At 36.7% G+C, this 144179-nt stretch overlaps 1 protein-coding gene and 1 pseudogene across 2 annotated transcripts; both read right to left on the bottom strand.

Annotated features, from left to right (window-relative positions):
- Window positions 1–38927: 38927 nt before the first annotated feature.
- Window positions 38928–142515, bottom strand: CUL3 (cullin 3). 2 transcript variants are annotated; one of them, XM_069466775.1, is made up of 16 exons: window positions 142278–142515; window positions 117585–117782; window positions 97092–97205; window positions 78864–79024; window positions 77313–77427; window positions 74413–74641; window positions 69350–69495; window positions 68432–68608; window positions 66601–66771; window positions 65908–66015; window positions 63353–63477; window positions 60760–60856; window positions 59162–59296; window positions 46898–47084; window positions 43254–43399; window positions 38928–39665 (listed from the first exon to the last, which is right to left on the bottom strand). In XM_069466775.1, the coding sequence occupies exons 1-16, from the start codon at window positions 142341–142343 to the stop codon at window positions 39534–39536; spliced, it is 2307 nt and encodes a 768-aa protein (XP_069322876.1). In that variant the 5' UTR covers window positions 142344–142515; the 3' UTR covers window positions 38928–39533. The 2 variants fall into 2 exon arrangements, with proteins under 2 accessions (XP_069322876.1, XP_069322885.1); XM_069466784.1 differs by lacking the exon at window positions 117585–117782.
- Window positions 62381–63091, bottom strand: LOC138381983 (ankyrin repeat domain-containing protein 49 pseudogene; annotated as a pseudogene).
- Window positions 142516–144179: the final 1664 nt, after the last annotated feature.

Raw genomic sequence — 144179 nt, 5'->3', positions numbered from 1 at the left:
CCCCCAGCAGGAAAGTCAAATATTATTATCCAAGGAAAGGAATTATTTGTGTTCAGATTTACTTCCTAAATCTAACCTACATTTCTAATCATTTGAGTTTCATAATTCCTAAACTTTCTGTATGGGAAAAACATATAAATACAATTTATAACAGATGAATTATTTTTTAATTACCATGAGCAGCTCAGCAATTAAATTCGTTTTGCTTTAACTTTCCAAAAAATCATTAGCTTTTTTTTAAAGGCATCATAGCTCTCAAACTTTTTTTTTTTTAAAGTTTACCTTAATTCATGTCACGCATTGGCATTGGAAGGCAATAACCTTCCCATCCCTCCGGACGAGCACACACTCCTTTCCCATCCTTCCCCGTACAGCTGGCTATACCTTTGCTCTGGGCAAAACTCTGCTTTTTGAAACAGACTGTGAAATTCTGGAAATAGCTGTAAAGATTCAAGGAGAAAAATTATACCCCTGAGACAAAGGTATTAACTCGGAACGTTTTATACAAGGGAAATGTTTAAGCTCTTTTATAGGAAAAGGTTTTGCTTCTTGATGTTGTTTTAATCTTCCATCTAATGCTGGAAACATATTCTTTTCTTCTCCAGGTTGTCATTTCTGACAGGATTGAAAAGATTTCTTTAATCCGTTGGCAGCCAAAGTGCCAAGAAATCGGGGCAGAGGCCAAGAGGCGGGGAACCCCCATCTCCTTTCTGACTGACGCCTCACAATGACTTCCCCAGGCACAGCGTGAGATACCCACACTCCAGAAAACTGCCTGCACTCCGTCCCTCCTTCCACCCACCACAAATGCCAGAGTCTCAGCGGTGCTCCATGACACTCTGTTTTTGCATGATGTGTCTGTTGAAGGCACAGACAAAAATACTAAGGGAAATCATTAGCTTTGACTCTCAGTACCTAGACAGCTGATGCTCCATCCTCTACCTTATTTTTCTTAAACTTGGCAACGATGCCCAGGTTTCTGACAACCACCAGCTCCTGGGGGCAGCCAGGTGGTCCATGCCTCACGGCAAAGTGGGGTACTGGTGACAGGTAGTGCAAGGAAACCCAGGAAATCAGCTAGTAATGAGGATTTGTTGGAACCTGTGGGAGTCCTCAGGGATTTGTCCCTTCTGCTAGTCTCATAAACCCTATGGGATACATTAAAACCCTGAGATTCCCACCACTGCCCCAGGAAAGCTTTGAGAAAGTTTCTTTCCATCTTTAATTTATACAGTATGTTTATTTATCTCACACAGTGAGAGCCAGGCACTGTGCCAGGAACTGAGGGTAGATAATCACCACGTCCCCACCTTAAATGACGTAGTCAGGGCCGTGAGGATGTGCACTGTCGGATGCCATGGGGACCCCCAGGAGGAGCCACTGACCTGGTGGAGAGGGGCCCGGAAGCCTGGAAGAAGAGATGGTACTAGAAGTCCTGAAAAGTCAGGGGGAATGAGCCAGGCAGGTGAGGAGATGGGGTGGGGACTCCAGGGACAGGGGAGAGGCTGCACCCGGAGAAGAGCCTCAGGACTGTGTCCCCCTGGTCATCTGCAGCAGTTCAGGATGGCTGGAGGGTGGGGACGACAAAGGGGAGGCTGGAAGACAGCCAGGGGCCTGACCAGGAAGGGCCTTGCACCAGGAAAGGTTTGGGTTCCATTCTAATGGAAGAGAGACTGGCACATAGAAGGAAAAACTGCTTCGAGGAAACCGTGGGCCCGCACGGCACATGCAAAGTCCACGGACAGTCTTGTTAGCTGGTTGGAAGTGGGCAGAAAGCTGCAGTGGCCGGTTCAGGAAGGCCTCCCAGGGTGGCACGTACAGGTGTTTGGGTGAGGCCGTCAGTCACCAAATAGGGAATCCTGGAGAGGGGGCGTCTGGAGTGAAGAGGAGGCACGCAGGGTGGCCGCGTGCATGCAGATGCCCGTGGGACGCTGGGTGGATGTGACCATTTCACTGCAGCTTCAAGGGAGCAGCAGACCAAAGGACATGGAGTCGGGAGCCACAGCGGGGGATGGGTGTGATGGCCCAGAAAGGGAACACAGGACAAGGAGAGGAGAGGGAAGGGGACATGGCACTGTCTGGATAGATGTGGTCATTTACTGTTTCAGGATAACATCTGTGACACTCCAACTTAGTCAAGCAAACTCAAAAGAAGCAGCTGTCACTAAGCAGACAAGACCTCAGGAACCTCCAGGCCTCTGTTTTCCTTGTTCCCAAAGCAACCTTATTTGCTTATTTTTTGTCTGAGACTCAGTAGCTAACCAGGCGCAAGGCACGATGAAACTTGGGGCACCAACTGGAGAAAAGGTGCGAGAGGGGACCACAATAAGCCTGTCTGTTAACCCCTGACAGCAACCCATAGCCCTGTCCCCGCAGAGCGGGCACCAACTGGACCTGTGGTGGATGAAGGAATCCCGGCATCTCCTAAGGGAGAAGCCCAGAGAGGTCAAAGACTTTCCCTGCACCACACAGCTGATCACAGGCAGAGCCTGGGTTCTGGGTTTAGACCATGCTTCCCCTCCAGTCCTAGGGGAACAATACACAGCAGCTGTGGCTCTTAGATAAGAGTAATTGAAGTTCAGGACACTTAAAAAGGAAAAAGAAAGAGCCAAGGAGGGGGATTATTTGTTCCTGTAGCCTCTGGTTAACTAACGTGTGCTTCCCATCGGAGGCGTTCCTGAGCCAGCGCCCTGCCCTGCCTCCTCCTGCACACACCCCAAAGGCCCTGGGGTCACACTCCTGGCTCCTCAGGGGAGTTTTGGCAGGAACAGCAGCAGGCAAGCAACGGGGCCTGTGCACTGCCGCCACTCTGGGCTCCTCCTACGCAGAGGTGGGGAGGGAGGAAGTAGCCACAGCAAGTGCCTTCTCCAAGCCGTCTGGTTCTTCACTGAAAGCTTCTTTCCTAGTTCCCCAGAGGACACCACCTCCTGCCCAAACCAAAACAATGCTATCAGGTTCCTATTAAACTGCCATCTGTTTCCCCCTTTCCCAGGACAATGCAGCCCAGGAGCAGCCTGTGAGTTAATGCCCTGCCTGCTCACAGGTGCGGACAAAGAAGGCATGTTTCCTCCCGGCTCTCTGAGGTGGTCTTCTGCTGTGACTTCGTTTCCCCTGCTCCAACCAGTAGTCACAGTTCTCAACTAAGGCAGAGAAGTCAAGTGGAACAAGCTGTGAGCCGGAGGCCGGGCCCTTCCACCTGGCTCTGCTGCTCACCCAGCGAGCACCTGAGATTCCTAATCCTTCAGGTTTGCTTCCATCATCCACTGAAGAGACAAAGTAGCAATGGTGATAATTAACCTGACTTTCTCAACAGAGAGGACCAAATGGGTTAAAATACTCCAGAGGGCCTTCCAAGTGCTCAAGTGCTCTACTAATGGAGCTATCTCAATATGAAAGATTTATATTTCATATTGTTTTAACCCCCCAGATAAAATCCAGCAAGTGCAATAGGGAAGAGATGAATAAATTAATGTACATTATTTTGACGGAACACTATGCAGTTGTGAAAAAAACAAAAGAACTTTGGAGATGCAGAGGAATGACAAATGGCTTCCCTTCACCCTTCTAGGTTTGGCTGGGCTACAAATTCAATTGACATAAGACAGATAATTAGGAGAAAAACCATATTTAATTACGTGCACACACACAGGAGTCCCACAGAATATGAGACTGGAAGAAGGGACAGACGACTGAAGCTTATACAGTATCCTGAGCTTCGGGAGCTGGAGGCATCTGGGGGGTGGTGGAGACACAAGTTATGGAAGGGTGAGGGAAAATGCACCGTGAATAAGGTTGTCATGTTATGCACTACAGTTATCAATCATTTATTGTCTATTTCAAAATAGCTAGAAGATTTGGAATGTTCTCAACACAAAAAAATGATCAATGTTTCAAGTGATGGATGTCCCAATTCTTGCTTTGATCATCATACATTGTGTGCATGTATCAAAATAGCACATGCACCCCATACACGTGTAATTATTATGTATCAATTTAAAGATATATAAATAAATTAAAAGTCTCTCAAGTAAATAAAAGTTGTCTTGGAGCAACCTTCTTCCTGACAAGATAATTTTACCTTGATAGATTTCCTTTATAGATGTAAATTTTCATTTACAGAAGGACAGCTTTTCAGAGCTACTCCTGTGTCTGCAGTTTCTCAGAATAACCAGCTCAAAATATACCGAAGAAGTATATTTTGGGGTGGCATATTCTGGTCTCCTATCATTAGATTTTGGAGTGATGTGCTCTGGGCCCCAACAGAACTAGATTTGGCAATATCTAATGAGGTTGAAGATATACATATCCTACACCTCAGCACTTGCCCTCCCCAATAGGATCTCTCAAGAAATTCTCTCTCATATGCACAAAAGAAGGCAGATTCAAGACTGTTTGTAGCTGCATTGATTGAAATAGCAAGAAGGCGGTGGGGGGTGGGGGAGACAACTATCTAAATGCACACCAGTAGAAGAAAGGATAATTAATTATATCATATTCTTGCAGCAGAATATTTTTTGTTAAGGGAACTGAATGAACCTGTGATATCCATTTCATTTTGAATGAATCTCACAAATATAATGTTGAGTGAAAAAAGCAAGTGGCAGAAAACACATACAGGATTATACCATTTATATAAAATTTGGAAATATGCAAAGACTCTCCAATGGTTATAGATATACACCTCAATAGTCAAAGAATAAATAAATGCAGGGGAATGAGAAACACCAAATTCAAGGTGACAATTGCCTCAGGTGTTGGGGGAATGTGTTCAGTGTACTGATATTTCATTGTTAAGCTGGGTGATAAGTACCTGAGTATTCATTGTATGGTCTTTTACACCTCTCTGAAGTATTTCACAATCATTTTAATGAGGGAGAACTACTATGTACAGACCTAGAAAGATGGCTGCACTATAGTGTTAAATAAAACAAAAGCATATGTAGCATATGATTCTATTTTCATTGAAGAACTATATATGTGCTTATGTGTATGATTGGTAAACACAGGAAAAAAGCCTGAAGAATATAAGCCAAGCTTGTATTAATAGTGTATCCATAATGAATACCTCTGGGAGATGACATTATAGGGAACAGTTTCATTTCTTACTTCATATATTCCTGCATGATTAGTATTTATTATAAACACCATGTATTAGTTTTGTAAATAAATAATAATGACACATGAATCAATTCAAAGAATACATGAACTATAGCCTTCTAATCCATTCTTTCAACAAATGTTTATTAAGCACCTACTATGTAATTGAGGGGCTGGGCTGGATGCTGGGGATACCATGATTAACAAAAATTCATACTTCCCTGGTTCTCATGGAGCTTATATTCTGGTGGGAGAGTCAGACATTAATCAAATAATTACACAATTAAATGCAACATGGCACTTGTGCTAAACACTAGACAAGTGATGCATAGGATTGGATGTGTTCATGGAGATCAGACAGGCCATCTCATCAGAAAGAGCTTGAGCTATGATCTTTCAAGAGAAGCAGGAGTTAACTGGGAGAAGTCATCCTTCCAAACATTCTAGGACAAAGAACAGCACGTGCAAAGGCCCTGCGGCAGGTGGGAGCACAGTGGAATGAAGAACTGGAGCACTGGTGGCACCATGTGCTAAGATAGGAAATTCTGTAAGAAGGGCAAGTTTGGCTAGGGCATAGCAGGAAGGTTTTTGACGGATGACCTTCTGGAAAAATGTCATATGATTCAGAATGCTCCTAGCAACCCAGAGAAGCAGCAAAGCCAGACAATTACTGGACAGACGATTAGAACATTTATTAAAACTTATTGAACACTTACTTTGTGCCAGGCACTGTTTGAAATGCTGACATACAGTAATTAATTAAATCCTTACAACCACCTTATGAAGTAGGTACTATCATTATGCCCATTTTACAGATAAGAAAGCTGAGGAACAAGTGGAAAAAATGAGAACATGGAAGTTTTAGCATATGGCATCTAGATATGTAAAGCCAAAATAACCTTTGATTATTAAATAGAAAAAAAGAATATGTATGTGTATATTTTATTTTACAAAAATTTTTAAATACAATGGATTAGAGAAAACATCTGTGCTCCTGGAGGGCTGAGACCACGGCTGTTCAGCCAACCACTGGCCAATGCCTGGCACCTGGTGAGACCTTCATAAGTATTTGCCACATTAAGCTGTTAGCTGAATATATATGAAGAATTTTCTACTTGATACATGTACATGACTTCCAGTTCCCTGATAGAAAAATGTTAGCTATTTATCAACAATTTGAGTTGTAAGTCAACTATCATTAAGCAATAGCAATCTTCCTTCATGAGAAGTTTAAGAAATGATCCCAAACAAACAAAACCAAACAACAAAAACAAAAATTCCGCCAGGGTTTGCAGAAGGAGTCATACATGAATGCTCACCCTGCTTTCAGACAACAGCCTCTGCAATGTAAGAACTCACATTTATGAAGTGACACATCCATAAATTGGTAAGGATGATGCCAACTGACTTTGAACTCTGAACAGGTTTTAAACATTTTACTCACATGTAATGTGCACTTTTAAAAATCAGCTAGAAATGGGCATATAATACCACACCTCGAATTTTGCCAAAGATGATGGCCCATCAAAAAGCCTGACTTTAATTACCATGTAGATTACAAATGGAGATGGATAGTCTCATGGCAAGAAACACGGCTTCCTATGCCAACCCTTAAATCATTAAACCTGCTCAGCATAAAGCCAGAGAGTCAATCCCACCGAAACCAACGTGCCCGGACGGGTCTGTCGCCGGCGCTGCGGAGCCTGGGGCTTTGCTGTGCTCCGTCAGCTGTTCCACTCCTAAAGGGCCGCAACTCCCACTTTGTATTTCTGTCCCAGCTGCTTCAAAAGGCCACGGCTGTGCCAATCAGACGGCAAAAATAGAAGAGAGAGAGAAATAACCATACACATTAACAACCGATCCATTTTTAAAACACAAAGCAGGAATTTTGGTCTATTCAGCTTCATAAAAGGACTTTCATAAGACACAAATTGAGGCTGTGGTTTCTATGGCTCCCTGGTACAAATATCTTGTGGCTGAGTTTTTCTCCAAATATGCATCATTCTGAAAAGTTTTCTAAATTTGTCTATGTGGTATCTGTTCTGTAGGGTACCACATGAGAAAAATGGGGACAGATCTTGAATTACACACAGTCTAAATATAAACAATAATATTGCTCAAATATACAACTTAAAAAGTTGAGTTTGAACACTGGGAAGAAAACTGGTGTGAGCGAGAAGACCTGAGCTGGAATCCTCACTGTATTACATGCAAGGTCAAGTTGCTTTGTTCATTCCAAAACGGGCTGGCCAGCTCGTGGTGATCAGTGAGATAATGAGCCTACATGTGCCCAGCACAGGGTCTGTGCCCACTCGTGCAATGCACGTACTAAATTTCAGCTATTCCATTCAGTACTACCAATCAGTTCTAAGCAACCCTACGGTAACACACATTTTAACATAAATGCATTTGGATTCACTGGTCTGAAGCAGAAAGCCAAGTAGTTTCTATATGTGGGAAACCAAAAGCCTATAGACCTAGACATGAACCTACCTGTTCAGCAAAGTCATACTTGAAGATTAAGAATAGGGACCTCTTGACTCATGGCTCCCTAACCATTACAGAAGCTTTCAACACACACAAAGGCAAGAGCCCGTCAGAAAAGGTTACTTACGGGAGGAGGGGAGAGACAAAATGGGAATATTGGAATTACTATTAATATGATTAATTCATCGAACTCAACAGCTGGATGGGATCTTGGAAGTCTAGTCCAATCTCCTGACTTTTTAGATTGAGAGTGTAAGTCTAAGGAAGATGGGTTGGCTGCCTCAGATCACCCAAGTTTAACATGGCTTAACTAGAACTAGAATACAGTCTAATGGAAGCACTTCAGTCCACAAGTGTAAGAAAGTGTAACACTCTCCCATACTAGTTAATGAGTGGGTACCATTTTCTAAATATTTCATGCAGGAGTCATATTTTTAAATGGTAATTTTCTTTCCCTGTGAACAAAGAACCCTTTCCCCCATCCCCAAGGCACATGCACTGTAAAATTCAAGGTTACTGGAGGAAATACTGGTACTAATTACCATTCTGTCACGGAGGCTTTCTTTTCCGTATGGGAAAGGATTGAGAAGCAGATCAGATATAACCGACTGCAAGGGAAATTCAGTACACCTCATTTCGCTCAATCTAGTCTCCTTAGCAGGGAGATACTTTACAGAGCTGGTGGGGGATGGCATACCTTCCCAAGGCAGCCCACGTGTACAGATTGTTGGCTCTCTGAAAAGCGAGCTGAGAATCAAGAAGATGGGGAAGGAAATCACAGTGAGTATTCCAAGAAACTGGGCACCAAATCAGTGAGATGCAGCCATTGACGCAGAGATTCATGGAACTAAATCACAGGGACTCTGTTATATTCAAGTCAAGGTCAGACTTTTATTCTGTGTTTTGTTTCCTTTGCTCTTGGGGTTGGGTTTCAGTAAACCCCAGATCAAAATTATCAATTATAGAATACATACACTAAGTTTTATTAAGATGGCAAGACTATTTTGCCCATCCTTGTTGCCTTCTTGTTTAACTAGTAGTAAAATAAAGCTGATTATTATAGAATAGCTGGCTATATTTCTTTATTAAGTCAATGAGATAGAAAGAGAGAGAAGGGACTTTTCCAGGTTAGAAGAGACATAACAACCTAATGCAATGTGGGGACCTTGATTGGATCCTGGTTCAAATAAGCCAAATGTAAATGACACTTAGGGACAATTGGGTAAATTTGAAAAAAAAAAAAGATGACTGTTAAATACTACTAAGAAATTGCTATTGGTTTTGTTAGATGTGATAATGGGCAATGTAGTTGGGTAGGAAAATGTCCTTACTCTTCAGTGATGAACTTAAGAGAGAAATACGATATCAACGATAACTTTAAGAAGAACAGCAGCTTAAGTAAGTTAGCTAATTAGTTGCTCTTCTGCTCTTTGGCCACCCAAAGCAAACAGACCTTGAGATTTCTTCTGGGGAAAGAATGGCCACTCTTTGATATCCCTTGAATAGGCTCATAACGTCCATTTACTATCACACTAGTACCATGGAAGCTGTGTTTCTTAAAAGAAATGGAACACTTGGCCAGGCGCGGTGGCTCACGCCTGTAATCCTAGCACTCTGGGAGGCCGAGGCGGGTGGATCGCTCAAGGTCAGGAGTTCGAGACCAGCCTGAGCGAGACCCTGTCTCTACTAAAAATAGAAAGACATTATATGGACAACTAAAAATCTATATAGAAAAAATTAGCCGGGCATGGTGGCACATGCCTGTAGTCCCAGCTACTCGGGAGGCTGAGGCAGTTGGATCGCTTAAGCCGAGGAGTCTGAGGTTGCTGTGAGCTAAGCTGACGCCACGGCACTCACTCTAGCCTGGGCAACAAAGTGAGACTCTGTCTCAAAAAAAAAAAAAGAAATGGAACACTTCACTTTTGTGTTTTCGTTAGGACCTTTTGAAATTGAAGCTTACTAATTTATAAAGATATGATTTTATAATATTGTATTTATTTATTTTTTTGATGTTCTTAACAGCACTTGATTTTGGAGGTTTCCTAACCATGTGATGGTTTCAGGCAATAGAAAACGGTAAAAATGAACAGGATGAGTAAAAAGGGTGGAGGAAAAAAAGCTGCAGTCAAGTTCTCCCAATAAATTAGAAAATATATTTCTCAAGGCGTGAAAGACACGATCAGAAGATCCTTTGTTAGCCTCCTGTGCTCCACACACAGGTTAGGCCAGCCACGGGCTCTACTCGAGGTGGGCGGGATGGTCAGATGTGGTTTTGAAAGGGCAGGTGTGGTTGATCTGACCTCATTGATGAATCGCCATGGAGATCTTGTGATGTGGTGCGAGCCAAGCCCAGAGCACGCCGCTGACTCCTGGACTACTGGACAGGAGGCGTGTTTGCAACCGGCACGGCCAGGGCTTCCTGCAGGTGCTCAGAACACCTTGCACTTCCTCCCTCCTGTGAGCACAGACGGTGCCCTCCTCGTGCTCACCTGAACGATCAGCTTTGACAGTGGACACTTGGCGCTGGCAAGGTAAAGCCAGGGCTAATTCATGAGGCATATTTTCAATTCTCTGTTAACTAAGAAGAAAGTCATCACGTTCAAGGATGGTAATGGTAGCGACCCTTCTCCAGGAGGGGAGCCACAGGTGAAGGGACGTTTGGGCTGAACCATTTTCTCCCCTTGACCCAGCTCCTTTCACGACAAATAGCTTTAAGTTTTGAGGCAGCTGGCAGAGATGGGAGAATTATCTATTTGGCATCAGTGGAATTGTTTTTCTGGTCTTGGGGGATCACGGTCCCCATTAGCACCACATTCTTATCAAAAGAGCTAACATCACTCTCTCCACTCTACCATCCGTATTAATTTTGTCTCTGTTTGCTTTTCGTACTTAGAAAACTGCTTTAAAAGATTTCTATAAATAGCCTAATCATAGTATCAACAAACATGCTTTTAAAAAAAAAATCTTGGAAATAATAGTCCATTTGCCTAGTAATTAGTTAACACCCAAACATGGCTTCAAAGGAAAGCATGACACAGGCACAGCGATTTCTATCTCTGTGAGTCATGCAGGCTCCTGAAAAACAGGAAATACAGTGGTAAAGTAATTTAACTCTACTGGAACTGTGGCTTTGAAGATAGGAATACTCGTGCCAAGCTCTGTTGTTCTGAAGTTACTAGGACTTGCTACCAGTCACCACATGGGCTCCTAAGAAGTCTAAGAAGAAATTTCCAAGCTACGTGGATATATTGGATTCCACGGTCTGCAGAAGATATAATTCTCCATTAGTGCCTTCTGTCTGTGTACACACCACACCACACACACACACACAGACATTGTTTACTTGCTATTAATGTGCTGTATTTCACCACAGTCAAATCTGTGAAAAATTCCTGTGTTCGGTCAACACACTTTTGAAATTCAATACTGTAAGGCACAGATGGAAGAGTCGACCATATTCATTTGACGCGAGCAGTCACCTCCTACCTCATGGAGAATAAAAATGACTACTTCCGGCCGGGCGCGGTGGCTCACGCCTGTAATCCTAGCACTCTGGGAGGCCGAGGCGGGTGGATTGCTCAAGGTCAGGAGTTCGAGACCAGCCTGAGCGAGACCCCGTCTCTACTAAAAAAATAGAAAGACATTATATGGACACCTAAAAATCTATATAGAAAAAATTAGCCGGGCATAGTGGCGCATGCCTGTAGTCCCAGCTACTCGGGAGGCTGAGGCAGTAGGATCGCTTAAGCCCAGGAGTTTGAGGTTGCTGTGAGCTAAGCTGACGCCACGGCACTCACTCTAGCCTGGGCAACAAAGTGAGACTCTGTCTCAACAAAAAAAAAAAAAAAAAAAATGACTACTTCCCAGAAAACTTGTCAGCCTGTTATAATTTCAATTGTTCACTTGTTCTCAGGTTAAAAATATATATACATTTTAAATGTCAATGATATCTTCCAAAGATGCTTACCCAGCGGCCTAAATCCGACAGGATGTGCAGTTGGGAATATGCGATTCACAAAGCTTGAAATCCTGTTTTCAGGCTCAGCACACTGGATTTTCTGGGTCTTTTGATACTGTTTCCTTTCATCTCTCTTAATCATGCCCTAAATTTCTCAGACACCATGGGACCAGCTGAAATACAGGTATCTATTCAAAAATTGTAGCTTTTCACTGATGCAAAGCAATGCTCTGGGAATTTAAACTAACCCTCCTTCTCCACGCTTCTCTCCAACTTAAAGCTCAGGAAGCCAGATACTGACATTTCAAATACTAACATTTCTCTCTAGAAAAATGAGGAAATAAATATGCAGAAGACTTGGGGTAATAGTGTCTTTGCGTGTGTGCGCTTTGAGGTCATTTTTTGGGCAAGACTACCCCATAGTGAGGCCACTCTTGTACCTTAGAAACACATCTCTTGGAAGGAATCTGACTCATATTAACTTCAGTCTAGAGTGAAGTGGAATGTCTACAACTTTGGACTCACTGTAACATCATTGTCACCCCAGAAAGGAAAGATGCAGAGTCCTCGAGACCCAGATATCCCTGGGATCCTGCTCAGGCCTCTGTTCTTCATCCTCCTCCTCCTGAACATGTGGTCCACACCGGCCCATCCCTGCCCTGGCTTCCCTGCTACCCGTGTGACAGTGAGTCCCAAGTCCAACTTCCTCCTCCTGACCCACAGACCCAGCCAAGCATCCTCACGTGGGGGTCCCACAGACCCCTCAAACACAACAGGTCAAAACTGAGCTCATTCCTCCCCACCAGTCCCAAACCCTCTTTCCTCTTTTCCTTTCCTTGTCTCTAACACCTCACTCCCCCAGACCAAGCCAGCACCCTGGGGCTCACCCACAAGCCACTCACTCTCACTTCCTATTAGCTGCCAAGCCCTAAAGAATTTATCTTTTAAATATCTCTTGAATCAACTCTCTGGCCCCATGGCCTCTCATCTGCTGAACTCCAGACAGCTTCTCGTTGGCCCCTCTCTCCTCGACCTTTCTCTGCTGGACGGCAGAGCAAACTTGCTGAGTCCCTATTTCATCACATGGTTCACTTCCATCAACAGCAGCCACCGTTTACTGTGGGGGACTGGACACTGTGCTACATGCCGTACGTATTGGAAATCGTTGACCCATCCCAATGATTTTATGAGATAGGCCATATTATTAGCCCTATTTTAAGCAGAGGAAATAGAAGCACAGAGAAGTTAAGTGACTGGTTTCATGTACACATACCTAGTAAGGAAGACAGTTGGGACCTAGAGAGCCCCATCTGGCCTCCAGCACCGGCCTCTGCCCCGGGCAGTATTTGCCTCTGGGCATCTTCTTCAACCCTCCCCCACCTTCTCCCACCCATCACAACATCCCCACTTTTACTTACAGAGACTGAAAACTTATCAGGGTTCCCACTGTCTACCCTGCAGAACAGAGTCTCAGCTCCAGGGCTTGACACTGAGGGGTTCTGTAACCCCAGACAGCCTTTCCGTGGCTGGCTCTCACACTTCCCATGAGAAGGGTTTCCAGCTGTGCCCACCCACATGCCACTGTCCCACAAGCTGCATTTTCTGTGCCTTTACACAGGTATTATAATTCCCTCTTAAACGTCTTGGCCTAAACCGCATCCCCACCTTGCACCTGGTGAACTGCTGCTTTCTTAGGGATTCAGTATAAGCATTTCTTCCTCCAAAAGCCTTGCCCAAGCCCTGAGGGCCATGTTCACACCCATGTTACAGCACTTAGCACAGTGCAGGGACTACCGTCACACGTCTTTCTCCGGAGGGAAGAGCTGCAGCTCTGCTCACCTGCAGATCCGCAGCGCCTGACACATAGCAGGCTTTTCAAAGCTTGGCGAATAAATAATTGAATAACAGATAAAGGAACTTGTGAAGGGCAACACGGGGTATAGCTGAGACAGCTGGGGACACTGATTTGATGTAATATCCATAATATTAGTTGTGGGTTTTTTTGTTTTTTTGTTTTTTTGTTTTTAGCTACAGGAAGGATGCTAACTTTTATAACCGCAGGACATCTTTAGTTCTCACGCTTCCTGATTATACATGTAAGTTGGAACATGCGCGTGGAAGTTTTCTTCTGTAAACCATACTTGATCAGACACATAATATCACTATATTGGGAGGGTTTTCTTTTTAAAATAAAAATTATCAAATAACACTTCTTCAAAGTTAAACTTTATCCAATCAAATTCAAATATCACCCAGCCCTAGAACGACTTTTATAATTATGTATGCAAATCTTATCTTTCAGAGAGTATCAAAAGTCTAATGGGGAAATGTGTGAGCAATAAAAGTTGTGAATAATATGGAAGTCCAAAAAAGAATGTGTCTGGACAGACATGTCCATTTACTGTAATAATAGCCCAATAAAAGTCCACATCCCCTATTGTTCAAGGATTTCCTTTTAGGAAGAACTGGATTCCGTGCTGATATAGACCCATTCCACATTAATCACTTATTTCCGGTTGAAGAGTCAAATGAAACAAGAGTAAAATTCTCCATGATTATAATGACAAAGTAGTTTCCCTTCATTTGGTTGAAAGAATTTGTTCTTCTGCCAGAACCAGCATGAGCAAATCCTTGAAAATGAAAACAGTGCATTTCATAACTGCAGGAAGATTTAAAGAGACTAAATTCAGATCAGTACCCTGGAACAGAAAGCAGATTTCAGCTAAGCAGAAAAAAATTTCTAACAAATACAAATGCCCAATACTGACTGGGCTGTTACTGAAAACTTGAGGCAGTTTTAAGCAAGGACTTTTGGGTCAGGCTCGGTTAAAGAGGTGGGCCTGCCCTTGCCCATGCGGTCACATCCTCCTGGTAAACGGTCTGCAGAGATGGCCACCAGCACTTCCTCCCATGCATAGGTGTCGTTTGCTTTCCCTCCCTTTGGATCCAGGCTGCCCCTGCAACTTGCTTTGCCCAAGAGAATGCTGCAGAGTGGCACTATGGGACATGCAGCCTCTCCCTTAAGAGACATTGCAGCTCCCATATTTCCCCTCTTAGAAGATTGGGCTAAACTACTGAAGGATGAGAGACCACGGAGAGAGACAGAGAGACAGACACACCTCCCGGAGGGAACCCCAAGGTCCAAGCCAACAGCCAGCACCAAGGCCCCAGACCTGTGAGGGAGACCATCTTGGCTCCTCCAGCACCAAGGGAACCACTCCAGCCAACACTGTAAGGGAGAGACACAGCCAGCCCAGCTGAGGTCTCCACCATCACTGATGACCTGCTGCAAACTACCTCAATCCCCAACCCACAGGATCTGAACAAATAAAATGGTGGTTGCTTTAAGTCCACAAAGTCTGGGGGCAGTCAGTTATACAGGAACAGATGATTCATTCACAAGATGCGGCTCATTCATAGCTGCCCATTCCTTTTCCCTCCTGCCCTCTTCAGCATGGCTAAGCTCTCTGGCCTCTTTGGATTTACGAGCTAATTCCTAATCCCAGTGCAAATTCTTCCCTCTCCCAACTCTACACCATCACTAGGATGGGCACAGTGACATATAAATCACTATACTCTTGACCACAGCACACTTCTCTCCTCTGCCAGAACCCCTATGTCAAGCTTTTGTCCATACATCCCACCCAGCTGTGCCCCCCCAGCACACCCTCCCCCTACCCAATCCTTTGCTAGGATCCACACAGCATTCATCATAGCACTCTTCACTCAGTTTTCTGTAGAATTGGGATCTTTCATAAATATTAATAACATTCAGTGAGTCAAGGCAAGTCTTTGCAGCAGGGTTTTGCCTAAGAGAATTCAGTTACAAAATGCCTAAAGACTTCTTTATAATATAAACTCATCCTTTGTCATGTAAATCCCATTGTATGGCCCCGAGAGCAGAATGAGAGCAAAATTAATTTACTTATTATTTAATTATTCTTCCTCTTCCCTATCACACCTGAGATGTGAAAATTCCAGAAGCAGGAAGAACAGCTTCCACTTTTTTTCTGACATTCCAAAGCAACTTTGTACCCTGGAAAGGCTAGATGTTGGCCTTGAGAATGACGAGAAAAATTGTGAGACACCCGAAATCAACATGGATTTTGAAGGACACAGTGTTTCCCTGCGCAGTCCTGAGTATGTTCCCATTTCTCATTCTTTCACTTTAATAGATCATAAGTTTGATACAAATTTGTTACAGCAGTATGTAAACTTTTCTATTATTCTTAAGTAAAACCAACCATAACTAAGAAAGTGCTAATATTTCAGTTGTGTAACACAGTCAGCCCTTCAGCCCTTTGTATCCGTGGGTTACATATCCACAGATTCAACCAACTGTGGACTTAAAATATTTGGGGGAAAAATGGATAGTTGCATCTGTACTGAACATATACAGGCTTTTTTCCTTATTATTGGTCTCTAAACAATACAACTATTTACATAGCATTTACATTGTATTAGGTATTATAAGTAATCTACTGATGATTACAATTATGTGGGAGGATGTGTGTAGGTTATATACAAATACTACACTATTTTATATCAGAGACTCGAACATCCTTGGATTTTTATATCCAAGGGTTGTCCTGGAACTACCCCAAACCTACCCAGAGATAATTGCACTGTCTTTTGGATAAAACAGGAAGTATGTGACTATATGTAAGATATAGATAGTGTTACTGATGAATTAGGGTCCTTTGTTTATTTACAAAAAAAAATTTTTTAAGAGACAAGGTCTTGCTCTGTCACCCAGGCTGGAGTATAGTGTCTTGACCATAGCTTACTGAAACCTCAAACTCCTAGGCTCAAGAGATCCTCCTGCCTCAGCCTCTCAAGTAGCTAGGACTACAGGTGCCTGCCACCATGCCCAGCTAATTTTTTAAAAAAATTTTCATAGAGATGGGGTCTCACCATGTTGCTCAGGCTGGTCAAAAACTTCTGGCTTCAAGCGATTCTCCTGCCTTGGCCTTTCAAAGAGCTAGAATAATAGGTGTGACCCACTGTGCCCAGCCTAAAAACATTTATTGAGTGCTTATTAAAGCTGTGGCATAATTTCTGCAAAAATAGTTTCTTGCTATACATACTGATTTTAATAATGACAATTATATTTGTTAGTAGCAGCTACCAGGTGTACATAGGCACTTTATGTCATTTCATCCTCACAGCAATCCTATTTAGCAGACGAAGAAGCAGAGGCTCTGAGAAGTCATTACTTCTGCCGCTCCCACAACCCTCAGCTTCGAAAGGCCTGAGGCAGGATTGAATTGATTTCTTTGGACCCCAACTTCCGTGTTCTCCTACAAAGTCATATTCCAAAGCAGAGAGAGATGGGAAGAAATATCCTCAGTCTACAAAATACTTTGTATGGCTCATCATTAAAGCCACATACATTTCCTGTCTGTGGCTTGCACACAACAATCCATGAAAATGTTACTTCTTGAATTGGGTTTACTCATAATTGCCTTCCTTCACTCAGTTCAACTTGATGCTTTAAAGTCCCCTCCCCCCATTTTTCTTTTTCTTTTGCCTAATCCCCTCCAGCTTAAAGCTGTGCAGTAATGACTCTTCTGCACTGTGTTTACCTGTTGGGGACCTGCTCTATGTGACATTGCCGAGCTACTTAACCCACTCACTTGAACTCAATCCCTGTTCATCAGTGTCATCAGTGTCAAGATTCAAAGGGGTGAGCTCCTTCTCACTCCTACAGTTTACCTCCCACTCCCCAGGTGTTGAGGTTATTGGGGGCAGGTCCCCCTGCTAACCTGAACCATTTTCTCCAAGGTATTAATTTGGCAAGCAAATGGCAAAGTCACCATTTGGATTTTTCTTTTCATTGGGTCAGTATTACATAGGTAACCTGTGAGGCCTTTATAAAACAAAACCTGATCGACCCAAATTAGAAAGGGGAAGGGAGAATCACCAGGTTGGGTTCTGCAGTTAAGTTCCAGGTTCTCTTCTGGCTCAGGCATTCAGTCCTCTCTGCCGCTGCCGGCTTGTCATTCAATAGACGTGGCTTCGCCCCAGCTATCCACCCTCCCTTCCTTCCTAACTTTTCCTCCAACAATAACGCTGGCACCTTTTAGTATAAAGAGGAAAGAAGGAAAAAGCCTTTCAGTACCCAGAGGAAGACAGAGTCATCACCAACAGGGGAAAAATCGAGAGGGAGCGAGCGGATTTCCACAAACATGCGTCCAAAGCGGATGGGTGGGGCTCAGGGCGCCCTGGAGCCGGCTGTTCCAGTGTGAGAGCCCATCAGAGAACCGAGTTCTAACCTTGCTACTGGATCTTTCATGACGGCCATGGGGGCGGGGTAGGACCTGCGGGTGGTGGGGAGCGACCGGGTAGCGTTTCCACGGCCTTGTGCGCGTTGCAAAGTGACCCTGTGTGCTGCGAAAGATGGGAAGAAGGGGCTTTGAGCTCAGGAGAGATGGACTGGGGGGGATTCCAAATGGGAGGCGTAACTCAGGATTCAGGAACCAGACTAACACAGGCAATGATACAAAACCGGAGACCCCAGATCCAGAGCCAGCGAGGAAGAGGAAGGACGCAGCAGCGGAGCGCCCCAGGCCCACCTCCAGCCCTGCGGGGACCGGCGGGTCTGGCGCCCTGGCGGAGTCTCGCTGCATCCCACGGGGACGCCGCCTTGCCCTGCCCCGCCCTGCCCCGCCGGTGTCCGGGTGACCCGCGGGCGGCGAGTGCCACTTGGAACACGACCAGTGAATCCCCGGGGACACGGGGACACGGGGTTGGCTGGATGCGCCTCTCGGCCGCGTTCGCTCTGCGCTCTCCTCGGTCTCCCTCGAGGCCGCGAGCTGTTCCCACCCGGTCCCCTCAGGACTCAAAACCCGGCCACCTCCGCCGCGGCCCCGTCCGGGGTCAATCCTGAGACTGCAGGACCCCCGAGAACCAAGAGCCAAAGAAACGACGAGCCGAGGCCGCCTGGGAACCTGGTCCGTCCAGGCCCGCAGGGGGGCCGCGGGGACGGGGCGCTGTCCCAGCAAGCTCTCTGGAACAGAGGGCGCGCAGGATGCAATTAGGACTCTGGGCCGAGCTTGGTATTTAATGGTGGCCCGCCTTTCTCCTTTATCATGATCATTTTCTCAGGATCGCAGGTAGCGCCCCCTCCACCAGCTCATTAAGCAACACCGCTTTGGCCGGGACCCTCCTGTAGAACAGCTTGTGGCTCCTCATACCCGGCACAATCAACGTCAAAGCTGGTCTCACCCGGAGGCCGGAGGCCGGCTTTTCAGGCCAGTCTTCCTCAGCCCTCCACCTGCTCGGGGAACTGCGCACGGCTGGGTTGCATCACCACCCCCTGGACCCAGCAAGCAGCGCACGGAGAGCTCAGAGAAGCAGTGGCCTATGTGGCCCCCACTCCCCCTCTGGCTGCAACCCCCCCCCCCCCAACCGTTCTGCAGTTCACAGCATCTCTCTCCTCTCTAAAAACCAAAAGCAAATTAACATTCAAGAGCTCCAGTTTCAGTTTTATAACTTTTTCATTCTTCCCTTCCTCGGGAAGCATCTGCTCTTCTGCGGGTTTGATCCAGAGATAACCTCTAGTCCTTAGGGGGTTCTCTTCCTCAACCCCAAAGTCCTCACCCGGGAGGGGTGGGGTCTCCGCCAGACCCTGGTAGCTGTTATTCCTATGAGATGATCTCAAGTCAACTAAACACCAGATTGGAGGCAGCTAACTTCTTGAGTTACTTGTTTTATAATGCTAAGTCTTAGATAGCTTCAACATGAAAAACCACAGCCAGGCTCTGCGGGAGTTATTAATTTTCTTAGAGTGACATCATGTGGTGGAGGAAAGACCACCCAGCTTGTGTTTTAAGTGCTGAGACATTTTGAAGAGATGCAAGAGGTGGGAAGTAGGAAGAAAGAACCCAAAGACATGAACGGTAGTCAGAAGCACGGACTCTTAAGAACTGAAATGGGACTTAGGAATTTGAGTCTCCCTCCCACCCAGTTCCAAACCTGTGCCTAGACCTGGAGGCTCAAGGATATTATCCAACCTTGCCTGCAAAAGCCATGAGCCACCCATGCCCCACTAGAAAGGGAAGCCAGACCTCTTGTGACAGGGCTGTCACTACTGGGTTTCAGACAAATCAGAGTTCCGTCACAGATTGAACGCTTGAAAAGTTCAAAAAGAAGATGTTTTTACAAAGGGTTGTCTGATCTCTAAGGCGCCATGAGCAGTATGTTTCTTAACACTGTCTTCTACCAAAGACTGAAAATAGCATTTCCCAGAGTGCAGTCTGTAGGAGTCAGTAGGTGTTAGGTGAATAAAAGGATTCCGTAGTCAAACAGATTTAAACAAATACTGGAATTTTAAAAAACTTAAATAACAGGGCAACATGAGGTTTCCTTGCAAGGTAAGAACTGTTCTACATCGTGGCTCTATCGATGTTAATATCCTGGTTGGGATAGTGTACTATAGTTTTGCAAGATGTTACTATTAGAGGGATTGGATGAAAGGTAAATAGGATATCTTTGATTATTTCTTATTTATTTTATTATATATACTAGATTAATATATACTATGTAAGTGAATCTATAATTATCTCAAAATAAAAAGTTTTAAAACATTAAACAATTTACAGTAGCGCTTCTTAGAGAAGCTAATAAGCTATGTAGAGTTTTAATTTGTAAAACCGCACTGAATCAGGGCTAGCATGCATGACCAAGAGAGGACATCAGGGTGTGACTTCCAGAGCCAGGTCAAATATGCATTAAAGCTTCCACTTTGATGGGGGTGGAGAAAAGGGAAGAACATTAAAAAAAGCTTCTACTTTGACCTCTTGGATACATATAAAACTGAATTCAATTCGTTAGGATTTTTTGCATTTATATCAAACGTGTAATTTGCCTGTGACTTTCTCTTTTTGTACTGTCCTTGTCCTGTCTTGGTACCAAGGTTATACAAGCCTCATAAAATTAGCTGGGTAACTTACTCTCCTTTTTTTTTTTTTTTTTCCTCTCTGTCTGAAATGGTTTACGATATGTCAACAGAAAAAAACCCAAACTCTGTAAAATAATTTCAAGAGGTTTATTCTGAGCTGAATATGTGCGACCATGGCCCGGTCTGCAGAGCCACACCCAAGAAGCCTTGAGCAAGAGGTCTCGCCATGGTTGGGTTACAGTTTGGTTTTATATATTTAGGGGAGACAGGAATTACACGTAAGTCATAAATCAATACATGGAAGGTTTACATTGGTTTGGCCCCAAAAGGCAGAACATATCAAAATGGGGTATTATAGGTTATAGGTGAGTTTAAAGATTCTTTGATTTGTAATTGGTTAAAGAAATGAAGCTTTGTCTAGAGGCTTGGAATGTTCTAAGTGAAGATAAGGAAGTCTGTTAATCAGAAACAAGCCACAGGGCTATACCAAGACCCAAGTGATCTGTTAAGTAAATTGATGACCTGTAGGTGTGGCTTAACCTTTGTTTTACACAGTCTTAGGCTTGTTAATAATTTTGTATCTCATTGTTATGACAAATGACTTCAAAAGGGACAGGGTATAACTAGACTTGTCTGACCTCCCTTCTTCTCATGGCCGGCAACTCAGATTTAAGTGGTTTTTTTGGGGGGGGGAATCCCCTTGGTCAAGAGGGAGATCCATTCAGTCGGCTGGAGGGCTTAAGATGTTATTTTAGTTCACAGATAGGACAAATGTTCCTAGAAGGTTTGGTAAGACCCTCCCTATAAAATCATCTGGCCTGGTGTCTTTTTGGAAGGGATGAGGGAGAATGCTGGGAGACCCTTTTGATTACTAATTTAATTTCTGTCATGGCTATTGGTTTATTCAGAATTTCTTTGGAACAGTTTCTGGAGTTCTAATTTTTTTTTTAAGAAAAGTAAATATTTTATTAAAGTTTTTAATGTTAATGTGTAGTTTTTTAAATCCCCACTAAATCTATAGATGTAGCCTCTTTTTTTATTCCTAAAATTGTTTGTGTGTGCCATATGCCTTTACTCTCTTATATTGTTTCCTATTTTCTTATTTTAGCCAAAAAATGAGTTTTTGATTATGTTGATCTCCAATTTCTTTCGTACTTCTTTACTTTCTGCTCCTATTCTTTTAAATTCCTTTCTTCATATTTATTCTTTGCTAACTTCTTGAGTTGAGTGCCTTTCTCATTTGTTTTCAGTTTCTTCTTCAAAACTTACATTTAAGCCTACAAAATGTAATTCTAATAACTGTTTTTGCTGCATTCTACAAATTTTGATATGTAACAAATTTATTATCATTCTGGTCTTAAATATGCTTTAATGTCCTTGGTGATCTCCTTTTTAATCCACAAGTTATTTAGGAGTACATTTAAGAGTTTCCTAATGCATGTATGTTACTTATTTTATTAGTACTTATGTTTATTTATTTGTTTTGCTATTTTTATTGTTGAGTTCTCACTTCATTTTGGTGTGGCCAGAGAATGAATGTGGTCTGTGTTATATTTTGTTTTTTGGGTGTTTTAGATTTTCTTTATTATCTATTGTGTGGTGATTTTTGAAAGTGCTTTTGAAAATAATCCATTACATCAAGCTTGTTAATTTTATCTTATCCTTACACTTTTTTAAATTAAATAACCAGTCAGTATCTTATAGAAGTGTGTTATAATCTTCCAATTTACTATAGGTTTGTCTATTTCCCTTATGTAATTTAATTTTTGCCTTCTAGATTTCCCAGCTAATTTTTAGGTGCATATAAGTTCATGAGTACTCTGTTCCTTTTACTATTCTTTCCTTCTTCATTCATATAATGTTTTTTCCATAAATTATATTTTGTCTGAAATTGAGATTGCTATTCTAGCTTTTTAGGTTTATTATTTGATGATTATTTGCATGGGACAAGTTTTTCCATCTTTTCACTTTCAATTTATCAATTTCAGTTTCAATTTCCATCTTTCAGTTTCAAATTATCTTTTCAAGATAATAAGATTTTATTTTATTTGTATGTTCTAGGAGAAGACTTTATGCTATGGTCTGACTGTTGTCTCCCCAAATGTTATATGTTGAAACCTAATCACCACTGTGACGGTATTAGGAGGTGGGCCCTCTGAGAGGGGATTAAGTTATAAGAGTGGAATCAGTAAAAGAAGCTCCAGAGAGCGGCCTTGCCTTCCTACCAAGTGAGAACACAGCCGGAAGGCACCATCTCTGAACCGTAAAGTGAGCTCCACCAGAAAGCGAATCTGCTGGTGCCTTGGTCTCAGACTTCCTGGCCTCCAGAACTGTGAGAAATAAATTTCTGTTGTTGATACCTGGTTTACGGTTTTATTATAGTAGCCTGAATGGACTGAGACAGTATGCCTAGAATTTTTTAAAATTTTAATTATATAGTCTCTTACTTTTTTTGTAATGAGTTTATTCTATTTTCAAGTTTTATAGTATTGATGGATTTGAAATTATTTCTACCTTCTTAGTTTTAATTTTCTGTTCACCTTCACTTGTCTTTGTCTTTTCTTCACCCTTTTCTACAGTCTATTAAATTAGTGAAGCTTTCTACATTGCCCCCCTTTTTGGTTTGGAAGCTATTGATTTTGTTTTCATTTTTTGAGTGTTTTTGTTTAATTATTTAACATACACATTATACTATATATTTTTCTAAATAATTCATAATGCTCAGTAATTTTACTTTCATTCTGAGCAACAGCAAAAAAGCCCTTTGCACACTTTAACTATCCACTCACATTTCGTCTTTAATTTATTGGTATCTAGAGTTTCAGTTTTGTACTTCTTGAAACAAAACAAAAATTGAGAATTTTTTATAGTCAATAGTTAATAAACATTTGTTTTCACTTCATCAATTTTCATGCTTCCCCCCATTTTTTGTATTCCATATCTTTCGTCTAGGTTCCTTTTTCTTCTTACTGAGATATAGTCTTTAATAATTATTTTAGTGAGGGTTGTAGTGTGGCTTTGGCTCTGTGGATAGCATTGCATTTCTGATCAATTTGTGGTCCTTGAAATAATTTATTTTGTTTTTAATCCAAACTCTATTTTAACAGTTTTCTTTCTTTCTTTTTTTTTTTTTTAATAGGCTATCTGTCTTTGCTATGGGTTTTGTGCAAGGGAGATTGGTCAAAATGTTAACTTACGGAGTTGTCTTGAATAGAAATTAGAATTAATGACTGCTGAGTTTCCGGTCCTCAGAGGGAAGGACCAAAGCAGTGCAAAGTAAACAAGAAGAGCAACTTGCCTGATAGGAAAAAAAAAATTTTTAATTATGGGCATATGTAATTTGGCTTTCTAAGCTTTCTAAATTTTTTCTTGGTTCAATTCACATTGATGATGGGGTGATAATGCTTGGTATGCTGACCCCTGGTGGATTCAGCAAGCACGTATTTATGACAACTTTTAGAATTGGAACAGATCTTAGTCCAGGAGTCACAGACTCAAATGCCTTCAGAGGCCAGGCAGGTTATGTAAACGTGTCAGGGAACCCCGTATATGACAAAAGATCATGGTGCCAAGTGTGGTAAAATTGGCAGACTCGGGCCAGGCCTGGTGGCTCACGCCTATAATCCTAGCTTCCTGGGAGGCCGAGGCGGGAGGATAGCTGCAGCTCAGGGGTTCGACACCAGCCTGAGCACAGTGAGACCCCGTCTCTATCCCTAGAAACAAGAAACAAAAAAAGACAAAAAAAAAAAAAAAAAACAACAACACATAAAAACCACAAAACCCAGCCCGGTACTCTGGCAAGTGCCTATAGTCCCAGCTACCCGGGAGGCTGAGGCAGGAGGATCACTCAAAGCCCAGGGCCTGGAGCTTGTGTGACCCACCATTACTGCACTCCACCCAGGACACCGTGTGACACTCTGTCTCCACAAAAACAAACAGAGTAAAAAAAAAAAAAAAAAAAAAAAAATTGGCAGACTCCACCAGAGGCACATAAGACCAAGGTTAAAAAAAATGTTGGCAAAACACATACCACAGGTGAAACTCAGAGTGACAGTATGATTGGGTCAATCAGTTTGGCCCAAAGTACCATATTTAAATTACACACAGAAAGGTTATACTTCTGGCCTGAGTGAGGCCACACTCAAAGCTTGGTTTGTGTTAAATTAATAGCTAATGCTCTTTCCATGACCCACTCTTACTTTTCAAAAGTGTAGCAAAAACTCATCAGTAATATAGTGAGTTATTTTTTATAAAGTAAAGGTAGACATTTGCTGACAAGACCCAGTGGGGGAAAATATCATTGTTCAAGTGAATTCATGTATTATTTCTCTGTTCTTAGTAAAAAACTTTTGTGCTATAAAAATTATTTGAGATGCTGTACAACAAAATTCTCTACTATAAAACATCAAATGTTATACTAATTAAATTTTTTTCTCTACTTTTTTATGTAGTCAACTTAAAGTTTAAGAACTTAAAATTGGAAATGAATCCTAATATACTACATTTTTAGCTGGAGCACATAATTAGAGAGAATAAGAGTGGATTGTGTAAAAGTGGCAAGAGCAGTGGTTTTCTTGAGTCAAATATTTTATTTTGTTGAGGTTTGGAAAAATCTAAATTACATTTCTACTAAGGATATTTTAATTAGTTTTAATTGTAATTGTTAAAGGGCCTTTAATCTTTCTTTTTTTTTTTCTGGTTGATTTAAACTTACTTATCTAATTCTTTTCCAGGATGTGTCAGATGTCTCACTTTGAAACTTCAGTGGCTTCTTATTATTTACCATGTTTAATGGCAAATTTTCAGGCCACCAGTCCCCACTATCATTCCCTTTCTTTTAACCACTGTATTTATTTATTTATTTATTTATTTTTGAGACAAGGTCTTGCTCTGTTGCCTGGGCTAGAGTGCCGTGGCATCATCATAGCTCCCTGTAACCTCAAACTCCTGAGCTCAAGCAATCCTCCTGCCTCAGCCTCCTGAGTAGCTGGGACTACAGGTACATGACCACAGGGCTAGTTTTTCTATTTTTTTTTTTTTTTATAGAGACAGGGTCTTGCTGTGTTGCCCAGGTTGGTCTTGAATGCCTGGCCTCAAGCAGTCCTCCCACCTTGGCCTTCCAAAGTGCTGGGATTACAAGCGTGAGCCATCGTGCCCAGCCTTAACCACTGTATTTCTGGTCTTCACTGTGCCATCAAGGAAAACCCACGGGCTTCTCTCATGTGAAGGGTGTCCTATTCTCAACGCTTGGCCTTCCACATGTTTCACACAAACGTGAAGTGGGGTGTGTCATCCCCAAAGCAAGTGTCCAATTCAGTTTTCAATCCCAGTGAAGGAAGACAGGGTTCTTGGTTTTGTTCCTTCCCTCACACTCTCTTACCTTGATGTGCCACTGTTCTCTAGTATATGGTTCAAGTTCCTGACAAAACTTTATGGTAGCATAAGAAACCTGGGAAACCTTAGCTTCTTTGCGTGTGTGTGTGTGTGTGTGTGTGTACCTGTATACCTATATATACACACATATACACACAAATATACACACATGCACACAAAGATATATGCACATACTTTGGTGACTTGAAATAATTAAGAGAAATTACAAAATTTAAAATAAAATATATAACTTCTTATACAAGACAATAACTTAAAAGTATCTCCAATTAACAATGACATGTAGATACAAACTCTAATATGTACACATGCCAGCTGCCCATAATATTCACATACAAACTTGAAGAGCTGTCTAAGACAGTGTTTCCAATTTTAGTGTGCAATAGAAAACTTTGCAGATGATGTTAAATTTGAATATTCCTAGATCCACCCTTCAGAGAGTCTGATTCAGTGATATGGGGAAAAGTCCAGACATCAGGATGTTTTTGCAAGGATTACAGATAAATCTGAGAAAAGTAGCTCATGGATGACACTGAGAGACAATACCATTAGAAATAATTTTTCTCCAAATAAAATAGCTCTTTTCTGCTGAAATAAGAATAACAAAAAAAGTAAAAAAAGAAAAGAAAAGAAAAGAAAAAGAAAAAGAATACCTAACATTAATAGTTACCTAAGTAGTAGTATTCTTGGAACAGGCATTGAAATAGATGAAAATGGAGGAAAAAAAAAAGAGCTCTTTTCCTGTTTCTATATTTATGAATGATGTGCTTATTCTGTAACTAAAATTATGGAAGTACAAAATATAAATTTCAAAATTTTCATTCTTACCAATTTTGGGATTTTTTAATAGGTTTTCATTTACAGTACAGTCTTGTCATTTATTAAAATACCTAGGACTTTTTTCCTCCATTAAACACATTTACTTAATTCTCAGAAATATTTTAGTCTGCATATTAGAATCCCTTTTAAAAATATGCCAATAAGGAGCACTTCTAAATTTATAGAAAAAAGGTTTACTACAGTATTTATTTTCCTTGGTATATTTCCACGAGATTTAGAACAGATAATCAAACACAGTAATTGACCTGATTCTGGAGTTTTAATTGGCTATGCCTCATTATTTTGAGGAGATTAATATCATGGGAACTTTAGGGGATTCCTAGGAAAAACTACATCTTTTCCTTAAACAGCTGATGTCAGAATTTTGATACAAACTTTCCTTTTCTTAGAACATCTCGGAATCACAGGAGACTGAGCAAGGCTGACCTTCTACTGGCAAAGGAGAGAGAGGTAGGATATGAAGAATCACTTGGCCACTACTGTACCACTCAGGGCCCAACTGCCTGTGACAACTATAATGTACTTTCTGCTACAGGAACGCAAAAATCCTTTGCTTGGTTTCAGAGTTTGCAGCACACACTTCAGCTACTGGAAAATATAACATGTAGGGCTATTAAGACACTGTAGAGACCACCTGAGTCATCTAAGCCCAATGGCTGCATTTTACAGATTGGGTAAGTAAACCCCAAACTTGCAGGAACCCCAAGATCTCATTGAGGGCAGGATGAGTCTTACTTATCATGACAAGCCTGTGTGTAATTTTTAGAACATTAAGTATTAAATAGATGAATCAGGTTCGTTGGATGAATAGCAAATCAATCAAGTAACTGCTGGATTTTCTAGTTCCCAAGTCCAGTATCAGACAATTTGACACCAGAAAGACCTTTGGTACTTCCTGCAGGTAGTGTGGACTCTGATATATTTTAGTCATTTCAAATTGAGCACTATGTCTGCTTTCCTGTATCTTTACCAGCACTGAGCGGTATCTTTTACTTTTTAAATTTTTATAGGCATTGCTGTTTTAATTTTTCTTTTTTTATTAATAATGTTGAGCAGCTTTTCTCACGTTTGTTGGGAAATTGTGCTTCTGTGAATTTGGAATGCATTTTATTATGTTCTAGTTTCCAATGTTGCTGTCAACAAAAACAATTCACTCTGATATTTGATCTTTCTATGAAACCATTCTCTTTGGAAACTTGTAGGCTCTTTTTTTTTCTGTTCCTAATATTCTAAAGTTTCATATCATGATGTTATACTTTGGATTGGATCTATTTTGAGCACTTGGTAGGTCCATTTCATCTGAAAACTCACATCACTTAGTTCTAGAAAGTTTTTTGAACTATTTCTTTGGTAATAGCCTTTCTTCCATCTTCTTCCCTACCTCCCCTCGCACCCCCTCCCCTTTTTCCCTTTCTAGAACTCCTTTTATTTAGATATCCAACCTCCTGGGCCGGTCCTCCGTCTTTTCTCTCCTGTTTTCTCCTTACTTTCCAGTAAATTTCCTCAACTTTATCCAATCCTTCTATTGAGTCTCTCACTTCTATGATGATATTTTTTTATTTCTAAGAGCTCTTCTCTAAATATCCTTTCTTTGGAGCATCCTGTTCTTGCTTCGTTTATACCCCGTCTTCTCTTAGCCCTCTGAAGATATTGATAGATCTTTTGAAATGTCCTTCTCCTTGTAGAGTGTGTCTGTGCCTTCTAAGTAGCTTTTCCCTGTTTGTCTTGGTCTCTCATATTTTACACTTTCATCTTTGGCTGTTAAAATAGGTAATCAAAAAGCAGATTGGAAGCGCTGAATGTGTGTGTAACGTTTGTCCACTGTGGTCTTTAATTTGCAATGCTCTGGCTGGGTCATTTGTTTTGGACACCGCTGATGTTAACATCTTTGTGTCCCTTGTCTTCGAGGAGCCCAGTCCATCTGCCTAGAGGACTCTGCCCAGCTGCCGGTGTTCTGAGCTCTGCTGGGAAGAGGGCTGCGGGTCTCAGCTTCAACGCATCAACTGTCATTTACTCCCCTACTCTCAGCAAAATATCCCCACTCTAACTTGTTCTGGTGCCCTGTCTTATTCTCTCCAGGGAAACCATAATTCCAATTTAACTGGGTGGGAGACAGTCAGTTAAAAAGCTCTGTGGGGACTGTGGAGGGAATATTGAAGTCCCAACTTCTGAAACAGACTAGCAACCAATCCTCTCTGGTTTTTAGCTTCATCTTTTCATCCACTTGCCTAAATTCTCTATATGCCCAATCCCTGACACTTTGAAAGGTTCTCTAGAGTAAATCAGATTGCTGCTTGGGTTTCTCCACTGCCAGTTGATGAGTCAGCTTTCTAGGAACTGCTGCCCATCCTAACTTTGGTTACTGCTTTCTCCTGCCCTCTTTGTCCTTGAGGATTATGCAAAAAAGAAACAAACAACTAAAAACTCCTTTACTCTCATTTTTGTAGGATTTCAGGGAGTGGAGGTTAAACGCCTGTATCCAATCAAACCTGTTTAACCGGCGGTCTCCATTTACTTTCAGATGAATTTGAGAACCAGTTTGTTTACCTCATTGACCTATTCACTCCCACCAAGGCCAAACTCTTAGTTTTATCCATCCCTTCTACCTTCACTTGCTTACCCATTAATTTTTTAGTTTTATGTTTATTATATCATTTTCTTTTCCTTTGACTTGTTTTGCGGTTGTTTCATTACATATTTCAATTGACTGCTTAGTCTCTTTCCTATTTAGTAATAAAAGCATTTAATCCTGAATTTTCTTCAGTGTATGGTTGTGGCCAAATTCTGTAGTTATTGATATCTAGTATTCTTATTGTTGTTCAATTCTAAGAGCTTGTAATTTCAATTTTGATTTTGCTACTGACAGGAGTGGTTTAGCAGAACAGTCTTAAGTTTCTTAATGGGATTAAGTGTGTCATCTTTTTATCTATTTATGTCTAACCTTGCTTTGCTGCCTATCGAGAGAAAGTAGGCCTGTAAAAATTTTCCTGAAATTTGTTTACTTTTTTATATTATGCCACTCCTATTTTAACAATTCTTTTTGTACCATCTTAAAAATTTCATAACTACCTTACGAAAATTAGACTTAACTATCAAGTTTAAGTCGCATAACACAGAGTATTTTTTAAAGCATTTATATGATTTTCTCTTCTGCTTTTCCACATATATGAGTCTAAGGTGTTCATTCACCATCAAGAGATGTTGGAAAATGAGAATTATTAAGATTCCTTTGTAGAAAAGAAATGTAATAATGAACAAAGAGTTTTCAGTTTCTGACATTTAAATGGCATTTTGCAGTAAGACAATAGGCAAATATGCTTGAAAGTCACTTGAAAACAAAGCAATGCCTAAATTCCTTTGCTTCCACTTAATATGTCAAATGTTAGTCCTGGGCCAGAAAGATGTAAAATTTCTCCCAGAATTCAGAGAAAATCATCTTGTCTGCCACTGGGGTTTAACCAGGAAGCTGGACTCAGGAAGGTGGAGGATGATAAACAGAGGAAGTAAAGGAGCTTGTCCCTTCTGGTCCTGGCTTTGGACTGTCTTCCTTCTCTGCCCCTTGACAGTACATGGCTGCTTGTTCCTCAAAGAAACCCTAGCTCAAAATGTCATCTTCTAAATAAGGCCTTCATTGATCATCCTATTTAAAATTAAAATTTAAAATTATGACTTACCCCCTTCCATCACACCACTCCTCATTCCCTTGTGCAGCTTTATTTTTCTTCGTAGTGTTAGCCAGGGGCCAAATCTGCAGGTGGCAGATACAGGCCAGGAGGGTCGTTCCTAGGGGCAGAGAAGACGGGACAGGGGAAGGAACTGCAGGAAAACGCAGCTAACAACCACAAAGAGCGGGAACTTGAGGTTTTGAGGAATACACACCTGTGGAGCTGCAAGTCTGTTATAAGAACACCTGTCAATCCTGCATATCAATCATCTGGTAACACCCCGCACCTCCCGTAAGCCCTCCCCCAGACCAGGCTAATAAAAGGAAACCACATGGGAGTCCTCAACATCTTTCTCCACTTGTGGAGACTGACCCGTTCCTCTCTGGAATGTACTCTCACTTTGTATAGCTCCCTTCTTTTCTGCAATAAAAGTTGTTCGTGTGAAATTGCTTCCTGTCTGTGATCACTCTGTCGCACCAGCCCTGCCTGTGAATTTTCCAAGCAAGGAGCCAAAGAACCAGGACAATAGTCCACCAAGAGGCTGGACCTAACAATAGCATTTAGTGCACATTATATAATTTATTATATTTGACGATTCTGATGTACTCTTCTTGTACAAGGCTGTCTATTGTGCTCATGGCTGAGGCTTCAGTGCCTAAAACTCTTATGTGGCACATAGAAGGTGCTCAACAGATATGGTAAAATGAATGAATTCTATGAAAAAAAGTTATTCAGTATATATTTCATTACATTTACATTCTTTAAAGTTAGTAGGTTATGATACATGGATTAAGTAACAGATTGGGAGTGTTCATTTAGCAACAACCACCCAATTCCACCTGTGGATGGATGGGAGTTCACACCACCAACATAGAACTTTTGCAAACACACGTCTTACAAGTTTGTTTGAACACATGCTGTCTCGGGGGATCAAGGAATGAACCAGTGCTTCTTGTGGGGTGTGGTGCCTGCCAAAGTCCCCTTTCCAATCTCCTCACTCATTTTCAAAGGCACTTTCCCTAGTAAAACTGGACTGAAACTTAGAGTTAGAATTAAATGTGAAGAGGCAATTTTAAATTATGTAATTACATATCATTAATGTGGAGATTAGATTCATCGTTACATTTCAGAATCCAAACCCAAACTGCCTTGCCACACCTAAACTTTAGACTCTCACCAAGACCCTCCTCCCTTCCTTTTGTTTCATTTTCATTTACTCCTGAGAAGCAAGATGACTGTGAGTCCAGCACAATGAAAAAGGGGGCACCTCACAGCCATATTCAAAGGGAGGAGATGGAAAATCTTAGATGCTACGTTGACGCCCACAGGCCCTGGTTGTCAGAGACAGGTCAGGTTATATGGGCATGCACCTTTTTTCAAAAAGGGATAGACATGTGTAACACAGTTACAGAAAACTGCCATCAGAAATCATGAAAAGAATATAAACCATGTAAATCTTTGGCTGCACTAGGTAAATGTAACATTTTTTGCATATATATAGACATCTTTATATGTTTATGCATTTCTATTATAATTTTTTTTTACCAAAAGGCAGGGAGGTATTCACAACATATCTGATAATGATGCATTTAGCACTGAAAAATTAACTTATAAACACTTTATTTCTTAGTAAACAAATTTCCTAAAAAGTTCCATCTATGTGGTCTTGTAGGTATATGTACATATTTTGCCTAATAGAATTTTATTGATATTTAATAATAGTTTCTTAGCAAAGGTGGTAATATAAAACTAGGGTTTAAACTCATTACTACGGGGCTTGCCATTTGAACTGTGTATCTAGTAATTCATAACAAATTACCAATCTACCCTTCAGCTATCTGCTTTCCAGATCTAATGTCACTCATGTATACACAAATGTGCACACTCGTGCACACCCATATTTTTGCATATGCATGTGCAAAAACATTTACACAAAACCGGGTTTTTAACAATGTAACTGTTTTAGTAAGTTCTTTTTGCCTACTAATTGCAAAAAATAAGTGGGGAAAATGGGATTCTTAAGGACTACAGGAAGTTCATAGTAGATAACTAGTGTATTTCAGGAAGTTTCACTAGCTCAAATGAGAGGGGAGAGTATTATGATCTGGTTTAGTTTATAAACCAAAGTTTCTAGGCAAAAAGCTCAGCTGATTACATCATGATGAAAGAAGGCTAATGGGACAGCTTGGGTTTCAATGCAGGGTATTAACTTTACAGTGGTACGGGGACCCTACCCATATTGTCCTTAATAGGTCAGAATGAAGTTAGCATTTATTGAGATACCCTGCTAAGAGATGTTACAATGAGAGCATGCCACAAGCTGCTCTTTTGGAAATTGAAGCTCTAGTCTTCTGAGAGAGGCTATAGAGGGAAAAATCTCCCACAGGAGTGGCAAAGCCATGTGTCATCCAGATCTGTCATTGGATTCATAGTTGAGTCCTATGGAGAAGAAAAGTTACATAGAGAAATAAACATTAACAGGCTGTGTGTCCACACTCGGGCCCAGGCAGCAATTGCTGTGCCAGGGTCACGAGGCCAGCAACAATTAGTGAGAAGTCTCCAAAAGGGAAGGCGGATCTTTAGGGGCCAAAGTACAGGCTGGAAGGGGGCCCTCCCTGCTTTACCAACCTTGAGAATTGGAGTTTGTTTTTTGCTAAACAGCATGAAGGTTTTCTTATACACTTAGTTAGACCTACTTACTTTATCTGTCTGACAGTTTTATAAATCGCATTTTTGTTTTCCAGAATGAGAAAAGTTTTAGAAACACTTATTTTGCTTAATTACTGGTTCAAGAGAATATAGATCATTCTATGAAAGTTCATTACTGTGTTAATGACCCAGAACTTACATTTGAGTAAGGAGTCAGGAGTGACATGTTCTTAAGGGAGTCCTCATGCCAGATTAAGTGGATGCCCATCAAACCAGAGTCGGACTCACTAGAAACACTGCACCATCTGGGTTACATTCATAATAGCAAAAAAAAAAAAAACCAACTATAGTTTTACACTTATGTTTACGATCTCACAAAGTTGGCAGCACAAACATCTCAATTATTGTCACCCAGACCTCACTAAATTGTTTCACAACTAATGGTTTATATAGGGGAAAAAAACCTCAAATTTGTTCAGTAGGCACTTGATTTTTTCTTAGAATCACTCTTTTAGTGTTGCTCTTTAAACTCCTACAAATGGGAGAGAGGCCACCAAGCTTTGAACACTTGGTTTCTAGATTCAGTTTCTCCCAGTGGAAAGGCCTCATGAAAACTGTAAGATCACAGCTTTCCCTTTGGCTATGAAGACACTATTACTGATATTCTCCCCTTTCCTCCCTTGCATTAGGACCCACTAATGACAATTGTTAGCTGTGATTAATACTGTGATCTTGTGGCCATGAGCTTGAAATTAACTGGCCAATTTTGTAATTAAACCTCTTGACTTCATCTACATGTTGCCTTTCACCAGCTGAGGCATAGTAAGTGCATGTAAGATATGTTAAAAGAAAATCTGAGAATTTGTATATCATATCAATGTTCCCATCTAATTAGTGAAATTGGGAGTTTATATGCTTTATTATAACACATATAATCTAAAGAAATGGTTCTCAAACTTAGCTGCCCAAACAAATCACCTCAAGCCCATTAAATCATAATCCCCGTAAGAGGCACTGGGGTTATTTTTTCCTTCTTTTTGCAGCTTCGCTAGGTAATTCTGGTGTGCAATTAGGTTGGAAAACACCAAAGCACTTGCCACTCCCCTTTTGGAATTGCTTTTTAAAGTCTGTAGCACTCTTGTATAACTTTAATGATTATAAACCTTCATTTCTTTGAGAGTGGCTTGCATTAATTTTTAATCAGCTCAAGTCTAGTCTGGTGAATATGGACAACACCTTATTACAAACTTGGATAATACTAATTTTGGTCAAAAATAGTAAGGATGCTTTTGTTAGGAGTATTGCATAAGGGATTTGTGGGGAAACTTAAAGAGGGGAATTATTAAAATGTGATAAACATAGTATGTATAGCCCTTCTTGCTATGAAGGGTACCCTCCTCAGCACCCTCCTCATTCAAATATACAAGTTGCAATAGGTTTGTGACACTCTCACTATTTTAGTCACACACACACTGGCTGCCTATTGCTAGAGTAGCACTGGAACAAACTTTTCCCCAACTTGATTTCATGGTCTTTAGCTAAGTTTCCTCGGTCTATTTCAGTCTACAATTCCATTTAATTAATCTAGTGGTTATTTTTTAAGTCCAGAGTATAGCATTACATAGAAAATAAAACAAGCTTAATTCTATAGGTATTTATATCTGACATCAATTCTATAAACTTATCATAAACAAAATAGTCCAACTATACCATATACACCAATATGCACAGCTAATATTCATGTACAGAATCTATAAAGGTTTCATGGTATCAAGTTCTCCAAAAACACTTTCTAATAAACCAACACAAACTTTCACCAAAATATTTGCCAAGAAAATCTACCTTCAGGTCCAAATTCAATTTGTAAAGCTCTGTTCAGTCTGATAAAACCACCTGTTATTGGGGCCACACATCAACAAACATTAAAAGCACAGGTTTTGGAATTAGAGACTTGGGCCCAATTCTCGTACCCCATTAACTATTAGTGGGATCTCACCAGAGTTTTTATGTAACTAAGCTTGAGGTTTTTCATAGTACCTTGCTAGAATCATATAATCTAATACTGGTAAAGTGTTTATCACAGTGATGGAACGTCAAGAGGGCTTTAAAAGCAGCACTTAATACTACCTGGAAGAACCTAGCAACTGTCTACAATTTCCACTTTTTACCTAGTTGAAATCAAAGATGAAATACTTTCCATTTATGTTAAAAGCCAAAATATAGTCCTACACCAAGATTGTCATATCCCCAATAATGCAGTGTACAATTTATCAAGTTCATTTAAGACTTTCTTTGAAGACAATTAAATGATCATGAAGCACATTCATCTGAGATTTACTGAGTGCCTACACCCACCACATACCAGACATTGTGCTGAGGAATTTATTCAAGAATCACAACTACAGAAAGAATCCTGACTTAGAATTTTAATTTTCCCACACTGCAAGAATTCTTATATGCGTATTATATATATATAGTTGAACTGTACTGTTATTAAAATACTGAAATTTGACAATTTCATTAACTTACTAAAAAATATACAAGTTTATTTTGAGCTCTTCAAGCATAATTTTAAAGCCATTTTTTGCATGGTTCAGTCAAGGTCAACTTAAATATTAATACTGAGGATCAAATTACTTAAGTGACACATTTACAGATTTGCCATTTCTAAAATTATTAAATGCATGGGGTTTCAAGACATTCATGGCCAATCCCTGTACCACCCTGTTAAATTCTGTCATGCTTTTGTCTTCTCTTCCTTCTCGCTAAATAATTGATTTGGTGTAGGAAAGGCAATGCAAAGGAAAACATTTTTTAAAATTGTAGATTTGAATTTAAATTACCTACGCATGTTACCCACTTATGTAAAACCCTCACTAAGATTGTGTGTGGGGAGGGGCATATTTTCTTTTACATGAACACATTCCAGAATAGCAGCCATCTCATCCCTGGTCCCCTTCCTACCAAAAGTTATCAGCAAATATAAAGCCAACAAAAATATGCAAAAGTCCATATTGTGATGCTTCATGTATTATCTTTACCTTTAGTTTTCCATATTATATAGTCTTTTACTTAAGTGAATGAGGTACAAAATAAATGATACATACTTTAAGTGGAAAATCACATCAATTTGCAACACAGAATATAAAAAGGCTTACGATCCAGAACCTAGGTTCAACCCCTGGCTCTGCCACTTCCTATCAGTAACCTCAGGCAACACTGGTATAATAATGGTTACCTCATAGAGCCAATGACAACTAAATACATATACATAAAGCACTCAGAATAGTTCCTAGTACATGGTAAACACTTAAATCTTATTAACATTTCACATTATTTCTGCTTTGGAGACTAGAAATAATTTACAATAACTTTGCTAACCTGAAATGTTTTAACATCTATACTAATAAAATGCAAAATACTTATTGACTATGCACCATATATATAGTAAAATACACGATTTACAATCCATGTGTAACAGCTTTCCTTCTAAGATTGAGCCAGTCTAATAGTGTACATCACATAATTTATGAAAAATCAGGCTATAAAATTTGCATCTTATAGTACACAGGCAAAAGAAAATCCTATATTAGTCAGTTATTAAAAGTATTTAAAACTGTAAACATTATTTTCCAAATCGAGGAACTAAATAATATTTGGAAACCTAAGATGATGCCAGTGTACTAGTCTCTCAAAGATACAGGCGTAATCTTAAGATCACTGGTTCTCACCTAAGTCATTCCTGTGAACCAACATACTGGGTGACCAGAACACCAACAGTGCTTCACTACGACAAGGACTCTTATTGAGAAGGCTTATCAGCAGCATCTTGGGGGTTTGGCAGTGGCATATGTCTGTGTTTACAATGCTACACAGGTGACTCTAGTATATCCTTTAGAAAGGAACATATCCCTTCCCCCGTTCCCTTTTTAATTCATTGACATAAAGAATCCTTGCAATCACAACCACTTTTTATTTTGTGAGGCTGTGTGTTCCCTAATTGCAATGGATTTTCAACCTTTAAATAGTATAACAATTCAAAAAAAACACTGTCCTGAATTTGAAAATGATAGATAATTACAATTTAACAATTACTGAACAGAGATTACATCATTTTTGCAGTTGGAAAACTACATATCCACCCTCCTTAAAATTCAAGTCTCCAAAATTTATTCACACCTACAGGATTGAATGGTTAGGATGCATTATTCTTTCAAATTAAAACATTAAAAACTGGGAAAAACACCATCAATGACCTCTCGCTGAAAAGACACCAATGTCAAATGTATACTGTTATGAGCTTTATGCTTTAATACTTACGGTGCTAAAACATATAAATGTTTTGGTGACCTGATTTTGCTCTTCAACGCAGCATCAGCAGCATTCCCCAACCACTCAACTCAAATGCAACTCAGAAATGTGTTCTAACATATTTATAAGCATCTAGAAGTATAAGTATCAAACCTGTCCTCCAAAACTAGTATGTCCCTAAAGTCTAGTTCTGCTTTGTACAGCCATACTTGAGATAATGACATAAATTAAACTTTAAGTTTAAATTGATTATTAAGGGTTTAAATTAGTACTTAAATTTTGTTTTAATGTCTCATTTAGGAGATTCCAAATAAAGTTTATTAACTTGACAATCTGAGCTGTCCTATTCCCCAAGGTGTTATATATCATTTAATTGGGAATTGAGAGCAAAAAAATTCTCAAACCTGAAATAACACTATCTTCCTGTAGATAAACAGCTTACCATTACAGAAAATTCCAATTATGTAAAAATCAAAAGTGAAACCCTTCAAGCTTTCCATGTTACGCCTGACTTACTACTGCTCAAGTATGGTAAAAGTCCTGAGAGTAATGTTCATGATATTTTTCATTGGCATCTTAACTGCATCATGTAAAAGTGAAAAATGTAGAGATTAAGAGCATAAGGCTTATAATTCTACAGTACAGATGGAGATAAAATTAAATGCAATAAAAGCACATTTGCAAGTCTAGAAGTAAAATTATAACCCAAGACGCATGGGGAAAAATATTTATGTGGAGTTTTTAATCCATATTAGAATTCAGTTGTTGTTAACTTGACCATAAACTTAAACAGAAACCATCTTCTGAGACATACATTCTAATAAATGTATCAACAGTACTGATAGTCAATGAAGGGTCAGTTATTTGAACTTAATGTTAACATTTCATTTTTCTATCCAACAGAAATCTATAGTGGTTTGCCCCAATTACATATCTGAAACATTGTCTTATGAAAACCAAATGAAACAAAATTAAATAAAATTGAAGATAAAAATATTCTGGAAGCACAGGATAACTGACAGGAATCTTCAGCACAAAGCACATCTTTGAAAATGTGAAATGATGACTCTTTGGAGGACAACAGCTGAATATCCAAGAATCATCAGGTTTGAAAAATATTGCTTAATCACTTTCCAAAACACAGTTAGCTGTAAGAACTGAAGATTTCGTTAAAACTATCAAGGTAATCATATTTATTGCATCTTTAGATTGCATTTTGAAACAGAAAATTAATAGTGCACCACAGCTTCACCAAAATATATATTTAATGAGGGGGACCCTAAGATATTTATAAACAAATTGTAGACTGTATGTGCTTTTCAAAGGGGCTGAATTAAATATAACCAGCTGCCAACTTTGTGCTCTGACATACTTGAATTAGTGGGTATGTGTATACTAAATTCATTTATTCTTGTCTACAATAAATGAAATAAAAACACCACCCTATACAATCCACTATTAGCAGTGAGTACAACAGCAAAAAATTATTATACAATTTATACATACTAAAATATTTTCTTTCTCTAGAAATAACTCAGAACAAAACCTAATCATTGTAAGACTTAATTTGGGAAATCTCAAATTACAATAGGGAAAAACCAAATCAGGGTATGTACTGAGCCCAAAACAAAGGTTCCTGGTCATAAGGCTGTAAGATTAGTAAGTGCAAGTGGTAGAATAAAGCATGCTCAAATTGTATGCTTGGGTCTTTGTATATTTACCAAACCTTTAAATTAAACAAGACTAGCTAAAGAAAATGCCTTTAAGCAGAGCAAGATAATTGGGAATTCTGCATTTCTTTTGCCATTTTTTTTTTACCCAACTTACACAATGCGCAAAGTGCTAAGCAACACTACAGAAACACATTTACATCAACACTGAAGACCTGGGGAAATGAAATCCAACAATTTTATTTTAATGAGCTGTATTTTCTAAATTTTTGTTTTATTTTTTTCCTGTTTTCATACAGTATTGAAAACAAAACGCAGCACATTCACATTTTCCCGAGGAACTGTAAAGATGATCTCTACAGGGATAAACGTTGTAAAGCCTGAAGCTCAATCAACTGATGTTGAAAACTCTCAAAGGGAGTAAAGGCTTGATCTGAATGGTCTAGAACATGTACTGTAATTTAATAGAAGAGATGGTCGTCTTAATATTTAATGATTTAAAAGAACTTCCCAGTCCATGCGAAGAGTACAGTCCAAGAATAAATCAAATTTCTGAACGCATTTTATGCTACATATGTGTATACTTTGCGATCCTCAGGTGTTCGTGCCAAATATTCTCTCTCAATAAGTCCTTCAATACGTTTCTTAATAACAACTGGACTTGGTAAGAATCGAGCCTTCAATTGCTGAGTTACCTAAAAAAGAAGGTAGAAAGACTAATTTCTAACATTTCCACATAAACACACTTAATTAAAATTCCTACCTTTGGATAGAACTGATGTGTCATTTTAAGACACAGAGATAAAACTTCAGTAACTAGATTATCAGTCATAGGTGCAGAAAGAAAATTTAATTTTTTATTTGAAAATGTATGGTCAGAACACAGTTTCTAACATCAGAATGCGAATGCTAAAGTAGATTAGTTGAACTAGCAGAATGTATGAGTATGAATATACACCACCTAATAATTTAACCATGTTGCTGCTATTATCTACTGACTTGTGGGTTACTCACCCAATTCACACAACTTGGGTAGCATATGTTTAAAGAGCACAAACTCTGGACCCAGATTGCCTGGATTCAAATCTAAGCTCTACCACTTACTAGCTCTGAGACCTTGGAAAGCTGGTGTGTACATCAAATGAGTTAATAGATGTAATGCTTTAGAACAATGCCCACCCATAGTAAGTGCTACTGTTGTCATTCTTTTCTCCAACTGCTGTCAGGATCCTCACTATTGTGGTATCAGTAATAATTAAACATAACAACAGCAGCAGCCACAGTATGACTGCACTATTTAACAATCATTTTGCATATATTAACTTATTTAATGCTCTTAATCTTGCAAAGTACATTGTCTCATTTTACAAATGAGGAAAATAAGCCAGAGAGGAAAAATCAGATGAACAAGTAGTAAAAAAATGAACCAGCAGAGATACATCTAAACCCTTTTAGTCTCAAAGTCCATGTTCTTTCCACTAATCCACCCTGCCACTCTTGCAGATGATCCACCCGTCCACGAGCCAGCTTTTCTTTTACTCTTGTTTATCAGTTCATTTCCCGAAGCCACAATGGATTAAGAACTCTTTGAAATCTGAAACTTCAGCACTTCACTCTGCAACTAAAATCTACCACGCTTCCAGGATTACCAGTCTAGTATCAGCAAAGTTGCTCTCCACCCACCACCTGCGATCTCTCATCCTTTGACCCTCTTTTCCCCAGGCTATTCACAGCTTCTTTTGACCTTACCTCCTTCCTCACAACACCTAGACTGCATTCAAGATCACTTCAGCTGCACTCTCAACAGTACCTCCAACATCCTGATTCCTTTGGTCCTATTCCACAAACACCCTTTGATCAAATCTACATTCTGTATCTACTACATCATTACAAATTTACTACAGAGTTCTCTGCTGAGTGAAGCTGTAGTTCTTACATTTGTGTAGACCAGGAGTCAGCAAACTGTAGTCACAGGCCAAATACAACCTGCTGCCTGGTTTTGTAAAATTTTCCTGAAACACAGCCACACCCTTTTGTTTATATATTGTCTATGGCTGCTTTCGTGATGTAACTGGACAATCACAAAAACGTTTGCTAACCTCTGCTATAGACTGATAATGCAAATTTCTAGTATTCAAGTTCAGCAAGTTCCTGAGCACCATTCTTTGACAGATACTATTTCAAATTTCTGATAAGCCCTTTAAACTTTTCAACCCAGTCTTCTCCTATAACCTCATATCCTGTTTTACACAGTTGGGAAAGAGGCCATTTCACTTTGAAATTCTTCAAATTCCCACCCCAGATATGTACATTTATCCATACTCATATCCATCCTTGTTTAGCACCCATCCCTGTACTAACCCTGCCCTGGGTTCTCAGGAAGCATATTCAGTAACACTCACATTAATATATCTACACACACCTATATTCTCTACACAACCCTTACCTTTCCTTTTCTAGACTTTGGTATATTATCCCTCTTATCCCATTTTTTCCTTTTGTTTTTAAACATCTCATCCTTATCCTAGGACATAAACATGCTCAATATCTTCCCATCTAGGAAAAAAAACCCCAGAACCCCTCAACCTAATACTTAATCCTCTAGTACTGCTCTCTCTGCCTTTTCCCATGACCAGTATCTCAAAGAACAAGCCACTCCTGGTGATTTCCACTCTACTTCTCAAGGCATTACCATCAGATATCCACTTTTCCCAGTCCAGTGAAAATGTATGAAAGTTAAACAGTCATCTAACAATATGTTTTGAGTGTTTTTCAACTTGGGCTTTTTGTGATTTTTAAAATTACTGACCACATGCTCCTTGTAATTCTCTTCCCTTGTCATTGGACACTGTCATTTTTTCTTTTCTTTTTCGTCTATAGCAGTGTTCTCAAATTTGTGCATCAAAATCACCCAGAGTGCTTCTTTTTTTTTTTTTGAGACAGAGTCTCACTCTGTTGCCCAGGCTAGAGTGAGTGCCGTGGCGTAAGCCTAGCTCACAGCAACCTCAAACTCCTGAGCTCAAGCGATCCTCCTGTCTCAGCCTCCCGAGTAGCTGGGACTACAGGCATGCGCCACTATGCCCGGCTAATTTTTTCTATATATATTTTTAGCTATCCATATAATTTCTTTCTATTTTTAGTAGAGATGGGGTCTCGCTCTTGCTCAGGCTGGTCTCGAACTCCTGAGCTCAAACGATCCGCCCACCTCGGCCTCCCAGAGTGCTAGGATTACAGGCGTGAGCCACCGCGTCCGGCCCAGAGTGCTTCTTAAAACCAGACTGTTCGGTGACTCCATAGTTTCTGGTCCAATAGGTCTAGTTGGAGCTTGAGAATCTTATTTCTGACAAGTTCCCAGGTGATGCTGATGCAGCTAGTCCAGGAATCACACTGTGAAAATCAGTGCTCTAAAGGCTTTCTTTAGTGGCTTTATACAACGATCTTTGTTCCTAAAATGGTTGAGAAGAGGGTCGATCCTACAGTTTTCTCTTCTTGCTCTCCATGATATCCCGAGCAATTTAATCCATGCCTGTGGTTTTAACCACATTCCCATGCACTGAATTCCCAAGTCAACTTCTAGCCCTCACTTTCCTCTTGACTTTTGGCTGGCAAAATGGATACGCCAAAATATACTAAAGTTAACTTGTACAAAACAATATTAACTGACATCTAGACCAAAGCAGCAAATTACTCTTCCTTTTTCGGTTAAAGAGACCAACCTCATCTAGTCACTCAAGCCAGAAATCTAAAGCATTCTCAATTCCTTTCTCTCATTTCCCACTATCAGTCAATAAATCCTGTCATTTCTATTTCTCAATTATTTTGATTCAGCTGTCTACCCTCTACCAATAGTCTACCCAGGCCCTAGTCATCTCCTACTTAACTATTTTAAGGGCCCCAATGGGTCTTCCCCTTCTTAGTTTCCTAATTTGTAAAATGGAAGCACTCAATAAATGGTAACAGCTATTAATTTTTAGAAATAAAAGTAGTTTGCTTACACAAAGGCATTAAAAAGCAATGAAAATTTTTTCTTTATTCTTCATATACAACATTCTATTATTTTCACTACAAATACCTTAGTTCTTAAAGTGTGCACATATTTCAATGTATCACTATGTTTAATTATCAACTGAGTGGTATGCTTTGAATGAGTGTTACATGACTAAGGTTTCCTAATTTTTAAATTGCTTTTAAATTTAGTGGAATATAGTAATTTCTTAAATGTAAATTGTTAGTAATATTATTCTGTTTTTTTCCATATTAATCCAGTCTTGAAGGGTCCTCACCTCTGCTACTAAAACATTGTGCTGCATCTTCTTTCTAGATTTCATTATCCGCACTATAGCAGCTTCTATCTCATGTTTTCTGTCGTCGTCTACTTTCTGCCTTGTTTCTTTCCTTTCTGGGTCTGATTCACCTTGTTTGGCAGCAACTAAAATAGAAATAAACGCATTTATCATAAATGTAATGAAAAAATTTGGCTTATAAACAAAACTAAAATATAACTTAGCATTATCCACAGAGAAAAACCAATTTCAACCTTAGTATATACACATACTTATTAATTCAAGTACACAGTCAAAAAGTGTCTTAGTCAATGTTACCTTCAATATTACAATTATTCTTTTCAAAAATTAGGAATTTAATTTTACTGAGAAAATAAAATCAATTTTCATTTCTATAGAATACATGTAATTCCTGTTCTGAAAGAAAAATGATAGCTGGATATCTTCAGTAGTAAAACTATCAATAAACAATTTTCATTGCTTATGATTTCCAGAGGTCAACTAATATTTTGCCACCATGGCTCCAAGTTAAACCTCACCAAAAAGTATCTCAGACAGTTGAATGAGTATCTGTTAACTTACTAACTCAAATATAGCTATAATCTCTAACGCCTTTCACAGAGAGGAAAGCATACGTATTGCCAAGATTTGCCCAGCTAAATAAATAATTAAAAAGTACCACTAGGATGTCAGTTAAATGAATTCCCTAACAGTGAGGTAATTCATTTGTATCGTTTGCCAAAATCTTCTTGGATTCTATTATCTAACAATTTCTTGCCATGTATTTTATTAATTTATGTCATAAACCTAGTATCACAAGTTCATTGATACTATATTCCAATCTTTAGGAGAGTCTTACTCTCTTCTTCCCAGTAGTCTTGAAAGCAACTGCTAAGGGATTAAGTACGTAAGACTCCTCTCCTACAACTTTGCTCTAATTCAAATAGCAGAGACAAAAATGGTAACTAATTTTTTGTTTATTTGGTCATCAAAAGGAGACAGATGTGAAGTTTCTGGAGGTACAAACTGGGAAATCACAAAGCAGCACATGAGACATTGCTGACTTAGGCAATGGACACAGACATGAGATAGCAGACTGTACAATTCAGAAGATCATTCTGGTCTGTATATTCATGCAGCTGTTTCTAATTAGAATCCCTTGGTTAAGAATACTGCATTCAGTGTCATTTCCCAAGTATAAAATAATCAATATCTTAGCAAAAAAGAAGAAAATTATATTAAAATAGCCTACTAAGAATAGTGCTTTTCTTTAAAAATTCAATGTCATCAAAAAATAGAGACAGAGGTACTGGTTAAAATTATTATAAATAGAACTAAAGAGACATAAAAATTAAATATAATGCTGAAACCTTGATGGAATCCTAGATCCAAATAGTAAGCTATGGAGGAGATTTTTGAGACAACTAAGGACGTATGAATCAGTGGTATATATGAGGATACGGGATTATTAATTTTCTTGATATAGCATTACAGTGATATGGGAAAATATCTTGTTCTAAGGAGATATATGCTGAAGTATTTAGGCGAGAAGTGTTAAGGTGTTTGCAAATTAATTTCAAACGCCATAGCAAACATATATACACATATGCGCACATACATACAAACACACACACACATACTAATGGGGGCAGAGAGAAAGAGAAAGCAAGTGTGGCAAAATTTTATTGACTGTAAACATAGATCATGGCTATATTGATGTCCATTACAGTGTCTTTTGCCTTTTCTATGGATCTGAACATACTTAAAAAGCTGGAGGAAAAAAAAGAAGTAATAGTTTAAACGATCCCTTTGGTTCATCTGAATTTGGTTACCTAAATAAGTGTACTCTTTAAATACCCACTGAAAAAAATAAATGGGAAGATTTTGGTGGTGATATGCACTGAAATGCTATGGTTTTTTAAATGTGAGAGCAGAGGCTCACTCCCAGAACTTAGCACAGAAGGTGCTGCTGTACACGTGCCTACATATGATCTGGGTTTGAAAAGGTGAGTGGTGGTGAAGACTGTCAACTCTGGAAACTGCTGCTGATTCATTGAATCTAATTCTTTTCAAAAGACTGCGTTATTTGAGTAATTCTTTTAAATTCTTTGTGTGAAGGTCTGTTAACTGGCTATATAGTAAAAGTAACATAAATAGGTAACGGTTTCAATATTTGATTATGTTACTGAGCCTTTGACAATTTATTAAAACTAACATGGTCACAATGTTTACCACCCAAGAGAAAATTAAAATAGGAGGAAGAGCCAAGATCATCTAAAAACTATCCCCAATTAACTATACACTTAACACCAAAATCTAAAAATCCATGAAGAAAAGACTACTTTTTTGGATAACACTAATACCTGATAATATTACTGCTACACATGATAAAATCTGGGATTACAAAGACAGTTAACATATTTAAGGTAAAAGAGGGTAAAGCTAGGTATTCAGATATATAGCCCCATATATTTTCTTCCATATTTAGAATACAAATGAGCCCTGAAATCCAAAACCTTTATCTACTCAAATCTATACAGTAGTATGTTTTGTACTGGAAGAGAAAGAAATTTTATTCCCCAACACTCACTAACTAGTACAGTTTTATTTTTAATATACATTTATGTCACAAAAACATGGGCCAATCTTGGTTGATGAAGAGTACAATGATAAAGTTTGCAACTACGGGACAAAGGAGTCAAAGCTTTAACACAGATACTAACCTGCTTTACAAAGCATACACGTAAAAAAAAATTTTATGTGTATATAGTTCTATGTACACATCAATATATTCTAGCAATCAATGGTATATTTAACATTAAAATAATTTTAAAAGACAGTATCTTTCATTAATGTACAATATAAACACAATTTTTAAAAAATCAGAAAATTATAGTCATTTTAAAAATGATCTTGTTTATCTTAGTTTACAATCTGTGTTTTCTTACACAGATATATTAGTTGTAATGGATACATTACAGTACTGAGAAGCTTATCTAATACTGGTTTTGAAACCAGGTAGCAAACTGCATTAGCTTTAAACATCAGCAAGAGTGCCCTTTTCCACCTTAAATACATAAAAAACATGCATCTTATATTATGTTAAATATATAATTAATAGGATTTTCACTATCAACTTAAAAGTAAGGCTATACTAAAAACTTCACAACAGTGTCATTTCTATGTTTTTAAATTAGAGATGAGTTTTAAGACTTTGAAACTGAAAAAACATTTATCAAAACATAAATAGCTACATTTAAAGATCAAACTTTATATGGGTAAACTCTCAATTCTGAAGAATCTGTGAATCAGCTTTAAAAACAGACTTCCACCGATGAGTTAACTTATCTGGTTAAAAACAATTTTAAGTACTAATATGTTCATAAAATTATCTTCCATTTGTTGAAAAACATGGAAAATACCTTGTTCACACTGTGAATCACTTTTGTAAATGCTTACTGTATTTGGATTCAACTGCACTTTGATACAAACACATATCAATAAAAGCTGCTTATTTTTTATACCCAAGTGTCACGCAGCATCAGAAAAGCATTACTTTTTTAAAAGACAGAAATCCAACAGATGAGAATTTTTCTAGGAAAAAAAATATAATTTTTTAAGAGGAAAAATATAATTCCAGATACCTGTTTGAATCTTGACTCTGTGTAGTTTGGATGTGAACTGATCATTAACTGTAAATATGTGACCATTTTCTATTTCCTTTGACTTGGGTTCTTTTGTAAGAACCCGCTGTGTTGGTTTGCCACAGGCGAGGGACTGTAGGGCTCTAACAAGCTCTCTTTCAGGGATATCTGTCTCTTGTTGAATTTCCTGAAATTTCATCAGATTGACATAATTAGACTTTTAAGATAAAAGTAGATTAGTTAATTAGCAAGTAAATTGACCAAGCAATAGTCACACAGAGGTAATTCCATTACAGAAATAATTTCCAACAAAGAATTCCCTGAATATTATGACATGTCACTAAAATCTCATTATCTGAACAAACTTGAAGAATAAGGGATTCAAATTATAAAATATTAAAAAGACATCTACTTTTTTGTTTCAGAAGACAAAATGTCTAGTCTAAAAATGTCATCCAGCAGAGATTATTAGTAACCTGCTTTAGTATTTAGGCAAAAATAGTGTTAACCCACATATAATTGTTAATTTTAGAAACATTTTACAATCTTCCATCCAAGTTTATCCACACTACTCTTTCGTTTAGTAATTCTTTCATAGAAAAAAGCAAAATAAGCCTGAGCTTAGGCCTTCCATCAAACAATCAAAATTTACAATACAAGCTGACCATTTACACTGCCTGTATGACCAAACGGAAAAAAGATTAAATGCCTGGAAATGAACACTAGACAATGAAAATCAATAAGAAATATGTTTTGATTTTTGCTGTACATTATGGTATGAATAAAATGCAATACTGGGAGGGGGGAAGCAGCTTGGAAAAAATGCTGTATAAATTTTAGTTCATGTTTCTCCTACGTCAATTGGACGGCAAGACAATTGTTCACTTGTATGATTTAGTTACTATAGGTCTATAGGGATGTACGATTAAGTAAAAGTCTCACTAAGATTTACTGCTTTGATGCCCTGTATAAAGTTGCTTCTTTCTCAAAAGCAGCTCAGGAAGAGTGGGAACGAAGATAGTGATATTTACATTATTGATCTGGATAGCTGATCTGGAGAGCCATTCTTTCTACAGCACAAGAGTCTCCAAACAACAGTGTTGGTTTTTCTAAAGGACGTCAAATACGTGAGGATTCAGAGAAAAGTGAATTTTGGTGATTAGATTAGGCGTATTCCTTTTCTTCAAATAATCCCTGGCTATATGTCTCCCTACTTAAGACATTTCAAATACTATAAATGTTAATCCCAGAAAACTAAATAGGTGCTATTATTTGAATGGAGATGGTAATTACGCACATGCTAAAAGTGACTTATTTATGATTTTAATTACACTGCTTAATTATATTCAAACAACTAGAAATATATTCTTAGGTGATACTTCAAACTTATAGATCATTCCCTAGAGGGAACTACTACAATTCACTATGTACCTTCTATGCCTTTTCCTATTCATTTATATACACACACACACACACACACACACACGAATACAAATACACACAGGAATGTACATGAACACATCCTCCTATAAACTAAAATTAGTGTAAACAAAAATGAGGTCATAACATGAATTTTTCTATTAATTTCTTCAGACTTGTTAACATAAGGAAATCAGGGAATTCCATAGTACTTTAACAGGATACAGACGGAGATTCAGATTGTATCCAATTTTCTGTTGGTATGTGCATTTCTGTCTTTGAGCACAAAAGCCAGTTTTCTGAAGCAAATTTCTAGAAATGCATTTGCTTCCTCAAAGTTATAAATATTTTATGTTTGACAGACACTGACAAATTACCTTTCAAATTGCTTAACAATTTAACCCCACAACAACAGTATATGAGTATCCACTCCCCTACACCCTCAACACCAGATTTTCTTCTTCTGCCTGTTGGGCTAAAAGTGATGTCTCCTTATTTTCATTTGTACTTCCCATGACTACTAGGGGGCAAAACCCCATCTTTTTATTTTGCAGGCTAGTTCTAATTATTCTTCTGTCTTTTGTGCATTCATATTCCTTGTATGTTTTTCTACTCAAGTGTTTTCATATTGATTTATTGGCACTCTTTATATATTATGGTTTTCAAAAATTTTGTTAAATGTTCTAAATAATTTATTCCAGTCTCTTAATCTTTTAATTTAAGATATTTCATCATATAAATGTTTTCTTGCTTTTTGTGTGGTTAAATCTGTCAGTATGTTTCCTTGTGGTTTTTGTAATAGATTTTTTAAAAAGACTTTTCTCAAATTAAGATTACCAAAATATTCTACATTTCCCTCTATTGTTTTTATAGATTTGTGCTTCTATTAGATTTTCACATCTATCTGGAATTTAGTTTTGTATCCGATGTGACGCATGGAATTAAGGTACTCCCCCCACTCACACAAATAAAAAAAATTTATTTTAATCAGGTTAATTAGAAATGACAAATTTATCACATCCCCAACATTCACAAATACATCAATTTGCTTCTGGACTCTTTATTTTCTTACTTGGGCCCACCCAAGACTCCTCTCCTGCCAAAAATAAATTTTGCCTATTCTTGTGCATTTTCTTGCCCAGATGAATTCTGAGATCAGCTTTGTCAAGTATTACAAAAAAATCTTTTGGGGGATTTTGATTCAGATTTCAATGAATTTATAGGTGACTTTAAAAAATGACACCCTTGTAACATGTAATCCTCCCATTTGGGTACATTTATCCTTTCATATTCTTTCACTTTTATTATCTTCTTGGTATAAGTCATCTGCCTACATTTCTTGTTAGAATGATTCTAAGGAAGGTTATGATTTTTTTAATAGATTAATTACATTTATACATATTTATGGGGTACACGTGAAATTCTATTACATGCATAGAATGTAACAAAGATCAAGTCAGGATTTAAGGTACCCACTATCTCCAGTATTTATCATTTCTATATGTTAGTAAGATTTCAAGTCCTCTTTTCTAGCTATTTTGAAATAGATGATATATTGTTAACTACAGTCACCCAACTCTTCTACTGAAGATTAGAACTTATTCCTTCTATTACTTTAATGTTTGTACCCATTAACCATCTTTTCTCCCTGCCCCACTTCCCAATCTCTGGTATTCCACTCTTCTACCTTCATATGCTCAACCTTTTTTAGTTCCCACATATGAGTGAGAACATGTGATATTTGTCTTTCTGTGCCTGGCTTATTTCATTTAACAACTATCAGTTCCATCCATGTTCCTGCAAATGACATGATTTTGTTCTTTTTTATCGTGGTTCTTGATAAAATATACTTTTCTTCATGTCATTTACTGATTAATGCTGATTTATAGAAAAGCTGACAGATTTTTCTCAGAGAATAGTTTCTCATTACCACTACTGCCAAGTTGATGAACATACTGTCTTGAAAATTAAAATTTTTTTTCGTTTCCTTCCTGATATTTACAAATTTACTTCCTTTTTTACTTAGTTTACCAGTTAGGACCTGCAGAGAAACGCAGAATACTAGTAGTAAAGATAGGTATCCTTAACTTGTTTCTAACTTTAATAAGGTGTCTAGTATTTCATTCTATTCTTAGGTAGCTAAGAGTCCCCCACTCTAGAAAACGAATGGGGACTGACTTTTAACAAACACATTTTGTACATCTATAGAAATAATCAACTGGCTTTCTCCTTAAAATGATGCCTGGCAAATCAACAACTGCTTAACCTTACAATTACTACAATACTTAAAAAACTATCCTTTTAACAAATTTCCTTATGTTGACCCTTCTTTGTATTCCAGGGATAAATCCTATTTGGAAACAGTGAATTATTCTTTCAATATACTGTTGAACATAACTTGCTAATATTTTATTTAAGCTTTTATGTTGAATAACCTATAGCTTTCTTTTTTATCTTCCTCGTCCAGTTTTAGTAATGAAGTTTTGCCAGCCTCAGATATTTCCCAAGAGTAATATGTGTATTTTGCTTTCTGAGTTCAAAGTTCTCTATATGGCTTTCAATTGTAACTTGCTAACTGTGTAATTCAAACCTTCAACAACCACTTTTTTAATTTGTAAGGGACTTCTATGACTGTAATGGACTTGCTAATTGTGTTATTCAAACCTTCAACAACCACTTTTTGAATTTTTAAGGGACTTCTGTTACCTTTTCTATAAATCAGCATTTATCGGTAAATGACATGAAGAAAAGGATATTTTACCAAGAACTGTCTATTTCTCCTTGTACTTCCATTCTCCTTTCTGTACTGTGAGGTTATGCCACAATAATTGTTATAAATTCTTGATTAAATATCAAATATCACTGTTTAGTGGTTTTCTATTTGAATTCTACTATCTCATCTCACACTAATATTGCTATTGTCTATAATTAGTTTTTATAATTGAGTACCATTCTCAGAAAATTTTAAAAAGTATTAACAAAGAACATTAAGAAAAGTATGTATTAATAATTATTGTCCATACCTCTTTCAAAAACCAACGGCTAAGTTAACTAAAATCCAAGGCACAGACTACCACTGTACATATTTTCTATGCTTTGCTGTTCTAAATCACAATAAACTTATTTTTAGTCATTCAAGCGATACATAAAAGGAAGAAAAGGCCTTAGCAGCCCCACTAGTACAGATTAAATACAACACCACAAATTAATGCCACCCAGCTTCGAAGAGAGTTCGCAATGATCCTGGTATAGTTTAACCACATGTAGTCCCTCACTCTATCAGTGCTGACCTGAGTGACCAAGAAAATGAGGAAGTAACAGTATGGGACTTCCACGCCTAGGTTATAAAAACACCACAGATTCTGCCTGGGTCTCTTGGATAGTTAGTTTGCTCTGGAAAAAGCTAGCCATCAGGATTCAAGGACAATCAAACAGCTATGTGGAAAAGTCCATGTGGAAAGAAACTTAAGGCCTGTTACCAACATCCAAAACAAACCTGTCAGCCATCTGAGCCACCTTGGCAGTCTATTCTCCAGCCCCAGTCAAACCGTGAGAAGACTGACGCCCAAGTCAACACCTCAATGCAACCTCATGAAAGACCCCAAGCCAGAACCACCCAACAGAGTCCCTTCTGAAGCCCTGATACACAGAAACCATGAGAGATAATAAACTGTTAGTGATTGTTTTAAATCACTAAGTTTTGAGATTTGTTATGTGGCATTAAATAACACACCATCTTACTGAACTCATAAAGAATATTCAAAAATGAAAAGATCACCTTCCTTAAAATTATGATAGTTAAATACTTTCAATTATGTCCAATAATTTGTGAAGATGATTTCAGTGTAAGAGCTGGTAAATAAAACTTTATCAGCAGACTGTAGAGAAACGAAGTATCAGTAAAGATAAACTTCTGTGTTTTCTCACAATGCCCAGGATTTGAGGTGTGAGCAGCCTGAAGCCTTTGGAGCCACAGAACATGGCATTCTATATACACTACACTCAGGCTTCTGATTTGTGTTTAGCTGAAGTTTTTAAAATTAGAGAAATTTCATACTTTTTCTTTTCCCAAACTGGTTGGGAAAAAGAAAAGTAAGCTTGAACTACTAAAATTTCCAATTTCAATAACAGCTTTGTATTTTTACTTATCACATTTTTTTTTTACCAGTTCTTTATATTAATAAATTAGGACTCTGAAAACCAACTCTAGCATTTTCAACTAGCTTATAATGCTTAAAATGTATTATCCAGGACAGTGTAGATTAAAAATACCCATAAAACCAGTTGTTAGGGATAATTTAATTTCACCTCTGCTTTGAAAGCCTTATAATACTTGAATAAGGTACTCAATGCTTGCTTAATCAATATTCGTAAGACTCAATCACCTATATTAATAACTTGTGCTTGAAAATCAAAGTTATTCTCTAGGTAAGACCCATTTGGAGATATATGAGAAAAGACTCTCAACTTAGCCACTAAACACCTAGATTTCAAACATTTTCTTTAAGGACAGCACATAGAAATGGTAACCTCTTAATTATATTCACCACATAAATGTGAGCATGTAAGAATGACCAATGCGTCCAATGAAAAGTTTAAGAAGGAAATTTAAAAATTTCTTGAAACAAATGAAAATTAAAACACAACATATCAAAACCTATGGGATACAGCAAAAGCAGTATTAAGAGGAAAGTTCATAGTAATAAAGTGTCTACATCAAAAAACTAGAAAAGGTTCAAGTAAACAACCTATTGATCTATCTTAAAGAACTAGCAAAATAAGAGCAAACCAAATCCAAAATAAGCAGAAGAATAGGAATAAAGACTAGAGCAGAAATAAATGTAACTGAAACAAACAAATAAAAACAATATAAAAGATCAATGAAATGCAAAAAATTGTTTTTTTGAAAAGACAAACAAAACAGAAACACCTTTGGCCAGACTAAGAGAAAAAGAGAGAAGATCCAAATAGATAAAATCAGAAAAAGGAGATATTACAACTAATACTGCAGAAATCCAAAGGATCATGAGAGACTACTATGAGCAACTATATGCCAATAAATTGGAAAACCTAGAAGAAATGGATAAATTCCTAGATAACATATAACCCATCAAAATTGAACCAGGAAGAAATCCAAAACTTGAATAAATAACAAGTAATGAGATAAAAGCAGTAATAAAATGTCTTCCATCAAAGAAAAGCCCAGAACCTGATGGCTTCACTGCTGAGTTCTACCAAGCATTCAAAGAAGCACTAATACCAACAGTACTTAAATTATTCCAAAAACCTGACAAGGAGGAGATACTCATTCTATGAGGCCTGAATCACCCACCATACCAAAACCAGATGATGATACAACAAAAAAAGAAAACTATAGACCAATATCTCTGATGAACATAGATGCAAAAATCCTCAACTAGATACCAACAAACCAAATTCAACAACACATTAAAAAGACTATTCATAATGATCAAGTGGGATTCACCTCAAAGATACAAGGATGGTTCAATCAATGTGATAACATCATATCAAAAGAATGAAGAACAAAACTCATATGATCATTTCAATTGATGCTAAAAAGTATTAAATAAAATTCAACATCCCTTCACGATAAAAATTCTCAAAAAAACTGGGTACAGAAGGAACTACCTAAACATGATAAAAGCCATATATGACAGACCCACAGCTAGTATCACGCTAGAATGGGGAAAACCTGAAAACCTTTCCTCGAAGATCTGAAACAAGACAAAGATGTCCACTTTCACCACTGTTATTCAATATAGTACTGGAAGTTCTACCTAAAGCAATCAGATAAGAGAAAGAAATAAAGGGCATCCAAATTGGAAATGAAGAAGTCAAACTATCCTTGTTTGCAGATGATGATCTTATATCTAAAGAAACCTAAAGACACCACTCAAAAACTATTAGAACTAATAAACAAATTCAGTAAAGTTGCAGGACACAAAATCAACATACAAAGCTCAGTAGCATTTCTATATGCCAACAGTAAACAATCTGAAAAAGAAACCAAGAAAGTAATCTCATTTACAATAGCTACAAATAAAATAAAATACCTAGGAATGAACGTAACCAAAGAAGTAAAAGATCTCTAAAATGAAAATTACAAAACACTGATGAAAGATGCTGAAGACACAAAAAAATGGAAAGATGGCTCATGGATTGGAAGACTCAATATTGTTAAAATGTCCATACTACCCAAAGCAATCTACAGATTCAATGCAATCCCCATCAAAATACGAATGGTATTCTTCCTAAAAATAGAAAAAATAATCCTAAAATTTATATGGAACCACAACAGACCCAGAATAGCCAAAGCCATCCTGAGCACAAACAACAAAACTAGAGGAATCACATTACTTGACTTCAAATTATACTACAGAGCTGTAGTAACAAAAACAGCATGGTACTGGCATAAAAACCAACACAGATCAATGGAATAGAGAACCCAGAAATAAATCCACATATCTATAGTGAACTTATTTTCAAAGAAGGTGCCAAGAACATACAGTGGGGAAAGGACAGTCTCTTCAATAAATGGTGCTGGGAAAACAAGATATCCATATGCAGAAGAATGAAACTAGACTCTTATTCTCTCACCAAACACAAAAATCAAATCAAAATGGATTAAAGACTTAAATCTAAGACCAGAAACTATGAAACCACTAAAAGAAAACATTGGGAAAACTCTTCAGGACACTGGGGTCTGGGCAAGGACTTCTTGGGTAATCTCCCAAAGCACAGGCAACCAAAGCAAAATTGGACAAATAGGATCACATCAAGCTAAAAAGCTTCTGCACAGCAAAGGAAACAATCAACAAAGGAAAGCCAACCCACAGAATGGGAGAAAGTATTTGCTAACTATCCTTCTGACAAGGGATTAATAACTAGAATATATAAGGAGCTCCAACAACCTAATAGAAAAAATTAAATAATCTAATTAAAAAACAGGCAAAGGATCTGAATAAACATTTCTCAAAAGAAGACACATAAATGGCCAACAGGTATATGAAAAATTACTCAACATCATTAGTCATCAGAAAAATGCAAATCAAAACTACAATGAAACACCATCTCACCCTAGGTAAAATGGCTTTTATGAAAAAGACAGGCAATAATGAACACTGGCAAAGATGTCAAGAAGGGGAACCGTCATACACTGTTGGCTGGAATGTAAATTAGTGAAAACACTATGGAAAACAGCATGGATGTTCCTCAAAAACCTGAAAATAGGAACTACCATATGATCCAGCAATCCCACTACTGGGTATATATCCAAAGGAGGGAAATACAGAATATCAAAAAGATACCCACACTCTCATATTTACTGCAGCACTATTTACAATAGCCAAGATATGGAATAAACCTTCGTGTCCATCAATGGATGAATGGATAAAGAAACTGTAGTACATACACACAATGGAATACTACACAGCCACAAAAAGAAGGAAATCTTGCCATTTGCAACATGGATGGAACTGGGGAACATTATAGGAAGTGAAATAAGCCACGAACAGAAAGACAAATCTCACATGTTCTCACTCCTATATGGGAGCTAAATATTAAAAACAATTAATTTCATGGAGACAGAGAGTAGAATGATGGTTACCAGAGGGTGTAAAGTATAGCAGGGAGGGTGGAATAAAGTGGGGATGGTTAATGGGTTCAAAAATATACTTAATTAGATAGAATGAACAATATTTGATAGCACAACAAAGTGACTATAATCAACAATAAGTTAGAGGATACTTTAAAGGAATTAAAACAGTGGAATTGAAATGTTTCTAATACAAAGAAATGATCAATGCCTCAGGTGAGGGATATTCCAATTACCCAGATTTGATAAATTTACGTTGTATGTCTATATCAAAACATCATATGTACCCTATAAAAGATATACAATTATTATGTACCCATAATAATTAAAAATAAACATTTTTAAAAATAGGATTACAATTTAATCTTCTTTCTCTTAATTTCAAACTTATACTTTTTTTCTTCCTATGTTCACCTATACGTGAAAACTGTCTTTCAAATTAAGTATAAATATGGTGGTAATTTTGAAGGCTTTCAAAATGTTTATTCTTAATTTTAATCTTAGTAAGAATCACATGATCTTCATTTCAACCCTAAGACATCATTTAAAGGTATAGGAAAAGGGCCGGGCGCGGTGGCTCACGCCTGTAATCCTAGCACTCTGGGAGGCCGAGGCGGGTGGATCGCTCGAGGTCAGGAGTTCGAGACCAGCCTGAGCAAGAGCGAGACCCCGTCTCTACTAAAAATAGAAAGAAATTATATGGACAACTAAAATATATATATACAAAAAATTAGCCGGGCATGGTGGCGCATGCCTGTAGTCTCAGCTACTCGGGAGGCTGAGGCAGTAGGATCGTTTAAGCCCAGGAGTTTGAGGTTGCTGTGAGCTAGACTGACGCCACGGCACTCACTCTAGCCCGGGCAACAGAGTGAGGCTCTGTCTCAAAAAAAATAAATAAATAAATAAATAAAAAATAAAGGTATAGGAAAAGATTAAATGAATTTAATGTAATCAAATCACAACTTAATGGGGAGAAAGGGCACAGGGAAAAGGAAATAAAAAGTAAGCATATTAAAATTAATTAGTTACTCTAAGGGAACAAAAGATGGTACAAAAAGAAATTTGACTATGCTATCAAGATAGTGTAAAACTGGCCTAAGGACACAGAAACAAGAAATAGATCAGACAGTACAAACATAGACCCAATATATGGTCAATTGATTTATTTTTAATAAAAATACCAAGATAATTCAATGGGAAACAAATATTGCTTTTAACGAATGATCCTGGAAAAAGCAACTGTGTGTAAGAGGAAAAAAAATCTTAATCTTTACCTTATACCATATAAAAAGAATTAACAAAATTGATCATAGACCTAAACATAAAATGCTAAAATTATAAACCACTTAAAACACGAGAAAATCTTTGCAATTTTGGGTAGGCAATGATTTCCTAGGACATCAAAAGCACAAACTATAAAAGGCAAAAAATGATTAAACTGGACTGTCAGTATTTAAAATTCTGTTCTTCAAAAGACACCATTCAGAAAATAAAAAGACAACTGGGCTTGGTGGTTCACGCCTATAATCCTAGCACTTTGGGAGGCTGAGTCTCAAGGATCTCCTCAGGACAGGAGTTCAAGACCAGTCTGGGCAACGTAGATCCTGTCTCTACAAAAAAGTTTTGTTTTTTTTTTTTTTTGAGACAGAGTCTCACTCTGTTGCCCAGGCTAGAGTGAGTGCCGTGGCGTAAGCCTAGCTCACAGCAACCTCAAACTCCTGAGCTCAAGCGATCCTCCTGCCTCAGCCTCCCGAGTAGCTGGGACTACAGGCATGCACCACCATGCCCGGCTAATTTTTTTTTTTTTCTATATATATTTTTAGCTGTCCATATAATTTCTTTCTATTTTTAGTAGAGATGGGGTCTCGCTCTTGCTCAGGCTGGTCTCGAACTCCTGAGCTCAAACGATCCGCCCACCTCGGCCTCCCAGAGTGCTAGGATTACAGGCGTGAGCCACCACGCCCGGCCCAAAAAAATGTTTTTTCTGAAGTAGCTGGGCATGGTGGCATGCACCTGTAGTCCCAGCTACTTCCAGGGAGGCTGAGGCAGGAGGATTGCTTGAGCCCAGGAGTTCAAGGTTATAGTGAGCTGTAATTGTACCACTGCACTCCAGCCTCGGTGACATAATGAAACCCATCTCTACAAACAAACAAACAAACAAAGGAAAAAAAAAAAAGAAAGGAAAAAGAAACTGAACCTGAAAATGAAAAGACAAGCAACAGACTGAAAAAATATTCAGAGAATATATATCTTGCAAAGGACTTCTACCCAGATTTATAAAGAGCTATTGTAACTTAATAAGAAAATAACTCAATATTAAGAGATAGACACTTCACCAAACAAGAGAAATCAATGGCATACAAACACATAAAAAGATGCTCAACATCATCAGTCATCAAGGAAAGGAAAATTACATCCAGAATGAGATACAATTACATATCAGCTAAAATGGCTAAAATTATAAAGACTGCAGAGGATGTGGAGCAACTGGAGCTCTCTTGTACTGCTTGTGGGAATGTAAAATGGTATAATTGCTTTGATATAGTTTGGCAGTTTCTTAAAAAGTTAAATATATAGCTCTATTCCTAATAGCCCAAATCTGGTAACAACCTAAATGCTCATCAACAGATAAACTGATAAACAAAACGCAGCACATCTGTATTAAAAAAAAAAAAAAAAAAACACCACTCAGTAGTAAAAAGGAACGAACTATTGACACTATACATGGAACAAAACAGATGTGTCTAAAAAGTACTATGCTACTGAAAGAAGCTGAACACCAACACCACATTTTATCTGATTCCATTTAAATAAAATTCTAGGAAAGGCAAAACTAATCTATAGTGATATAAAGCAGATCCCTGTTGCCTGGGGTTGGAGGGTGGTAGGAGAAAACCACAAAGGAGTACAAAGAAATCTTGGAGATAATATTCTGTATTTCTGGGTATTACTCTTGATGATGATGGTAGTTACACAGGTGTACCAGTTTAACATTCATCAAATTGTGCACTTACATGGGGTATGTTTTATTACATGAAAATTATACTTTGAAAAAGCATAATTTTTAAAGTTGATTTAAAAAAAACAAAATGAAACATAATAAATGTATGATGTTCATACAGTTCCATGGCCCATTTTATGCAATTTTCTTTAAAGCTATTCAAATAAGACAGATTTAAATAACAAGTGAGAGTTAGATTGGTTAAAATGTACACAACCATAACCCATACCTCAAATGTGTATTTTTCTCTATTATTAAAGAGCATTAATATGGTCATCTGGAAAGTGGACACTTGCAATATGTGCTTCCGTGTATTAGAGCCGGTTACTTGCGCACCTCCAACACCAACTTCAGATCCATCTTCCTATTTTTTTAAAAAAATATAAGCAAGATATAATAATCTCCTGGTAACTTTAACAGTATGTTTCAGAAACAGATCCTGTAATATCCATCTCCCCTTCAACAAAACTATGTAACTTATTCCTATATAAAAAGGAAATCTATTTAAAAATATGTTTGTATGTACATACTTACACACACACACACAGACACACACACTACTTAGACTATCTCCTTCTTTCCCCACTGTGGAAATTTTAGTGTATCCGAGCAAGTTATTGATGAACAATTTCTTATATTTAAAGCTAAAATTATTTTAACAGTACACTATGGGATGATAATAATGGACTTACGAAACAACCCTACTATTACACTGGCACCAAAAGTAAAAGGGTTAGGTTTCCTTCTGCATGACCCAATCACAGTAAAAGATTAGAAAACAGCATAGCACAGGGGAGAAAACTGCCATTCTCAAAGCCCATTTCTGTTCTATGATTTAAGAGATACAAAGCAGAGCTTGCAGTGATTAACGCCTGCATTATGTTTTAAAAATCTATGGTTCAACTTAATATAACTTCAAAAGATAACATGATTACTTTTACTCCTTTAAAACAAAAATAAGCAATAATTAAAAGCTGAAGTCTTTAGTTTCCTTATCTTTCCACTTACACAAATATATAATATCAAATATTACTCAACTAAATGAATTGTAAAGGACTAGTTCCACTTCAATTAAATATAAAAATTAGAATATTTATAGGCATTTTTCAGCAATACTAAAAAAAATTTTGGTGTTATGGCAACTCATCATATAAAACCAGTAAGATCCTAATTAACATTTAAAATAAAACTATTACTTGCTGCCTAGATGACAACTTACGTATCTTTGACTTTTTTCTAGAAGACATTATTTTTTTATTTTAGGGCAAATAATCCTGATTTGAGTCACATCAAATAATGAAAATTATTACTCTAAATCTTGTAATTCTAGACATAAAACAAGCAAATTAGTTTTTAAAAAATGAAGGCAAATCACTGGTACATCATTTTTTAAATAACTTCAGTAACATTTGTACATCTCTTAAATCTCAAGTGTTAATTTTCCCCATCTTGATTTAATGGAAATACGAATTACAGGAGAACAAGAATTTTCAAGAGACTCACAGCTTTGTACAACCTCAAATCAACTTAGATTTTACTTTTTTAGGCAACGCTGTATGAAATCTAATCTTACAAATAAAACATGCAGTTACCCTAATATTATTTATTTCTTAAGGAAGGCTATTAGCATTGCCTTCATATTTCAAATAAAGTTAGCAACTGAGGGAACAGAAGTAATAAATCAAAGCCAAGACTTTAACCTTTTAATTATTTGAAGTAGGTAGCAAATAAGAGAAATAAATAATTTACCCAGGCCAACATAAATTGCAAATCCATTCTGTAGACTAATTTTAAGTTACTTAATATGGTCAAACTATCAGTATTTACCTTTTTAACTGGTCCATAAAAGGTGGCATTGAGATCTGCAGAACCCATATGATGCTGGAGTGTGAGCTGTCGACCACTGTGTTTGGCTAAGTAGAACCTTCAGCAAATTAAACCAGGTTTTAGAGAATCAAACAATTTACATATTTGAAATTATAAATTACAAGCTAACAACCCTCAACAAACAAATATGTAAGGGAAACTTTAAAAGCTAAAGGAAACCTTAGGAATTAAGTTCAGTTCCAACATTTTACAGAAGAGGAAACAGGAGAGTGAGAGAATGTATCACTACAAGCAACTTGATAATAAATATAAAGGCAGCACACTAAATTATTTCTACTGTAGACTTTGCCTTAGTCTGCTGCTGCTCAGCCCTGGCCATTCATGAGACCACCTTTCTCCATATTAACCCCACAATCAATTGTTCCTAAGACAGGGGCAAGTGTCAACAGTACAAAATACATTCCTAATCATGCACTAATGCTGAAGAAAAGGCATTAATATTCTTCTTTAACAAGTTTTATTCAATTCATTCTTATATACTAGAAGGATAAATTCTCCTTTTTTTTGTTGTTCAAAACTTGCACTTAATTTTTCTTAAATATTTATACTTAAAAAAAAAAAAAAAAACACCTTGTGGTTCTAGCCCCAATATAATAATCATCCCCTCACTCTTAGAATTCCTTTTCCTTTGTCATTTTGCCTTTCTATGGTATACACAAAATAGGGACCTTGGAAAATCAACATTTCCTGTGAACTCACGAGACTTGTATGAGTAATGCCCAAACAAGCATGGATTAGACAGGTAAAGCCAGCTGGAGAGCAGGTATATCATGATCTACTGGGCCAACGTATATTTTCATGCACTTCTAAAAGGTCATACTGAATCACTTAGAATAAGGATCATACAGGCTAACCAGAGTGAGGAAGGACTGTCCTCAAGATTACGTGAATTATAGTAAAGAAGGCAGTATACAACATTCATAGATTAAACACCTAGGTAACTGCTTTCCTGAAAATGGTCTATGGTCTGAAAGACAAAGATCTAAGTTTATAAAAACTTTTTTTTTGACTTATGAAGATTCAAGTTACTAATATGCTAGTTGTTCTGGTTTAAAATGAAAACAACGGGCTATGATAATGTAGAGAAGACAGCTGAATTGCACCAGAATATTTAAGACTACTCTACATTAAATTCTGAGTTACTTCACCTTAAAAAAAAAAACGTCATTATACTAAACACTCAACAAAGATCCAGGATATGGTATATTTAAAAAATACATTTCTCTTGGATCGGCACCAAAAATATCTTTAGTTTCTGTACAACCCATGGCAAGTATAAATTTAAAGTATAATTTAAAATATTTAAAGTATAAAGTTAAAATTATTTCTGATAAAAATCATAAACTCCACAGACATTGTTAAAGATTTATCCACATAACTTTCAAATACATTTTGACATCAAGGTCAGGCAATTTACTTGGAAGACATTGTAAAGAGCACTACACTGAATTTTTTGTAGTAGGACATTTATTTGATGTCAACTTTTGTACTATGGAAATATTTTATATTTCACAAAAAGGAGGCACTGATATTTAGAAACTTAAGAGAATTACTAGAACCATTAAGACTGAGGTGAAAAGTTTGTACAGCCTTCCACAATTTCAAAGAGGTAGTGACAGATACTTGTCCTCCTGGCGATATCAAATGCAGTATCTTCCAAGTTGTTTTTCAGACCTGGTTTGATGTAACGGTTCACCAGGATGAATTCTAGAGTATCTCTGCTGTCTCTGTTCCCAGCAGCAAGATGCAAGGGGGTCAAGAGGCCTTTTGTTTGGGCACTGACATCTGCATCATGCTGAAGAAAGAAAGAAGCCACTCTGGTATCATTCTACGTACAAGCACTGTGCAGGGGTGTTCAGCCATCCACTGTCACTGCATGAACATCTGCCCCTTGTGCAATCAGCTCATGGACCGTATCTAAGTGTCCACTGCAGGCTGCTCGATGAAGAGGGATATACTCATCTTCATCCCTAGCATTCACATGAGTGGCCTTTCCAGAAAGTAGTCTCCACACCGTAGTAAGCCAATTTTTTTTATTTTTTCAGCAGACCAAAGAAACCATTTGCTTGGATCTTTTTCCATTTTTTTTCTTGCAATTGATACCATTATTCATTTTTTTCATCTTCATCAGAATCTAGTACTCAGAGACTCTGAGTACTAGAATAAGGTGTCCATGTGTTTCCAAGAACCGAGGTTGATTAAAGTGCTCAGTAAAGTCCATGGCATTCTCTGGTTCTGGTTTTCCATCATAATTTACTTTCTCTTTTTCCATTTTTACTACTAGTCTAAATAAAAAGCATTTCAAATGGCAGGGTATAAATAATCCTTCGAGAGATAAATTAAGTCTGTTTTATTTTATGCATCAATGAGGGGGAAATCGCTGCACACCAGGATAAATTCTCCTTCTGAACACGAGGTTAAAAAAAAAATGGCGTATATTCACCCTCAATTAGGGACATTACTAATGATCAAATTTATTTCCATTTTCAATAATTATTTGTACTTAGAAATGCAAAGTCTGATTTAGGTTTACCTTCTGAATATCTCAAAAGCATGTCTTGGTGCTGGTGGGATGTTGCACTTTGGTGTGGCTGATTGAGTAGGCCAATATCCTGTCGTGAGCACCCGGACCGTGAGATCAACACCACCTAAAGATACCTATGTAAAACAGAAAGAGATATTCCGCCCCAAATTAACTAGGATTTGTCATCTGTTCTGTCTAGACACTGTGTTAGATTTATTAAAGTTGTTAGCTCCTTGTCCAACATCTATTAAGTAAAACATTTTCTTAAAGGTTACATCCATCCAGTGTTTCCAAAATTTTAATTATTCTGGCAAATAGTTTTAACTATTGCTTAAGATATTAACTTTAAAATACTGACTAAAGGATAGTTCTTAGCGTATGAACCAAGTTTACTGGTATCATTGAGAACTGCAAAGTTTTAGCCTTTAAAGTTTTTTAGATAAAATGTCATGGGGTCATATTAAGTATCATTTTAGAGAAAATTCTAGGATAGTATCTTTCAGTTTAAAAATATTTTTAACAGCTTCACACACAAAAAACATCTCTAATATCTCATACTACGTATCAAAACTTTCATGTTCATCATGGCATTCTAACAACCTCTGCATAGAACACTGAAGATCCTGTGTATACATTAAGGCTCTAAGTATTTGTGCAATGAATGACTACTACTAAGCCAGCATCACTGTCACAATTATATATTTTCTTTTAAACAAGGTAAATTTTTTGGAAAACAGCAGAACATCAACAGGAACTCTTAAGAATAAATAGTATATTTACTGATATTCCCCAACTTGTTATAAATCATTCCATTTTTATCTAACCTCAATGATTTAGTAATATAGATTTTTAAAGTGGCGGGAATGAGTTTATAAATATCAAGACTCCATTCTACACTCAGATTTCTTCGTAAGTATCCACTAAATGATTACTCCACTGTAAAGAAATGGAAACTAGAAATCTTAGATGCTGCAGAGACGAGAGTATCACATCAGAGACTCTTAGATAATGCACTGGGGAAAGTGGAGAACTGCTTGTACATTTGCAAGTTGGCCAGGGGCTGGAGGAAAAAAGGGGTAGTGGGGGTCACAACTTGGTCAGTTCATCCAACCTTTATCAATATGCATGGGATCTACTCTAATCTCTCTAGCTCTCAATGTGTAAGCTTAGTGGAAGAATAAAATAAATAGAAAAAAATTATTATATTGAATAAAAATTACATGAAAATGTATCAATTTATTAGACAGATTTAAGTACAAATCCCTAAACAATCTAAAAAGAAAAAATATCAAGGATAATCTCATTATTCAGTTCCTGCCCACCCAAATTTCTATTTATCAGAGACTTGCATCTTTCCTGCTCCCAGCTCTTCTCCAGAGATATTTATGAGGCAAATCACACAACTATTTACAGTAGAGTCAGAATGTCATCATATATGTAAATGCCCACTTCAAAGAATTAGTTATATTCACGTATCTTGTTTGTGATGGGGCTGTTGAGACCAAAGTGATGATCTTAGTATTTAAATATCAAAGGAAAGATCTACAAATTTGTTAATGATTGTGACATATCTTAACTGCAGAGTGGTGTGTGGTCACTTAGAAAAATTTAAAAACTTGTAACTGTGGAATTCTCTAAATTGAAAGTTAAGATTGCTTCCTTTACTTAATAATATGTCTATGATATCTTTCCAAGTCAATACATACAAGTCTATCCAAATTTTTATAAAGACTTGTTTTTTACAGCCATTCCATTTTGTGAGTATCTTAAGATCCACTTCCAAGACTATTGACTGATAAGTAGAATTCTATTTTTAATAATTTAATCGTTTTTTCACCTCTTTAATCCACTAAGAATTTATCAATATTGTCCTTTATTAAGATAAGTAAATATCTAATTTTGACGGAATAAAAATAAATAAATAGATTTAAGGTTAAGGCAAAATTGAAAAATGGACTAAAAATAAACAACATTCTGCACTTCATTAAATTCTCACAACCCCCCATCAGACTTCCAGGCCATAAAAGTTCTAGCTCACTACCTTCAAGGAGTCACAATACAAAACACATTTATAACATACTAATCTCTGAGTTTTTATAGTCTTAGATCACTCTCCACACACCCTTAACGATGTGAAGCCCTTTTGTGATAACCCTCCAGAGGAGAATGAGAATACTGAGGTAGAGGAAGGGCAGGTTAACTATCCTAAGATAACACAATCCTGGGTAAGGTGAAAGAAGAGAGCTAAAACGCAGTGAACTTGCCTAAGCCCAGTATTCTTTCCACAATCTAAAATAATTACAACAACAGAATAACTGCATTTATTAAATTTTCAGTGTATTCTTTCAAGTGGGGAGGAAAAATTAAATTTTTAAATAAAAAATGTTTTAACATAAATAAAGTTAGGAAAAAAGGTAATATGGGGAACAATAAGTACTTAGACAATATGTATGTTGTCACTAATGACATTTAAATGAAACTGTCATCTGCTAAATGGATGAAAATGCCCATTACAAAAGACTTTACATAAATAAATAGAAGTAGAAATCAATTCAGAATCTTACCCCAGTTGCTTGTAGATGTTGCCTGAATTCATCCATTGTTGTGTTTGAGATGCTCATATCCCTAAACATTCCTTCCAGTTTTGAGGTGAACTGACATCCACATTCAGTCTGTGGAGAAAAAACACCAATATACGCAAATAAATGGTAGATTTTTCTATGAAAAAATGTAGGAAGAAATAACTATTCTGTGTTATTGCCATCCCTTATAGTCTGTTTTGTAAATATTTCCAACAATTGCTCTATGCCTGTGGTTACCAAACTTCAGGATTTTATTTTAAAATGCAGAGTGCTAGATTCTTTCAGAGATTCCAATATACCCCATGGAAAGTAGGGCCCAGAACTCTGAATTTCTAACAAGCACCCTGGGTGATTTAGGCACAGGTATTCTATGGACCACCACTTTGTGAAACATAGCTATATGGTAATATTCTCTTTATTGTTTCCTTTTATTAATCCTCCCCCAGACTTCCATGAATGTATCCTGCCACATCAACAGAAATCCCAGCAAACTAGGACTGTCCTAGAACTTTAAAAAAATATAAGTATGGCCTGTGTCCTACCCCAAAACAATCTATATTTATTTATTTCTAGAAATAAACATTTAAGATTAAGCAAATAATTTCCAATCCCATTATTGGTATGCAATCATGTGATAAACATTAGTTAGGTGCACTCCATTCCATCTTACCTTACCTTTAATTTAGATATCATATTTTTTTCAGAATCATCAGAAACACTTTTATTTGTGAGAAGTCTCCTTGCCAAGTGTTGTTTATAATAACGTTCAAATACATCTTTTTCTTGCATAAACCTAAAAAGGACCATCGCCTTATCCAATATTGTTTCTACTTCTTGTTCTGTTAGCTGCAAAATTAAAAGACAATTAAACAATTTTAGTTGTACAAAAATAGCTCCACAGTTCCCCTAAAACACTACTATTTGAAAATAAATATAAGTATCTGGTTGATGGATGTCAGAAGGACACGGTTTGAGTAAGCGCCCCCTACTTCACATACTGGCACAATCCTCACACTCTCATCTAGTGCAGCGTTAATGAGGGCTCAGAGTGGAATTCCATTCACTAGAGGGCTACTGAAATGGGCACATGAAATAATACAGGACTGGAGGAGGGATGACAGAACAGATAAAGTAAAATTTTAGTCATAAAGGACATTTTAGGAAGGCTTTGTATAAAATTTAGGCAGAAACTGCATAGCCAAAAGACAGTCTTTTCATTTAAGCTCATTCAAAACCTAAATTTTGCAAACAAAAGGTAATAATTTGTTATAATCCAAACAGTAAAAAGGCCACTTGTCCTTATTTATAAGGGCAAGATGATCCTGTGGCAGGTTGTGTTAGATATATTTAGAAAAATAGAAAACTTACATGGATGTATAATTAACAGTCTTTTCCATCTTTAGTGATCTTGTTCCTTATTACAGCTACAGCCTGTAAAACCTATGACCATTTGCTGCAAAATTTTCCCTTTTGTTTTATAAATTTCCAAGATGACGTTAAAAAAAAGACCAATTCGCATGATCAAAATATGCTTAAGTTGATTTTCTATGCTGTAGTGAGCTCCCAAGGTCCCAGAGGTATCATAAAGGCTTGAAAGTGAATATTAGTCTATGCTTTCAAACTATTTTCTAAGAACTGTTCTACTTATGCCTTCAAATTCTTGGCATCCAAATATTGTTTGATATATAACCTCCAGAACCAGATGAAAGCAAGGAATGTTATATACTACTAGAGAGTTGTTTTCTAGTTCTTTGTTATCTATAGATGCAGCCCCCAACCCTGGGCTACGCACCGGTACTGGTCTGTGGCCTGTTATGAATCGGGCCACACAGCAGGAGGTGGGCAGCAGGTGGGCAAGTGAAGGTTCATCTGTATTTACAGCTGCTTCCCATTACTCGCATCACCACATAAGCTCCACTTCCTGTTAGATCAGCAGCAGCGTTAGATTCTCACAGGAGTGAAAACCCTAATGTAAACTGCGCATGTTAGGGATCTAGGCTGCATACTCCTTGTGAGAATCTAATGCCTGATGATCTGAGGTGGAGCTGAGGAGGTGATGCTAGCACTGAGAGGCTGCAAATACAGATTATCATTAGCAGAGAGGTTTGACTGCACAATAAATGTAATGTGCTTGAATCATCCCGAAACCATTCTCACCCCACCTCCTCATCTGTGGATAAACTGTCTTCCGTAAAACCAGTCCCTAGTGCCACAAAGGTTGGGGACCGCTGATCTATACCACACCTCTCAGTCATAAAGATGACTGTTTAACAAATATAACTGTGTAGTTGTTTGTATTTGATGCCAATTAAATATTAAATGAAACGTCAAAGAACTTTTGATCATGTCAAATACTTCAAACAAAACTTTTTAATAGATTAAAGCACACGTTTAAGCACAGCAAAGGGTTATGCTTAATTTTCTATCTACAAAATGTCTTACTTTTATATAAAATTTCAAATCAACAAATAAAGTTAAATATATTTTCAAATGTATTACTACTTACCCCTTTGACTCCCTTTTTCAGCTTATCATCAATAAATAATGAGAGGTATTCGGGAGACCTGGAGTTGAGGTTGAGAAAATACTCAAAGTCACCCGCAATAGTTTGTTTAAAGAGCCGGTCATTATTGAACGATTCCTGGAGGAAGCGATCAAACCTACTCTTCAGATCCAATAAGCCCTTACAAATAAAAACAAAGAAATTCAGAAAACATTATAATAATTTTTCTATAAACAATACACTTATAACCATGTATGTTTAACTTAACTTTGGTAATAAAGTTTCTATGCAGTTTTCAATTTACAGATTCTGTATGATTATTTTCAAGCCCGTATTAAAAATGCCAGTGAGAGAGAAGTAGCATCTTCTACATATGTACTACTCTGCTGAAGATGAACCAACCAAAGACCTTCCTCACTACTTCTCATTCTTTTCTCTGCCTTGACCAAATGGGTTAGCCACAGAGAAACTTAACTTTAAAAATGCACAAAAAAGATGACTGATTATACTAAAATAGAAAAACCTGGAGCATAATTTAGTCACAGTATTGTTTGAAAGCATTTTGAAACAAAAAGCATTTAACTTAAAATTATTTTTTCTAACACGCTGAAGTATACGAACACTGAGGCATACCCAAAAAACCAAACCAAACCAAAACCTCACATTCACTATTGAGACCATTTAAATGAGGTCTTCATCACAGAGGTCAGTAAGTGAAAAGCAGCAGTTGAGTCTGGCTGCCTGATATAAATACACACATCTTGCAAAATTCTAAAATATTTAGGGTAATTATACTTATTAATTTACCACTGGAGCAATTAAGTTGAAAGTACATATACATAGCTTAGTAAAAGTGATGTTTCTAGCACTTGTCAAAATGACTTTATCATAAACTTAAGATAATCTTCTCTATTTACTTACCTGAATATAGTCAACAGGATTCTTTCCTTCTCCTTCCTCAGAAACAAGGGCTTTGCCTTGCTCCCTCAAATAGGAACTCATACACTCACACATTGTTTTTAAACCATTTGGCACACGACTAAATAATTTGTACATGCAGGCAAGGTCTACAATCAGAAAGAAAAATACAAATTGGCTACATTAAAGATTAAGGAAAAAATGTCAGTCTGTGTTCATACTATATGACACTTAAAAGCTTATTTCTCCATTACCACCATTTGCTAACCACATGACTATTTAAAAAAAATTAAAATGGAAAAAAGAAAAAAAATTTAAGCTAGTTAATGGTTATTATTGCAATTTATAAAATACAGCTTTTAGATGAGATGCTTTGGAAGTATCTATTAAATGTCTTAGCAAATTTTAATTTACGTAGAAGAGAAGATGTCCAAATAAATAGCATAATAAACAAATAATGTCAACAAAAATGAAAACTTAGTTCATACATAATTGTGTAACTCTAATGTAGAACCTACTGATACTACAAAATGTCCACAAAAGGATAACTCTAATTATGGTGTAAAATGGTAGTCACTGTAATAAGGAAGAAATTTTAAAACAAAAGTCTTACAGGTATTTCCAGGCATCTCTATCTCAAAAGTTCAAATGACAACCGGAAAACAAATCAAATATAACAGAATTTACTTCATTACCCCTCAGGGTCAAGTTTTTGTAAAATTTGTAATATAAATATTCACTCTTAAATATTTTCCTCAGAGAAATCCCTAGTATTTCCAAGGTGGAATCTTAAGCCATTATCTGTATTTTAAAAAATGGTCTATCTCACTGTACTTTTTAAACTTAGAATGAAAATTCTGGACTCCATCCATTTTTGCATTATTTTCACAAGACTAAAATGTAGATTTAAAATACTGTTTTTCCATATGTCTAGAGTTTTTTTGAAGTAACAATTTACTGAGAGACTGTATGTCAGAACTTTACTTTTGAAAATGGAGTTAGAATAGCAGTTTCCAGATCAGGGACTGGCAAATTTTTTTCTTTAAATCATCAGATAGTAAATATTTCAGGCTGTGGGCCATACAGTCTCTGACTCAATTAGTCAACTTTGCCATTATAGCAAGAAAGCAGCCAGAGATGAATGAATAAGTGTGACTGTGTTTCAAATAAAACTTCACTGAAAAGTCATATACATTTTCTTATGTAATGAAATATTCTTCTTTTGATTTTTTTTCAAATCAAACTGGAGGTGGGCCAGGTTTGAACAACAAGCCATAATTTGCCTACCTTGGTCTACATTTATAAGAGCAAGTTAGACCTTAAAACTAAAGGTGTATGTATTTTAAAAACACTTAAAACCAAGTTTATCAAAAGGATCCTCTAAAATTTGTTTCAGTGACTTTTAACAGCAAATTTTATCAACAATATGTTTTCATTAATAATATGTGCCCACAGTAGCCAACACATGGAAAATCTTATAGCTTCCCACATATTCAGTATAAATTACAACCAAATTTCTCATATTAAAAACAAGTATTACAAATGCAACAGCAATTTATGGACACATACTACAGTAAATGTGGCACACCAGAAAACCCTAACAAAATGGTTCTCAAGTTGTCTATTTGATTCCTATGCTGTTGTATGCTCTGTTTAGATAATATATGTTATTATATACTTGTATGTAAATTAATGCCATTTCATCATATTTAATTCATTGTATTTAAATGTATGGGGCAGTAGAGAATATGAAAGAGTAAATGAAAATTATCTAGCATTCAAAAGTTAAATATCATTTCTGCTGCATTTAATGAAGAGATAAAAGTGAGATACCATTTGAACGTATTTTTCATAGTGCTATCTGTACCTTATAACCGTCTAATTTATCCTCCATTCAGAGTGAGAAAACTGTTTTTTACTTTCTGATTTATGAGAATTTGCCTTCATAATGGTGAAGCTATGCCTCTAAAATACTCTCAACAAGAGTAACTGTTTCCTAAGTTCAACTTTTTTCAAGAGCAGGGCCTACCACAATCATGATTTTATAGCCAGGCACAGTGGCTCATGCCTATAATCTTAGCACTTTGGGAGGCCGAAGCGGGAAGACTGCTTGAGGCCAGGAGTTCGAGACAGCCTGAGCACCATAGCAAGACCCTGTCTCTACAAAAATTAGATGGGCGTGGTGGCACACGCCTGCAGTCCCAGCTACTCAGGAGACTGAGGTGAGACGATCGCTTCAGCCCAGGAGTTTCAGGTTGCAGTAAGCTATGATGCACTGTAGCCCAGGCAACAGAGTAAGACTCTGTCTCAAGAAAAAAAAAAAAAAAAAAGACATTTTGCAACTGGGTGTCTAGTGGAAGGTCAGGAAAATTGAAGCCAGAATTTAAAAATTTAATTTGGAACCCCAGATAGCTATTGTCTTGCGAAAACATTAAGTACTAAATAAAGAAGAACTATGATAAGTAGTTCTTCTGATACTCCTTCACCCATGCACTTGTTAAGTACTTGCCATGTTAGGCATACTTGACATCAGTAACATAAATTTTCATGCAGGTTACAGAGATGCTGTAATTCAGGCATGCTCAAGAACTTCTACATCAAACATTTCCTACCCCCTAATCCCCAGCCCATTTAATCACCCCTCCCCACACACTCCGAAGGAGGGTAAGAAAGCATTGCTTCACTACCTACATAGTACATTAATTAGATAATTTATCAATACTCATTTTGTTTAAGTAGGACAGACAAAATGCTTTGCATAAAGCCCCAGTCTACCAGGGACTATTTAGATCAGGGGTCATCAAATTAGAGCCCATGGGCCAAATATAGCCCACCACTTGTTTTTGTACAGCTCATGAACTTAGGATGGTTTTCATATTTTTAAACAGAAAAATAAATGAAAAGAGTATTTAGTGACATGTGAAAAATTACATGAAATTCAAATTTCAGGGCCCATGAATAGGTTTATAGGAATGCAGTCAAGCTTCTTCATTTGTGTTATCATCTGTGGTTACTTTCTCACTATGAAAACAGAGATGAGTAGTTAACTATATGGCTCACAACCCTAAAATTTTTACTATCTGGCCCTTTACAAAACAAAAGTTTGCCAATCCTTGACTTAGACCTTAATTTTAAAAAACATGGCAAACATATTAGAAGGTGACTTTTTTTCCTATTACAAAAAAGGTTTAACAGAAGAGTCTTTTAAAAAGAAAACAAATTTACATATAGTTTTGTACGTACTTACCACACATACAGAAATGTAACAATTTTAAAATAGAACGCAAGAATTCCATTAGAGGAGAACTTGGATCAACTTCTCTTCTCACCAGTTTTCTTTTCACTTCTCTTGTATCCTCCCTCTCTTTGTAATTTCCCCTTAAAAAAAACTTTTCTCATTTCCTACCTACGTCATGACTCCAACAAGGCAATACATACTTTTACTAAAGGTAAGTGGCTAAATATTGCTAAAATTTCATCTAGGAAGCAGGGAAACAAGGATACCAAGTTTGTTTATTTTTTAATAGTGCATCAGTGCTAAAGTGAAAGTTTTAAAGCAAAGCATGAGAAGTTAAGAATAAGGACAACATGATTGTTGTTGTTCTTTTACTTATAATTTCTTCCAGGTCACTTGTCCTTACAAATGTCTTTTCCAGGAAAATAAAAATAAGTAGCCACAAAGAATAAATGCTGAAATAAAAGAAAACGAAAAGTAAGAAGCAACAGCTGCTCCAGATGAGAAGGAATCAGCGAAAGAACTCTGGAAGTATGAAGAATCAGAGTGAAAGGACAGCCCCCAAAAGGGAACACCAGCTCTCTAGCAATGGACACCAGCCCAAATCAGAATATTGAAATAACAGATGAAAAATTTCGAACATGGATTATAAGGAAGTTTAAAGCTTAATGAAATATAAGAGAAAACAGAAACTCAACACAAAGAAACCACAAAAACAATGCAGGAAATGAATGAAAAATTCATTGAAGAATAAAGAAAAATCAAATAGAACTTCTAGAAATGAAAAATTCATTCAAGGAAATAAAAAAAACACAGTGGAAAGCCATAACAGGTTACATCAGGCAGAAGAAAGAATCTCAGAGCTTGAAGACAACACCTCTGAGTTAAATAAGTTAGTCAAAGAGATAGACCAGAGAAGTAACAACAAACAAAGCCTATAAAAACATCGGATTACATAAAGAGGCCTAATGTAAGAATCATAGGCATCCTTGAGGGAGAAGAAAATATACAAGGATTGGAAAACCTGTTTGAGAGAATAACTGAGGAAAATTTCCCTGGCCTTGCTAGAAATCAAGATATCCAGGTATAAGAAGCTCAAAGGGGATTCACTGCAAAGAGCCAAATACCATGACATATAGTCATCACATTGGCCAAAATAAACAAGAATAAATGCTGTAGTTATCTTAAAAAATGTTACTTTCATGCAATTCTCCTTTCTCTTCAGACTGTAACTTCAGAGTTCCCAAAACTAATCTACTAAAAATATCTAAATATATCAATATGGAAGACACAAGCATTTTTGGCACCCCTATCAACACTAAATCTCAAATAAAAGGCTACAAAAATCTTAAGATGGAAACTTCAGACTTTAAAAGAATAACAAAGACTATAGGAGAGTACGTGAAAAGAGAGAGCCCAAATTCTCTGATATATACAAAAAAGTATAGGATATGGATATATAAAAAAAAGTATAGGATATGGATATATAAAAGAAAGTATAGATAAGGAGCTCACTGGCCTCACCAATGAGATTATGATTAGATATTATGGTAAGATTAGATTACCTCTAATCTTCTGGATTAACAAAAATACAAAGTGAAGAGACTTAAAATGAAAGACAGAAGAAAAAGTTATTTAATTCATCAAAAAAAACCTAAAATTTTCCTTAATAAGATAGTGTAAAGCTTTGTCACTAAATCCCATCAAAGTAACAATGGTGATAACTAATAATTCATACCACAACTTCTTGAAAACCGACATTCACAATCTGCTTTAACAGCAGGAAAATTTTTAAAAACGACTTAATTATTCCTAGATTAATAACACTTACCTTCTGTCTTTCCATTTTTCAACATATGTACTAGCCCAGAATTCTCCATTTCTACTATAGTCTTCATGTGCTTGGAAATGAGTTCCCTCTCAACCACCTTCACAATTGGCTCTTCGGTTGATTTGTCAAGGCAGTGCATCACCCGTTCTATTTCTTCATTAATTCTAGCTTCTACTTTCTTTATATATACTGAAGCACTGTTTTCTGCTAAAAATTTCTGGCTTTCCATCTGCAATTAAGAAGCATGATTTTTTTTTTTAAACATACAAGGAAAATGTGTTTCTGCTTTTAACTGGGTTTATACAATGTTTATCATAAATCAGCCTAAATAACATAAGGACTATTAACATTTTATGTAATTTCTCATTACAAAGATTCATATAGTCTGAATTATAACCTTGAAAGCATTTATTTACATAAGAACTATGTGAAAACACTATCCATAAGCAGTATTTTTCATACTTTGTCAATGTACTCTAAATAGCAGAAAAAGTAAATGCATGCCAATTGAGGGTCAAAACTACAGAATAGAAGCATCTGAATCCCAAGTAAGAGTGGGAAATTCTTTGATTTGTTTTAATGTAAAATTGCAACTAGAAAGATTCATCATGTTTACTGTAAGCTTTGCTGTCTATTGCTGTTTACTAAAGTCCTCCTGCCACCCCACTCCTAGTCTCAAAGGAGTATACATTTATACTAAAGTCTGAGAATTAGAACTTTCAAGTAACTGTTAATCTTGTCTGCTTACCACCACCAGCCTTACAAAAGTTCCACTAAATTACAAATGTTATCCCAACTGATTTTAACCTATTTGATAACAGCATTAGTGAATATATCTAAGAATTATATAATAGAAGACATGTTGATATAAACTATGTATCGGACTGAATAACATTTCTCACTTTCTTAACTAGTAGTTTTAATCCTTGAAAATAACCAAGTTCCTTGGACATTAATGCACCAAACAAAAATCTTGGTGAGACCATCTCTCCACTCTTAAAAATAGTATGTTTATATATTTATACATACGTATGTATGCCACTGTAGCACATTTTGGAATCCTGATTTATAAACAATTTACCTTCTCTTAGTATTTATGTACTTAATAAAGGAAATTAAAACTAATGCAAAGGAAAGAAATATTGCCAAAAATATCTATAACTAGTGACATATTAGAAAATAAAGACTGTTTCCTACATTATAAATTAATACTTCATAAAGCATAGTCCAGGCTCACCAGTGCAGGCCACAAAGATCTTCCTGATTGGGCTATAAACTGATTTGGAAAAAGAAAAAGCAGCAAGTCCATTCTTTGTTTCTTTTTAGGTAATTGATACCAAAATTCACCGAGTTCCATTTTTATATACATCCAATGACTCTTATGAATAACCTAAGTTATTAAGAGTTACAATTTCATATTTATTTTTTTAAAGCGTATTATTGAAGCAAAAACTTTATATTAGTATTCTACAAAGATATCTGTTTAGGCAACAGTACAACACTCCTACTGTAAACTGAGATAGTTGCAGCTTTGAGGAAGGATGCCTACTTATCTTTAACTTGTAAATACTGTCTTATGTTTCTTAGCACTCAGTTACCGTTACTACCATCATTTCATTATAAATGAACTCGTTTAGCTTCACTTTCAGCAATTTAGTTGGCGCTGTATATATTGCTGCAAACTTCTATCAGTACTCATTGACCTAAAATTTTCTAATCAACAACCTTTAAGGCAAATATGCACTGCAGACTCATCATATCCCTATGTCTATTATACTAGTAATTTACACTACTAAAAGCCTGTACAGTAAAACTTTATTAGTGATGTGCTGCCTGTGTATTACGGTACTTAAATAATTTGTAACATATAAATATAATAAAATATTAAGAATATATTTCTAAGTTTATGTTTTATAAAGTACAGTTGACCCTTGAACAACAAGAGTTTGAACTGTGCAGGTCCACTTATACATGGATTTTCTTCTACTTCTGCCACCCCTGAGACAGCAAAACCAACCCCCCCTCTTCCTCCTTAGCCTTACTCAATGTGAAGATGACGAGGATATGATGATCTACTTCCACTTAATGAATAGTAAATATACTTTCTCTTCCTTATGATGTTCTTAATAAGATTTTCTTTTTCTAGCTTACTTTGCTGTAAGAATACAGCACATAGGCCGGGCATGACGGCTCATATTTATAATTCCAGCACTGTGGGAGCCCAAGGCAGGAGGACTGCTTGAGCCCAGGAGTTCACGACCAGCCTGGGCAACATATCAAGACCCCTTTTCTACAAAAAATAGAAAAATTAGCCAGGCACGGTGGCACATGACTGTAGTCCTAGCTACTCAGGAGGCTAAGGAGGGAGGATCACTTTAGCCCAGGCATTTGAGGTTGCAGTGAGTTATGAACATGCCACTGTGTTCTAACATGAGCAAAAGAATCAGATCCTCTTGGGAAAAAAAAAAAAAAAATACAGCATATAATACACATAATATACAAAAATGTGTTAATCAGCTATTTATGTTATCTGTAAGGCTTCTTATCAACAGTAGGCTATTAGTAGTTAAGTTTTTGGGGAGTCAAAAGTTATATATGGACTTTTGACTGCATTTGGCGGGGGTGGGGGGGGTTAGTGCCCCAACTCCCATGCTGTTCAAGGGTCAACTGTGTAATTTTAAAAACCATGTGTATGAGTTCAAATTCTTTAATTTTATTTTCAATGAGTTGCTTAACTGGAATGTGAGAATGCAGGGTAGGTGCGCTGAAGTGTATTTTTCTGCACACTCCCCTGCCCCAATGCATCTTAGTCAAAAATGGTAAAAATGGTCAAATTGCTAACTATATTCAATAATGTTGAGAATCTTAAAAGAATATTTATTTACATTTTCACTGATTACCTGAAAAAATTCTGCAGACATTTCCAAAAAAGGAGCCTCAAAATCTTCTTCATAGACTGATCTTCCTTCAAGACCTAAAATCATTAACATCTGGCAAGCATTTCTTATTGCACCCCTGTCAAAAGAAGTTACATCACTTCATAGTCAAGTTACATTAAAGATTTCATATAAAAATACAAAAACATAGGTTAAAATACCTTCAAAACATTTAATTTTTATTAAAGTGACTAATCTCTCATAAATTCCTCATTTATAACAAGGATTTAGAGTAATTTTAATTACAAGGCATATCTTGTCTGCATGGCTATTTATCTCAAGTTGTTCTTACCCTGCTATAGCTTACAATTTGTAAAGAAAATATGTTTAAAATATCTAAATATTTCTATGTATTTTAAAACACAGAGAGGCCGTTTACCTGGAAGTAGGGAGGGAACAGGGGAGAGAGGAAGATAGGTAGATTAGGTTGCATTGCCAGACATGGGTACAACACACAGCTACTCTTAGGCAATATAATTTTTTGCACTAAATGGCTTTGATAATCCTGGTCAAGCACCAAAGCTGAAATAAGAAGAACTTTGTAAGTCTTCATCTAACTGCTGCTCTGAAAACAGAAGCAGAGAAAGCAATCTTACACGTTTCAAGCCACTCGAGCTGCAGCATCACAAAAACGGCATTGCAATCACGTTAGGAAAGGGGATGGAATATGACTTAGAAGAGGTATAGAAGTTCTTAGTCATTTTAGACTATACTCAACATTTTTCTTCAAAAATGTTAAGCATGAAGCCTAGACAAAGCCCTTAAGGAAAAAGACCGAGAGCAAAAAAAAGAAACAAAATGCCAGCATGAAAAATATATGAAAAATCATAAGGGAAGACCAATAACTGATTTGTTCTTTTAAAGTGTATTAAATAAAAGCTTAGGATGGTCTATTCTAAAAATATCATAGGCTGGGTGAAACGGTTCACAATTGTAATCCTAGTATTTTAGGAGGCTGAGGCAGGAAGACTGCTTGAGGCCAGAAGTTCAAAACCAGCATAGGCAATAGCGAGACCACCTTCACAAAACTTTTTTAAAAAGTTAGCCAGGCATGGTGGCGCATGCCTGTAGTCCTAGCTACTAGAGGGTGAGGAAGGAAGATCCCTTGAGCCCAGGAGTTCAAGGCTACAGTGAGCTATGATTGTTCCATTGTACTCCAGTCTGGGCAACAGAGCTAGACCCTATGTCTTTAAAAAAAAATTAAAATAAAAAAAATTAATATAATAGGGATATATACACACACACATATCTCATTATATATACATGAGGGCTGTCTAGAAAGTATCCAGCCATTGTATCCATGCATCCATTGTATCCACAGCTGGATAATATTACTTGCCACTTTCAAGTTAAATTCTAGGTTAACTTTGTTAACTGTGAATTAAGGTTTTAAAGGATTTGCACAAAGCGCTGGACAAACTTTTATTTATTTTACTAAAACTATGACAGTGAATTGGTTCTCAAGATGTAAGCACTAAAAAATCAAAACCACGAGAGTAAAAAGATAAATTATACCTGTCTACAACTTCTCCTTTCCTCTCTCTTGCTATCATATCCAAGAGAGTTTGCCGTAGATGATCCCTAATACACCCATAACGTACAACTTGATCTCGAAAAATAATTAATCCCAAATTGTAGACATTCTCCACATTATTTTGTTGTACATAAACACGGTCCTGCAGTTAAAAAAAAAAATCATACAAGTGTGAGTACAATTCTTGCAAACATAAAAATAATTATTGTGAGCTACAATAACAAATTAAAGGAAATACAATTCCAAAAGCAGTCATTTTTCAGGTGAGAAACACTTGAAACTATCTTCAGCAACGTGGAATTTTCCAGTACTTTCCATCATACAAAAGTCAGTCTTTACAATTTACAATGGTTACCAAAACAAATAATAGCTATAAATGATTGCCCATTTACCCTAAGAAAAAGAGGAGGAAAAGCAAGCATCACATCTGGGCACAAGAAAGCAGAAGAGAAAAGGCAGATAGCAATGGTAAGGCATATCATACTTTCTCCCCAAAGCTATACCATGCCCACACATGGATCATTCTTAAATACTCTACTTGAAGATCATACTTTTTCAAGTAAAATTGAGAGTTGAATAAAATACAGATCCATATGACTAAAAGTTGATTGCTACTACTGGTAAATACTAAAAGGCTCTAATTCATACAACGGAGCAGCATTAGTATTACTCAATTAAAACACCTCTAGTTACTATCACTTCAAGCACATTACTTACTAGTGATACTTTACTTCTAAGTTCTTACCAACATGATTACAGGTATCTCACTTTAGAGAGTGCAGATAATCCACAATTATTGGCTATAAAAGTCCTGTTTCATGCATTATTGAAAAATTCGTATTTACACCAAAATGCACTGAAATAAATCTACTGTTTTTTATTAGCAGTATGATAATTTCTTTCTGTTCTCAACAAGGATCTAAGCTTTGGCGGGTCTGCAAACCTTCTAAAATTATGAAATTATTATGTGTTTGTTCGTAATTAAGTACTCTGGAAAGAGAGACCATAGCTTTCACCAGATTCTTAAAGGCATCTGTAACCAAAAAAGTTAAATCACTGCAAACAGTGATCTTTGAATTTCTGAAACATGTACTGTATATAAACCTGAACAATTCCAAGTTAACACCAACCAAAAGGTGAACATGAACAGAGCTTTACCATATTAACAATGTAACCAGAATGGTACTGATCAACTTTCCAATTTTAATAAAGTCTCTATGTGCAGCTCTTGTTTCATATGACATCATTTTCCAACCTTCTTCTTTCATAAAATGCTACACACCTAATGGCCACAAGGAAAGCTGTCTATTTCTTAGTATCTCTGGTGCTCACATTTCTACATTCTATATAATCTTAGCACAAGCTCATATTTTTCAAATCTCCACATCAACTTTCTTGAGTTCAAAATTTTCACTGAGGACTTTAAGTTCTTGGACTTCACACTTCCATGCTCAACATCTTAAGTTTCCCTCTGACCACACCCCTCCTTTCTTTGTTAACTCCCACTCTCCCTGAACCTCCTCTTTAGGCTTACTGTGACCTCCAGGACCAACCCTTCTCTACCGTCATCATCCGGATTCTACTTTTCAGCATACAGAAAAATGCATGCAGTAAAAACTGGCATAAATCTAATAATTTAAAAAGCAATGAGAATCTCTTTTATTATAAAAGTAACCACTCCTATTAATGCTTAAATTAACTATTTTATAGTTCTGAATATAAATTTCTGTAGTACAGAGAAGTAGCATACAGAGGAGAACTCCTCTTACCCACTCTGATCAAAACCAGCATCTCTGGTTGGTTAACTAAAGTCAAGTGGTAAACAGGGAAACTATTAAACATACAAACACAAGTGCACTTTAAACATTTTAAAACATAAATGTTCATTCAGATATTAAGACTTTCTCTGAACATAAGTCCAATGACTGGAGTTCAGTATCATCTTTTTTACATATACCCAGACATAATAAATTGTCTAACATTTCTAATTTCAATTTCATTAAGGTGGAGCATGAATTAAAGGGATTTGTGAAGTTATCTGAAAGTATTAATAAAAATCCTTCTATATTACAATTTCCACTTCAACGTTTCAAATTACCCACACCCAATTCAAACCAGTATGCAGCCATTTACTTTTTTTCACATCTTTCCAAAGCATTCAATCTAGTTTGCTAAAGAAAAAATTCTATTTTCACACTATTTTACTGATTTACACAGTATCAAATTTTGTGACATTAACAAGTGTAACTCGTAAAAACAGGTTTGAAAACAAATACAGCAGAATTTCAGTGAGCACAAAGCTCAATTGTTAAGTGCAGAATACAGAAGATTATACTGGAAAGTAACCTAACAGCAGTGAGAGAACTTTTTATCAGTATGTTTTACAACTAGAATAGAAAGTACCAGTAATTCTGGCAAGTCCTTTCAGTTTCAAATGTTCTATGATATAAGCCTATGGAACATTAAACAAATCTTGTGGGAAGAAGAAGAAAAAAAATACATACACACACACACACATATATATATATATATATATATAAAAATTAGCAAGTTTAACATATGTCTACTAAGATACTAACACCTTCTTCAGAAACCAAATGTTCTTAATTCAGGCTAAGAGAATTGTCAAATAATTAGATTAGGGTTTTTTTTTGAAAGAGCACTACCTACAAGAATTACAGAACAAAAGATATATACAATTGTAATCTTCAGAGTAAATCAGAATGTTCAAGTAATTTTAAGTCCTCCTTTTTTGCTTTATTACAGTATAACTTACATGTCATAAAATTCATCCTTTTGAGTTCAATAATTTATACTAAATTTCTGTAGTCATGCAACCACTGCCATAATCCAATCTGGAATATTTCCACCACCCAAAAAAAAAAAAAAAAAAAAAAAAATCCCTGAAGCCCATCTGTAGTCAATATCCACTCCCACTCCCAGTAGCCTTGCCGTCTGTCTCTATAAATTTCCTTTTCTAGACATTTCATTTCATGTAATTATTATATTCTTTTGTGTCTGATTCCCTTCACTAGGGGAATTTCTAAGGTTCTATTAATGTTGTAACATAAATAAGTATTTCCTTCTTTTTAGTGATGAACAGTACTCTATTGCATGATTATACCACATTTTGCTTACCCATTCATCCATGTTTTTGTCTATTATGAATAATGTGGCAATGAACAACATTTGGGTACAATCTTTCTGTGGACATATGCTTTCCCAGGGTGGATCCTAGGAGTGGAATTATTGGGTCATATGGAAATTACCAAACTGTTCTATCAATTACTGTAAATTTTTGAATACAATCTTATAATAATAGTAAGAATATTTGATGTGGAGTTAGGAATTCTTTGTATGATTCACAGCTCTGCTGTTAACTGGCTATAGAACCCTGAATAAGTAATTTATTCATAGTGGCCCTCAATAAAATGGAGGACTGGTAAAGATAATCGCTAATATAATTTCCTATGAAGTGTAATCCTCTGACCAAAAATTAACATATATGGGGGATCAAATACATTCCACTACTTTTTCCCTTCCTATTTGTTATCAGTCTTCCCTGGCCTGGGGTTTCCTCTTCCTAATTTTAAGTAAATGATGCTATTCACTACTAAAAGAAGTGTATCTATAACCTCATGCCCTATAATATCTGCTATTCCAAGCCCTCTGGCAAAAAGGCAGAAGAAGGAGATCAGGCACAGCTGAAGAATTCTTCAGGTATGCTGTGTATGAAGGAAAAAGAAGCTTCAGTAAAGGAAGCCAGGCATGATGACAATACATATAGGTTTAGCATCCACAATCTAAAAATCTGAAATCCAAAATTCTCCAAAATCTGAAACTTTTTGAGTGCCAACATGAGGCCATACATACATGGAAAATTCCGTACGTGACTTTATATAACAGGTTATAGCCAAAACTTTGCTTCATGCACAAAATTATTATGACTATTGTATAAAATTATGTTCAGGCTATGTACATAAGGTGTATATGAAATGTAAATGAATTTCATGTTCAGACTTGGGTCCCAATCCAAGGTATCTCATTATGCATGTGCAAGTATTCCAAAATCCATCTCCTTCCCCCCAAACCAAACTCTGGTCCTGTACATTTCAGACAAGGGATACTCAACCTGAAGTTGGAGGGTGCAGGCAGAACATACAATGCCTAAATCCATGGGACAAGGGAAATGCAGATACTATGGTATAAGAGCTGACCCTGTCTTTCTACTTGAGACTGTCAAGATGTATATATTGATTATCAATTACTCATTAAATTAGTTATAATATTAAGAAAAACTGTTAATCCTAAAATTTGATTATCGATAACAGAGTGCTAATAAATGAAAAACACAGAAACTTAAGTATGGCTATATAAAATCAGTAATACTAAATGGCCACTTATATTAAATGTTTGATAGGTATGATTAATTATCATCAAATAAAGGCAATACAAACAGAAGCCCTTGATTATGTGTGCATATGTTAGATAGAAATGCATGAATACATTCACAGTAAACTTGTGATCTGCACATGATATATATTAAAATATCTGCTGACTGAGCATACTAAATCATTTGTTTATTGCTTACATTAGCACTAGCAGAAGGAATTCAGGCTGTAGGGATACAACAGCATTTTCATAACAGATTCTAATAGAAATCTCTGCTAAAATATAAAGTGGTTGATTTTATGTAATACAAATTAATGTAGCTCTAATCATTTAAATTCCTGTGAGGTTTTTATTTTTGTATGTTTCCATGTTAACAGTTAATTTTTTTTAAGACCTTTTAAAAGTCCCAGCTCTAATTAACCTCTAACTAGCTAGAGAATGGAATCTCAAACTATGAACAAGATTTTAAAAAAATCATCCCAAAAGAGAGAAAAAATATTTTAATCTCAGGCTTTGACCAAAATGTAGTTTGTGTGAGTCCAAAATTAGTTACTTATCTACTAAAGAGAGCTCAGTAGAGATATAAAGTTGGTGGCTACTTATATTTAGTTTTTTAAAGCCAAAATATAGGCGTTTTAAATATAAAACATTCTGAAAAACGTGTTTGAAAGCCTAATGTGAGTCAAACATTATATTTACATAAAGGGATGTGAGTTTCATCACCACAGAGATAAACCACATTTTAAATCTCTATTTATAGTTCTCTCTCAGGGGCTGCTATTCCAAGGCCAAGCAAGCCTGCAATGGACAAGAACCTTCACTGGCTAGGTGGATCTTGGGGTAAGAGGGAGAAACCAATGATGGGGACTATGTCATGTCCTCCTTTTTACAGAGCTAGGTAGAAGTCAGACTGCTTCTGCATCTGACTTCATCCATACAGTTAGCTTGATAAACCAACTTATAGGCATTTCGCATATAATGTAACATCTATCTTTCACAATGCTATTCCACTTATTTCCACTTCTAGTCTTGAAAGAACAGCTTTTATAAGACCAACATTTTTGCCAAGAACTATAAAGACTGGATAAAAAATACAAACGTACCAACTGTTTAAAAGCATCAACTAGGACAAGCAGTTCTCTAGGTGGAGTAGAGACAGTCTTTCTCTGCTAGCAGAAAAAGGAAGCTCAACCAGGGACCTTCACGTAAAACACCTTCTGCAAACGCCCACTCAAGACCTGTGGCTCTTTGCATTTCCAACAGACAAAGGAACACTAGCAAACAAGGTACCTGGCAACCCCACAAGACCATAGATATTACTACTTCCACCATCTTGACAAGGATGTCTCTTTTGCCCTTTACTGATGGCTCAAAACCCATTAAGGTATCTAAATAGTTAATTAATGTATAAGAGATCAAACTCAGCATACAAAAGTATGCTTTTGTATGTCAAAAAAAGTCAAAACACACTATACAAAAATATAGTTGCAAAAGCTAAACCTATGCAAAGTCAAGAAGTACCTTTGTAAGTGGGCTAAATACCTTCATTATTCAGGGAATGGAATTAAAAACAAACTAAAACAAAATTAAAATTAAAAAATTTGAAAATGAAGTTCAAAAAAACAACTCTTATTAATACCTAACTTACCTGCAAGAAAAGGTTCAGTAAATATTTTTAACAATCATCACATTATACAAAAGCAAAGTAGGATAAATGGGTTCTGGGCACAATAATCAGTGGTACACCCAAGGAAAGAAAACAATTTAAAAGTTCTTTCACTATCACCCATACCTAGTGAATTTTGAATAATGTTGGCCTTCAAGATTAAATAGGTGTTTGAGAAGCAAATTCTAAAATTAAACTTTAGGTCACATTCAACTCTGAAAACTTAGGACTATAAACATAAATACAACAGCCCTTTGGTTCAATTATAAGGTTTAAGAGAGCTCTTTATAAAATTTTTGCTTTAAAGTCCAGTACTTCAGGACTTTTAATAATACCACTAATGGACAATGGCTGGTCATATATTAGTACTCATTTGTCTTCATTTCCCTGGCTGGTCTCACTTATGGCTATTGGTAGCTAATTATTTAGGCAAAGACTATTGTTAAAAATGTAGTGAACAGCTCTAAGTGTTGGTTTTTCAAGCTGTCAAGCTGGTTAGTAAAACTCTTAAATAGCTCCTCTTTCAGTTTCTTGTACTCATAGTATCTGTAAGTGTGTTTTTGTCTTTTTCTTCCAAAAAGAAAAGGAAAAGAAGAATGTAAATAGAGTTAAAAATCTTTACAAATATAAAATATTTATTCCAATAAACTAGAAATAAACCCTAAAAAGTTAAACTCATATAGAAAAAAACAAGCAAATAACTCTATGGAAAGTCTATCAGAACATGTTAGAACCTGCTTTACTAAGGCTTAATCACTAGGGCAATCTTCTCTCAGCAAGTATTAATAATAGTGTTTTCAAATAGGGTTCACTTTCAAACCATGAAATAAATACAGGTTAAGATGGTTTAACACAGTAAAGATAGAAATCGGGGGGGGGGGGGAACCCAGAAAAGTACCAAAAAGTTTCTATTGCAGAATCATAGCAGGAAAAAAACAGTCTAAGTAGATCAAAGTTTAAAGAATTGTCCCAATATATTCCACAATGCTAGAGCGGAATACATTTCTAAAAAGGCACCAGTGAGGCATGAATTAGTAATTGTATAAACAGATTAACATTTCTGGATTTAACAATATTACTAGTAAATTTAGCAAAGTACAGAATATAGTGTCAAAAAAGCTGGTGTGAAGACTTAGCCACAACTTAAAAGCTCAGAGTCATCGTTTCCATAACTGTAAAATGGGCTTCAAATCTCCCTCTCAGGGCTCTGAAAATAAGGAAAACACAGTAGTTATAAAAAATTCTATTTGAAAATAATTTCCATTTTTGTAAAGAACTGTCTATCAAGACGTTAGACAAATCAAAACCCTAGCCATGTTTCTCTAGAGTTGTATAAACTGCATCAAATCATAAAACAAAAGCACTGTTCCCTACTCTAAATTGAATTATAATCTAAGGGTAGGAGGAAACTAGAAAATAGCCCCTATCAGAACCTTAAAAGTAATCTCCCTCAAAGTCTTGGAGCAATGAATTTATAAGACCATCTTTTCGGAAAGAGGACATGTAAAGAAGCGATATAATTCAGTGGTTAAGAGTAGTGACTCAAGAACCACACAGTCTCTGCCATTTACTAGGTGTGACCTTAATATTTGTGTCTCACTTTCCTCATCTGTAAAATGACATCTACCCCAAAATGCCATTCCAGGTGTGTCCACTTGAGAAGAAAAACTCTTGAAAGAAAAGCTTTTATAAGACCAACTCCCCTGGCAAAAACAACTATAAAAGTTGGATGAAAATAAAAAGCTACTACCTCACACTCATAGATTAGTTATTATACTATCAAAAAAATAGAAAATAACAAGTGTTGACAAGGATGTAGAGAAATTGGAACACTTGTACACTGTTGTTGAGAACGTAAGATGATGCAGCTGCTGTGAAAATCAACATGGAAATTCCTAAAAAAATTAAAAATAGAATTACCATATAATCCAGCAACTCCACTTCTGGATATATACCCAAAAGAATTGAAAGCGGGATCTTGAAGAAGTATTTGTACACCCATGTTCATAGCAGCATTATTCACAATAGCCAAAAGGTAGGAAAAACTAAGTGCCCAACAGATAAAATGTGGTATACACATACAATGGATTATTACTCATCCTTAAAAAGGAAGGGAACTCTGACATATGCCATAAGATAGATGAACCTTAAGGACATTGTGCTAAGTGAAATAAACCAGTCACAAAAGGACAAATATCTTATGATTTCACTTATATGAGGTACCCAAAATGGTCAAATTCATAAAGACAGAAAGTAGAAAAGTAGTTGGCAGGGGCTTGAGGGAGGGAGAAATGAGAAGTTATTGTATAACGGGTACAGAGTTTTAGTTTTACAAAATGAAAAGAATTCTGGAGATGGATGCTGGTGATAGTTGCACAATAATGTAAACGTACTTAATAGCTCTAAACTGCATACTTAAAAATCATCAAGATGGTAAATTTTATGTTATGTGTATTTTACTACAAAAAAAAAAAAAAAAAAGCAAAAAATCCCCCAAAATCCACTGTTTAAAAGCATCAAAGAGCAACAAAGGCAACCTGGACTTGCGGGGCCAAGATTCTGTAGAAAAGGGAAGAATACTGACACTAACCATGGCTTGTTCCTCAGGCCATTTGCTATATTCAGAGGACTGGAAATAAGAAGCCAAGCACAAAGTCACAGGTGGCGCTGGCTACCAAACAGCTAGGACTTAAGAGGCCAAGGTTTTGAAGAGGAGAGAAATACAAAGGAGAACCAGAAATTCTGCAAGCAATTATCCACTGACATGTTTACTGATATATCACCAAAGCAAGGGATGATGACACCAAAAATCGAAACAGAAAGCATCATAGGAGGTTAAAGAGCTGGACAAAGACTACTGGCAGACATGCAATGCCAAAGAAACAAACGTTAGAATTCAAGGCACAGTAATTCAGAAAGCAACCTAGTAAACATCTCAGGCTTTCTTTCATTTGAGATCCCAGAAAGGCAACGCCCTGTGAATGAAGGTATGCCCTGGGAAAAAAAAGGCAAACTGAAAACAATAGTAAGAAAGCCTGGAAAAGACAGTCTCAACTAGATCATGGTCATCTGTCCATACTATGCCTGCCTGCTGGAACAAAATTAAATTTCCTTTGGAGGAAGGTATCATCCAGGGCCTCCACAATTTTCATATACAATATGGGCATTCAATCCAAAATTACCAGGCTTTTGCTCCCTTCCCCCCAAAACAAAACAAAAACAACCCAGGATCGAATGTCTGAAAACCAAAAGGAAGGGAAAAAAAACCACAACAAAACAGGAAGTCAAAGTATCCTAAGACTCTTACGGTATCCAAGTGGTAAAAAACAAAATAAAAAACTAATGAAACATATAAGGATGTACACTGTAATCTCTGAAGTAACCACTAATAATAAAAGAATATATAAATAAGGAGTTAATGGGGAGGGGTAAGGATAATAAAACATACTTATTAATCTAAAGGAAACCCCCCTCACCAAAAAAAAAAAAAAAAAAAAAAAAATGGGAAAAGTAGTAACAGATTAAACGAAAAAATAGGATGGTAAATTTAAACCCAAATATATCATTAATTTCATAAATATACATGAACTAAATGCTTCAATATATGAAACAAGCAACATACTTCAAAACTCTGGGCTTATCAATTCTATTAAACAGAGTTCAGGCCAGGCACAGTGGCTCACACCTGAAATCCTAGCACTCTGGGAGGCTGAGGCGGGAGGATCCCTTGAGCTCCGAAGTTCGAGACCAGCCTGAGCAAGAGTGAGACCCTGTCTATATCAAAAATAGAAAAAATTAGCCAGGCAACTAAAAATAATTAGACTGATAGTTAAGCAAGGCTGTAGTAACTCACTTTAAGAGTTCTTAAAGAAACTGTGATCAACATAGTACTAATCTATCTACAGCTCCTGTTTTCTCCCTTTATTACTATTCCCCAGACACCGCATCTAGCTGTATGCACTTTCAGTTTTAAATGTTACAGCCCTTTTAGCTCTAACATTTAAAATGATCTAACCAACATATCCTTAACCCAATCCCACTGATAGGTTTCAGGCCCCCTGAAACTGCACAAAAAAGTATGTGCTGTGTCATATGTAGATGTACACATGCCTACCTCTAGGACGGGGGTCCATGAATTATGACCATTTTCCAAATGATCTATGACTCCCAATAAAATAAGAATCACAGGTCTTATCCAATAAATTTACTTTACAGATAAAGAAGCAAATGCCTTACCCAGAGATGTTAAATGACTTAAGCACACTAATGACAAAGCAGGAACTAAAGCCAAGAGTCTTGTAATTCATCATTAAACATTTTTCTCACCACTCCCAACTTTCTATATATATATATTGGCAGCAATCCACTTTATGGACAAAAGTTTCATTCCCTTTACTCCATCAAGAAATATGTGCTGTGTTTCTAACTACACTACAGGGTCTACTTCATGCTAAGCAGTATAAACACTGAATAAATACTGCCACCCTGAACTTAATGTCATGGAATGCTAAATCATTGCTGCATGCCAAAAAAAAAAAAAAAAAAAAAAACAGGGCACAGTGATCAAGTTGTTTATGGTTCTATTAATTTGTTTCAGACAGCAGCTGAAGAACATTAAACAACTTTAAATAGCAAGAAGAATAATGTAATTATGCATGACAAAAACAAAAAAGAAACAGGAGCTGAGATGGAAGGCAGGGAAGAAACCCTAATTATCAAGCACATTCTTAACCTTTACAGTATTTATGGCGATGCCCTGCTTTTATTTTACATAAAGATGTAGAACTTGGCTTTTGACCTAACTATAAAAAGATGCCAGGGTACTGGATATCGTCAACTACAAATGCAAAAATCAGAGCACATATGGAGAACGCCTGTCTTAAACACATCTTTCTTATAAAAGCAGTCAATAAAAACGTTAAACAGGTTTGAACTTTAATAGCTCAAAAGCCACTGGATTCTGTTTTCCTCTAGGATGTCATTTTGAAAGCAGAAGAAGGTGCCAGAAAAACTTATCAACCTATCTGTGCTTTTCCAAAATGTAGCTATTTTCTCCAAATGTACAGTCGACTACTATAAAGAAATGTGGTGTTTTGGAGATAGAAGCATCAAAATCTATAGGACAGAATACTGATCCACCACTATCTCTATGTTCTCATCCCATCTTCTGATCTCCAAGGGCACACAAACTTTCCTTGGTAGCTTTGGCAGATAGCTTACAGTATTTCTACCAACTATGCTCCTTGCCAACTATTACCTTTGGTAACTATGACATTCAACTATTAAGCAATCTGACACACTCCTTACAAATACCTTAATTTTCATCTTCCATTTTATCAAGATTCCCTTCAGCCACATATTGATATGAGCAAAGCTCATAGCATTTGCATTGGGCCTGCCCCCACCATAGAAGACATCAAATAATTGGGGAACTGAACATCATTTTTTTCTTCTCACTTCTCCTACTCTGTTATGAACCTTACATGAACCTGCCCCTCATTCTCACTAGACCTCCAGGTCTACTGATCCCTAATACCTAATACTTCTATCTCTTGGGACCTTATGATTTACTTGCCTCCTTAAACAGCAGAGAGCCATGAGCAACCATGTCAACAATGCTACTGTCTGAGAATTCTCCCCCCATACCCAACAGGGGAAAATTCTAACAGTGGGTTTTTCTTATTTTGAACATTTTTTCTCTGAGGCTGCTAAGTACCTCTGGAAAAAAGACAAACTCTGTTGACTGCTCCACTATAAAAAATTTGTGCCATCCACCTAAATTATTCCCTCACAACTACAGATAATCTATTTATTTATACCTAGGTTACCCCAGCACAGCACAAGTATTCAAAACTTTTATCCTTGTATTAAGTTTCCTATTGCTGCTGTAACAAATCACCACATATTTAGTGGCTTATTTATTCTCTTATAGTTTCAGAGTTCAGAAAATTGAAATCAGTTTCAGTGGGATAGCTAAAGCTAAGACATTGGCAGAGCTGGTTCTTTCTGGAGGCTCTGAGGGGGAATCCACTTCCTTCCCTTTTTCAGCATCTAGTGGCCATCTGTACTCCTTGGCTAGTGAACCCTCCTCCATTTTCAAGGTGCATTACTCGGGTCTCTGCTTTCATCATCACATCATCTTTTCCTGACTCCGACTCCTCCTGTGTCCCTGTAGTGAGGATCACTGTCATTACATCAGACCTAGGGGAATAGCTGGGGGTAATCGCATCTAAAAATCCTTCACTTGATCACATTTGCAAAGTTCTTTTTGCCATTTAAGGTAACATTCCCAGGTTTCAGATATTAGTCATGGACATATATGGAGGATTGGATTACTCAGCCTATCACACTCCTCAAGCTCTCAACAATTCACATGCTTCTGTCACCCTAAACAGATGGCCCCACCTTCTACTTTACCAAGGAGACTAAGAGCAGGAGGAGAAGAGTTCCTCAGTTTCTCTCTTCTTCACAAAGTTCTTATATTCCACCTTACCTCTTTACCCATCCCTGATGACAGAGCTCAAAGAAGCAGTGACCCCTCCTTTCCTAGGTTACCCATGCCTTAGAATTTATTCTCTGGAATCTTAATAACCTGCAATACTACTCTACTGTTGCTGTTTATGAAAACAACTGGAAATATAGACAAATACAAGTAAAGACACAAAAATATCTTTGAGGCCAGGTGAGGTAGGTAGCTCACACCTGTAATCCCACACTTAGGGAGGCTGAAGCGTGAAGAATGCTTGAGGCCAGGAGTTTGAGACCAGCCTGAATAACATAATCAGACCCTGTCTCTACCAAAAAAAAAAAAAAAAAAAAAAATTAGATGGGTATGGTTGTGCATCCATCCCTGCAGTCTCAGCTACCTGGGAGGCTGAGGCTGGAGGATCACTTGAGCCCACGATTTTGAGGCTATAGTAAGCTATGATGGTGCCATTGCACTCCAGCCTGGCCAACAAAGCAAGATCCTATCTCTAAAATAACAAAATGAAGATAAGATAAGAGGATCAATTTTTAAAATCTACCATAAAGTTTTATATAAAAAATTCCTCTTTTAATCCTCTATTAACCCTATATATCCAGGTAGAAAATGATTTTCTATTCCTTTGACATTAATTCTAATTGCTCAAAGAGCAGCCTATACAATACTATCTATAAATTTAATTTTCCCTTGATATTGTATTATTAAGAGAAAAATGAACCAAATATTAACACTTATGGATTATGTCAGTAATTAAGGCTATCACAGAAACTTGTAATAAACATTCTCTATACTATCTTTTCCCAATCACTAATCTTTTGAACAATTTCAAACTGAAAATGAAACTTATACTAACCAGTCCCAAACTATGTTAAAAGCTGAACATGCAATCATTTCTTTAAGGAAAAAAGGAATTAAAAATAACAAATTTAAGTAAAGCAGGGATTACAAACTCTAATGAATTCATGGGCCAAACAGGTAATGCAAGTCTCAAACATAAGGAAGGGGTGGAGTGGCAGAAACCAGAGGTCACATGTTCTATCTAGAAACGTGAACTTTTTCTTTCTGAAACACTGAACCTGCCAAACAACAAAGTTATGTGGGACAAGTTTTGACCAATGGCTGCCTCCATGTAACTTCTGATTTCACCTTCATTTTCGAGAAGGAGCGTGTCCCATAATATCTACGCACTCCGTGCATGACATCTTAGACACAGACACCTTCTTGTTAAGAGTAAAAGTCAGCTAGCTGAGTAGGTGGTAGGTGGTAAACAGTAAAGCTTCTTCTCTCTTCCCTCTTTGAACCAGAGATCTAAAATTCCAACAGTTAGAGCCAGTAATCCCAGGAAGAAACCTGTGTAGGTTCCAGTACACATGGGGTATATGGCCTATTCAGGTAATATGATCTGAGGTGCCTAGAATGAGAATAAAATTTTTCAAAGAAAATAAATGCAAAAGTCAATAGGAAAAAACATTTTTGATTTTTGGAAAATTAAACGCACTTATTTATCTTGAATGGGATATTGGTTAGAGGAGTGTATGTTTGTCAAAAATCATTTTGTACACTTCAGCTCATGTCAATGTATATAAATTTTACCTTAATTTTAAAATGCAATTCTAAGCGCATTTTAATTAAGCCCAGAATACTACAGATACAAAGGCAAAAGAAGACAATGAAGGATAGGAAAATAAAAAAAATTTACCTTGTAGAATATGAAGATATCAATACTTTAATTTCTTTCTGAATCTAAATTTTTAATAAATGCATTAAAAAAGAACATATTATATATCTGTATTAATTCATTCAAGATATATGTGAGTGCCTAGTTAAGACATAATAGTGACACACTGTCCCCATCCTCATAAAGTTCAATCTAGTGGGGAAACCATACACTAAACAGTTATTAATGATTGTGATAAATGCTGCAAAGTACTATTATGTATAGTGAGAACAACTGCAGTTGGTGGGGAGTACATGGGCCAGGGAAATCTTAGAAGAAATATGAGCAAGACTTAAAGGATAAGTAAGTAGGGAGCAAGTCACATGAAGAAAGAAAACATTCTAGAAACATTACCAGACAGAAGACTCATGTGAGGATTCCAGGATGAGAGGTAAGGATTTCAGCAGGGCAGTAACATGATCAAAACAACTCTGGAAGCAATATGGAAAAGAGAATAGAGAAGGATTCACTGAATGTCATAAGACTACTTATACTGAATGTTCCCAGAGAAATGAAGGTGGCTGGATGCTGGGTAACAGAAATGAAAGCACAGAGAAATCGCAGACTCTGTCAATAGATGACATAGGGAGAAAAGGAGAAGGAACTGATAAGAATAATTCCCAAGTTTCTGGTATGAACAACTGGAATGATAGTGATTATGTCAAATGAGCTCATTTGACATGCCAAATTACTTAGACAATGAAGGGAGCCATCAACTAGACAAATGAATATACATGAGTCACAATCTCAGAGAATGAGGCTAGCGACATAATCTGAGAATCATCTGCACAGACAAACAGGAAGCTAAATGAAGTGAGAGTGTACCATAAGAAAGTCTAGGGCTAAGTCCAAAGAATGTCTATTTAAGGGGGAATAGTGGGAGTGATGGTAATGGCGGTGGTGGTAGAGGAGGAGGGGCTGAGAAGAAACAGTCAGAAGGTAGGAGGCATACAAAGAGAGCACTTTGTCACAGAAATCAAGGACATAAAACATGTCAGAAGAAGAAGAGGGGCCAACTGTGCCAAATGCTGCTGAAAATCAAGAAGAATGAGGATTAGCAGTGATCTTTGCCCTCAGAGCTGCACAGATAGCCTGGTGATCCTAATACAGGGAAAACCGATCAGAATAGTTCAGGTAGAAGCTTAACTGGAACACAAAGTCAATGAAAAATGAGAAAAGAGAGATAGCAAGTGTCAACATTCCTTATGAGACATTTAGCTGTGAATGACAGATGAGAAACCCTGGGAGACAGTGCAGGGGTCCATCAGAAAATTTAACAGAATGTTATTTTGAGGATGTGAGTGGCCTGAACATGTCTAATGCTGGTGAGTAAGATCCAGTAAAAAAAGGCAGAATCCAAAAATACTTAAGGTTTCGGATAACGTAGAGGGGATGTGATCCATAGCACAGGTTGAGAACTTACCTTTAACAACAGGACAGAAAACATCAGCCTCCATTAAAAGAGGAGGGAAAAAACCATAAAAGGGGAGAAGATACAGGTAAAGTTCTAGATTTAGTAGAAAGAAATGAACATAGGTCCTAATTGATGCTTTCTATTCTTTCTGAGAGGTAAGGCAAGATCATTTACTAAGAGTGAGGGGACCAAAGAGAGAGAGAGCTGAAGGTTTGAAGAGAAATAACTGCTGGAGCAAGCTGACTAAAGGAAAAGAATGAAACTGCTGGGCGGTATGGAGGGCTAATCAGAGGTCTGTGACAAGGGACAAATAGTAACACCGATCTACCTTATGTAAGATTTCAGTTTATCCAGTGTTGTGGTACTACCATATGGGTTTGATGAAGAGATGATGGGACCAAAAATATTAACATTTGTTAATTTTTACTAAGCATATTACTATGGGCCAATCCCCATAAGTGCTTTAGATGAAGGGTTCATTTAAGCCTCATGGTTAACTCTACCCAATTGGTGCAATATTAATGACATTTTTTTCACTTTATAAGTGAGGAACCTGAGGCATGAACTAATTTCTTGACTGTGATCCCTAAGTGGCAGAACCAGGATTCAAGGCTTGAGATTTCATTGCAAAAAAAAAAGGAACTGAAACAAAACAGAAATTTAAAAAATAACATGAGAGAGTATGTGTGCATAAAATTTTAAAATAATTCTTTTGACAACAGAGCAATGAACCATACAATTACATACAAGTAGTTTTCTATTTTAACGTCAGATTAGTTGATATGGAATTCAAAGACTCACCAAATCTAGAATTTAAAGAGAACAGCAGCAAGCTAACTTATTTCTCATATGCCAGACATTATGATATGTTTTCACATGCTATCTCATTTACCCTCAAAATGACAGCACACGCTGATATATAACCTGATGAGAAAAATGCTCAGGAAAGCTCAGTAATTTGTTAGACCTTTTTTTATCAAATCCCTGAAAAATGAAGTGGCCTCTCCCTGACCCCCTTTGCCACTAAGCCCTTACAAAACCTGGGGCAATAGGCCTGACTGAATTCACAGAGTAGAACAAAAAACTTTACAGCTGTTTGTTCTCACTGGAAATTCTTTCTAAACATTGCTTTATTCTACCAAGTAAAAGAAACTAGGACAAGCTCTTATCACTACATTGCAACTAAAAATCAAAACTAAAGAAACTGGAAATAAAAATTTGAAAAGAAGGTGAAACCTTAGAAGAAAATCATTATATCCAATTCCCAAACAAACACTGAAATAACAAGTCATTAGACTTGTTAATTTTACAGTGACACAATTAAGCTTGATGAATCTAGCTTCATTCTATAATCATACTAAAGTTAAAAAACAAAACAAAACAAAAAAACAACAGAATTTAATCTCCCTGAAAGTTATTAAACAGCTAGCTCAAGTCAATATTTTTCAAATTGTCTTGCTTAACAAGACTTTTTTTCTTTTTTTCCCAGCTTTTGGGATTTTTTTCCCCTAATTTTTTATTAATACATAATAATTGTACACATTCATGGAGTACATGTTATATTTTGATACAAGCATATAACATATAATGATCATATCAGGACAACTGGGACATGATTCACCTGAAACATTTATCATTGCTTTATGCTGGGAACATTTGAAAACTTCCAGCTATTTTGAAATACAATAAATTGTTAACTATAGTTGCCCTATTGCACTATTGAACACTAGAACCTTTTCCTTCTATTTAACAGTATTACCCATTAACCAACACCTCTTCATTACCCCTTCCCACCACCCTTACCAACCTCTAGTAGCCACCATTCTATTCACTACCTCCATGAGATCAATTTTTTTTAGGTCCCATATATGAGTGTGAAAATGCAATATTTGTCTTTCTATGCCTGGTTTATTTCACTTAAAATAACACCAGGACTTTTTTTCTTGACTGATAAAACAAAAAACAGCAATAGGTAAAAAAATGGAATCTGACAAGCTAATATCCTTAAGCAAGACTGGCTGTAATCATGCACCACAAGGATTTACTATTAGGAGAAACAGATGGCAGCTATTAGACTATAATTATTACAAAAATATTTATATTAATATGACATCCTCTGTCACTGAGGATGTAAGAACTTAGACTTTAAAAACCTGTAAGAAAATATTCAGCTTTCAGCTTTCATGTTGTCATTTAACAATCCTTACTTAAGAAGATATGTTAAGTAACAGGCTTTTCAATATTTCCCATTTTGAAACACCAAGTGCTAAATTAATAAATTTTTTAAGAAAAATTAAATCATTCCCTTTCAGTTTTCCATTCTAACCATTCAGTAACTATGTGAACAATTAAGATTTTATTCACATAGGGCTGAGATTGGCCCTCACAAAGGAAATACTATTTATTTAAAAGCCAAAACACCTCCCACACCAAGATGTACCATCAAACTAAATTTGACAGGCAGTCATTGTGTTTTGAAATGCTTCACATCTTAAAGGAAAAAAAAAAAAAAAAACAATAAAAAAGTTCTACTTACCATATACATTAGTATGTCTCTAATCATCACCATAGCTGTTTGATGATCATTCCAAGCTTGATTTAGCGTTTGAAGAAAGTTGTTATTCAATGAGTTTAGTACATCTTCTCGCACCTAGTAACAGAGGAGTTCATTAATTCACATCCAAACACATATACACACACTAATATATACACACATACACACACACACACACACGCATTTATCCATTTAATAAAATAAAGTGGAATCCTTAATTTTAAATCAAAGAACTGTTACAGACCAGTAGAAATATATTTTAAGCTATAATCTATACACATGACATCAAATGTGTATGTATTTCTTTTTTGATCTCCAGAATCATAAAACAAACTCCTTGGCATTTCTCAACCCTCCAATGACTTAACATTACAGTCAGAACAAAATCCTTTATTCTTACAATGAACTATAAGGCCCTACAGAACTGGCCCCAGGCTACTGCTCCAACTAAATTTCCTACAATATCTCCTCTCCCCCAACTTTGAATAATGATTGAGTACTGATTCTGGAGTTAAATTACCTGGGCTCCAATCCCAGCTCCCTGAACAGCCATGTGATCTGGGGTAAATTATTTAATCTCTGTGCCTCAGTTTCCGTGTATGTGAAATAGTAGGACTGTTGTAAGGATCAAATTAACATGAGTAAACACACTTCGAACAGTGCACAGCACTTGCCAAACACTCAATAAACATCAACTATTACCTTAGTACACTCCAGTTTCAATGACCTCCTTGCTATAAATATAGCACCTGGGCTCTGCCATTTCTTCTGCCTCGATTCACATGGCTTATTCCCTCACTTTATGCTGCTCAAATTTCATCTCCACAGAGAGGTCTTCCTCGACCACCTACTTCAAATAACCCCTATCTCTACTTCTTTGCCCTACAATTCATTTTTCTTCATAGTACTCATCATTATCTAACTACTACATTACATATCGATTCTTTCTTCCACTAAAATGTAAATGTAAATGCCTACATGGTAGCAGGATTTGTCTTTTCCATGTATACCTCCACACCTAGAACACTGCCTGGTATATATATATGTAAGATCATTTATTTCATCCCCACCTCCAATACCTAGATTCACCTTTGACATGATAAGCACTTTCAGGACATCTGCTTGTGCATACAAAGTTTGAATCTGAAATACTTTCCTAATTCAATCCTGATAAAAGACTACTCAGATTTCAAGAATTCCATTCCACAGTTCACAAGCTTAGTACCATCTTTTCCAGTAAGAGGTTGCTGACCACTACTCCTTCCTGCTATGCTATCAGCCCAATGGAAAGATCATTTGACTAGGAAACAGAACCTAGACTCTGGTTCTAGCTTTATAATGAAGAAGTAGTGAGTGTGTCTGTCCTCTAAGTTCCTGCAATACTTAGGGACTATATTGCTAGCTTCTCCAGTTATTCAAAGCCAACCAACCTTCCATGGCCTACCTCAACCACCGGTAACTCCAGTCTAAACAGACATCTTGTATCTCCAAACATCATTTATCCTAGATAATCTGCACTAGTGGGGTAACCTTTTCAGGTTCAGAAGAATCAGAAGTCATGGTGGCTTTTGAGAAACATGAACTATCTAAATACACATGTTGAGATATATAGATATCTATAAAACTGAATTATAAATACATATAAATAAAATGCCATTCTGTATTAGATTTAGTATAAACAAGTGGTTGGAGGTACCAAAGATTAAAAGAAAACATACAGAACACACTATGGGAGAATAAGTTCAAATTGAGAAAACTGTATCTACTTTATTTTTTCTTATATACTAGAGGAAATGAGGTCATTAGATGTAGTGATGGGACAAACACATCCAGTTTACTAAACATATAGTATGAAAACCACTAGCCTATACAACATAATTTAAAATTTTCTTATAAATTTAATCTTGTTCACAAGACTAAGCTCCTCAACGGCAAGTTACACTACCCAGAAATTGCTCCAAAAATACACTGACTTTATCAAAATGATGAACATCCATATTGGTTAACAATACTATGGTTAAATACTTTTACACAAAATGGATAATATATCATTTGTTTCAACTCACTAAATCTAACACTTGTCAGATGCAAATCCAAAGGTAGCTAACACTAAAAACCAAGTTGAAAATGTGCTTATTTACAAAAGTCCGCACCAAGCTGCACATTTCTTCAACTAACCAATGAAGCCTATGGTTCATCACAATGAACCAATGTACCAATAAAATTATATATTCTAAACACCAAAATATCTGCTCAATTATTCTTAAGGACTTAAGTGAACTTTTACATACTTCTTCTTTATAAAAATCAAGTTAAATGTTAACTATTAAAATCACCCTGATTTTGGAACACAGAAATGTGCTTGGCATATTTTTGTTGGATGAATGAAAAACTGAATTAAATAAAAAGTTAATGCTATAAAATAAGACATACACTCTAAAATCACTCATTTATACATTTTACAATAAAATATATCAAGTATTTGTGTTAATATTTATAATTTATATTTATACCCGCCTTTCAGCAAAATAAAAAGGCAATCAACTAGTACAATGTGTCATAAATGATTGACTTATTTGCAAGATACGTCAAAAATTTACCCTAACAAATCAATAAAAGTGAATTTTACTAGGCAGAAAAGAGCAACTATTAAGAGCTAATTTTTTGATTATTCAGTGATTATGCATATACACAATACCTTAGATACATTTGTTGCAATCTGCTCTCAATTATTCAGATTAGTCTATAAACAAACAATTCTTCTAATATTGCTCTAGAAAATTATTTTTCTACTGATACATGAAAAATAAACAGATACTTGTTCAAACATACACAATAAAATGGGAAGAATGAGATGAAAATTCAACTTTTAAGATTAAAACAGGCTTTTTAAATGATAGTAAGTTGGCATACAAACCAAAATACACACTTAGTGAAGAAAAAAAGAATTAACCTTTATTTTACAAATTATGAACATAGTATCAAAACCACTGAAAAAGAAAGTCACGGCAACATGGGGCCAGGGGTAACACTCTCACACCCTAATGCAACCACCATTATGTTCTGTACCAAGGGAACCCTGCTGTAAAAGGTGGTATCAGAACCAAAAGAGCCTACAGATCAAGTATGACCACCATTATTATTAAAGAAAACCTACATTAAAGTCATACAGATGAAAAGACATAGAAGACCAAACAGCAATGCTAGGGAAGTTGAGAATAAGATGGGACCAGCTGTGACAAAAAAAAATGAAACGACTAGTGAAAAATGATGGCTGTGCATGGCACTTAGCATTGCAAAGAAAGAAAGAGAAAGTAGCTCAGAACAGTGGATCACAAATCTGGCAGAGAAGTAGAATCACTTGAAGAGCTTTTAAAAATAGAGTTAAGTAGGAAGCAGTAGTATATGCCTGTGCTAGCTAGTTGGGAGGCTGAAGTGGGGGGATCACTTAAGCCCAGGAGTTTGAGGCCATCCTGAGTAACATAGCAAGACCCCATCTCTAAGTAAATAAAAAATAAAAAGTTTTTAAAAAGTGGATTTTAGTCAAGAGAATGAAAAGACAAGCCACAGACTGGGAGAAAACATTTGCAAAAGACATGTCTAACATGGGATTATTACCTAAAATATACAAAGAATCCCTAAAACTTAAAAATAAATAAACAAACCCGATTTAAAAAATGGGCAAAAGACCTAACAGACACTTAACCAAAAAAGATACACAGACGCCAAATAAGCATTTGGAAAGATGCTCATCATGTATCATTAGGGAACTGCAAATTAAAACAATTTGATTTTACTACACACATATTAGAATGCCCCAAACCCAAAACAATGACAACATCAAATGCTAGTGAGGATATAGAGCAACAGGAACTCTCATCCACTGCTGATTGGGAACACAAAATGGTATAGCACTTTGGAAGACAGTCTGGCAGTTTCTTATAAAACTAGATACGTTCCTACCATATGATCCAGCAATCACACTCCTTAGTATTTACCCAAATGAATTAAAAACTTATGTCCACACAAAATCCCCCACACAGATGGTGATAGCAGCTTTAATTGCCAAAACTTGGAAGGAACCAAGATGTTCTTCAGTAGGTAAATGAGTTGGTAATGAATAAACTGTGCTATATCCAGACAATGGAATATTTTATCAGCACTAAAAGGAAATGAGCTATCAAGCCATGAAAAGACATGGTGGAAACTTAAATGCACATTATTAAGTGAAAGAAGCTAATATGAAAAGGCTACATACTGTATGATTCAACTATATGACATTTTAGAAAAGGCAAAACTAAGGAAATAGTAAAAAGATTAGATTTTCAGAGATAGAGGGATAAACAGGCAGAGCACAGAGGATTTTTAGGGCAGTGACACTATTCTGTACGATACTATGATGGTGGATATGTATCATTATACATTTGTCCAAACCCATTGACTGGGTTCATGTCAAAAGTGAAACCTAATGTAAACTATGGGTGATAACGATGTGTCAACGTAGGTTCATCAACTGTAACAAATATACCGCTCTGATGTGGGATGTTGATAGTGGGGGAAGCTATCAGGTGGGGCAAGGGGTATATGGGAAATCTCTGTACCCTCCATGGAATTTTGCTGTAATCTAAAACTGCTCTAAAAAACAAAGTCTACTTTAGGAAAAAAAAAAAAAAAAAGATTTGAGAGCCACCCAAGATCTAAAGACAATCTAATTTAAAAATGTCTACCAGGTGAGTCTGATACAACATCCGGGATTAGAAAATCAAGGCCCCACTAACCATTTCTTTTCCTTTCCTCTACAGAATTTCTTCGACATAAATGTTTTGTTATAATAGTAATATTTATGCAATTCTGAGTCCTGAGTTTTTTAAGCCACTGGTTAACATTCACCATTAACCTTTGCTTTAGGAGAAAAATACCTAGCTATATCGTATCACTTCCAAAGTACATAGTAATCCAAAAAAAAATGCTGTATTCCAATGAAATGTAAAAAACCAAAGTCATCTGAGAATTTTAAGCAAATGACACCAAGAGTATAATTTATTAAAAAAAATGAAAACTGAACTCCATCAAAATTAAAAACTTTTGTTCTAAAGATACTATTGAAACAATAAAAAGAACAAGCTACAGACTAGAAGAAAAATCAAATCGCTTGCATCCAAAACATACAGGAAACTCTTAAAACTCAGTAAAGAAAGCAAATAATTAAATGGGCAAAAGACTTGAACAGATACGGCACCAAAAATAAATAGAAGGCAATTTTTCACATGAACAGGCATTCAACATCATTAGCCATTAGGGAAATGCAAATTAAAACCATGATGAGCTAGCAATCCATATCCATTAGAATGGCTAAAATAAAATGCCGACAATACCAATTGCTGACAAAGATATACAGCAACTGGAACTATCGTACATTTTTGCTGGTGGGCGTACAAAATGGTACAGCCTCACAGTAAAAAAGTTTGGCAGTTTTTATGAAGTTATTAAATATACACTTAACCACATGACCCAGCAATCCCACTTCTATATATTTACCGTAGAGAAATGAAAAGATACATTCATGCAAAAACTGTACACAAATGTTCACAGCAGCTCTATTTACAATCACAAAAAACCATCTACAAAAATGTCTTTCAACAAGCATAGAGGTAAATAGATAAGCAAATTGTGGTACATTCATACAGTAGAGTATCAGTCAGCCATAAAAGGGAACAAACTATTGATACAACAGCTTGAATCAATCTCAAAATAATTATGCTGAATGGAAGAAGCCAGTCTCAAAAGGTTACAAACTATTTAATATGATTCCAGTTAGGTGGCTCTTGAAAGAAAAAAAAAAAAACAAACAACAAAACAAAACTATGGTGACAGAGAACAGATCAGTGGTTGCCAGGGACTAGAGGTAAGAGGAGGATGTGACTATAAAGGGATAACAGAGGGAGTTTTCTGGAGTGAAGGAACTGTTCTATATCAAGCGTGAAGATGGTTACATGAATTTATACTTGTGCTAAAATTCACAGAACTACACATGAAAATAAAGGCCAATTTTATTATATATTAATTTTTTACGAGTATAGTAATTATGATTCTCAAGTTGGGTGCTGTTTATTGTATCATAAACATAAGCTATGATGCTACAAGCTGTGTGCATAAAAACAACTTAAATGTCAAAGGATGAAAGAATTGTTATGCAATCTGAGTATATCAACCTTATGAACCACTCTGCAACAATTCAAATTTGCATATCACATTCATTTCTACAAATATAGCTTTTCTTGGATTTTAAAAAATTACAATCCTTAGCAAAGTTTAAAGTGAAACTACTAAGTCAAAAGAAACCCTTTATTTTGCAATGATTTAAAAAAATCTGTTCACTGATAAATTACCGTTAAAGTTGCAAAAAACACATCCTAAAAAGTCAATCAAATTACTGGTAAAGGGAAGCAAAGGATGCAAGGGAGGATTACTAGAGAGGACAGCAGGCAAGACCAAGAGCAGGTGCTACAGGGTCCTAGACTTCGCCCTTGAGTTTTCACATCCAAGCATCTCCACGGATTGACAAGGAAGCTGACCCTGGGCCAGTGGCTCTTGGGCTAGGCTAGAGAGATGAAGGACATTATCACAGTACTTCCCACCCTCCAACATACACAATTGTTTTTAATCATTAATTAAAATTTTTTCACCCTCTATATTTCAATGCCTTTGGCAAAATCCCAGCAGCCAGTCCTAATTAAGGTAAGACAAAGAAATCATCAACTAAAATGAATTAAAGACTTTAATTCTAAAGTTCACTGAAACTAGAACATATAATCAATGATGATATGGAATACGGAAAATTGAGGACTTCATAAAAAGTCTTAAAATTCAGGACAATATTTTGTCCAAATATAGACAAATCTCTAAAGTATAGAAATTTAGACTTAGCATTATTTTGCATCAAAAATACACAGGATATATTAAAAATATAAAATGGAGCACATGGAGCACATGCTAAGTATACAAAAGACATAAAAAAGTATCACAGAGGTACTATAACTCTAAGAAGCTGAGTCCTTCTACAAATATGTAGTACTTTTAACATTCACCCAGAAGCTAAAATAGTCAAAATCAGTATCGGTTGAATATCCCTTATCCGAAATGCTTAGGGCCAGAAGTATTTAAGATTTTGGATTTTTTCAGATTTAGAATCTAATGCTCACTTGTTGAGCACCCCCATCCAAAAATCCAAAATGCTGCAATAAGCATTGGCTTTGAGCATCATGTTTCAGATATCAGAGCATTTCAGATTTTGCAGACAACTGCCCAAGAAAAATTACTAACTAGGACTCTGACCAAGTCACTTAACCTACCTGGTCTATAGCTCCTCTAACTCGGTAAGTGGTTGTAACTGTAGTTGGTTAGAACAATGGCTTTCACATCATGCTCCACTGAGATGCCTTACTTATTTAGTACCACTGCAGGGAAGGCTCCATTTCTCCTGATTAAAAATGATTTATACTGGTTTTGTATGATTTTTAAAAAAAGGTTTCCACTATTTAAAATAATTGGCAGCGGCTGGATGCCTGCTAAGTATCTTTCTGGCTCAAAATTCTAAAACATGTTGTTTGTTTCATTTGATGAAGCCAGCATAATATACAAATATACAACATTTAGCATCATCTATAAAAACAGCACTTAAGTTTCCACTTACCACATTTAAATTTTTTCAGAGTCCTGCATTAATCATGTATGATCTGAGGGTTTGTCACTTTACAGATTTTACTGGTTATGTAAATGTTATTTTTTCCAAGGAATGCCATTAAGGAAGAATTCTCAAAGATCTGAAAATATTTTCCACTTTATCACACCAGAAGCATATGACACAAACCTATCCAAAAAAGTGGCTTATTCCAGAAGTGACTCTTCATGGGAGCCAAGCCATGGGGTATGGAAGACAACTCTCCCAATCTGATACAAACTGTTCGAAAAATACTCCACAGTTCTCCTCTCACCCTGAGAATTCCTGATTTTAAAAGTTAAAAAGAGACAGGGCAATGTTTTGCTGTTTTTACATAACAGTCATACACAATGAACAATGGCAGCACAGGTGTACCGATGCTTCCTCTCCTTTCCCGTGAAGAAGAACAGAAACTTTTCCATGACTGGACAGAATGCTTTTACTTTATACTTTGAGGAATTCTTAATGCAGCCAAACTCCAATTACTTTTATATTCAATATAAATTTGGTAAATAGATGTTGCTACCTCTTATAATACATAAAACAATCTTAAGATTTCTGTATTTCAAAGCAAGCTTCTACTAAGGTTAGAATTAATTTTAAATTTTGTAGACATTTTAAATATACTGATGATATAAAATCGGCTGTCCTCTGGATATTTTTTACGTTGACAGTATAATTCTCATCATTTTTTAACTAACTTTAAGAATAAAGGTGGCAATCTTGATCAGACAAATCATACCAGTAACCTTAACAAAACAGTAAGATAGCCACTGCAGGGAAAAGTCTTTCTCCCAATTGCTATCAAAAGATTCTTCTATAAGCAATTTTACTAATGTATAGTTAGTAATGTAACTTCAAGGATTTCACAAAGTGCACACTACTTTCAATTTCAAAATCAAATTCATTCTTAGTGCCAATATTCCCCATTCTCACTCCTTAAGTGTCCAAAATGAAGCTCCTAAAGAGGTATCAACCACCTATTCAAAATGAGTGCACATTTGGGAATAACACCAATTGGGTATCGGACAGAGGTGGGGGCTGGGGGGAAGGGATGGGTGTATACCTACTTGATGAGTGCGATGTGCACTGTCTGGGGAATGGACACACTTGAAGCTCAGACTCGGGGGGGATGGGGAGGCATAGGCAATATATATAACCTGAACTTTTGTACCCTCATAATGAGCTGAAATAAAAAAAAATAAAAACAAACAAACAAACAAAAAATATATATAAAAATCTTGCCCCAAACTGACAGTTCAAATATTTACATTTGCTTCTAACAAGCAAAGCACAGTGTTATGCACCATGGGGGACACCAGATGCACTCAGCCACTTCACAATCTCTATGAGGAAGAAGGGAAAAGGAGAGCCTAATATTAGTGTTCCTAGAACGGCAATATAAAGTAGAGTATAATGACTAGCACTACAAAGTCATGAGGTTCAAAGTAAGAGCACAAAATAGGTATTAGAACAACACATTTTCATAATTTCATACATAAAAGAATTTGCTACATGTCATACCAAATAAAAAATCATCTAAATTTGGCATTGTTTTTATAAAAAGACATTCTTAGTTCAAATATTTTAAACTTTTCTTAAAATAACACACCTTAGAAAATCAGGATTTCTCTGTAAGTACAAAATAGTACCATGAAAAATGATAGCTTTTTACTGGTAGAAAAGGAAGGCAGAAAGAAAAAAGGGGGTATACTACAAAAAGACATCATATAAATTAACATTTGTAAAGTATCCCATTCCCAATGTTTAAGATAATAGATACATATTATTATAAAATCTGTTACAGTATTAGTAACACAATTAAACTGAGCAGCAGGGACAATGACAGAAGTAGTAAAACATATACAAAGCATGACAATATGGTAACTAGTATTTTTGTTCTCTTGAGAAAACAAAAAAACGATGGAAAAAAAGAACCATAGTTTAACAGGATCACATGATTTGGTTCCCAGAATGACAGGCTTTAGTCTTAAGAAACCAAAGGCATATAGCCCAAAATCACCCATGCTTTTAAAAGGTGGTTATTAATAGACTGGGTAATTAACTTGGTAGAGGTATTGACAAAACGGATCTCAGCAATTTGTGGCTAAAAATCATGGTTGTTTCCATTTCGACTGCTAGTATTATTCTCAGATTCACTCCAAAGAAAACTGAGTGCCAACTACAAGGAGGAGACATACAGATGAATGAAACAGGTCCTAGCTCATTCATTCACATATGTAACAATATTAGAAGAACATCACTAAAAAATACAACGGAAACTAGACAGAGAGGGGTACCTGTCTTCACAGTGCTTACAGTCTACTTAGCAACTTAAACAGAAGAGCCAGTACTCAACATGGGGAAACTCGCTAAATAGCAACACTTTAAAACCTGGCTTTCCACAACATCATTTCTCTCCCAACCCTTTCAAACTAGAAGCTATTTAATTTCCGATGTCCCTCATATCCCATGGTTGCTATTGCACTGACTCTCTAATAATCCCTTTTCTAAACTGGATCCCCAGTAGTCTCTCCCTCCTTTGGGATTACCCTATTATATTCAGGTCACTCTCCCCATATGAGATTCTTTAAGGGTTTTTACACCTAGCTGACAGCCTTTCTCTTTTTTGTGACTCCTGTCATCACCCTAGGCAACTCCAATATTCTATGTAATGGATTCTCAGTTTCTTCCAACAACTTTAAGTTAGAAAAAAAGGACAAGACAGCAGGCGAACTAAAGATAAACAGCAATGAGGCACTAAAAACGGCATTCGTACTATATATTTTACTCTATCTTCTCTCCTGCCTCTTTTTGAAAATTAAAAACCAATGGCTCCCACTACCAACAAAGTAAACCCAACCCCGTACAATGTTTTTCAAATTCTAGTCCAACCCACTTTATCATTCTCATTTCCTACAAAAACATGTGAAGACCCTTTAGGTTCCAACTACACTGATCTACCTCACTACACTCATACCTACCTGCCTTTTTCTCATGCCATTTGCCCTACTGGACTATATTCTGCCTTTGTTCACATCATGAATCTTTAATAATCCTTTAAGGATCATCAAAAGTGACCTCCTCTTTCTACCTTGCCCTGAATTCCTCAGGCAAAATAATTTCCCTTCAAATCTGATTACCTCACTAAAACTGAGCTTCTTGCTGCCAGGCATCATGCCTTAATTATTTTTGGGTGGCTGAAACACAAGAGAAACTCAATGTTTCTGTAGGCCTCTGAACTGAATCTATCTTTGCTAACAAAAATCTTATCTCTAAGGGTTTCTATCAATATCCTTCTTAACTCACTATAATCATTGTGTTTGTAACATATTTTATACATAAATGCCATTAAAAATATTTCTCCACATTCAAATTTGCCTAGAAAAGAGGGAAAAGCACTCAAAAATCTTTATAATGAAAGTCTGTTTAACTAATTGGCCCACAATAGTCCAGAGCTTACCTTGAAGTTACCAACTCCACTTTCACAGGCAATTAGTAGTCTCACAAAAACATCTTAATTTACCTATAAATAAATATAGTTTTTAAAATATTAGCTCTTCTTCTCCCTCTAAAAATTGGGAGAATCTTAAAGTAATATGAGGAAAAAATAAAAAATAAAAAGATAAAAAAAGAGGAAAAAATATATTGAAAAAGTAGTTTACCCAGAGACATGATTTGCAGCAAACGAGACCCTACCTACAAAAAATAAATAGTGAAGTGTTACCTGTTCTACAAAAAGACTTTTTCAGTTTACAAAGAGATTCAAAGAAATAGTCGCTCAAAAATTCAAACTATGTCTCCTTCAAGGTTTCAATTTCTCTCCTGTAACACAAAGTACTTAGAACAGATCAGGATTACAAGGCACAGATCCAAGTATGGAAGTCCAAAGCAAGTTCCACAAAGGCAGGAATCTTTGCTAGACAGATCACAAATGCTTAGACCACTGCCTAGCATTTAGTATGTCTTCAATAGGCAGTTTTCTGAATACACAAAAAGTGAGCTGGAAGAAGCTCGTCTTATTCTGCCTTTCTACCATTCAACTGAAGTAAAATATTACTTAAAGAATGGGATACATGGATAGACAGACTTTGAAAACCACCGGAATAAATGTTCTTTTTAAAGTTAACATCTTTTTTGTTCAGCTATTCTTTTTAATAGGGAAACAAACTTTCAAAGTACAAGAATTAGCTTTCATAGGTTCATTTATGAGGCTACCATGTTCCCCAATTATTACCACAGAGTATTAATTTGAAAGGCATTAACATAAGGCAAATCTAAGAAACCTGCTAAGCATTACAAAATTGAGACAACAAAGCTCTTGCCACATTAAAACTAAATTTTCTCCCCTGACTTCAAGAATATTAAAAATTGAAATGTTTTTATTCTAAACACATATTATGGCACAGGAACAAGCTGCAAAAACTACGATCTTCCCAAGTCATAATAACCCAAACGTACCAAGACATGTACTCATATATAATTTTAAAGCTCTTTAGGTTAACAAAACCAACCCCAATCTCTTTTTAGAGTTTAATAATCTGGAGTCCAGAAAGGTCTACCAATTTGTTCAAGATTATTAGTGGTAGAATTAGGTCTAATGCTCGGTTCTTTCTACTTTTCACCTCGTACTTTTTCTACTGCAGCTATATCTAAGTTATTTCTTACTATCAAACACAGAGTGCTCAACAGAGGTTAGAATAAAAGCCAAATTCTTTGTTACTATACGATATACTTAGAGACCCTCAAGTTTGAATCCTAAATAGGAATCTTATAGAAGGAGCAAGAAAAGAGATAGCTCCACCTTTACTTTGCCCACAAGTGGTGAAACTGATACCATTACCTCTTAATTTAAAACTCTTTTAACATTTAAAACACACACAAAATGACTATGAAAAACCGTACCTCTGTTAAATAAATATCAAAATAAAGTTATTTTATAATTTAAGGTTAGAGCTGAGTGTAACTCTCTGGCCATTTCTCAGTCTCCATTGCAAGCCTCAGTGTATTCAAACACTAAATGTTTAACACATTAACTGTCATGTGAGTTGTATTTAACTCACGCTAGTTTTAAGCCCGGGGCCTCACAAAGCATATGTTAACTCACAGGTCTCTTCACTTTGGGAGCCGCAAGAGCTATTTTTCAAGTAGCATATAACTCACACAGAGAAAACAATAAAAAATAACAAATCTTTCATTAAATTAGAAAGCACAGTTTTGTTTTTGAAGTTTTTATTCTATATTTGTAATAAAACACCATGGTCCCAAGGAAAAAAATTTTTTTTTAGTGTGGCAGTCAATGTATTAAATTTCTCAGAGTTCAATGTTGGGCCTTCTTTTGTCTCTGTGGTTTCATATACTTTCAGGGCTTTAAACACACATGGAGTATCACTCATCCTAAATGCTTGGGACTAGAGGTGCTTTGGATTTCACACTTTGGACTGTGTGCACATACCCAATGATATCTTAAGGATGGGACCCAAGTTGAAATAGTAATTTTATACAATATTTTTAATAATTTTGTACATGAAATAAAATTTTGACTTGTGACCAGTCACATGAGGTCAGCTGTGGAATTTTCTACTTGGGGCATCATGCTGATGCTCAAAAACTTTTGGATTTTGGAACATTTTGAATTTGGAATTTTCGGATTAGGGATATTCAACTTGTATTACCTGTATGTTTGCAATTTCCAAATTTACATTTCCAGTTTAAACTTCTCAGAGAACTAGATCTGCATATACAATTTTGTGGGTATCTTAAAATTAACCTGTCCAAAGTGGAGCTCCTTATTCTACCCCAAATCTGTATCAGAAAACAGAATCACCCAGCTAGTTGTCCAAGAGCCAAAAACCTAGAAATTATCTTGGATTCTTCCCTCTTTCTTATCTCCTAAAATTGGTCTACTATAGCCTGTAACATTCTTTCTACATCCAAAATATATCCTGAATCTGAAAACCTTTCTCTATTACCACTGTCACTACACTGGTATGAATCATCACTAGTATTCACCTGATTTATTGGATTTCTCCTTCCTGGCCCCCTCATTTCAACTCTTGAGCCTTCTAACTTATGCACCGTACAGTAGCCAGAGTAATATTTTAAGAACCTGCATCATAGCATATCACTGTCTTTCTTAAAATCACTGAATGGCTTCCTAACGTACATACAATTAAGTACAAAGCCCTCCATCATGGCTCCAAGGCCTGGAATGATCTGGCTTCTGCTTCTCTCTCCAACCTGATCTTGTCCCATTCTTCCCCACTATCAACTCAACTCCCAACTCACAATAGGCTTTTTTCAATGTCTCTACTCTAGGAATTGGCAAAGAATAGCCTGCTGCCTTTTTAATATAAAGTTTTATTGGAATACTGCTATATGCTCCTTCATTTACGTAGGTCTATTGGTGCTTTTGTGCTACAACAGCAGAGTTGAAGAGCTGTGACAGAGAATGCATGGCTCAGAAAAATGAAAATACTATCTGGTCCTTTACAGAAAAAAGTGTTGTATAGCCATTCTCTTTGCCTGGAATGCTCTTCAACCCACTTTTCTCATGAGCACCTCTCATTCTTTAAATCCCAGTTTAAACATCACCACTTCCTCAAACAGCCCTTTCTTGACCTATGTAGTTGACCTCATCGTTTTTTCTCTATCACTGTATCCTGTTTTCTTGCTATTTCATACCTAAACGTTTGCTTACTATCTAGTCCATAAGTGCACAAATCAGATGTGTTCTATTTACCAATATATTCCTTACACCTAGCTCAGAGCCTGACAAATAATAAAAACTTTTGAATGCTGAATTCTGTGATGAGAAAACTTTATAAGGATACCTTTGAGGCTTTGACAAAATGATATATAATTTAAAAGTACTTAAATCTGAAAAGCAGAAATTTTTCCTCTAGTACAACCATGCTTTTTATTGTATTTAGAAAAAAGAAGTTAAAGAAAAAATAATCCCTGTGAAAGCCAAAATGTTTTCATTTTACTAAAGTGATTATTAAATTTTTCTTATGACAAGGCAGAAAGGCCACATATCATACCCTTAGTTTTACTTTGTGGTCTTGAGAAATTCACTGAATTCCTTTGGGTCTCAGTTTCCTCAAAGGAGACATTCTTCCAGAGATAGAAAGAAAAATTGTCTACCAGAAGTATTTTAATTAGAGAAATAGCACTTATATTTTCTATACCTGCTTCAATTTTGTGAACTTATTTCATTTCCAAAGCCAACAATCAGCTACTTTCATCCCAAAGAAGTGCCCTCTCGGAAGTCTCCCTTCATCTGTCCCCTGGTAGTTTGTACTGCTCTGTTTTAACAAAAATATTTGACTATGTTCACTATTCTTACCTTGAAATTGAGGTACCAACAAACTATACAACAAAACAGTTCTAAGTCCATGTAAAAATTATAGTTACTCTGAATTCTTCAATGTAAAAAAATGAGTCCTGGCTGTACATATCATAGCACTAAAAGTACTTTGCTTTAAAATAAATATATATAGTTAATTAGGCAGCTCAGCTAATTGCCAAAAGGACAGTGAATAAAAAATTGATAAAAAGATCAAACAAACAGTAATGCTTTCAGAACCACAAAAAAAGGGGTATATTCTATGAGATTAAAGATAGGTATATTTTGATACCACAGAATCCTAAATGGTTTTCTCACCTTCCAGTCAAAAGGTATAATGCAGAGACAGAGAATACTGATTTTCATGCAAAATATACTTTTGCACATTGTATCAGTAACATCCCAAAGCCCCATTTGGCAGAACAAATTGACACTTCCTACATTAGGAAACAAATATTCTGAGCTACTGCAGGATGGCCCTGCCTATCAGTTAACAGTTTTCTTTTGGGCCAGGCGTGCTGGCTCAAACTTACAATCCTAGCACTTTGGGAGTCGAGGTGGGAGGATTACTTGAGGCTGTAAGTTTGATCAGCCTGGGTAACATAACAAGACCCTGTCTCTACAAAAATAGAAAAATTAGCTGGGCATAACGGCGTGTGCCTGTAGTCCCAGATACTTGGGAGGCCGAGGCAAGAGGATCACTTCAGCCTGGGAGGAGTTTGAGGTTGCAGTGAGCTATGATGATGCCACTATACTCTAGCCCAGGCAACAGAGCAGGACCCTGTCTCGAAAAAGAAAAAGAAGAAAAAGAAAAAGAAAAAGAAAAAGAAAAACAAAAACGAAAAACGAAAAACGAAAAACTTAAAACTTAAAACTTTATTCTATTGAAATAATCAATCAATAGACATGCTGAAATTGGTACATTTCCTAGCCAAAAACTGAATGGTCAAATGAGTGTGTGTAAAAGGAAAGGGAAAAAAAAACATTTTCAGATGCTAGTGATTATCATTAATGATTATGTATAAGAGAAGTTTAATTAAGAATTTAGCATATGCTGCCTATTTTTAAATTTATTTAGCACAATCAATGTGAATACATATTTTCTGAACTATGTTAGGGAACTGCCTATATTTTGAAATGAGAGTTGCCACAGACTGAATGTTTGTGCCCCCCAAATTCATACTTTGAATCCCTAATCCCCAATGTGATAGTATATAGAGGTGGGCCTTTGGGAAGTAATTAGGTCATGAGGGTGGAGCACTTATGAACAGGACTGGTGCCCTTATAAGAAGATACATGAGAGTCATGATCTCTCTCTCTCCTCTGCCATGTGAAGACATCGAGAGGAGGAGGTCACCTGTAAACCAAAAAGAGGACACTCACAGGAACTAAATCTGCAGGCCCTTTGATTTTTGACTTTCCAGCTTCCAAAATGGTGAGAAATAAATGTCCACTGTTTAAGCCACCCAGTATGCAGTATTTGTTTTAGCAGCCAACATTAATACAACAGTTAACCTTAGATACAGGACCACTTTAAGTATTAGTAACTTACAGTATGCTGAACCTCTTGGAGTTCTCATGGCGTTATTGTTCACATGACTTCAATATCTACTGGATCATGTTTCAGAGTCCAAAAATCAGTCACTTAAAACACTGATCTCACACCCTGGCCTTTCCTCCTCTTCTCACTTTTTGGATGAGCCAATTCTCAACTATAACACATGGCTACAAATGTTTTTTTCTGCATTTGTGCCTAAGCTGCAAACTACTACTGTTTTAAAAAAAATCACAAATCACACATTCAAGCCAACTCCTACTAAGCTTTTTTCTCACTTGCCAATTCATTAGTATATTCCCCACAAGGGTTACTCTAAGTCTCTTCATCTGATTTTCAGAAAATGGACGGTTTAACTATTAGAGTCTTAACAGTTTTAGAAATAACGAATCTCAGAGATACTACTTTCAACTCCTTCCTTATATTTTATATGTAAATAAAATTTAAAGGACTACAGCTTCATGGACAGTAGGCCAATGAACTTAAAGCCTCTTACCCATCCTTAATTTCATTATTATTTAATGTATCTTGCTCAATTTGTTCTATCTCAGGAGCAGATCTACAGAGAAGTCAAGGGCACAGCCTGAAGCCACACTGCCTGGATGCAGGTCCAGCTAGGCTGCATAGTAGCTGTGTGCTTCTGGACAAATCACCAATTCACTGTGCCTCAGTTTCTTCATTTGTAAAATAGAGGTAATAGTAGTATCTGGCACACTGGGTTGTGACCATTAGCTAAGTTAAAACATGTAAAATCACTAGCCCACAGTGAATGCTAAGAATTAGTTGTGATCATTATCATTCTCTACAGCAACAATTCCCAATCTTTTTGGCACCAGAGACTGTCTTCATGGAAGACAATTTTTAATTTTTCCACGGACCAGGGAGGAGGGAATGGTTTTGGGATGATTAAAGCACATTACATTTATTATGCAACTCACCATAGGCTGGAGACCCCTGCTCTACAGAACCTTTGGCAAATGAGAACGTATCCCCCTCTTCTACATTTACTTCTCCATTACTCTTAACCCCATACCCTTTCCATACGCAAGAACTCAGTTCTTTCAATCTTCTCCACTTTAGTACCTTTAAGCAAATTCTATCATTCTACTTTTCTTCTTTCTTTTGATGCCAAACTTCTTATATTAGTCTTCTTTTTATTTCCCACACCTACTTGTCATGGTTTGCTCCCAAGATTCATCCCTTGACTCTGGGCTCTTTGTTCTCTGAACTCCAACACTTACTCCTGACCTCAGTATATGCTACCAAATGCCAAATCTCTGTACCTTAATTTTGAATTCCTATCTGAGCTCTAAACTTGTATATCTCCAAATATATGATATTTCTACTTGAGCATCTTATGATCTCACATTCAATTTTGATCACTTGTAAAATGATTCCTAAGGTAACTTCCAACTATAAAAATTTTCAATATAATCTAAACAAAATTCCTATCTTCTCTACCCATTTCAAATCAGTTTTCCACTATAACTTCACAATATTGCTACTGGTGGCACCATAATTCTCCTAGTAACCAAATTCTGCCTCGTCTTAGGAATTTCTGACATCATCCATTCATTTCTAGACTATCAATTGTACCCATATTTTTCCAGGTCTTCTCCTGATTCTAGTAAACCTCTTCTCAATTCTACATTTCTATCATTTTCATACTGTTCAGTTACATTATCACCCACTTAAAACATCATCTTCAAATACTGTCACATTATTGCCCACTTAAAAACCTCCAATAACTCTCCACTATTTAGTCCAAATTCCTTAGCCTGGCATTCAAATTTTTCTATAACCTGTTCCCAAACCATCTACTATAATCCACTAAATCCCCATAATTATTATGTACCTCAGTCAAGCTCTACTTACCACCTAAATGTAACCACTTCAACTCTATAGGATCACATGACATCTGCCATCCTGAAATGCCTTCCACATTATTCATATATATCCAAAATTTCTGAAGGCTCACTTCAATTTCATCCTTTCCCATGAAATCTTACAGTCCAGAGTAACCTCTCCTTCATCTGAATTCTTAAGCCATTTATTGCCTGTACAACTCACTTGCCACTTAATTACATAATGCCTCACACTGTTATCTCAATATGTGAATCATCTCTCATATCAGAGTAAAAACCCCAAGAAGAGATAGTATCATCTCTATGCACCCACTATATTTTCATTGAAAGCTGTGCCTAGTAGGCACTTAAAAAAACTATCGATTGTGTAAAGAACACAACCACCTCGCTTCATGATACTAACTACCTGACTCATGTAATCCCCTGTAAGAGAAATGAATTATTGAAAGAAAAGTAGAAATAGAAAGTTACTATTTTGCAACCACCATAGTAATAATGATTCATGCAAGAATCATCAACAGATGCTAAAACCATCACATGAAAGTTTCTGGGGGAACAGGATATTCATACAATCTCAAAATATATCTCAACAGATTACTTAAGAATTACAAAGGGAAAAAAGGTACCTTCACAGTGAAGAAATCTGGCGGACACCAAGGGATCAAAGTTAACATCACCAATAATGGGATAAACTGACATCATGTGCCTCCTGATGTGATGCACTGAGGACACAACATCACTTATGTATTATTCCTGCCAAAAATGCATAACCTGAAACTAGTCATGAGGAAACAATCAGACAAACCAAAAACTGAGGGACAATCTACAAAACAACTGACCTACACTCTTCAAAAATGTCAATGTGCTGAAAGACAAAGGCAGGCTGAGGAACTGAGTATGTGATCCCGGATTAGATCCTGGACCAAAAAACAAATGGATAAAGAATATCACTGCTACACAGGACAACTGGGGAAATTAGAATATGGACTGTATTAGATAACAGTATTACAGTAATATTAAACTGCCTGATTTTGATCATTGTTCTTTGGTTACTTAAGAGAATTTCCTTATTCTTAAAAGAAATGTTACAAAGTACTTTAGGGTAACTGAAATCTAAACCATATTCTCTAATTGTTCAGCAATAACAACATTGGTAATAGTAATAATAACAAGAATCAACAGAAAGACTGGAAAAAATGTAGCAAATGTTAACTGGTGAATCAAGATGAAGGGTACACAAGAGTCCATTTATTATACTATTCACAGAACTTTTGTTTTTTTTTTTAATAAAATTTGAAAAATGAACACCCTAATACCACGTAAAAACTATGGGGACGTTTTTATAAATCTGTGGTGTTCTGCATTTGAAAATTTAAAGCAAGACATTGTAGTAAAGTTATTTTATGTGCAGTTTAAGAGTCTGCTCTATAAAAACACTTGTTCTAAAAAAAATACATCTTTTTGAAATCAAAGAACCACTTTATAATGTTAATCCACCATTAATTTATCTTTTAAAAAATTCACATTTATCATAGAACTCAGTTAAATAAATAAGGTCAACTTCAATTAGTGAAACGTCTTAGAGAATATTTTTTAAACAATGCAGTTTTATTGTTTTCAAATACACAGAAAAAGTAGAGAAAGCCAAAATGGGCTGATTGACTAAAGCATTTTAAGGAAAAAATAATTATCTGTAATTAACATACTAATAAATACGCATTTATAAATTACTGAATGCTTCACTATGATTATACAGAATGTATTTATTACAGATCACAAACTTCATCTTCCCTCAATTATCAAAAATTCTGATTTAGCTGATTATAAGTTTTGAGTGAAGTTTTATAATACAGACATGAATTAATAATTTCTATACACTTCCTAGAGCCTTTAAAAAGAATACTTCTGATCAAAGTGCAATATAGTATATAAGATTTTCTACATTCAATCAATACAGTATTAGCAACAGTCCTTTAAAGTTGGATACCTTATTTATGAGATGCTCCGTAACAACTTCTCTTAGTCCAGTGTAGAGCTTTTCTCCATGTTTATGCAAAACCATTGTATATGCATTTCTATAGAGCTCCTCAAAACTAAGACCACTGTTATTCTTACGCTGGATTTCTTGAATTGCATTTTTCAGAAGGTCCCAAATGCTGTTTACGTATTTTTCATCCATGGTCATCTGTAAAATCCAAGAAAGAGAAGAGACCAAAAAAAAAAAAAAAAAAAAAAAAAAAAAACGGTTAAAAATCTTTCTGTATTTGTCCAAATAGTAAATATTTTATTATATGGCTATAATTATAAATCTGCATGACTTATAAGGATGTTAGCCTTTTTAACAGAAATAAAGGGATACATTTTTAAATAGTTTCTAGATCTGATAGAAACAATTTTTTCTAATCCTTTAAGACCTCCCTCCATTCTTACCTAGAGCAAAACTTTCCACTTTAAATAAAATCATGACTTATATACCAAGTCACTACTTACCCCTCCTCCTCTCTCTCCCTCCAACCATATCCACCAAACTGATTTTATGCCAATACAATCTGCTAGTTCTTGTGCTCAAGACGCCAAGTTCTTATACTCAAAGTATAGCAAAGGGACCAGAAACATAGGTACCACCTAGGAACTTGTTAGAAATGTAGAATTTCAGGCCCCACCCCCAAGCTACAGAAATAGAACCTGCATTTTAATAAGAACCCCAGGTGATATATATACACAGAATAAAGTCTGACAAATAATTCTCTAGTTCCATCACAAATCACCTGTGCAGAGGCCTCCCTTTAGCAATTGTCCATCTCAGCATCATCAAAATCTTTTTTCTTTGCTAGATAATTTCCATACATGTTCAAAATTATCAGTTTCCCATCTAACAAACAAACAAATCCTTATAACCCACGTATTCCTCCAGCACCACCTAATCTCTCTTTCCACTTACAGAGGAATCACTGGCAGGAGGAGGGAGAGATTTCTATATTCTTTGTCTCCAACTTCCATCTTTCCATTACATCTTGAATCCACTCCAATTAGGCTTTCATCTCTACCATTTCACTGAAAGTACTCTTAAGGTCACCAGTGACTTCTATATTGCTAATATCTAATGGTCAAAGAGTCAGTTCCCATTTTGCTTGACCTATCCAGCAGCTTTTCAAAGAGCTTCTCACTCCTGCTCCTTGAAACAGATTCTTCACTTACCTTCCAAGCTCCATAATCTCCTGCTTTTCTTTCTATTTCACTGGGTCCTATATGTCAGTTTGCTTTACTCGTTCTTATTCATCACCACAACCTCCAATCCTAAGGCTCAGATTCTGGATCTCTTGTCTATCCACACTCAGTTTCTAGGGTGTAGTTGATGTCATCTATTCTCATGGCTTTAAATCAATCTCAAAACTGATATATTCTTTTTGGCCCTTTCTCTTGCATACTAGAGTCATATATCCAGCTACCTACTCAATGTTTCTACTTGAATGCCCAGTAGGCATCTCAAACTTATCAAGTCTAAAACAGAAGTCATAATCTTTCCCCCCCAGTTTTCTTCCACTGCAGTCTTTTCCAACTGAGCAAAATGTCTACTTCCTTATAATCATCTGGAACTACTCTCTCATCTCACTTCTAATCCAACAGGAAATTCTGTAGTCTCTACCTTCAAAATATATCCAGAATTCAACACCTTCCACTGCTACTACTCTGGTCCAAACCACTATCATCTCTCAGGTTACTCCAACAGACTCTAAACTGGTCTCCATTTCTGCTCTTGGCCTGCTACCATCGGACAGTCAGAGTGACCTTCTGAGAGCATAAATCAAATCACGTCACTCATCTGCTCACAACCCTCAATAACTTCTCATTTCCCCTGGAGTTAAAGTCCTTACAATGTCCTACAAGGCCTTATTTGATCTGATAATTTCTCAATTTCATTTATTTTCCCCCCTTGCTGACTCTGCTCCATGTACACCAACTTCCTTGCTATTCCTTGATCTACGTCAAACAAGGTCATTTCACTGTCTTTGTATTTGCTACTCATTCTCTCTGGAATGTTCTTCTCTCAGATTTCTGGATGGCCCCAACCTCTACTCAACTGTAATCCTTACAATGAAGTTTAAATGTTCGTCTTATTTATTAACAACAACAGCCTCCTCTCACCAACAGCCTCTCATCACCACTGACACTGACTCCAACCCCACAGTCTTTATTCTTTTCCTGGTCTCCGTCTCCCCAAACAAATGGCAGCTTCATGAAGGCAGATATTTTTTTTCACTGCTGAATTCCTCAGCCCTGTGGTCCCCAACCCCCCGCTGCAGCTCAGGACTGGTGGTGTATCACTGCCTGAGCTCCACTCTCCCCTCCCCCCACACCGCCCCCCCCCACCCCCGGGTCGAAAAATTGTCTTCCGTGAAACTTAGGAACTGGGCGCACAGCAGTTGGGCAGCGGGAACATTTATAGCTGCTCCCCATCGTTGGCATCATCACCTGAGCTCTGCGTCCTCCCACTCCCATCTGCCTGAGTTCCACTTCCCCCTGCCCCTCATCCCATGGAAAAATTGTGTTCCACGAAAGTGGTCCCTGGTGCCAAAAATGTTTGGGACCACTGCCTGAGCCCCTAAAACAGTACCTGGCACATAACAAGCACTCAGGGTGGCTGGCTGAATGATTTTCTGCTAACATCTGACTAAGGAGCCCTTTTTTAGTGCCGCATAAAATCTGCAAGTTCTGCATTTACAACCTGGGCAACACTGGTCAGCTTCACACATACTTCTGACTTGAAGTGTATAAAAAGTATTGAGTTAGTGGAATCCCCTCCAAGTCATGTCTGATGGGTATGAATGTGAGAGAAGAAGGAGTAGACAAAATAGTTCTTGTAGTCACCCTAGCACTGAAGTATTAGCTCAATTCTCAATCAAGAGGATCCTTAAGCAAATAACTCAAACTGAGTCTTATTATTCTTATCTTTTCTGGAAAGCTTAAGAAGGCTATTTAACAGAACAACCTCTTTCCTTTTACCCAAATCCTATGCAAAACCTAAGTTTATTAGAGGCTTTTATCAAATGACCTTAGGAGAATTTACCCTCACACTTAAACTGCTACCTATTTTTAATCATACACCTTGACACACAGGATGTCATCCACATAAAATGTTAAAAATGTGGTTCCCTATGTAACTTCTCACAAATAAAAGAAACAAGCCCCATAACAATGATGGCCTCAAATACCATGGCTATGTTTGTGCAATGTGGTTTTAGTTTGCAGACAGCATACGCTGAGGTTATAATAAAGCAAACTAAGACACTATTCCTTGACATTAAATAACATACAAATCAGAATATTCAGAACTATTTCCAAGAAAGAACAAAGTCAATGTGGACTATAAACCTCAGAGATACCTACACTGCTAACAGTTGAGCAAAACAAATGATCTTTTCAGGATTCATAACATAAGATCCCATGAAAGCTAGAAAAAATATAGAAAGGTCTCTACCCAGTGTAAACTAGTAAATTTTCTATTAGAAACTAAAGAATTTTAAAAAATATAAACCAAGAGCCTTCAAATATTGTACAAATACTCTCACATCATGATAAAAGAACATTTTCACATATATAAATCAAGAGTTGTTTTACAATCCAAGATCGTATGTGATATCTTTCTTAGTATTCATGCCTTATCAATAGAGCAGAGGTGGTGGCCATAGGGCAAAAATGTTCCTTCTGTTGACAGCTAAGGTTAAAAACCAAACAACCAACCAACCACACACTTTTTTTTTTTCCCCCAAAGAAATGAGAAGAAAATAGACCAAGGGAGAGTAAATGACTTACCCAAAATCATACAACTGGGATTAGAATTCATATATCCCCAAACCAGTCCAAACCTTTGGACTCACCTAAGATTCCACTGTGTATCATGGTAAAGTTAACATCATAGTGTGAGTCATTGATTACCTTGGTAAACACAGTACATTAGTAGAGAACATAGGTTTTGCTATCAGACAAGCCCGGATTTGTGTCACAGCTTTGTTATTCACAAGCCGTGTGACCCTGGGCAAATTAACTCCTAGGTTTAATAACAGTATCTATCTCAAAAAGAGTGTCATGAAGATTAAATAAGAAAGTCAGTAGATTTAGCCCAGCCCAGGGCACAGTATAATCCCTCACACATCAACTAACAAAAGTGCCCAATGATAGAATCTTTTGAACTCTCATCTATAGGCATCAAATAAATGTCAAAAAGAAATACAGCTTTTCAAACTTAGCAAATAAATGGTATGAGCTAAAATAAAAGCACCTGAAGAGTACAAGTATGCTAAATGCAAAGTAGTATAATGTAGCTTTCTTTCAGAAACATTATTCTCATATACCCCATGTTTCCTACTTTTCCAGAGCCATTTAAATCATTCAACCCCAGAACTCTGTTCTTGACTCTTTCACTTTATTACTGGGTCCCTATGCATTTTTTCATTCATTATCATAGTTACAACTATTATCCATACATGTAGGGTTCTAAAATTTACAGAGACTCTAGACTGACTATTAGGAATTCTGGAGGTTCCTAAAACTATTTACAAAATTTTGCAAGTATAATGTGTGTGTACTTCTTTTATGGAGGGGGGAGTCCCTAACTTTTATCAGATTTCCTACAAAGTTTGCCCACACCTTAAAGAAGATAAATTACAGCAGTCCCCACTTATGTGCAGTTTCACCTTCCTCAGTTTCAGTTATCTGTGGTTAACCTTGGTCTGAAAATATTAAATGAAAAATTTCAGAAATAAACAATTCATAAGCTTTAAGTGACATTCAGAGTAGCATCATGAAATTTTGTACCGTCCTGCTCCATCCCACCCACGATGTGAATGATCCCTTTGTCCAGCATATCCACGCTGTCTACGCTAAGAACCCATTAGTAACTTTGTAACTTAGTAGCCACCTTGGTTATCAGACTGCTGTATTGCAGTGCTTATGTTCAAATAACTCTTATTTTACTTAATAATGTCCTCAAAGCACAAGAGCAGTGATGCTGGCAATTCAGATAGGCCAAAGAGAAGACATGTGTTTCCTTTAAATGAAAAGGCGAAAGTTGTCAACTTAGTAAAAAAAAAATCTTATGCTGAGGTTGCTAAGATCTTAGAATAAGAGTGCATCTCCTATCCATGAAATTCTGAAAAAAGAAAAAGAAATCTGGCTAGTTTTGCCGTCATACCTTAAAGTGCAAAAGTTACAGACACAATCATCGTTCAGTTCACTTCATCGCATCACGTAGGCATTGTATCATCTCACACCACCACAAGAGGAAGGATTTTGAGAGATAAGGTATTTTGAGAGAGACCACATTTACTTAAGTTTTATTACAGTATAGTTTTAACTGTCCTATTTTACTATTAGTTATTGTTGCTAAACCTCTTACTGTGCCCAATTTACAAATTAAACTTTATCATAGGTATGTACGTATAGGAAAAAACATAGTATATATAGGGTTCGGTTCTATGTGATTTCAGGTATCCACTGGGAGTCCTGAAACAAACATATTTCCTGTGGATAATGGGGGGACTACTGTACTGGTTCTATGTTAATGGCTCCCAAATCTATACAGCCATCCCAGATTTTGCCCCAAAGCCTAAAACTCTTGTTTCAACTACCTGCTGTACATCTCCAATCAAATGCTCCAGACACAGATCAAACCCTCTATGTCCAAAATCCTAGCGAACTCACTCTCCAAACCCACCCAAACCTTCCTCCTATGTTCTCTAATTCAGTTGTGGCAATACAAACCACAAGCTAGAAGCATAAGCCTTATATTAATATAGCGTCCTCTCTCAGACATCTCCTTCTTATCCAAGCATCAAGTGCTACTAACATTAGGCGCAAGGTATTTCTCAAGTATGTTCCCATTTTTCCATCCTGAATACAGGTGACCCTTGAACACGGGTGTTAGGGGTGCCAACCTCCTGCACAGTTGAAAATCCAAGTATAACTTTCAAATTCCCCAAAACTTAACTAACAATAGCCTTCTGCTGACAAGAAACCTTATGAATAACATAAACAGTCAATTAAACACATATTTTGTACATGCATTATATACCGTATAACTACAATAAAGCTAGAAAAAAGGAAATGCTATTGACATCATAAGAAAGGCAAAATAGATTTACTATTAAGTACAAGTGGATCACCACAAAAGTCTTCATCCTCATTGTCTTCACGAGTAGGCTAGGGACAAGGAGGAAAAGGAGGGGATGGTCTTGCTGTCTTGGGTGCAGCAGAAGTGGAAGAGGTGGAGGAGGTGGAGGAGGTGGAAGGGGAGGCAGGAAAAGCAGGCACACTCAGCGTAACTTTACAGAAATACATCATAATTTCTATCTGACTTTTTTGCTTTTTCATTTCTCTAGAAATGTTTCTATATGGTATCAATCTTTCTTCCACCATTTGCTTTAAATTTAGTCTCAGTGCCTGTATCACAGAAGGGTTCATGTCATAAAAGAAGTCAACAGCAGTCTTAAATCATCAAAATCTTTCAGCCAGATTGTCTAATGTCAGTTTGTTTTCTGGCATCACTTCTGTGTCTTTTCCTCATCATCTGGCACTAGTTCTGAAGCACAAATCTCCATCAAGTCATCTTCTGTTAATTCCTCTGGTGTGGTGTCTATTAGCTTTTGAATTTCTTCAAGATCTGTATCTTGAAATCCTTCACCCCTCACCTTTTTTGCTATATCCACAGTTTCTTTCATGATTTCCTTGAATGGCTGTCATAAATCCTGTGAAGTCAAGCAAAGCATCTGGACACAGTTTTCTTTGGCAGGAACTTACCAAATATTGTTTCGGGCTTTATGGTTTTCATGGCTTTTTCTATAACAACGATGGCATCTTCAATGGTATAATCCTTCTGGACTTTCACGATGCTAAATCAGGGTTCTCTTATATAGGGATAACACACTGACAATCTTTTCCATAAATTACTGTGTGTAATGAGCCTTAAAGGTCCTTATGACCCCCTCATCTAGAGACTGAATTAGCAATGTTGTATTTAGGGAAAAGTAGACTACTTCAGTGCCTGCAGTGTTGAATGAATGAGGTTTTGGGTGGCAACGAGCATTGCCCAATATCAAAAAAACTTTAAAAGGCAATCCCTTATTGGCAAAGTACTTTCTAACTTCAGGAACAAAGAATCAATGGAACCAATCCAGAAAAAACGGTTCTGGTCTGTGACTTCCCGTTGTAAAACCAAAAGACTGACAGCTAGTGTTTATCTTTTCCCTTCAAAGTTTGGGGGTTAGCAGCCTTATAGATAAAGTCAATCCTTATAATAATCCCAACTGCATTTGCACTGAACAGTCAAGTTAGCCCAGCACTTTCTGACTGAAATCCTGGCATTTGCTTCTCTTCTTTAATAATAAATGTCATTTGTGGCATGTTTTTTTCCAGAATAGGGCACTTTTGTCTGCATTAAAAATCTATTCAAGCATATATCCTTTCTCCTCAATAATTTTCTCAATGGTGTCTGAAAACTTATCTGCTGCTTCTTGGTTGATAGAAGCTGCTTCTCCTGTTACACCAACATTTTTTAAGCCAAACCTCTTTCTAAAATTATCAAACCATCCTTTGCTGGCATTATATTCTCCAGCTTTAGAGACCTCATTTTCCTTTAAGTTGTCAAATAATGACTTTGCTTTTTCTCAAATCATATCAGAGTTTACAGGTATGCCTTTTTTACAGCAATCCTGTACCCATATAAAAGCTGCATTTTCAATATGAGATAAAAAAAAGTATTTCACAAAAAATGTAGGGTTTTTGTGCCCACTGGCATAGCCGCAGTGATGGCTTCAGAAATTTCCTTTTCTTTCTTTACAGTGGTCCTTATGCTGGATTCATTTATCTTGAAATGGAGTGCAACTGCACCTACAGACCTCAATCTGTAGTACATACCAAGTAATTCAACTTTAAAATGTCATCATTTTTTTGTTTCTTGGGAGCACTTCCAGCATTACTAGGAGCACTCTGAATGGGTCCCATGGTATTAAAGGTTTACAGTATTACACTAAACATGACGAAAAATATGTAAAAACTGCAAGATATAACTTTTTCCTGCAATATGCAATTTATTGGAAAGATGAACTGCTCATGCAGAGGTGATCAGTGCCACACAGCATTTTAAGCAGATACAATACTTGATCTCCCGCAAGAGCGGGTGGCTATGAAATTATTACAGTAGCACAATTATGTACAACAGCTAATTTTATGCAGTTATGAGTTCATACTGCATGTTTACATTTGTTTACATTTCTCTCAACTGCAAATGGTGCCATGTATGGTCTGTAAATGTGTGCATAAGTTTTGATAAATTTTAACTTTTTACAATATTGATAGATTTGTGTATATTTTATGGTAGTAAATGATACAATAGACTAGTATCTACATATATTTTATGTATTAATAACCTTTTCTTAATTTTTTTATATTCCTAGGCTACACAGTTTGTCCATTTTTTCGAACTGTTACGAATCTCCAGAACAAATTTCCCATATATTTTTTGAAATAAACCTGTGCATAAGTGGACCTGCACAGTTCAAAATCATGTTGTTCAAGAATCAACTACGGTATTGTCTTAAAATTTTCATCTAGATCTTTGCAACAGCCTTCCAACCACCGTGAACTCCAAACTCATGGAACGTACCTTTCTCAAAATCACCATTAAAATAAACATGTACACTATATCCCTGTTCAAAACTCTTCTATGGTGACATAATAGTCATATCTCTCCACTCACTACTACCTATCTTACATTTATTCCCTAACAACATTAAACCAATGGGAATTCTCAATCGATACATACAACTTGCTGTTTCTCACTGCATTTCTATCAGCGATAGAGGGAGGGATGAGCCCCTCCCTGCTCATCCTCCCCCCATAATGTCTTCTTTATGTCCCCCTCTTCTGCCTCTTTATTTACATATCCTCTGAACACAGCTCAGGTGTCATATCTTGCAGGAATCCTTCCCTGACCTCCTCAAGCAAAGCTAATGACTCCATCTCAGCTCTTCCATAATATGTAGATGATAACTATCACTACACTGCCATATCGCTTCATAATTATATGCACATCTTCTTTCACTAGACCTTGAGATTCTCATGGAATTGTGCATTATTCTTCAATGCCACTTAGCAGGCGGTAAACAAATGTCTGTTGAATACTATTTTACCCATGTTAAACCAATACAATTTTGAAAACATGAACAGTTTAATCACTAGACACAATGATATGGAAAATGGTTGAATGTGCTTATCTATACCAATTAATCTAATTTTTAGATAAATGTCTTCTTCAAATTGAAATAATGTACAGGAAAAAGACTCTCAAATTTCATATATCAAGTAATATTTTTGGATTTTCCCATTCACCTATCTAAAGGCCTCAGAAGCCTGCTTACTCATCACTTTTATTAACAAATGTTAAGTGGGAAGAAAATAGTGGATAGAATAGGCTCTTCAGGAGAGCATCAATCAGCTACAATCTTAAGTCTAAAAACAACACACCAAATGGAACTGGCTTCAAGTGCATGTTCCTACACACACATGATTTAGTCTTGGCATCAAATGAACAAGTAAACAACAATGGCAAAATAATTATGTTATTAATAAACTTTAATCTTTCACTCATCCTCAATATAGAAACAATATTAACTGCCACCAGAAGTTTTTTTTCAAAGGACTAAATGTTCAACTCTCATCTCATCAATATGTTAGCCATAAAATCATCAATCTACACTTCATTCAGGGAACAATTAAATTTAAAGGACATTTTTATATTTACATATATTTTTAAAAAGAGTAATAACATTCTTTTAAAATAACACTCTAAATTATTTGAGTAGGATTTTAATCTCATTGATAAAAATGATGTACTCAGCTTACAATACACGCAAGGGAAGGAATTTGGCAACTAATGCCTCAGCAAAACAATAAATCGAAATAAAATGCACACACACATATATACACAAACATTTAATGTTTGCTATCTAATGATTAGATGTATACAGTATCTTTCTCCAAAAAGCTCAAATTACAAAGTGATGAGCAAGCAAAACAAAAAAACAAATCAGATTTTAATTTTTAAAAGTGACTTTTGCCACCTTCCTCCCCTCAATCCAGGATTACAATTTCCTCATTAGTAAACATCAATAACAAAAATAACTCTATAATGGTCTTTGTTTTCTTAAAATACATCTGATTGTTCATCTACATTACTTCAAATGACATAAAAACAAAGCCTTCAAAATGCCTCAATTTGAAAAGATGTCAGTCTATTGTATACTTACACATCTTGATGGTTCTGTAGTCAGTAAGAATCGGAGAGAACTACATCATGAGAGAAATTAAAACTAAAATGAAGAGAAATGAATTCTTCATATCCACTACATACAAAGAACAAGAAGTCTTTAGTCCCCCGTAAATAATTTTTTACAAGAAAAAATTTAGAATAGGGTGGGTGGGGGAAAAAGAGTGAGAATTTGAAATTCCAGGCAATTCAGAATGACACAGCTAGAAAAAATAAACAAGGAAAAATGCTTGATCTTAATTTCCAGCTTTAGCCTCCAAAAAGCTGCTTGGGTGCAAATATCTGAAGAATGGCAGCATTTTAATCAGATACAACTAAGCTGCTAATTATGCAAGGAAGCTTCCTCCTAGACTGTAAGTACCTCAGAGTAAATAAGGTCTCTTTTCCTTTATGTTGTTGTATTCCTTATAATTCATGGCACAATGCCTACACGACATTTTAAAAATATGATGTGAATACAGTCCACTGAGACTTATCTGATGACTATACAATGACTAATGACATTTGCAATAATCCTATTTATCTGTAAATGACTCCTTAAGCAATGTCACCCATCAAAAGTACAGCCAAAGATCCAAGCTCTGAGGAAAACAGTCCCATGGGACACATTTAAACAGACTTTGGACAAGTTATTTAACTTTCCAAACCTCACTTTCTGCATCTGCTCATGGCCAGGGAAATGGGAGATGGTGCACTGTGTGATAATTAAGAAAGTCTGTCAACACACCACTTACTCATAAATATGTTTGCTTCTTCTCTTATTGCACAGAAGAGACATACAGCCTTGCTTATTAATGACTTAAAACTAAATGTAAAGACTACTAATGTTTGGTTAACTGGTTTCTCTGGTTACAGTGGAGACCTAGTGGAAGGAAGTGTGCTAACAAAAATAATAACTGAAGTCAAGGAAAAAGAGAAAAAGACTATTGATAAGAAAAGCACAACAGCCTAGGACAATTCCATGAAATCACAAACTAAACCTGATCCATATTCAATTGGCCTCTAATATCATTAAATTACAGAAGAGTAGAATTCATAATGAGAAAGTTAAATAACCAATAGAAGGGTCAATTATGATCTGCATTTCAGTCCTCAACATGAGTAAGCCGTCCAAAAATCAATTTGTAAATCTGTTTGGGAAATTTGGAACAATTTCTTTCAATGACACAGAAGGTCAAGCTTTCAGATTAGCCTATTAAATAAAGGCCACTTCAGTCACAAAGTAATTAAGAGTATCAGTAACTCTATTTCAACTATATTCCTGTGTAAATGACGCTTGCAAATATGAAAAAATGTATAGCATTTCATAATCTGATGATGACCACAACAAATAAGACACAAATCATGTAAGAATTCTCACTGAGGCAAAAAGTTTGTTACTGTCCTACTATCGGTGCTGTTTTCACCCATAAAAAAAGAGAGATGCTGCTGGGCTCCTTGAAACACATTTTATCCAGAGAATATAATATTCATCTTGACTGGAACTCTTCAAACATTATACTTACAGACTACCTGTGTTAAGAAAATTAGTTATTTTAAGACCAATATTTTAAAATAAAATTTGCTGTATTTCCCAATATGCTATTAAATCTAAAACACTACTACTAATATAATTTAAAACTACTATTAATATATGGTTCATGTGTATGTAGTAATTACTCTTTAAACATTTATCTAGCAGATAGAAATAACAAAGCAGGAATCATATATTTTGGATAGAATCTCAAAGCAGTAGCAATAACGTTACAGAGAAAAAAATATTTTATTTTCAAGTGCATGTTTGAAATTCATACTTGTATCCTACAATCTAAAATTATTTACTTTAGTAAAATTATAATGCTTTCTTCTCTTTAGCTAGGAAGTATTTAGAAATATACTTTAGGAGTATTTAGATAATTTTCTCTTTAATCACTAAGGTTTTTTTATTGAAATGAGTAAACTTACTAGCTTTTCTAAAACTGTGATAATGTATAAAAACTCTATAAACTGTAAGACAATAACAAATTGTATTTACACCTGAATCAATTACACACAACCCAAAGGGAGAGAAAAAAATGATTAAAAATATATAAATTGCCACTGTTGGCTTTGTGTTTGAATGAACCTAACTATAATTAAATGATAAGACAGCAAAAGGTCTATCACATAAAACTATTACAAAAATCTCCTATCAAGTCTACTGAAAACTTCTCTAAAACTTCTCTCTTTCTCTCTCACACACACACACACACACACACACACACACCTAACTTTCCCACTGCTTCCTATTAGGATTTAGCCATCATCACTGAAATATACCATTCACGTTTTAAAGAAAAATCTAAGGCTGAAAGATGGATGATTTTTGCAACATCACACAAAATGTTTTAGGCCACAGAAGATACGAGCATTCAGTTCATAGACTTATGTATAAACACAGCCTTTTACTGAAACTTCTGGAGCCAGAATAAGCCCAAGATAACCTCAAATTAAAACCTCTTCACTTTACGAAAGAGGAAACAGAAGCTAAGTGGCTTATCCAACATCACACAACTACCTAGTCAAAACAATTAAGAGAGGTCCAAGTGTCCTAAGGGTCCTTCCATTGCATCCTGTCAACTCAAATCATGTGGGCGCTCAATATTGAAAAATGATTTTATAATTAAATAGGTCAGTGTTAACATTGAGTTACTATGGCTATATGCTTAATCCAGACTGGTGGACAGAAAAGAAATTTTAACTGGAAATCAGGCTTCTAGTCATAGTTCTTCTATAAATTCAAGTCAGAAGCATATCCCTTGGCTAAACCGCCCTCTCTAGTCCTGTTTCCTCATCTGTTACATAAGAACAGATTCTCTCAAAAGTCCTTGCTATGGTGTGAATGTTTGTGTCCCCTCCAAAATTGCCAATTTAATAGTATTAAGAGGCGGGGCCTTCAGGAGGTGATTAAGTCATAAGTTGGAGGTCTCATGAGTAGGAGCAGGGGACCTTATAGAAGAGCTTGACAGAGGGAGTTCATTCTTTTTTGCCCTTCAGCCTTCTGCCACGTTGCATCAAAGCACCATGTTGGAAGCAAAGAGCAGCCCTCACCAGGCAACAATACCTGCCAGCACCTTGATCTTGGACTTCCCAGCCTCCACAAGTGTGAGGAAATAAATTTCTGTTCTTTATAAATTACCCAGACTATAGCATTCCGTTATAGCAGCACAAAAGGACAAAGCACAGTCCCCTTTTAGCTTTTAAAAATTAAAATACTAATACAAATAGGAGCAAATAAATTATTTATTTGGCTAGTAATGGTATTCATCAAAAGATACATTTCTTTCATGTCTCATGTGCATACACCAAGAGAAGTAAATTATTACTAATTTAAAGTATTTTCGTGCTTCAAATTTATTTTACTGTTTATTACTTTAGTACATCCTCAAAGACAAAAAATTTAAAGATTAAAATATGTAAACATGTTAACTTCAGGTAATTGCTTTTTCACAAATATATGCTCTTAAGATAAATTTCTATTAGCTGAAAAAAATATTAATGTATGCTGTCAGCCTTATAATTTAAAATACGAAAGTGTTAACTATAAATATGTCAACTAATACATCTTTCTTATAGGTTATGTTTTTGACTGTTTTATTCAAGTCAATATACACACTAGAGTCCCGTAAGCAATTTATATATTCAAATGTTACTGGAACAATACACATTTTAATTGATTTAAGGCCGGGCGCAGTGGCTCACGCCTGTAATCCTAGCACTCTGGGAGGCCGAGGTGGGCGGATCGTTTGAGCTCAGGAGTTCGAGACCAGCTTGAGCAAGAGCGAGACCCCACCTCTACTAAAAATAGAAAGAAATTATATGGACAGCTAAAAATATATATAGAAAAAATTAGCCGGGCATGGTGGCGCATGCCTGTAGTCCCAGCTACCTGGGAGGCTGAGACAGGAGGATCGCTTGAGCTCAGGAGTTTGAGATTGCTGTGAGCTAGGCTGACGCCACGGCACTCACTCTAGCCTGGGCAACAGAGTGAGACTCTGTCTCAAAAAAAAAAAAAAAAAAAAAAAAATTTTTATAACTTTTATTCTCTTATAGGTGGTCCATTTACCTTCAACCTAGTGAAGCTTAAGCTTGCAAAAATTCCTTCCAAGGCCTAAAAACTAATGTTGAATTCTTTTTGTAAAGAGAGTACTGCAATGTACAAGCTTCAGAGCCCCTGGATCTGCCCCTGGCTAATAATTTAAATGGCAATCTTAGAATTAATTTCAAGTATGCTCTTATTAAGTAAATATTTTAGAATCTAGAAAATTCTTAACAATATCATTAGGCAGTGTGACATAATGGAAAGAACATGGACTTCTGAGTCAGAGATACCTAAGATTTGAATCCCAGCTTTGCCCTTCCCTGCATGTATATGTAATGTTATACACATTTTATTAGGTCTCTCTGACCCTTAGACAGATTTAAAACAGGAGAAGCATCTAAACTTAAATTTGTTTTGAGGATTTCAGGTAGTTAGTTGTAAGTACCTAAAACAGAGCCTAATACAAGGCAGACATTCAACAAATTGTTACTAATCTTACAAAGCAATTTCACTTTACTGGAAATGGAAAGAAACTGGAGATGAAAAGGAAAAAGGAATTTTCATTACTACTTTGGAGAGGATAGGGCAAATAGAAGAGGCTAAATGTTGCTCAGTTAAGAGCTGTTTTAGATAAGAATGTTTTACAAGCACTACGTTAAAGAATTCCTCTTAGCAATGAAGGTTTGCTTTTATAGGAAAGTATCTCTAAGGAATCTTGTATTTTCTTAAAGTAGGTAAAAATGTCCCCTTTGAAGGCTTTATTCCATTGCTCAGCAGTAACATTTCTCATTTAAAGAGCAAATTTGGGTCCATTCTTTTTCAATGACGGCAAGTACTACATGAATGGAAGTCAAATTAAGAAGTTTTATATTTTCAACTTTAAAACCGACTTTAAAAAAATAAAAAAGAATGTTGTCCAAAAGCAAAAGCTCTGGATTAGGAGTTAAGGCAATTTCACGATCAGTTCTCAATTTTCTATTAACTGTTATAAAGTTGGGCAGATAAGATTCTCCTCATCTTTAAAAAAAGACTAATGACTAGTGATTTTAAAGCAATGGTTAAACAAACGTTTTAAAATGAAATATTTTAAAGAACCTTATATATTAATACACATGGCAACACATGAGCTACTCTAATTACCAGAGAGGGAAATTTTCAAGATTATCTACTTTACTCTTCCTAGGCCTTCTGGGTCCTGGACACAAAACTGTCCTACATGAAACACAGTATTACTATTCTCTCAATAATCTTTGCTGTGAAGGGAGACAGTACAGTAGCTACTATGATTGGGAAGACAGGAGAATGACACCTTCCTTCTCTGAGACCAAAGGCAAGAAGTTGAGAATGAGTAAAGATACAGATTGAAGAATTAACTGAAAGGGAAGAACACTGAAGGAATTTCACCTAATACGACACTGGTTTCCACAGTGAAGCAACAGTTAGGATTTTTGAAGAAGAGAAATAAGAGAATTCTCTATAAAGAGCGTAAGGACAATGATTAAAGTTTGGAATAGCTCATGCAGGAAAGGGGAGAGGAAGTTCACCAGGGACACACAAAAAAACTACCCAGAGGCACTGAGAGTCCAGCATTTATAAACTATAGTCTTGCAATTTTCTCCAGGAGTAACTAAAAAATATGAGCAGTAAATGTAGATGGGTGGGATGATCCAAAGTGCTTTTTGCCTTGTTTCTGGGGAGGCAGTAGGAAAGAAGGGTCCACTGATAACTTAGGTGGAAGTGATGACACCATGGTTTGGGGGAATGAAACAGTCTTATCGAGATCCAAGGGTATTTTCAAGTGAGAAGGAAACAAGCAACAAGTAGGATGGAATAATTATGACAGCTTCCATTTATTAATAATGCTTATTATGTGCCAGGCCCTATTCTAAGGAGCTTTACGTGCATTAACTCTATCTTTAAAACAATTTTACGAAGTAGGTACTATCATTTCCTCCTTTTTACAAAAGGGGAACATGCAGAAGTTAAGTGATTTATTAGATGTAGTCCTACATCTAGTAAATGGAGGTGCTACGATAGACTGCAATACTGTAGTTTTAAGATTTCTAAAGTGGCAAGATGACAAGATCCAAGACAGTATGAAAATCACTAGAATAAGAAGCCAGGTCTGTGCGAACACCACTGTATAGATACAGTACCTAATACACAGTAAGACTACACAGTAAGTGTATTTTAAATTGAATAAATGACTACCCACATGCTATGGATAAAATTATGATTTCGACTAGAACTGGAGATAATGTCTATGAAAAAGGTACTTAAAATCTTCAATGACTGAGAGAATATGAGTACAAAGTTAGTGGATGGTCACAGAGAGAAAGCAAAAGAATAGTTCTCAAGGGCTTGAGCCAAAAAAAAAAAAAAAAGATGGATATGGCAATAAATGGCATTTGGGTCCAATAATTCAAGGACTATAAAGAAAACAGACACCTCAATTCAAAAAGATAAGCCTGTATCCTTAGGGCAAAGCCAGGTTTCAGATGGAGAGAAAGCAGAGAATTCTAAGAACATGCTGAGACTACAGAGAAGTTAACCTGCAACAGAAGTAGGGGATCACAGTGCAACAGGCTGAGGGGAAGGGATGAGACAGAAAGTCATCATGGTGGAGGAAGTAAAATGTTGAGCACAGTTAGGAAACAGAAAAAACCAGACCAAGGATTAAGTCTTCTGACACACAATCCAGGGTTATTGCAAATGCATCATACTATCCTTACTTATTGTTCCAAGAAACTAGGCTCACTTCCCTGCTACAGGAGATGCCATAAGATCATTAATGACCTACTATTACATCTTAACACTTCACATATAGCTAGAAAAGAAATTCAAACATTTCAGAGCACCATTTGTGTTAACTTACCTAATTAATCAATTACTATGGCTTGGCTTAGAGGACTGGTTTCTCATTTAATCAACCATTCATTAACCACCCACACCATGCTAAGTGCTATGTGGCTCAAAAGCACGTCTGGTGTAAGTTTTGGGCAGGGACCACAACCTAGTTCAGGAGTGAAATGACAAGAGGGGGGTAGGGAATGACAAAAACTGTTTTTAGATGAACACTTAAAGTACACATTAGAATGTACAAACCAAATGAGTGTTTACTCCTTTAATAAAGGTACCTGGAGAGATTGCACAATTATTCCAATGATTAAATGAGAATCCTTATGGGAACTTCTGTTTTGAAGCCACCGCCCCAAGGCCAGTAGCATTCTTCTCAAATGTCCCAGTAGGACCAAACCTACGTCCTTTGAGAATGCTTTCTTAGTGTAGATCACAAATTGGCTCTGCAGGCTTTTTAAGTTCCAGAAACTGAACTAAAAAATGGCAGCATCACTAAAATAAGCATATAGCATTCCAATGTAACTACTAGCAAAACCAACATTCACTGTTAATATTTAAATTTTGGCATATAAGAGGCTAAACGTTGGTGTAACAGTCATTAACTACATGCTAGGTTCTGTTCTATAGCTTGACTTTCTGTACAGCACAACCAACCCGTAAAGTGGGTCTTTGTATTCTCATTTTACAAAAGAGAAAACTGAGGCTAGCAGAGGTTAAGTAACTTGTTAAAGGTAACACAGGTAGAAAGAGGTGGAGCTGAAGTCAGACATGGTGCCAGACACCTGCAGTCCTGGCTAATTGGGAGGCTGAGGCATAAGGATCACTTGAGCCCAAGTTTGAGACCAGTCTGGGCAACATATCAAGATCCTGTCTCTTAAAAAAAAGAAAAGAAAAGAAGAGAAGAGAAGAGAAGAGAAGAAATGTAGCTGCATGCAAACCTTGGCAATCCAGAGCCCACACTCTTAACTATTGTGCTTTCAGTCTCTTTACTTTTTAGTCATACTCCTAAATACATACGATGAATGAAAAACTAAATGAAAATTCCCTACAGATTATTCATAATTTTATTCTTATAAGTAGTCAAAGAAATGCAAATTAAAGCATTAAAGTATAATACTATTTTTTCACCTATGAAATTAAAGATACAATGTGCTGGCTAAGACACTTCTACAACAGTAGACATTAAACCAATACAAGCTTGAGAAGTATAATTAATTCTTAAGAGCACGCACTTTAGAGCCAGATTGCTTGGGTTAGATCCTCGTTCTACCACTTGCAAGAATACCTTAAGCAAATTACTTTAACTTCTCAAGGCCTCATTTGTAAAACAGGTAACAGTAGTAGTATTCTACAGAACTGTTATCTTACAGAGTTGTACAAATTAAGTAAGTTTAGACAAGTGAAGCACATGACAAGGATTCAAAAAATGTTAGCTATTACTACCACCTTTCTGGAGATCAATTAGATAATATGTATCAATTATGTTTAGCCCTATAATTCCATAATCATAGATGGGCTCAAATATTTATGTGCCTAAATATTAACAGTTGCATTCTTTGTAACAGGGAAGGTAGGGACTCCCTGGAATCAATCAAAATAGGTGCAGGGACAGGCACAGTGGCTCACACCTATAATCCCAGAACTTCGGGAGGCCAAGGCAGGGAGGATCCCTTGAGAACAGGAGTTTGAGGCTTCATCGAGCTATGACTGCACCACTGCACTCCAGCTTGGCTGACAGAGCAAGATCCTGTTTCTTTAAAAAATGAAAAAAACTGGCAGTAGGAAAATGGTTAAGCAAGTTGAAGTACTGTTGAGGTACTATAAAGCTGCAGTGCCCAATCCCCTGGGGCAGCAGACAGGTCCGAGTCCATGGCCTGTTAGGAACCAGGCCACACAGAAGTAGGTGAGCCGCGGGAGAGCGAGTGAAGCTTCATCTGTATTTACAGCCGCTCCCCATCACTGGCATCACTGCCTGAACTCCAACTCCTCTGTCAGATCATCAGTGGCATTAGATTCTCTACATTATGGTGAGTTGTATAATTATTTCATTATATATTACAATGTAATAATAATAGAAATAAAGTACACAATAAATGTAACGTGCTTGAATCATTCCAAAACCACTGCCACTGCACCCCTTCACACTCTCCCGGGGGGAAAAATTATCTTCCATGAAACCAGTCCCTGGTGCCAAAAAGGTTGGGGACTGCTGCTGCAAAGTATTATACAGTCATGAATCATGTTTCCAAAAATATTTAATATAGAAATACATGTATAATAAGGAACTATTTTTTAAGATGTAGTATATAAAATGATACAGTATCTCTATTTTATTGTGTGTTCACACATGCATATGAAAGATAAACACATCAAAATGTTAATATTGTTTATTTCCAAGTGGAAGGATTATAGGTGATTTTTACTTCTTTATTTATAAATTTAGATATTTATCATGTTTTCTACCATGAATATGTATCATTTTTATAATTAGAAAAGCTAAAAAAATGAAATCATTGCTTGGGCAGACTTTGACTGAATAGTTTTCACAATACACTGATAGACTAATACTAATTGTAATTCGTATTTTAGCTCAGTCATCTGTTCTTACTGGTAACATCTTTACTTTTTTGCTGACTTTACAATGGGCAAACAACAAGAACTACTTTCAAACTTGCATTACTTAAAACTACAAATTATCCACTAACATTCATATCAATCTAACAAATATGCTAAAGACCATCCATGTACTTTCTTGAATGAAAATAACAAAAAAAATTACCACTGAAGTCTCCTAATTTGTAATACTAAGTAAGAGAAGGCATACTACTTTTTCTTGCTTTAATTATATAATCTTCCTGAACTGGACAAACGTTAATACTTAGCTACATTTATTGAATGAATGACACTCAAATAAAGGAAGCTTTCTCTATTTTCTTTGAATGAATCAACCTTCTGATTAATGTAATGTTTAAAAGGCCAAATTTTCACAGTATATCCTATACTACTAAAACAGTTTCAAATTCAATATTGGTACTAATAGTCTTCCAGTCTCCTCTAAACTATCTAGAAGGACAATGTAAAATGAATGTTAATAACTTCATGCTTCTTTTCTTAACCTCTAAAGCCAGAGAGGTACTATCAGCAACAGCCCAGTTGGCTATCCCAAAACTATAAAGCAGAATTTAGTCTAAGTGTAAAAAACACTTTAATGAATCTGTTATGCCTTACACCACAATTTCTCTATAAGAAAATATATGATGAAAAATTTATAGTTAATACTGTGCTCTGTGTAATCTGCAAGACTACTCATACAGCTTTCCTGTATGTACAGTCCAGGTAGTTCTATGTAACAACTACCTTCCCTTAGAAAGGAAAACCTATTATGAAGATCAAAGCTGTTCCCCCAAATATGGCAAATATTACTGTAGCTAGAAAGGAAAAAAAAAACAGACACTAACTGTCCCTGTTTGCCCTTAGGCTCTTGGTATTCTTAAGTACATCACAGATGATCTTATATTCAGCTTTTTCACTAAAGTCAGTCACTCTGTGGGTTCCATCCAACTAAATAATCTCGACATCATTTGCTGTCAATGCTACCCACAGGTGGAGCTCATCTAGAATTATGGAGTGGACATTGTATCCAGAGAGTCTTTCTTGTCACGATTTAGCAAGCTCTTATAAACTAATAACTGAAGCTATTTTCAGGACCTCAAAGTACAGGTCTTAAGAGCCTGATCACACTCTAGAGACAGTCACTTTCATAACATGTCTCCTGAACCCTGAAGGCTAAGCCAAGAAACACAAGTAAGAGGAGAGGATGGCATTTTCATTCAAACATTACACTGCTAATTCCAATTAAGCTTGTCAAGCCAATGTGGACAAAACCATGGACAGTACAGATGGTAAGGAATGGCTTTTCAAAGATAAGGAAAAAAGGTTTACCTGACAGCAACTAATTCTATATAGTGGAACAAAAGCTCAGAAGTAAGACTCATGGCAACAGCAAGAAAGACACTTCTTGGGGCAGAATGATTTGATCCAAACCCCTATGGTTTCCAAGAGTTTCACAACTACCACCTCCTTTCTTCAAAAAAGTTTTGTGGCCCTTGTAGTTACTGTGCATACAAAAAAAATTTTAAACATTATCAACAAAAAGATGTAAAGTGACATACATTGTGCAAGGCAGGAAAGCTCATAAACAGGATTAAACTATTCCTTCGTAAACAGTTTACAAATACAGAAACCTCCTTACTGTTTTCCATCTTAAAAAGAATCAATAATGAATGCATACTTAAAATATGCACTCAAAACACTAAAAAACCTGATTCTACTGAGGGGATTATATTTACAGTAGTCTTACACATCTATAAAATAGCCCACAAGTTCAATTACCACTCTAGTTTGCAATGAAAACAAAACAATCCCAATATATATTTTTATACTTTTTACACATCCTGTAAAATACAATCCTGAAATAAACACTTGAAATTTTGGTTAAAACTACAATTTTCCTTAAATTATAGTAAGTATACATCCAAATAGCATACCTAAAATATAATAGCTGTAAGTATGTATATATGTATAACCATAAAGTGTTTTTCCTTTATGGAATACTATGTATTTACTACTTCTGATTAGCAAGCCATGCAGATTGCAGTATGTACAAGATTGCTAACATGGAGGAAGGAATTTTGAAGGTAATTACCCACACTTTACCAAAGAACAAATAAAATCAGTGAAATACTATACCACAGAAGAGCACATATATATACTTACTGAAGGCCAATGCAACTATGATTTTAAAATTTATATATTAAAAACCTGTAATGGTTCTTGTCAGGCAGGTGGCTCACACCTGTAATCCCAGCACTTTGGGAAGCCGAGGCCAGAGGATCACTTAAGGCCAGGGGTTCGAGACAGCCTGGGCTGTACATAAGACCCTGTCTCTTTAAAATGTAAAAAAATAACTGGCCAGGCATGGTGGGGTATGCCCTTAGTTCCAGCTACTTGGAAGGCTGAGGCAGGAGGATCCCTTGAGCTCAGGAGTTCGAGGCTGCAGTGAGCTATGAGGCTGCAGTGAGCTATGATCATGCCACTGCACACCATCTGGGCAACAAAGCAAGACTCTGTGTCTACCAAAAAAAAGAAAAAAAAACCCATAGTGCCTACAGTGGTTTTCTACAATGAGACCTACTTGTGAATAATGTTATTAACACTTATGAAAAAGTAATGAAAAATTCTGCTTTTAAAAATTAGCAGCTACTACTGAACATCAAACGCTAGTGTAGTCACTTACACACTTCATTTAAGGATTTTAGAAAAACTTACAGGGCAACAAGTTATAGACAGAATGGGTCCAAATTCGCTCATAACCATAATGCCACTTAAAAAAAAAAAATCAGTTTCAGTACTATGTACTAACCTACTACACAATATTATACTCTTCAACTAAAAGAATAATGAATTTCTCTCCCACCTCTTCCTCCCAAAATGCAAGCTCCAGGAAGCAGGGATCTTGGTCTTTCAAGCTATACTGATACACTGCAAACCCCTAGAACAGTGCCTAGCACACAGTACTCAGCACTTGTAGGAATGAAGAGAGAGGATGAAGGTATGAGAAATTGGCAAATCTAAAGAAATCAGAGTTGATTACAGATAGATGACGGTATAACTGGTTAGTCAGAATAACTTTAACGTAAGTGAACTGATGTCAAATATGAGCTATTCCACGTTTCAGCAAAAAATGAGAATTACAAGAACTCAAGACCTCAAGAATGAACAGTATAAGACTGACATTTCCTAGAAATTCTATTGTATAAAAATAATGGCCTCATAAAATTCTGAATTCTAAACTCTGCTAAAAAAATCAGAATTAAGAAAATTAACATTACTCTCAAACTCAAAAACCCAACTCTTTGCCCAATTAAAACAGAAAACATGCCAGCCAACTTCATTAGTACTCTCTTGTCAACATTTCTCACTTGCTGATGTAATTTCTCACATTTACTTAGAAAAAAACTTCAAACATTCAAAATCCCTTTAATTAGTATCAAAGCACTTAATTCTAAGTATACCGTAGCTTTATTTATATAAAGCCAGGAAGTTTCCGCACATTGACATTAGTGTTTATATTCCTGCAGTTTCAGAATTATGCATCAGGTGCATTGTTTTAAATTTGAAGAATTCAGAAAGGTCCTCAAGTTCTCTAGAATTATGTTACTTACTCAACTGGGACAATCATGTTAAGATAGTAAGTCTTTCCCCACTACAACTGCACTTCAGAAAAGGCATGCTTTAAAAAGGAAATACAAATCCCCCTCTTTCACTCCCACACGATATAAAGTATTTATGATTCTAAGAAGGGAAAACCACGATCTTTCTCTAGTTTTACTTTCAAAAATCTTCTGTTCAATTGCTAGTTTGTCTATCGTGACGTATGCCTGTTACTGTAGCGACACCGGCAAGTATGTCCAGTTTCTCTGTTACAACAGTACATTTTAACTGCTTGCCATGGGTTATCTGAATCAGATATGACATCCAATGTTATACCCCATATACTAAATACTGCAAGTGTAGGACTCGACGTAATGCCAAAAAAAAAAAAAAAAAAGTTTCCGATCAAAACACGTTTGCTATCGCTAAAACCGACAGAGTAAAGCAACTCTGCTTCGTGACTATATTCATTCTTTCAGGCTCCTATGGCTAAGAAATGGAGAATCAATTGTCCAATTCTCTCTCGCTTCACCCTTGGCCCTTCTACGAGTGGCGAGGCAATTCCTGCACAAGAGTTTGTAAAGTGCTTAGGAAGCTTGTGGGATGAAAGATGCTATAAATACACCCGATGTTATTAGTTTATTACCATTGAGCATTACGTGGAACTACTGTCACTGCGTCGGGGGTAGGTTGATGGCATAACCTTTCCGGAGGGGAAAAGGTGAGAGGGCAGTCCCTTTCATCACCCTGAAAGCTACGCTGGGTAATTTGTTAAGGTGCAGCGAAACCACACGCGAAAAGTTACACACACGCCCCACACTGGGAGGACTTCCATAGTCCCCACTCCTCCAGGGCTGGAGCCCCTGGCATCGAGTGGGGTGGGAAGTGCTGGGGATTGGGCCTACACCCCGGTAACGTGGGGAGGTGCTGGGGCAGCGAGGGAGCCCCGGCCGCAGCCGACGCCCGCGGGGCGGCTGGAGGAGCAGCTCCCCAGGCGGGGGCGCGGCGCCCGGGCAGGCGCCGGGCGCGAGGAACAGCCCGGGAGGGCGGCCGCGCCGGGGCCCCGCGCCGCCCCGTTGCCGGGAAGGCTCGCGCCCCGCGGGCGGCGGGCGTGGGGGAGGGGAGGCCGGGCCTGCGGCCTGTTGGGGGAGTTCAGCCCGGGCCTCGCGTGCGGCTCTCGGCCAGGCCCCCAGCCCTAGGGTCCCGGGCACCGAGGAGAGACTCACCGGAAAGGCCCGGATCCGCATCTTGGTGTCCTTCCGGCTGCCCGTGCCTTTGCTCAAATTCGACATGGTGCTCGTCCCCTCCCTGGCGGCGGCGGCTTCAGGTCGCACTCCGAAGCGCCGGTGTCACATTTAAGGCGGGCGGGCAGGCGAGGGGCGACGCTGGGGGCGGCGGCGGCGCGGCCCCCGGGCAGGGCTGGGAGCTGGCCGGCCCCTGGCGGCCGCGGCGGTGGCGGCGGCAGCGGCTTGGGTTCTGGCGGCTCCGACTCGGCTGGGGGGCTGCGCTGGCGCAGCGGCTCCGCGGGGTCCCCCTCACGCCCGGCTCGACTCCCTTTATCGCGCTCCTCCGCGATGGCGGCGGCGGCGGCGACGGACAAACATCTCACTGCGCAGGCCGAACGTCCTCCTCCTCCTCCTTCTCCTCCTCCGCCTCAGCGAGACGAGATCCGGCCCAGAGGGTGGAGGGGGGAGGAGGGAGGGAAGAGAGCCGGAGAGTGGAGAGATTGGGGGGAGGGGGGTGGGAGGACGGGAGGGGGAGGCGGACGGCCGCGGAGGGGACGCTCAGATCTCGCGAGAAATGGGTGAGCGCGCTGCCCCAGGTGGGGCGGGGCGAAGCCCGTGGCCGGCGGGCACAACCAGAAGGGAGGTGGGGAACGGGGAGTTAGGGGGAAGTGGGAGGGGCCAGCGGGGCGGGGAGGTGGAAAGGGGCGGGGATGAGGACAGGAGGAGTAAGCTGCCTTTTTGAAAGAGGAGCGTCGGAGACCGGGTTCTGGGCGGAGGTGGTTGCTGATTGGTGGAGCACGAAGCGGGCGTGGGGGCCCTGGTCACGTGGATGGAGTGGGCGGGGGAAGTTCGGAGAGACCAGCGAGATTGTAGTGGGCTGGGCCGGCTGGGCTGGGACGAGCGGAGGATAGTCTCGGGGAGGAGCGTGGGGTGCGAGATGCATAACTAAGTCCTAGAACTGGTTCCTGTGTTTTTGTAGGGCATGTGGACTAGGGGTGGGTACTTGAGCAGAAGCCAGAAACCCGAAGGAAGAGTTTGTGCAGGAGTTAACTGCAGTGTTGGAATTACTGTCCTGTATGCTTAACAAGATATTCGGAATGGATGTGCACACCCCAGCTCTCAGGACTGAGGGTGGAGATGTTAAATCTACAAGTATATTGTCTACTGGACCCAGGGCTTATTAACGATAAAATCCGTTTTTCATTACCATTAAAATAAAATGACAGCTCCCTTAATGTAATGCAATTATTTTGGTAAATGGTGTTAAATGAAATGACAGAAACCTATCTTTAATCTGACAGATCATTTCTACCATTACGGAGAGTATTGTAGGTTTTTAAAGGCAAAATTATTGTCTGATTCAGTTTGCTGTATATTTGGAAGGGTTTTGTTTTTGTATTTTGGGGGGGAGTTACTCAGAGTCAAAACGTCTAGTTTGACTCATCAGTTTTGCTTTTCATTCATTGTGAATTGTTCTTCCTGATTTACCTACTTGCCCAATTGTTGTTATACTTGGGTTTCCAACTCTGCAGGGGAATATGTGAGTTTCTACTAATGTTTATGATCTTCCCATTTTAAGTAAGCTGTTGTTCGGATGGATATCTACATTTAAAAACTCAATACTTGTTTTTGTAGCACACTTAATAAGTAAGCTGAAATATACTTGTTTATTTCTTGACTATAAAGTTGAATTTGCCCTAAATTAATCCTGGTGACTAAGCTTATGGGTGGTGTGCTTTGAGCCCTACTTGGTTGAAATGCCCCATTGGAAGTATCATATTTTCTTGTTTTGTTTTTTGGTATTTGCTAATCAAAACTGGAGCTTAAGAAAGGAGAATCAATGTTGCTTGAGGCCGTATCTATGTAAATGCTGAAGCTAAAAATAAGTCGTCAAGAAATGTG

The sequence above is a fragment of the Eulemur rufifrons genome, chromosome 1, assembly GCF_041146395.1.
Source record: "Eulemur rufifrons isolate Redbay chromosome 1, OSU_ERuf_1, whole genome shotgun sequence".
Taxonomy (NCBI): Eukaryota; Metazoa; Chordata; class Mammalia; order Primates; family Lemuridae; genus Eulemur; species Eulemur rufifrons.
This window is presented reverse-complemented; position numbering and strand designations above follow the sequence as displayed.

What these genes read in the sequence shown, in the direction of transcription:
- CUL3 (XM_069466775.1), bottom strand. Translation starts at nt 142,343, where the DNA reads ATGTCGAATTTGAGCAAAGGCACGGGCAGCCGGAAGGACACCAAGATG. An exon ending in GAGACATACTAATGTATATG is followed by an intron (nt 79,025 to 97,091) that starts GTAAGTAGAACT and finishes TTTTAACTGCAG; the next exon opens with GACCGTGTTTATGTACAACA. An exon ending in TGAAAAAGGGAGTCAAAGGG is followed by an intron (nt 66,772 to 68,431) that starts GTAAGTAGTAAT and finishes TTAATTTTGCAG; the next exon opens with CTAACAGAACAAGAAGTAGA.